Below are 109953 nucleotides of genomic sequence, written 5' to 3' on the forward strand. Positions count from 1 at the left end.
TGTATCACACCCCCCCCCCCTCCCTCCACCCTCCTATCACTCCTCTTTACAGGTTTAAATATCTGTGATGATGATGATGATGATGATGAACCGCCTCCTCACCTGAGATCCACATCAGGCTGTAGGACTTTGTTTCAGGGAACTGTTGAGACGTCCTCCAGGGTGAAAGCTCTTGGTTCTTTGTTCCCCCCCTGCTCGTCTGGAAACACTGTTGGAGAGGAAGTTAGAAGCTGGCGGGGACTCGGAGGTCATAGGCACAGATATCATATCATATCATATCATATCCACGCATCATTATAAAAGAAGATAGGCACAGTAAAGGCTGGAACAGATAATGACAGCTGGATTACATCTTTTTGGGAGCAATAATAATAATAATAATGATAATAATCACAGTGTGTTTGAGGCTATTTAAAGCCACGATTGATGTGTTGTGTGTGTGTGTGTGTGTGTGTGTGTGTTTGTGTTGTGTGTGTGTGTGTGTCACAAAAACCAATATAATGAACCACCAGCATCTGTGTCTTAAAATTAAAACAATTTCATCTTCAAATACATCCTTAATGTATGTATGTAAATATATGTTTATATGTGATTTCTTATAATAATAATGTCTATCTTTTTATATTTACATATATAAAATCAACATCTGTTGACAGGCTTTGGGATGGAACACCCATGTATTTATGTAACATGTCTTCCATATAAACACACATGCTTCTACACACAATCAACATATGAAATAGATCCATGTCGAACTTTTCCACACACAGGCTGAATATAGATATGTATGTATCTGTAGATATATAATTTCTCTTCATGTGTGCACATGGAGCTTCAACACATGCACATATATTACATCTGGCGTATGGCACAGCTGGATTGGTTCACTGTTTGAAAGTGTGCTTTTAACAACTACTTACTCACAACCGGATCGCGGCATAATGACGCGTGCCACGTAATGTACATGACTTTTCTTTTCGGAAGGTGTGTGACGGGCGTTCGCGACCCCGCAGCGGATGCGTTGAATGTCAACAAGTGGATCATTTAAAAGCGAAAAAGACTCCACCTTTCAGATATATGCCGTGGGCCCGCGATCAAATGACCACGACCGCCCACCTCAAAAACCCGAGAGCACCTTGCCGATGGAAACGCTCTCAAAAGGGGCGAACACACAAAAGTCACAACCCGCTCCACAGAAGCTCCAACACAACACCGACATGTGAGTCATTACAAAAGCACCACCAACCATTTGTTTTCCCTTTCTCTGTTTATCTGATGCGGGTCTTCACCGGTCACCGCGGGCTCGTGGATCCGCTCCGCTGCGCCACAGAGAACTTAAACTTCACCCTGGCTTCGCTGTTAAATATTATCTCGAGTGAAGTTCTCAAAAAGGTGGGACAATAAATGCTCAAGCGCAGTAAAAGTTCGTCAACTTTTCACGCGCTCCGGTGTGTTGAGGAAGTGTGGAGGAACAGGCGTTCCGCAGTTATTCAAAACTATCTTTCATCCCATGTTCGTGAGGCGCTCCACTGTGTGCACGTGCACATGTCCAATTAAATGTGGCATTCAAAGCGTGCAACACAAAAAAAAATTCCCATATGCTTAACCACGTCTTTTCTTATCATGATGGTAAACCAGTTAAATATTGTTGCATCAACACATGCATGTACAGGACACTGGAATGAGGGGATTAATCTGAGTCAATCAGTAACCAGAACAAAGCTGAATATTGCAGTTGATAGATAATAAAGCACCTCAGTGACGCATTTACAGTTTAGACACTAGTACACACACACACGGCTGCAATCAATGTCATCACACACCCCCCCCCTCCCCTCCCTCCACCCTCCTATCACTCCTCTTTACAGGTTTAAATATCTGTGATGATGATGATGATGATGATGAACCGCCTCCTCACCTGAGATCCACATCAGGCTGTAGGACTTTGGTTTCAGGGAACTGTTGAAGACGTCCTCCAGGGTGAAAGCTCTGTGGTTCTTGTTCCCCCCCTGCTCGTCTGGAAACACGTGTTGGAGAGGAAGTTAGAAGCTGGCGGGGACTCGGAGGTCATAGGTCACAGATATCATATCATATCATATCATATCCACGCATCATTATAAAAGAAGATAGGCGCAGTAAAGGCTGGAACAGATAATGACAGCTGGATTACATCTTGTTTGGGAGCAATAATAATAATAATAATGATAATAATCACAGTGTGTTTGAGGCTATTTAAAGCCACATGAGTGTGTGTGTGTGTGTGTGTGTGTGTGTGTGTGTGTGTGTGTGTGTCACAAAAACCAATATAATGAACCACCAGCATCTGTGTCTTAAAATTAAAACAATTTTCATTTCAAATACATCCTTAAATGTATGTATGTAATATATGTTTATATGTGATTTTCTTATAATAATAATGTCTATCTTTTATATTTACATATATAATATCAACATCTGTTGACAGGCTTTGGGATGGATACACCTGTATTTATGTAACATGTCTTCCATATAAACACACATGCTTCTACACACAAGTCAACATATGAAATAGATCCATGCGTAACTTTTCCACACACAGGCTGAATATAGATATGTATGTATCTGTAGATATATAATTTCTCTTCATGTGTGCACATGGAGCTTCAACACATGCACATATATTACATCTGCGTATGGCACAGCTGGATTGGTTCACTGTTTGGAAGTGGTGGCTTTTAACAACTACTTACTCACAACCGGATCGCGCATAATGACGCGTGCGTAATGTACATGACTTTCTTTCGGAAGTGTGTGACGGTGCGTCGGACCGCAGCGGATGCGTTGAATGTCAACAAGTGGATCATTTAAAAGCGAAAGACTCACCTTTCAGATATATGGCCGTGGGCACCGCGATCAAAATGACCACGACCGCCACTCCAAAAACTCCGAGGAGCACCTTGCCGATGGAAACCTGCTCAAAGGGGCGAACACACAAAAGTCACAACCCGCTCCACAGAAGCTCCAACACAACACCGACATGTGAGTCATTTACAAAAGCACCACCAACCATTGTTTTCCCTTTCTCTGTTTGTCTGATGCGGTTCACCGGTCACCGCGGCTCCGTGGATCCGCTCCGCTGCGCGCACAGAGAACTGTAAACTTCACCCTGGCTTCGCTGTTAAATATTATCTCGAGTGAAGTTTCAAAGGTGGGGACAATAAATGCTCAGCGCAGTAAAAGTTCGTCAACTTTTCACGGCGCTCCGGTGTGTTGAGGAAGTGTGGAGGAACAGGCTGTTCCGCCAGTTATTCAAAACTATCTTTCATCCATGTTCGTCGAGGCGCTGCCACTGTGTGCACGTGCACATGTCCATTAAGTGTTGGCATTCAAAGCTGCAACACAAAAAAAGTTCCCATATGCAAATGTAATATATGTACATATACTGAATTTCCATATACATGCACATACAGTAACAGCATGATGAGTCCACCCCACCCCACCCCACCCCCCTCAACGTAAAGAAATGTTCTTCCCACATGATCAAAACTCCGATTCATGAGAAGCTGACAACAATGAAATGTATTAAACATATTTATATAATAACAACATAGAAAGATCTGTCATCAATATCTGGGCTGCAAAGATGATTACATCCTTGTAATATTCTACCACTTACTGTGTCCTTCACAACATGTGACCCCCCCCCCCCTTCCCCCTATATAAGAACCTTACCCCCAGCCGTACTTCAGTGCTGGAGCCATGCACTTCTCACTTCTCCTCCTCCGGCCCTTTGCACATTCCAGATGCCATCAGATCCAACAGAGTCTCCACCTTCGTCAGCATGGGCCAGGCCAAGGCTGAACGGGCTTTCTTGCGCTTTGGCTGCAGCAGATGAAACAAACAGTGCACCACTTTAATTGTCAACCAATCACACCTGTTTGAGTCGGAGTCACCTGGTGAGTCTGGAGCCCTTAACAAGCGCCAGAAAACATCGTATGAAGTCTTATTTAGTAACTTCCAGGAGCGTTTACTCAGTTTTGCAACATGAACTTTCACCATTTTGACAAGAAAATCATATTTTCCCGTTTAGTATCGACATGTTTCACTAACTGATGGAGCTCCCACAACATTACATCATATACAAACCCCAGATCTGTCTTATGTTTAAAGAGGAAGCACTGGATGTGTTTAACTCATTCGTGCTGTGTATAAAATAAAAACACTTGTGTTAAAATTATATTTCATATCCATCCCAAAGCCTGTCAGTACATGTTGAGATTATAAACAGTAGGTTAAAGTCCCAGACTGGGAAGATAGACATGTTTGAAATTAAAAAGACATTAACAATAAAACATAAAGAATATTTCTATGCATGTTATTAATTAAATTCCTATGTGATCCCCTATATCTTCATTCATTAAGTCTTTTCACACTCACTGTTTATCTCTAATAACTGCAGCGGTTCTGTCACAGTGACATGAGTAAACAACCCCTCTCTCTCTCTCTCTCTCGCTCTCTCTCTCTCTCTCTCTCGCTCTCTCTCTCTCTCTCTCTCGCTCTCTCTCTCTCTCTCTCTCGCTCTCTCTCTCTCTCTCTCTCGCTCTCTCTCTCTCTCTCTCTCGCTCTCTCTCTCTCTCTCTCTCGCTCTCTCTCTCTCTCTCTCTCGCTCTCTCTCTCTCTCTCTCTCGCTCTCTCTCTCTCTCTCTCTCTCTCTCTCTCTCCGGCCCGCGTCACGTGACTGAACATAACTGTCGGGTGACTGATAACAGACCTGCTGCTAATAAACCAACCGTCGTAAATTCCATACAGCTCATATTTACATAATCACTGTTATCCTTCCTATTTCAGGCCGGTTCCCAAAGGCAGCGTGAGAACCGCGTCACTGATACTGACGCACAAAGTTTTCTGAGGTGAAAACTTTAAAAGTGACATGTTTATAAGAATGTCTGTTTCATTTTTTAAATTATATTTCGACAGCATCGCGCACTTTTCAGAGCAGCAGGACCCTGAAATAAACATCTATTTCAGTGCGTGTTGCCACAGACTGTGGAAGTTTCCCTCGTTGTACAAACTGAAGCGCGGACCAGTCACAGTAAAAGCTAAAAGCCTGTTAAAAGCTTAACAAATACAAAGCTGTGCCTTTATGAGGAATAGACATCGTATTGTGCACTTGTTCCTCTCACACCGGACATCCTCAGCAAACAAATACAGCCTGTGGATGTCTTCCCTAATGCAGCGCGGCTTGTTTGAAGAGCGTCACTTCACAGATGCCTCCATTTGCCCGACACTAAATGCAACTAAAACCGTTTATAGGTGTCACTTTGAACACACCTGCGCCTGACTGGAGGGATGTAGTGTCGGAGTGCGGAGGCAGAAAGGGAGAAAACAGCACAACGTGCAGGAGACGGAGGGAAATCATTTTTTACTCTATTACACTGTGACATTATGAATCAATATTTTTATACTTACTACTTCAATGTAAGACTCAGACACAAACAACAGAATACAGAAGCACTGCAAGTTGCACAGAACACAACAAATACCAGTTGTCTAAAATGTGTTGGACGCACCTGGACACACTATTTGTTAGCACGGTCTGTGGCCAAATAAAAGTGTAAACTGTGTGTCTTTGGCTGGACATCAACTTAGATCTGAGCACAGATAAGACACGATTTCTGACTCATCTCATCAGAATGTTACAGTCAAAAATATTTAGATTTATTCTATTCATCAAACTGTTCTTTGCAACTTGCAGCATTTCTAGATTTGATGGTGTTTTCTCACTCAGCTCTAACTACCACCACACGTTTCAGCTTTGATATAAACATCTGGCCTGAAGATTCTGTCCCAGATGTTTCTATGTGCAACACAGGTTGTTAAGTCTCCTAACAAAGACCAACACTTTTGTTAAATGTGGCAGGAACTTGAACTGAGGTTTAACGTCAAAGCTTCAGTGCCCGATAGTGTTTTCATCCTGCAAGCCGTGCTGGGTATTTGCACTTGACAATCTGTGACTGCGTCCAGCTCTCTTTAAGAGAAGTCTGCAGTGTTTATTCGCTGGGATAAACAGAGACGCCCGGTTTTTGATTCCAGCAGATGTGATGTATGCCTCAGTGTTATAATGGCGTTCTTGGCTTGAGGTTAAATGGCATTTGGAACTGAGGGATTCACTGGTGTTAGAAATGGGTCAGTGACGCCTCCATTAACAACCTTATGTGTGTGTATCTGCTCAATGTATTGTAGCAGCAGCTGACCTCCGACCTGTTTTCACATCTGCAAAACACTGTACGACTATTACTGCTGCTATTGTTCACATTCACACACACATTTTAATTTTGGAAAGTTACCAAGAGCATTTACTTCAACATTCTTCCACAGTTTTGTGCTGCTTTCTTCTTCTACTTCACTACATTTTAGAGGGATATTTTATAATTATTTCACGGCTTACTGTGCAGATTAAGACTCTACAAACAAAGCATGTGATAAGCTCACTGAATATGATCCACTGTTACAGATTAAACTGAACAAAGTGCTTTAAATTAACTCCAACCTGACCCACTAAATATGACGGCATACATATTTTTGTTGTTGCTATAGATTTAAATGACTTATATATATTTTGATTTATTGAGAGGGAGAGAGGACTACAGAGAGAAAAACAACAACAAATATATATACAGGAAATAAATACATAAGGTGAGTGTGTATGATATTCCTTATAAAAGGTGCAGCTTTTATCTTAAAGATAAGTCCTGATATGAAACACTATAGCTGCGTTCCTTTTCCACCATGGTCAGTGTGAACTGCTGGTGACTGCAGGGGTGGAGTGTAAAAAGACTGCTGCCAAGTTGGACATGTTCTGCTCCCCTTAGTATCAGTGTGCACAGATGTTCTGCGGTATTTCTATTTAAATGAATGTCGACCTCAACATTTCAAGACAAGTTTACTTCAGCCTTTTGACACATATGAAGTTAAACAAAAGCAATGTTTTATGAAACCATCTGGGGTGATGTATCCCTGATAGAAAGATAAATCCGGCCCATATTTGGCTTGTTTTCCTCTGGCTCAGTGTACACCCGAATCTGGCCCATATACAACATGACTTTAAGATGCTACCTCCACATCTGGACCACATAGTTCGGACTAACTTCTACATTACTTAAATTCAATAAACTCACTATTTCTTCCTCATCAGTCTGTGGTGTTCACAGGTGAGTTGTTTTGACCCCCACCTTCAGGTGACTAATATAGAACAACAGTACAGGTGTGCAGTAGCTTAGAGTAACTTACCAAGTCCACAGCCTCACCAGTGTCGGTGCGGTCGTCAATTTCGATGTCACACTGCAGATGATGCAAACTTTTAGTGCCACAGAAAAGCATAAATTCAGTGCAAACGTATAACACAAGTGGCAAACTGCCGTTTTCATGCATCGAGTTTGGCTTAATGGACGTCGCCATCTTGGTTTTTTGGAGCCAGAGGAAACCATATTTGGATGACAGGGTGGAGCTAGGGAGGAGTGAGCGGTGGATCTGACCTTTGTCCCCGAGGACAACAGGTACGCCCACCTGCACCGGCAACCTGACAGCAACAGGCTCCTGGCTGAGCCGTGCTAAGATGCTGCTAACACGGTTAGCTCTCACAATTCGAGGTAAACCTGTCCCTTCATTCACAAGTGTATTTTATTTTTAATTTGTCAGTTAAAGTTGATTGTAAATTGCACACATTATTTAATTAGCGCATTTATGACATTCTTTTGTGCGCGTCTCCAGTGGTGTAAATAGTTGACATGAATGCAGTGGAGCATGTCTGGTATGAATTTTAACATAACCATACATAATGCCATGTAACCATACATGAGGTTCTCCTGCTGTTTCAGTTTTCAGTCTGGATTCCTTTAAATGACAGAAAAAGACAAACACTTTAGTTCAGACATGGTGGATCACGGTTAATCACACACATATACCAGCTGTCAGGACAGGTGCATGAATACCTGCTTCAGCTGAGGACTCCTGTGTATGAATTTACAGTATTAAATGACAAACCACGTGACATGAGGACGTTCTGTAGCGTCGTCATTCCGTCGTCACGCCCATTGGTCATCTGCGCTGTCAGTCACTTCTACAACTTCCGCCTGCTCGGGATATGATGTAACAGCTGTTCAGTCAGACTTATCGGAAGTTATAATCGTGTGATAGTAGCTCATATTTACTGTCAGTCACACTTTTAAAGGCATCGGCGAGTGTGACCGTTTCAAACTTCACCAAATGGCTTATCCGGGATACGGCGGGGTGAGTAAATTATGTGTAACCGTGATTTTACAGTGTTTAAACGAGCTACATTAGCTAGCAGGAAGCTAGCCTGGGGCTCCTGTTACAGAGAATTTCCGATAGTTTTGGACAAGATGTACTGTGACAGGTTTCAGTGTCCTCCTTTACACTCAAACCTCCATCGGTGACTTTTTTCTGTTTCAGCTGTAAGTTAGGAGCCATATTGTCTTCCTCTCTTCATTATAAGATTATAAGCTTTATTATAAATGTCTTCCGGTATCACTTTGCAGGACCAGCCTGCTAGCTAAAGCAGCTTGACAGCTGTATGTAGCTGAAACAGAGCTTGACCACTGTCAAACCTTCTTCTTATACTGTAATATAATTCATTTAAAGTAATGCATACGAATTGTAATTGTGTAGTTAAATTGCTGGACCGTGGAAATACGTATTTGATAACAAGAACCACACAAACTTTGACATATGAGGCAAAACAACTTTCTAGTGTAGGTGTGATTCTTCAGTGTTGACTGCAGTGACTCAGTGTTGTAAAATAACTATAATTTAATGCCCTTCCTCAATCTTTGAATCGGCCAATAGCAGGCCTTCAGATGTCATGGTGATAAGGACTGCACTTTGTCATAACTCTCATTATAACTCACCCCCTATTGTATTATGCTGGCATGTTCTAATATATTGAAACATGCAGGAAGAGAAGAGCTTATAAAAGATATTTTCCTCAGGGTTAATGTCGATGACAATAACAATTGCTTAGTATGTCAGTGAAACTCACATACTACATGGTATTCTATATACTTTTCACTTGTATATATATATATATATATATTCAACTTATCATCATACATTACCAAAATATGTAAATTGTGTAGCTGCTGCCTGTGCTGGTCACTCCTCTCTGAAACAACCAGGCAGCTGAGACGAAGTGTAAACTCAGGAACATCTATACACGGCACTGAACGTCATTCAGCAGCTTCATAATTACCAGCCCTATCTCCTCTGTTTTCTGCCTCAGTATGGGGGACCAATGCCAGGCATGCCAGCTCAGGGGATGCACCCACAGGGAATGCCGGGAGGTCCCATGGGAGGTCACATGCCGGGGCATATGGGTGGGCCAATGGGAGGCGCACCACCCCAAGGAGGATATGCCCCCTATGGTGGTGGATACCCAGGCACATATGGAGCCCCACCACCAGCTGCCAATGATCCAATGTGGGGTTACTTTACAGCCATAGCAGGCCAGGTAAGAGTGTGGCACACTTCAAGTTTGGACAAGATGTAGAAGTATGGTTGCACAGTTGTTGCTATCTAGACTGAATGCTGCAGATAAATAGTCTTTTTGTTTAATGTGGCGTAAGAATGAGTGTGTCTCAGCTTTAAGCGTGACAAGTTTAGACAAGAACAAGAATGCAGGACATTTAAAGCCATTTCAGATGTCAGGGTCTTGTATTAACTTGATACTGCTCCACATAAGTTGTCCTAAGTTTCACCAGTTCAAATGCTGAACTAATGTGTTGCATAATACATCGATTGCATAATACAGTGAATTGGATGTGCTGTATGTTTTCCGTAGAGCATGTCTCTTAGGATTTTTGTTGTTAAAACAATGGATGAATTTTCATATCGTTGCATTTCTGTGGCAGATTTAGAGTCACACACAAACACACATGTAACAAACTGCAGAGTAAAATAAAAGATAAGTAATTTAGTTATGACACAGTAAATGCATAAATAAAAAAGACACATTGTATTGCACTTTATTTGTGTGTTTGATTTATTTCAGGCATTTTAAATCTTCCATACACAAGATGTGGAGAGTAGCTTGAAACACATTTTCTCTCAGCACATGCAGCGAGTTCTCAAGTGTTACAGGGATTTCCGTTTCTTCACTTCGCACCACTCTCCTCAGAACTTTAAGAGTCACACATGTCTGTCTGACGTGAGTGTCACTTCCTGCTTCCTACAGGACGGTGAGGTGGATGCAGAAGAACTCCAGAGGTGTCTGACTCAGGCTGGTTTCACCGGCAGCTACAATCGTAAGTTCACCGCTCTCTACATTAGAGGATGAATCATACCACTCTCATACCACAGCCTCCTCAGTATGTTATCTGTATTAACACCACATTTGACACATTAACAGGAAAGGCTTTCAGGGATCTGAGAATTGGGAACTTTTCTAAATGACTGAGGAACTGAGAGAACTCTTGTGGTGTGTATTAAAAGTGGTTTAACAAGACCTCATTCATTTCACTGTCTCCACATGAAGTGATGCTCCGACACTCTGATGTGTAGAATTAGTCCAAAATCACCAAACAGCAATAAGATCATTCAGATTTTGCATTATAAAACCTTCATCCCTTGATGGGAAATTTCTAAAAAGCTGAGCTGATTTGATCCTAATTAACTAACTCGCTTTTAAAAGTTGGATATCGTATTTTTCCAAAACACTAATACAACAAACACACCACCTGCAGCAGACCTGACACAGGAGCAAATATTAGCTCCCGACATCACCAGTTAGCTGTTACTTTTAGCCTCAGGATGTTTGGCGGTGATGACAGCAGGTTGTTTACATTTGGATCATGAGCTGTTCCTTTATTTTCAAAGTGAATTCTCTGTCACCGTCTTGCTAAGATTCATATGGGACCTTTTTTAAAATGATAATAACTGGGTCTCGACTTCTTCTTTCCAGCGTTCAGCCTGGACACGTGCAGGATCATGATTGCGATGCTCGATGTATCCTTTGTTTATGACAAGTTAAGCGACCATAATGCGCCTGTCATCGTTCCCTACTGCGATCAGTGGGCGTGTACATTACCCATGAAGCAGCAGATATTAAAACCTTAACCACACCGTCACCAGAGGGACTACACAGGCAAGATGGGTTTCAATGAGTTCAAGGAGCTGTTCACGGCGCTCAACGGCTGGAAGCAGAACTTCATGATGTTTGACCAGGACAGGAGTGGAACTGTCGAACCTCATGAGATGACTCAGGCAATCAACGCTATGGGTGAGAGTCTTTAAGGTCTGAAGGTCTGTGTCCATGTGTAGTGTGATTATAGATCAGCTCTAGCTTCTATATTAATACTGTGAAAGTATCAAAGCCTCAGTCCACAGAGAAATGCACACAGCCTGTATTCAGAAACTGAGCCTTAAAACCAGCCGTCAGGACTTCTGGAACTTTGTGATGTCACAACAAAGCAGTCACCAAGCCCCGCCCACCTGGAACCACCATCCAAACCTTTACAGGATTTGGTTTCTCTGAGTGTTTTTACGTGAAATCTGCTTTATTTTTACTGGATCACTCAAAAAAAAACACAGTCAGCCAATCAGCACCTGCTGATTCCGACACCTGCAGTTGCAGCACAGGGAGGTCTGACCTACTTTTAGGGCTGTACAGTCATTTTGTCACACACTCTAACCACACTGCCACATACTGAAATGACTCTTCTCCCTCCATCAGGCTACCGTGTCAGTCCTCAGGCTCTGAACGCAATCATCAAGCGCTACAACAAAGGCGGAAGAATCTACTTTGACGACTACGTGGCGTGCTGCGTCAAACTGCGAGCCCTCACAGGTACCGAACACAGAAAAGCCCCGACGGGTTCAGTGAACAGCCACGTGCTCTATGATTCAGTTTCATCACACCTGTGCTCTCCGTCGTCATCGTCTCTGTGCCGTGACATTCAGTCTGGCTCGGCGCACTAATGTTGTGAAATGTGAAGTGTTGACTCTTCAGCGCTGTGACCGTTTCCTCCTCCTGTTGCAGACAACTTCAGGCGGAGAGACACCATGCAGCAGGGATCTGTCACCTTCCAGTATGACGATGTAAGTCCAACAGTCTTTGCAGCTCTCACTGCTTCAGCTTGAGATTTATTAACCTTGTTATGAACATGACTAGGATTGGGAGCCTCCCCAGCTCTTAATATCTAAATAAAACTAATTATTTTATCATAAACAACAAGTGGTCAAAGTCAGTGTCATCAACCTGTAACAAACACCTGCACAAATCAGTCTTAAATCACTCGTTTCAGCCTCATGAATCAGAATCAAAATCAGGGAAATTCGCTCACGTTACAGTTGCTGCATCAAGAAGGGAAATAAAACAGCAAAGAATGGACAATAGGAAATAAGATTCTAAACATAAAATATAAACAAACATAAAAAAATATGTCCTTATACTATGATATAAATTAAAAATACAAATATGTAAGCAATCATAAACAAACTAGTTATAAAACATTGCTCTCTCCTGTACCAGTTGTAAATGGTAGTAATGGTAGTTAACTTGATCTTGCCAAATAGTGAGCGTGCTGTCGGGCGTCGCAGCTGCTGCGATCTCTCGTTTTGATGTTACTTCACTTCTCCTTTTGTCTGATTCCACCTGATTGAACAGGAAGTTTTACCCCGCTGGTCTCATTATTAAAGACACTGGAGGAACGAGAAATGAACAGTGAGCTTTTGTGTCAGATGTGCTGTGTTGTTCGCACACACATCGTACACAGACACATCACGTGACATTAATTCAAGCTGTGGTCAGCGTGTGAAAAGCTCAGCGCAGCTTTAGAGAGAGTTTCCTGTTGACCTCCTGTGGTTGATTTACAAACCGACTCTGTGGTTTACATCCTCTCTCCTCTCTCTCTCTCTCTCTCTCTGTGTGTGTGTGAACAGTTCATCCTGTGCACAATGGCCATCTAGGTGCCGCTGTCTGTCCCACGCCGTGAGATCGGGGGCGTTTAACGGACCGGTCGGCGGCTGAGTCTGGAACAGTGCCTCACAGGAACGCAAAGGGAGGCCAGTAAATTGGACTGAGCGGCCACGAGCTGCAACAGAAAAGTACCCATCGCTTGTAACACTCGCCATAACGCTTTAAACTTGTATTCACACACAGGTGTGCTGAAGGTGTGTCAGGTGTAGACACACACACACAGTATCTATCCATGTTAGAGAGGAGTATAATCAGTGTCTTTAAATTTCATTTAGATTTCAGACTTTCAAAATAAAAGCTGCAGACAACACAGCATAGAAATGCATAAAGGTTTGTTTGGTTTTGTTTTTTTTACACTTGAAGCGGTGGAACAATTAGAACTGAATCTACCAGCTGTGTTTAACTGGTCAGCTCTTATTTTGAAATATGAAAAGTAAACTGATACTAACAGGATGTTCTGATATGTGTCACTCCTATTGTGCCATTATAATCTCTGAATGTACGATTAAATATATCAAAGGCATTTATATAGAGCTTCATATTAACGGCAGCATCGTGGTCAATGAATAAATGTCAGCAGCATTTACAGATAACATGATGTCGATTTTGCTTTTACACTGAAATTCACACAGTCATGAACTAGTGCATTACGTGTTCTTGGTATTTTCTATGCAGGAAATATTATACACTTGTTTTATAAAACGTATATTGAGCCTGATTACATTAGATTCTAGACGCATATGAGCTTGATGTTTAACTTGATAACAAGCCAAAGTGACTGTGAGCTGATGTGAACCCACACTGATACCTGTTGTTACTGATACTAACATATTAAAGTACTGTCATCCAGCTGCAGCAAAGTCATGTGCCTACTTTCTGTTTCTTCATGTACCCAGTGTTGTAGGAAATATCATATTTTGTTACTCAAAATAAACACTTTTTAATCCGTATGCATTCTGTTTATTAATTTATACAATTGCGCATTTTTCCCCCCAGTCTATTTACACAATATATTTCATTTCTTTAAATATAGTTAAGAACGGAAACATTCAAATTAGCTGTTAAGTGTTGCATTGTATAAAATACAGTGGCAAACATTTAAAAAATGCATAAAAACAATTGTGAACAGCACTAGATTTAAAAAGTGACATTTATATCCAGTACAGCGAGTTTTTCTAATCTCTGTGCAAAAGTTTGCGAATCCCGTGAAAGTTCAGGAGACGACTCTTCAGGAGTTTAGGCTTTAGCAACTTTTGTTCTACATCTGTGCTCGAGAAAGAAAGCTTATCAAAGAAAGCACCCCGCGTTCTGCCCCGAGACGTTCGTGTCCTGTAAAGTAAAGGTTCCTCTTCCGTCCCATCATCTCTCACCTCTTCTTCCCTTTCCTGTCGTCTCTTCAACGTGTTTTCAGCAGGGGTGAGGAGGGGTGAGGGGGGAGGGGGACAACATGAAGCCCAGGCTTGTTTAAGTGAGTTCAGGGGGGAAAAGTCAATATAGAAATGACATGAAAATCAATGTGCAATATCAGTCCAAGACAAACTAATCACGGCTGCAGGTGCTGCTCACTCACGTCTCACTTGCTACATTGAGAGGCTGTGCGTTCATCACCTTCCCATCATGCCATCTGCAGTCCACACTAACACCAGGGTTTTTTTGTTTTGTTTTGTTTTTTAAGAACAAATCAGACACATAGAAAAATAATGGCAAATTAAAATACTTTGTTTTGTTTTGTTTTTTTTTGTTTTTAGAAAAATAGGTCTGAACTGTCGTCTCTAGATCCGCGTGGATGAGTCGCACACAGCCGATTGAGACCTTTTCTCCTAATTTAGTCGAGTGCAGTCTCCATGCAATACGTGAGCTCGTGTTGGAATCGGTGTAGTTAGAAAAACTAAAAAGGACTAATTCATCTTCATGCAGTTCATGGTTCGGTGCATTTACATCTGTGACGGTGGAGAAGCAGGTTTTTGGTGCGTTGGATCGACGTCGTTAGTAAAGGCTATAACAGGCTAATAAAGCTAAGGCTATTGAAGGCTGAACTCTTTTTTGTTGTTGTTGTTGTTTGTGTATTTTTTTTTTTCCCCCACACGTTTGTTAGTTATGATTATTTATTTAGGAAATTTAATACTTTTCATAAAGATAATGGAAGACCTGAAGCATGCAACCAAAAAGTATCATGAGGGACAGTCGCTTCCCTCCAGCTGTGAGGAGGAGTCAGGATGTCACTTCCTGTCCAGCTGAATCACAGCTGCAGTCAAACTTTAACAATTTCACACTCTTGTAACGGACATTTATGTCAAGGCAGGTTGAGGATTTTATTTTATGACAGAATGATTGATTGAGAAATGTCCTTAAAAGAAAGTACGTTTGGTTTCCTTTATGCATTTTATTGTGGGTCAAAAATATACAGGCAGCAACTTACAGCACTGTGTACTAGAAATACTGGTGGCCTCGCAACCTCAGGTCCAAACATCATCACTGTAATTAGTCACTCATTACAAACGACTGGGAACAGTGAGCTCCTTAAAACCCAAGCTGTCGCCTGCTGCTGAGGGACAACTGCTCCAGATCGTCACGCTGTTCGGCTGCCAGTGGATCTCATGCTTCGCAGAGAGTGGAGACAATAACGGAGAGGGAGGATTTTTCAGGGTTGATTAAGGCGATGCTCAGCTGTTTGTATATTTGTGACCAATTAGATTTTGGTTTGTTTTCAATAGACGCACAAAAAAAAAAAAGAAAGAAAAGAAGTTCTTCATTAAAATCCCCAAACTGCTTCGACATAAACGTCCGTCACAAGCTTCGACTACAACTGTAAAAACCCCACAACCATGCTCGTGTAATATTCATATGATGCAGGCAATTATATGTTCATTATAAGTTGTGGTCTCCTCGTTTTGTGCCTTGAACATTTACAGTTAACCTCTTGATGTTTGCAAGCGAATGAAATCCCAACACAAACGCTTTTTCTTCGGTCAGGTATAAAATTATTTCCAAAGTGTATTAAACTCTAGAAACACACACACCCACGGTTCAGTGCGGTTAGTCTGGTTCGTCATTATTGCTCTCAAAGGCTGACAAAAGTCTTGTTGTGCTATGGCATGTCCACGCAGCCTCCACACACGATGTTGTCGCACTGTGTCGTGTATTTTTGAGCTGAATGAGAAGTGGTTTCCTTGTGTTGTGGCAATGTGGTGTACAGTAGGCACGCTAAATATACAGACAGATCTCCGCCGGAGTTTGTAACTGCGTCAATTGTGTTGGAGCCGCTGATACGAGATGAGTTTTCAAGTAGCTTTTTGTCCCCGCGAGGAGGGAAGAGTCATAGAAAATGAGACTGGAGAGCTACAGTGGTGCGTGTGTGTGCATGTGTGTGTGTGTGTGTGTGTGTGTGTGTGCGTGCGTGCATGTGTGTGTGAGGAACATGCAACAGAAAAGATGGGAAACAGAAACATGCATATCTCTTTTAGAAAAAGCACATCAGGTGCCTCGTGTTGCTGGCAGTGGTCTATTTGAAGTATGTACACAGTAGATGATGACTTTACATACAGTATGATAATAATATAGTGTATAAATACCTCTGTATAAATGGACTTTATACATCTAGATCAGAGTAGCGACGGGGGGTGGGAGAGATTTTCCGAAAAGGAATGGAAGAAAGTCTACAGTTTGTTTTCCTTTGCATATTCAGTCTCTTTCTTAGACCCTGAGTCAAGCTTGAGAGAAGACCTTCAGTCAGTGTAAAAGGGTGGGGAGGAGTGAGTGTGTGTGTGTGTGTGTGTGTGTGTGTGTGTGTGTGTGTGGGGGGGGGGGTCGTCTACTTTCCTGGAAGCCCCGGGTCAGAAACTGGCCGGTGGAGTCCCAACATTCCTGAGCTGCTGGGGACGTCAGGTAGAGAGGCTTGTCGGCCTGAAGGGAACCTCGGTGGCTGTTCTTGTTGTTGTTGTTGTTGTTGTTGGTGGTGCTGTCGCTCTGGAGTGTGCACGTTGTTCTGCGTGTGTCTCTGCTCCGTGTCGGCGTCGCCCCCGTCTGGAAGAGTCTCTGTGTGGAGGAGGACCGGGGAGGTTTCTTTGGGTTTGTTCTGGGCCGTCTCTGGGCCGGGGCTCTGAGGGAGACACACGGGTCACTTTGTTGAACTCTGCCTGAAGCTGCAGTTTTACTTCCACATGTATTTTTTTTCAGTGGAATCAGCTGGTAAAAACTAACAGCATGACCCAGCTGGGCCGCCGTACATGTCCAGTGTCTGTCAGCTGACAGAAACGACTTCTTACTCTAGAAAAAGACTCATTTTCTCTCATTGTTGAGGAAACACGCAGCTTGAAAATGACTTTGTGTCTTCAAATGATTATTGTTTTCATCACTGATTAATCTGCTGATTATTTTCTCAATTAATCGATTCATCATTTGTTGTATTAAACAGAAGAATATGATGTCACATTATACAAATCTAAGTGACATTTGAACCTAAGGAGATAAATTAATAAAAATTACAATTATTAAAATATTTAAAGGGCCGGTACGTCTGCAGAGTAACGTCACCTGTGGTCGGGGCGGAGCAGGACCGAGGCTGAGCTCTGACTGGATGGCCGACAGCGGCTGGAGCCTGACGGCCGGCCTCTGGTACTCGGGGCTGGAGGTGACGGTGCTGTAGGCGGGGGGGCCGGCTGTGGTCTGCCTCTGGAGCAGCTGCAGGATGGCCTGGATGTCTGCCGTCATCTGGGACTCCAGTCTGACCGACAACACAAACAACACGACGTGAAGAACAAGAAGAAACAAGTGGTTGATCGTAGCGGTTATTGGTTCTGTAACAGTTCTGATAATCACACAGCTGAAGATGCTGATTATTATTGATTACGACTGAACAGCTCCTATCAGTGAGTGTTTCACCGTCACTGCAGCTTCCACTGTTTTCCAGCTGATTGTTGTCGTCATCGTCTCTCTCACTGCTGTGACCTAATTTCCCCGCAGGGCTCAATCATCTCATCTCATCATCGCCATGAAGAACAGCTCAGGCCGACTGTCGGCCCGTCATCAATATAATGACTGATATCATCTGTGGCCCTGTTCTACGCCGGAAAACAAAGTGAGCAGACACAAACAGGACGGACGACGGATGGATTGTCATCAGTGATATAGTATAGTAATATATAATACAGTGACACAGTGTTGTCATTGTGCTGGATGGGTGGGCAGTACTAAAACCAAACACTAGGGGGAGACTCAGACTCAAACCTGGGTGGAGTTGGTTTGAGGCTTTCTGAATCTTCAGCTCTGACACGTTACACGAACATGAATCTGATTTAATACGATTGAGTGTCACACGGAGGAGCAGCGCTCAGTGGTTGAAGAAGGATTTCAGTCCTTAACTTGAGTAAAATTACCAGTAAAAGTCCAGAATTCAAAAGGAGCAAATGAGCAGGAAACAGCTGCTGGGACTGATGAATTATTACACATCACATTAGTGGGTTGTTAATATTAAGCAGCATTTTAATGTTGTAGCTGGTTGAAGTGAAGCTGATATTAACTATTAACTTAATCTGTAACAATGCACCATAATTAAAAGGTTTTCATGTTTTGAATTTCATTCTTAATGACAGTAAATGCAATCAGCCCATATATCAAGAGTATGTCACCTATAAGAGGATATATTATCATCACATATATACTGCACCTGGATGCAGATTTTCATGGGCTAAACATACATGTCAATATGTGAAATTGTTCCCATTTCTATTATCTTTCATATATATATATATATATATATATATATATACTTCACTGTAATATTGTGGACAATGAAAATACTGAAGTAAAGTCATTTTAAATTGTACTTAATTGTGGTATTTGAGTAAATGTTGATGTGTAAGATGATTGAGCGTATTATTTTACCTCCCAGTCGTTACTGTGTTCCCGTTTGAATCATTTATCTTTATATTGATCTTTTTGAGATCATGTCACAGAGGTAAACCTGTAGGTAAACTAAAATAGAGGTAAACCAAAATACCAAATACCTGCACTGTGTGTCATCATTTAATGCAGCAAGTTACATCATATCATGGAGCGTCTGAAGGTGGTGAATCACCTTTTCTCTCCACACACTCCAAACAGCAGAGACAGCAAACAGAGCGAGCCGAGGGGGAAAGCCTCCCAGTCGCTCTGCCAGGTGCCTGTTTCCCTCCTTACAGGATAATAAGTGTAAATCAACACTGTGGCTCGGGCCTGGCTCTGTCAAATGAGGGTTAGGTGTGCAGCGGCCGGATGGAGGACGTCCAGCCGTGGGGAGACTGGCGTGACCCCACAACTCCACTGGGAGGCGAATGGAAGATAAGCGAGGAGAATAGTTCTTTATCTCACATCCACACTCCTCCATAATTGCACCAAAACTCTTTGCAACTTCACCATGACTCCACCACTCCAACCTCACAGGATGACGTCAAGACTCTTTGCAACTCATGGCAGCGCGCTATAAATAGACGCCCACTGACTGTCTGCCTCCCCCTCATCTGTGTCGGAGCACCAGCAGAGAGTCACACGAGCTGCTCGCACAGTCCGCTTCTCTGCATTAACGCGGCTGCAGCGGGTGTCTGGCCTGAAATGTCTCCAGTTTTCAGCCAATTATAGGCACAATCACATGGGCGGGAACGGCGAAGCTCTGAAAGATGACTGAGGTTGGAGAGCGAGAAAAAAAAAAAAAAAAAAAAAAAAGCCTATTAATGAGAGATGGAGCCAAACACGATCCCGAAGGTGTCTTTAGTTATTTAAAGGTCACGAGCCTCATCTCTAAAAGACGTTTCCATTCATTTTATTATGATTTAACTGATATTAAAAGCTCCATCCGGTCTAAAAGGTAGATCCATGTGTAGTGTGATTATAGATCAGCTCTAGCTTCTATATTAATACTGTGAAAGTATCAAAGCCTCAGTCCACAGAGAAATGCACACAGCCTGTATTCAGAAACTGAGCCTTAAAACCAGCCGTCAGGACTTCCTGTAACTTTGTGATGTCACAACAAAGCAGTCACCGCTCTCAGCCACGCCCGAAGCAAAGTCAGCCAATCAGAGGAGAGGCTCATGGATCAACACTTGTGTACATGTGTAAAATATGGCCCTTTAGAAATGAATAGTGACTCATGAGTGAAAGTTCTTCCTTCCTCCTCCATTACCCACAATGCAACTCAACCATGGTCAGTTCAGGTAGAGATTCAGGTGTGTTATGGTAGTAGCTACAGAGGTGTAGTAAGCTCCGCAACACCTGGAAACACACAACAACCGGAGTTCCCCTTTAACAGGTGTGAGCGCCACGTGATTTTCATCACTGATGGGATCTCAGATAAAGCCAGAGACGGATTACACCAACGAGGCCACACACCATCCTCACAGGAAGTATCGCCTTCACGCCGTATATTTCACCTCAGCTGGATCAGGTGTGTCCCCGGATGTTAACATGCTGTGTCCTCCCCCCTCCTCCCCCCTCCCCCCTCCACACCTGTTGAGGTGCTGCTGCAGCAGGTCCAGACGTTGCTCCACCTCTCCGTAGGTGAGGTCCGTGTCGCTGTCGTCCTCCCCGGCCGGCGTCTCCTGACACTGGGTTGACTCCTCTGCGCTCTGGCTGGGACGCTGACGCACCCACTCGTCTGCATGGTGCTCTGGGGAGAGAGACGTGTGGGCAAACACACGCAAACACACACACACACACACACACGTGGAGGAAAATGATGTGTGTTATTAGAGCAGCGCCTCAGGGGGAAGCTTCTTCCTGTGTCATCATTTAGCTTCACTGAGCTCTGATCAGCTCACTGCCTCCTGAATCCTCACATCTATCCCACAGAGGAAAACGCTCGTGCGACCTCGGGGTTGACAATCGCTCCCTCGGAGGAATCGTCGTTCCCCTGCTTCTGGGGTTTGTGGGCGAGGAACAGCAAGTGATGGCTGGAGATTAAATTGGCATTTCCTGTTCTCTCCAGGAATCAATATCTGCTCTCCTCTCTGGAAGAAATCCTCTTATGGCACAGCTGAATTATGGGATATCACTATCAAATCAACACGCTGACACAGCCTCGGCGTAGAATCATGCTGGGTTTAACTTGGCAGTTAGAATACAGGGAAATCCTGCAGTAAAGGTTACTGTTGTGTGTGTGTGTGTGTGTGTGTGTGTGTTTCTTCACTGGATGATTTTATGGGGATTTAAACCGACAGCACGGCCGCTTCTTCTGACACCAGGTCACATGAGGTCAAGCTGTAGACACAAGCCGGTGTGTTTGCTCAACATGTATCAGCGGGCAGACGGAGGAAGCTTCTCAGCCCCAGCTCTCTGTCTGTTCCGCGGCTGCGCCGTGTCGTACTTAAATTTCACACTAACCGAGTAAATAATTAAACCTTATCCCTCAGATTTCCTACAAAGATTTAACGACACAACACAACATGATTTTACCTAATGTTTCCTGTAAATCCTTTATTTGGTCGTGACCTACGATCAAAGGGGGGGGGGGTGTGACCCCGGTGCTGGTCGCTGCGTATAATCCTCTTACATTTTTATTACTGAGTGGGTTTTAGGTTTCACCATAATGACACATAATCCTTGTTTGGATTTTTAATAGGTGTGACATTCCTCCTCTGGGGTTTAGGGATCTTTTATTTATTTATTTATTTTTTGGTTTTTCTAAATGAACTTCTGAGCCAATCACCATTCAGTAAAACTTTAGTGGACACGCTGCAGATTTACAGCAATTAGCTTAATAGAGAAATAACAGCGTTGTTTTGTTTTTTGATGTTTGGGAAAAAATAGAAAAAATCAGATCAAAACGTATATTTGATTGACAGGAGGAAGAAAAGGGCTTTTGAGCCAAATATAAATCCATCATTACAAAATAAAAGTCTGCATGAAAACTAATGTAGGAGTGATTAAGGTGGATGTTTCCATCACCTTTATACGCCTGGTCCTGTGTGTTGTCTCCGGCCTGTGCGTCGGGAGCGCCGCTCAGCCCGAAGCCCAGGGAGTTGTCCCTAACTACCGGGTAGCCCAGCACACCGGAGCACAAGGGCCTCTGCTCCTCTTCCTCCTCTCTGCCTTCCTCCTCCTCCTCCTCGTCCTCGTCCTCCCCCTCCTCGGCCGACTCCCTCCTCTCCTCGGTTGCCGAGGCGGCGTAGATCTGCCTCCCCTGCTTGGAGTCGCAGTAGGTGGCCACCGGCTCCTTGTTGTGGGAACCTACGGGGAGAAGTGGTAATCAGGAGAACTGCTGAGGGAGCACTGACTTCCTCTGGGGAAGTCTGGGTTGTCTCATTATCTTCTGACAACACGTAGCAAGTGTTTTGCTTCGGGGGTTGAAATGAGGACAAACAATGTCGAAGGAGAGTTTCTACATGTGACCAACATGTAAATGAACACGGCTCATCGCGCCGAGCGCTAACATCTTCACACCCGACGGACGGGAGGCTGTGAGACGGTACACTCTCCGTCCTCACTTGTGTTATATCGGGAGATGGTGATACAGTATTCAGATGGTCCGTAACCATGGTGACCAATTACATTTGCCTGAATCAAAGCCAAAAATGCCGAGCGCTGCTGCGCGGAGGCTCAGTCTCCGAGTCCCAAGTCTCCCGGCTGTTAGAAGTCAAATTACAGCAGCTCCCACACGGAGCGCGCCGTCATCTGGAAGCTGCCCGACAAGTCTGAGGGCAGAGAGGCAGTTTATCTGCAGAGGAACTGATCTGAGGACAGACTTTCTCACGAGGATACACAAGGTCCGGGAGGCTCAGGAAGTTCAGTGTCTCTAATGAGCCGGCACAAACTGAACCGGGATTATAAACCGTTTCATAAAACTGACTCAGGATTATTTCAGGACTTTGAAACACACACTTGTGATATCAATTCACAGTGAGGACGACCGGGGGTTAAACTGGGATTTATGAGGTGGGGGGGGGGGTCTGCTGAAAATGTTAGCTAACTCTGAACATTCAAACATTTGAAAGCAAAATGACGTCTGATAATTGATACCAGTGACCCGTAAAGCTCGTTAGTAACATCAGTGAAGAAATCACCTCAAATCTTTCCCTCTGCAGTCTAAAATAAACCTCCCATTCAAAAAGCATCAACTTCTCTAATTAATTACTCCAGATGCTGGACTTTAAGGAAAGTAGAAACAAACTTTACCAAACCCCTGTGAGTTCAGTGTGGGTGCAGCGCTCTGTTTGTAATCACATCATCCTGGGTTCAATCCAATTTACATGTCAAATAGAAGCAAAGCCAGATGGAAAATCATGTTTAATAATTTATCTGAGTAACGAGGTCTGCACTTATTGAGTGTTAAAATCGGAGCCCAAAAGTGTCCGCAGAGTGATTCAGTCAACAAATGTTCACTGCAATTACAATAAAGCTAATTAACAGCTCTGACCCACGACTCTATCGTTGTTCTCTCTTTAAATGTGATTCATGGATTGATCCAGGCTTGATTATATTTATATTTGCTCATAGTTTTATGCAACAGTTTAATCCTGGTTCGTTCAAGACTGACTTTTCATAGCGCTTCTCTGAGCCTCCTTTATCAAATACCTCTCAGGCTTAATGAGGGTTTCCACGGTAACTTAGGTCAGACTTATTTAAAACCTCCTTTACAAGCAGCAAAATTCATGACAACAGATACAGCGAATGAGCGAGAGCAGCTTCGGTGACGCCATGTTGTGTCTCTGACCTGTGGACGACTTCCTCCTGTAGGACACCCGCCTTCGACAGTTGATGTCATCCGTGTTGGAATCAGCTGCTGGCGGGAACGTCGTCTGTAAACAAAAGGACATGTATGTAACAAACAAACAAACAAACAAAAGGTCACCTCCTGGAGACAAAATCAGAAGTGGCTCTCAGGACGTTCTCATGCGTCTCCCTCTCTTTTTCTTTCCAGCACAACGAGCACTGACACTTCCGCTTTTTAAGACATAAACAAAACGAGGGGCCGGCGTCCATTCGCACTCGCATGACGCCACGGGGCCGCGCACGTCCTGTCGGCTACACCCGATTCATCATAATTACAGCGGACATCGTGTCCTCCGTCCGTAACGTCTACCCTTAATGCTCGACTAATACTCTCGATCTCTCACTCGTGTCCTCCGGCACATGGCAGAATTAGCTCTCGTGCTTTTATTCCCACAACCACGGATGACTTGAAGGCCTGAAGTGAATTAATAATAAAGCCATTCCTCCGTCTTAAATGGACGTGACAGAGATACGACACATGGAATAGACAGTTTAATTCAAGTAATGGTCTCTACAGAAGAATTCTTACCAAGATTGATTTCATATAAAAACCCCTCAATCCATTTCCCTGCTTCCTGCACAGGAGGAGGCGTTGGCGCGCCCGTGCTCGATGATTACCTTGGCGTTTTCATCGCGGAGGTCAAAGGTCAGCTCCAAGTTGGTGAGGAAGTGGTCGGCAAACTCTGGATACATGTCCAGCACCTCCAGAATCTCCTCCCTCTGAATGGTGTGAAGGTCGCAGTAACTCAGCGCCCGCACGTCCGCGCACGACTTCCCCGGCTTGGCGAACAGGTGGATCATCTCGCCGAAGATGTCGTTCTTACCTACGGGAGGAACAGGCACAGGTATACGCCGATCTCACTGTTATCCAATTTCATTATTCTTATTTTCATTATTGCAAAACTGTTTTTTATAAAACTTCCAAAATAAAAGTCTGTTGTTATTTTGCAACAGCATTTTTTCCCCCAGTAAGACTGAGATATATACAAATACGTCGGTCAGCCAATCACCTGCCTCTCAATCATGTCAGGCTCTTGTGATACGTGATCACATGCAAATGGTGTTTAAACAAGGTGGTATGGAAACGCAGCGATCAGCACGTCTCTGCAAGTGGAAGAGGAAATGTTCTGAGTTGTGTTTGACCTGGTTCTTATTCATCATGACCCTGATGTCATGTCACCGGGTTTCACCAAACCTGACCGGCTCCATGAAAACAGTCATTTAAAGGAGGAGAGGAGAGGAAGCAAGAGAGGAGAGGAAACAAGAGAGGAAACGAGGAGAGGAGAGGAAACGAGGAGAGGAGAGGGGAGATTTATTGTAATTACATTTGGATGCAGCTGATAATAACATGCAGCTCAGTGGTTCCTGTCATCACACCACAATGAAACTCTCTCCACCTCCTTCTCCCCCTCTGTCACTTCACTCCTCTCCTGAATTCCTCAATCTGCCCCCCCCCCTTCCTTAAACTCTCGTCCTCTTTCTCCCCTCCCCGCCCACTCGCTCAGCCCTCCATCCCTTCTCTGCCTCTATTGTCATCCATCTCTATTTGAAAGCAATCATGTCCTCTTTTCTTTTTCTTTTTTTTCTTTTTTTATATCATCGGCACATATCCTCTGTTACTCTCCTCCCACCACGTGTCCTCCCCCACTCTCTCCTGTCCTCTCCCTTCATCTGAGGCACGGCTGTGAGGCAGCAATCACCGCGTTCTTTGAAGTAAGTTATTACAACACAGCCAACAGGGATGTGAGCTGCCAACCAGCCGTATCGCAGCAGAGCAGAGCAGAGCCATCTTTATTTAGGCGGCCCACCCGCGTCTGCACTAATGACGGCGAGTTCAGGCGACGCTATAACCATCAGCCATCAGTCGCGCTCCTCCGACTCGTCATTAGGATTCACGGGGGCCAATTAGGAATGTTTTGTGCACGGGAACGCCGAATGTAAAGGCTTCAGAACATACTACATGAACACATGCAGTATGTACACGTGCGTGCTCTGATGCAATCCACGTTTAACACGGATTAAATAAATGATTAAAAGGTAAAGTTAACGATTCGGGAAATATGAGAGTTAGATGGTAACGTGATATAAACAGATAGATGAGAACTATGTGGTTTTAATGACATTTATGTCATTTTTTAAGATACACTTTTTACACCTTGGTGGTTTTCAACTCTATATTTTAAACCGGACGAAGGATCAAAGTTCCCTCGCAGCGTCGGTGAAACTGCTTTATTCAGTGTTTCTACTGGTTTTAATCTCCTGGTCTGTTTGTTCTGGAGAGGAGGAGAAATTCAGCTGCTGGTGGAAAAAAAAAACAACCTCCTGAACCACCGACACTGAAGGAATCTGAACCAGGAAGCAAGAGGAAGCAACAACTCCCATGATCCCATGCTACTTCACAACATAACCCAATGGTGTTCGAACCTTTCATAAAACAGCAACTTGTAGTTTTTAACGCTTCGATTTAAAAATGAACGCTGATTATTTACGAAACAGGAAATGAGCTAACGATATTCAACGCTTTCCAAGATCCGCTGAAGTTTCCAGCGGTCGTTTCTTAAAGTGCTGACACCGACACCAGGTTCACAATGAGGTTCATAAGGTTCATGCTAACCCACAACCAGCTGCCGAATCACAGGGAGGAGAGGAGGCGTGCGCTGAACTCACCCAGGATGGCCACCACCACGTCGTCTTTGAGGATTTCGATGGAGCCGCGGGAGACGAAGTAAAGCGCCGTGAGCACGTCTCCGCCGTGGACTAAGGTGTCTCCGGGGGGCGCGTGGGTGGTCTTGAACCTCATGGCCAGGGCCCGGAGGCAGCCCTTGGTGGCCCCGCGAAACGCCTTACAGCCCTGGAGGAGGTTCTTGTTGAGATGAAGGCAGATATCTGCCTGCAGGCACTCTGGGAAACCCTTCAGCACCTGAGTGTGGAACACGTGGTTATGGTGATTACATGCGATAAGGAAGTCGTGTTTTCTTATTAGAAACTCTGAGTGTTTTGATGTGAGTTTTGGTTTGGGGTGAAGTTGAAGGTCGAATTGACTGGATTTCCAGAGAAATTTGGTACAATTGCCACTTGTGTTCTTTCCTTCTTCTCAAAACCTCTCGTATTCCTGCAGTAAGAAACAGCCTGCGATCGTCCTCTACACAGCTACACTTCAGTGTTTCACAGAGTCTTTTGACGACAGACAGGACAGAACATTCAGTGACTGAGAAGCTGCAGATAAGTGACAGCTCAAACTCCAAACACTGCCTCAGTATTTGCTGCGTCTGCTCTCTGTTTGTGATACTTCAGCACAGGTTTCACTGCCTTTATGCACTGCCACGATGGAGGAAACTACTCTATGAACCATTACCTGGAGCATGCAAGAGCAAAGAGAGGAAATAATATTCAATATTCTGCAGGAATGAGTCCTAAAACCAGGAAATACTTTTAGCATTTTAACACTTCCTGTTCCCTCGTCCTCAAGTCTCTGAGTTTTTTGAATAAATGAAATAAGCTCTCTTCACATCTCCACGGAACAAAACATGTCAGGTTATTTTCTGTAATAATCCAAAAGCCATGGGCTTTTAGCAGAGGGAACCAGGGTGATGCTAACTTCCTGGTTAGCCTACAAACAGCACTCTACACTCTGACTCATATTCTGCGAGGTAGTTAGTAGAAAGAAAGAAATATAAATATTGAAAATCGTGACCCAACCGTGATCGGTCATTCCTACCCATCCGAGTTAGCTTGGGAGATAAAAAAAAAATAATAATAATATGATAAGGACATTTAACATTTTGTTTCTGTATAAAAACCAACTCATGAGACACTTACCCTTTAAAAAGACAAAGTACACAGACCGCTGACAAAACTAATGATCCAACGAACCGACTGTAAAGAACAATCTCTTGTCAAACTTTAACACGACAGACACAGGAAGGCAGGGAAGGACACATGAGGGACAGTCCAAACAAGAAAACACATTTCTTATCTTTTGTCATTTACACATAAAACACAATGTGCTGATGACAAGAGAGTCATGTGGGGTGGGGGTGGGGGGTGCAGCCTGAACTGGTTTTCTGGCTCTTACAGGCTTTTCCAGAACAAAAACTGATCAGTAGATTTGGAAAGGAAAGACTGAACAACATTTGGCAAGCGCAGGTGCCACCACGGAGCGTGCAGCCAAGCCTCCCAACAGTGGGAGGGAAACCTGGCAGCGACCGGCGAGGCTGAGCCCACTCTCACAGGCGTGATTCACTCTGTCTCTGGTACCAGATGAATATCATGGGGTTGTGTTTTTCTTTTTTTTTTTTTTTGAATACACAGATTTCATGCAAAATAAAAAACAAAAAGGCACCTCGAGGCAGGCCACATGCAAGTCTACCGCTGATAGACGATGACTGTGGCCTGCAGGAAGCATTCAGTGTTGATGTATGTGTGTCTCCTGCAGTTAACTGACATGCAAAAGTCCATCCTGTGAATCTACGATGTGGCATCATGTTCGTGTTTGTGCAGATAGAAATGAAATAAAAACAAAAACACTGCGGGAACGTGCTCTCTAATAACATGCATGTAATGAAACCTTAGCGTTACACATCGTCTGTCTCCTGCACATTAAAGCTAAAGAGGAATAACTCTTCACTACTGATGTCAGCACGGCTACACGAAGCTCTACCACTGGGGAACATAATTTTTGACATTAGTTGTGTTCACACATGTACCTCCTGCTCTTACCGGAGTGGTGGGGTCATTCCATTTGACATGAGGCAGACATGGAAGAGACAAACTTATATAAGTACCATGAACATCATCAGGATCGAGAAGTGCCGCAGTTACTGGAAGCACAAGCAGTAACCGCAGCTTTCATTTAACTTTGTGGCGAAGGCCGAACATCGTGAGTTTGCTTTTACATTGACGTGGTAACGGCATTTTTTTTTTTTTCGGGGACAGGACAGTTGAAACTCTTGAAGCAGACAAATCACAAAAAAAATTAAGTTTGTAAAAAAGGAGAGAAGAAGCAACAGAAGAAAAGCAACATACAATCTTGAAGTTAAACATATTTCGTTTCCATCGTGAAAGAAAAAGAGAAAGAAAAACAGGAGCTGGAGCTGAATGCAACACACACTCCCTCTCGTACCATATTCATGTCGATGCCGTTGGTGTAGGTCCAGGCGTGTTGGAAGTACTCCTCCAGCCTCTGCCTCAGCGGGTTTGGGATCTGGTGGAAGCGGATGAACTCTTTGACCCGCAGCATCTGGAGGTGATACCTGGCTGTACCTGAATACAACCTCTGGATGATGGCGGACACGTTGCCGAAGATGCTGGCGTACATTAGAGCTGGGAGAGAAGCCACAGAGGTGAGTGTTGAGCAGCGGTGGCTAAAGCCGCTCATACACAGAACCAGCTTCTTCTTCTTCTGGTTAATCCAAACAGAAAACTGTCTCAAGGAAACACCTACCTGATGCATTCAATCACTATCGTCTTATATCAGCCTTTGATAATAGAACATGTATTTAAACACATCCCTGATTACAGAGGGCTTCAGCAACAACAGGGTTTTAACATACTCTCTGAATGTACTTCCACTCAGCTGTCACTCACATCCGATGAGCATGACGCAGATGGAAAAGATCTTCTCGGAGTTGGTGTTGGGGGAGACGTTCCCAAAGCCCACACTGGTCAGACTGCTGAAGGTGAAGTAGAGCGCTGTGACGTACTTATCTTTGATGGAGGGGCCCGAGCTGGGGTCACTGTAGTTGTATTTCTTTCCTACAATGGATAAAAAAAAATAACACAGTTCATTACAAGTTTCTTTGGCATCTTCAAAATGAAACTGTGAAAACAGGAAAAGGAGAAAAGAATCACCTATCGACACCCCCAGGTTGTCCAGCCAGCCGATCTTGTGCTCCAGATAAGGCTTCTCCACGTTGCCAATCGCGTACCAGATGCACGCCAACCAGTGGGCGATGAGGGCGAAGATGCACATGAGCAGCATGAGGACGGCGGCGCCGTACTCCGAGTAGCGGTCCAGCTTACGGGCGACACGTACCAGCCGTAAGAGACGGGCCGTCTTCAGCAGACCGATCAGAGTGGTGGTCTAACGAGCAGAGGAAGACACAAGAACCAACATTTCTACATGAGTACAGTTCTAGAGTTCTTCACATTCGTCAGCTGGTTTTATGTTGCTCCCCTCTTCCCTGTGAAGCAAACAAATCAGACCAGAGGTTTGCAGCAAAGTGCACAAGTTGTTTGTGGCCTTTCAGTGTCAGGGGTCAGGGGTCAGGAGTCGGGGTCGGGGTCATGAGGACGACCAGCTCAGGATTAAGGTTTCAGAAACATGTGCAGCTTCATCTTATTCACACACCACATGTCGCAGACACACAGACCAGACTGTGGATCATTTCCTGGATCACTCCCGCTGGTGTAAACACATCTCTCAAGGACTCGGCGTCCCTCACCGCCAACATCAACTTCACCGACTAAGACGTGGAGGCTCGTGGCTCTGGGCGGATCACGAGCCGTCGGCACGGATCTGTGTGTAAATCCGCGAATGAGAACGCGAGGAAGAGTTTCGGCGTGTCATCTGTCGGCTGACGATAAGGCACTTCTGGACAACGGCATGTGATGACGGCAAAATGAGTTTAGAGAAACATAAACATCAGCAGCTTGGAACCTTTGTCAAAGCCTTGACGCACACACACACACACACGCGCACACACACACACACACACACACACAGCCTTCTGTTCTGTTTAATTCAAAGTGCTTTAATCCTCCCGTCTCCATTTTCTAGCCTGACTAAATTAACACACAGACAGTGTGAGGGGTTGTGGGGTTGGGGGGTTGTGTGTGTGTGTGTGTGTGTGTGTGTGTGCGCGTGGGGGGGGGCAGCATACAGCCATGACACATGCTCTATTAGTGTCGCACTATCAGTAAAAACAATAAGTGAGAGTTTGTGAACAGTAATAGGTCCGTCCATTCCCTATCTTACCTGACAATTATCCTAATATCCGCAGGGAAATCATTACTCGCAGCCTCCCGTGTTAATTGCGCCTCCTCATGTCTATACTTGCGCAGGTGAGAGTAAATATTACCTGGGTTATATGGAGTAAAAGCAGGAAGTGGGGTTGATGGGGGGGTTTTATGCTTTTGAAGCAGGATGATTCATGAGGGAGGGTGTGTGCGTCTCCGTCATCGCCGTGACGGAGACGCTGTATCTGCTTCTGATGGGTCCATTAAAGAGCCTCCGTCCTCCCAATCTCACCCTGAAATCACCGCCATCATTCACCGTCAATGTGCAGCTCGCCGTCTCACTGACGACCCAAACACTGAATAAATCATGTACAGAAAAGCGGATAAGAGCGTCGTCTGTGAGGTGTAGTGCAGCCGGCTCCGTCTGAGTGACCTGCACAGATGACACAGCACACACATGGTATGTGGCCTGCACAGTGTAATGTTGATTAAAATCTGGGCTTACAGTAAGTCGGAGGCGTTTCGAGCTGAGGAGAGAAGCTAAAGCTCCCATTAGCAACCAGCTGTATAAAACATATCCGCTGAATATCCCTCTGGCCATCTGCCGCCGCGGCTCTGCCGGCTCGCATGGCCACTTTAAAACACCAAGAGTCAACCGAGGGCTGTGATGTGAACTCCAGATTTATGAAGTAATACACCATCATTTCATGATTTCCTCCAAAGTTAGTGAGACAGAAAGCCCAACTAGAACATATGAAACCTCGGGCAGACGGGTCAGCAAGTTCAGTCGACCAATCACGAGCCAGAGACGTGAACGAGCGTGAGGAGCAGTCACTGCGCTTCACTGGAAATAACTGGGAACACAGACGTCCTCGCACTTTGACCCCTGGTTGTTTTGGGACCTTGCCGTGGAGGGACGTTCGTCAGCCGCACTGTAAATATTGATTCCCTGACTATTCAGAAAAATACGCTTTTAAATCTCCTGAATCTCAACGTCTTTGAATGTCACTGTTTGTTTTTATTCGGGATCGATTGGTTCAGCATCACTGAAAATGAGGGTCAGCCTTCGATGAATCCCCGAGAAAATAAATAAAGGTTGATGATGATGATGATGATGACACTGCACACACTCTTATCTCTTGTTCTTGAGTCATTTCTCAGGTAGGTATATTAATGTTTGACTGTGTGTTTCATTCCAGCAGCTGCTTCCTACAAAGACCCAGCATCCTCTCTCTTTGTTTTTTTGCAGCAAAGTTAAAGTTAAAGTGAATTTCTGCTTAAACCAAAGACACAGCAGAATGTGAATTGAATAAAAGTGGTTTAATTTGCATGAAACGATCGATCCGGCCATAAAAGACAACGTGTGCATGAAGCTTTGTTAATGTAAATCAATAATAATCCTCAGCATCATCAGGTTTCTGCAACTGTTTGTTGATGTGAATGTGCTGACAGAGATTTTTCTCATGGAAGACGTGTTGGTTTAGCTCAGATTTGTTTATGAGCAACGAGAAAATGATATTTAAATTCTGGTTTAGAGCAAATTTTCACACCGAGCCTCCATAATTTGCAATTACTTCATATTTGGCCCCGACGTACATGCGAATGTGGCGGTAATAGGCAAATACTCTCATCTCATCACAACAGGACATTGATATGAAAATGATGGAGGAGCTCAAATGGCTTCTGTAGGTAAATTCATCAGCAGCACAGCACAGCCTGCAGTGCCGACAGCGTGCACCGACTGAGAGAGACGAAAAGAAAGAATCTCTCAGGGGAGATTTCAACCTGCTGTGTTCCTAATGAAATCAGCAAAAAAAAATTCTTAACATATTGTCAGAGATGGTTTCCAGGCAACAAAGGTGCACGAGATTATGTCTAAAAATAGTCGCTGTCTCTGCAGAGAGAGAGCCAAAATACCACACCTTAAAGACAGGAGCTAAAACTGTACGTGCGTTGTGTTATTTTCAGTTTCCTCACAGTGTTTCTGACACCGCGCCGCTGCGGAGGACACGAGCCTCAGCAAAACGCCGCAGCAGTCATGTAGCTGCATGACGAGGACGTACATCGTGTGCCGCCACCGCCGCGCTGCTCAAACTGTCTGCTCTTTTTTCCCCACCTGCCACTCACTGCCAGCCTCCGGCCACGGAGTCCCTCACAGGAACACACACCTAATGGCAAATAACGACAACACACTGACATCGGGGCCTCGCCCTCAACACACATCAATCTGGGATGTTTTTTTGTTTTGTGTGTGTGTGTGTGTGTGTGTGTGTGAGGGTGTTACATCATGTATCCTGGCATCTGGCATTTTCACACATATTCGTAGATGTATGTGTCTCTTCTGCTTTTGTTTGAAAACTTATTATTCAGAAATCACAGCAGGTGCTACACACAAAGTGCTGCTGCTGCTGCTGCTGCAGAGATTTACGTCCTTCCTCTGTTTGCTCTCTTGTTATTGCACTCTCCATACTGCTCTCTCTGAGCATTAGATGACTTGCTCTGCCATCTCCCTCAGACGTACACGAACAAATTAGTTTCTCGCAGGCGGAGTGGTTAGGGAGGCTGAGACCTTTTTAACAGATTTGGATAGCCCGGGGCGCTCCGGTCTGGACAGCCGAGGGAAGCAGATGTGACAGCCGAGCGTCAGATTGGTTTAGCAGTCCAAACATTCGAGGAAAAACAGCTCAGAAATACACGACTGCTGGAGCTGAGGCCTCGCGCCGCGACACAGGAGTAACAGCGGAGGGGACCGACGCTCTGCAGCGCCGCCATGTAACAATGCAGACGAGCAACGTGGGAACGTTTGGGACTGTCAGCAGTATCAGGTGCGTGTAGCCAAGGTAAACTGTCCCAACATTAGAAGAGATTCAGCCTCCTCTCTTTGTTATGCAGCAGTGCAGACACAGATGCTTATTACCTCCACGATTAACTGTTATAATTCATTATATAAAGCCCTGTTGAAATCTTAATTAATCAATTACCTTGGTTTATAACCAAAAAACGCCAATTAGCACATATCAGCATGCTAACACAATGAGCTAAAACGAAGGTGAGGATGGTAAACATTACACCTGCTGAACACATTAGCATGCCAATGGTAAAGCCTCACGTAGCCGTTAGCGTGGCTGCAGTCTCACACTTAATGGAATTTATTGATTTAATACTGTTTGAATTACTTGTTCTATTTTCCCTGAAGTTTAAAAAGATGAATCTCAAGGAGACTGAAGTGTAGAGAGAGAAGCAAAGGAGGAGACAGATGGTTTGTGAATTTGCTACTAAACTACTAAAAAATCAGAAACTGAAATGTCTCATTTACAGAAGCATTCAGACTCTTAACTCAGTCGTCTGTAGAAAGCCCTTTGCCCTCCGCTTCAAATCTTCCAGGTGAGTCTCTGCAGGCTTTGCACACCTGGGTTTGGGCCGATCCTCCCCAGCTCCGTCAGACTGGATGTGAACCGTCATCTGCAGGTTTCTCTCTCTCTCTCTCTCTCTCTCTCTCTAACAGGTTAAAGTCTAGGCCACTCAAGGACAGACGGAGACTGAAGACGCACACTGTTGTCTTGGCTCTTTGCCTCAAGATCACTGTCGTGCAGAAAGGTGAACCGTCGCCCTCAGTCTCGGGTCTGGAGCAGGTTTTCTTCAAGGACCTTCTCTGTATTTGGCCGCATTCACCCTTCCCCCCCCCCGTCAGATCGGACCGGTCCGTCTCTGCCAGATAACGTTTGGAGTTCTGCCCAATTGGTTTTAATTTCTGTCTCATCAGACCGCAGAATCCCCCCCTCGTGCTCTCAGACTCGTTTCAATGCCGTCACAGCGGCTTCTGTCCAGTCACTCTGCAGTAAAGGCCTGACTGACGGAGAGCCGTCTCTGCAGAGGACGTCTGTTAGAGTGACCGCTTCCGAGCCCCGAGCCCCTCCTTCACCTTATATATTTATCAATCAAGTCGATTTGCAACAGGTGGACTCCAACCAGGCTCAGACACGAGTCGAGGATAATCAAAGCGCTAATGATCAAACAGGAAGCACCTGACCACAGAAACGTGTCTGAATACCTAGATTTCAGTTTCTGATGATAAATTTCAAACGTTTTAAAATTAAATCTACGACGCAGTAAAGTGTGAGAAAGTGTCACTCACCTCATCCGACCCTGAGCCGAAGATGAGCAGGTCAAACGGGATGGCGGCGACCATGTCTATGAGGAACCAGCCTTTGAAGTAGTGGATGGCGATCTTGGCCGGGTGGCTGACCACCTCCTCGTTGGCGTTGACGTACGTGGTCCTGAAGTTTATGAGGATGTCCACGATGAACATGATGTCCACGATCAGATCCACTACGTTCAGCGGCGAGCAGGAGTAGCCGCACTCCCGCCTCCTCTGCTCCTCGATGTCGTTGAGGAGGAAGGCGGCGGAGTACGGCGTGAAGATGGCCGTGTAGATGACCAGCAGCAGGATGAGCCAGTCCCACACGGCTTTGAAGGGGCTGTAGTGAAGGATGGTCCACTTGTCCATACGTGGCGTCTGCAGCTTGTACTCGGGCAGGACATCGGCGCCGAGAGACAGAACCTGAGGAGGAGGACAGAGATCAAATCAATCAATCAATCAATTCATATCTTTGAGAGACGAGTCGTTTCATCGTGTTCGCAGCAGATTCTTCAACAATAGAAGAACAAAGCAGATTCTTATTTGGAGCCAAGGATATTTGTTTAAAGGGGCACTCAACCGATTCTGCAGATTAGTTTACTCGTTATGAGGCGTGTGTGTGTGTGTGTGTGTGTGTGTGTGTTTGTTTCGTTGGCGCCGAGGTGTCGTCATTCTAAACGGCGAAACCTCTGTGGTGTGTTCAAGAAAGTATTTTAAAGTCAGTAAAAATGCGAATGCAGTTCAGTATAAGCCAACGTGTATTAGCATTTCTGTGGCTTTGCATTGTTGTGCGTGCCAGTGAGAGGAATTACATCACGGCATATGGTCAGGTCAAGTAAAGGTCATGTTTGTTGACATGTGAGTAATCTGGCTCCAGCACTGTACATATTGTACATACTGTACAATCCTAATGCAGTTCAATGGTGACCGGAGGCACACTCCTCAAAAATAAATCATTCGTGTGAGAAAACTGCTTCTAGTCTAATAATTTCAACTATTAGACTTCAAGAAAATCCTGAAGTTACAGCGACTCATCGCGACACAAAGATATCTGGGAACTTGTGCAAAACTTTGCAGTGACTGTTTATGGATTCTGTGTACAACAACAACAACAACAACAAGCCGCATAAAATCATGTTTCGCATCGAGCACAGTCCGAGCTCGCGTCACCGCCATTATCTCTGTTATTGCAGTTACCATACACACCCAAATGGCTTTTAACACCAATATTACAGCAGCGTCACGGACCATTTCGGATAAGAGTCTCAACGACTTGGAGGTAATTATAGGTGCGGGCAGAGGACACATCTATTCATCTAAGTGTCTGACACTTCAATAGGCAGGAATTTTCAGGCCGTGGCTCCTTCGCTGCTGATTATCGCAGCTCTGAGGAGGGAACACAAAGAGAGAGAGGCAGGTGAAGTACATGAGCGGCAAGGGCAGAGAGACAATTACCGAGTGCCAGCGAGCGAGGGGATGAAACAGAAAGGACTATTTTGGCATCCATCACTTATTGCATGTCCGCTTATCTCCGGCCTCGCACATCATACAGACTAAAGTGTTCATAATTGAATTGATCAGAAACTCCTGATGTGGGATAACCTTTGAAATCGACAGGAAAAATAAAAAACCCACCAAGTACATCCAAAGGGAATGTCTTCTGTTGTTCATTAAAAGCGGGTGATTAAAATACTTGTTTCATTGCAGTCACAAGTCGATGTGTAATTGCCATTGACTTTTAAATAAGTGTTTTCTTAAGCGATGAAACAAACGATGAGAGGTTCAAGCACAAAAACAAAAACCACTTCACACAAATCTGTCTCAGGCGAGCAGCTCTGTCGTCGTGCGGTTTACGCTCAACAGCGATGATTCAAACAAGATGGTAACTCTGCACCGCAGCAGCAGCTTCCGGCACGCACGGATACATTACCCCTCGGCCTGCTGGGAAGCCCGGGAGGACCGGTTTGGCTGGCAGAGCCGCAGTTCTGGATTAACGTGTCGTAGCCAATCTGCGTCTAAATAAAAGATCCCCGGCTTAATTATTTAACCTACCCACTGTAGCTACACTCGCTCGGCACAAATTAACTCTCTGGTGGGATAACGCGAGGCTCGTCGAGCGTTTGGCTCGGCTTCAGACGACATGTAGATGAGCATTAGCTTTCTCCCCTTCTCCGGTTCTTCTGGGTCTGCGCTGTCAGGGGGGAGGCCGGGCTATTATTTATAAAGAGGAGAGTTGTTTCATGTTTCTGCGCTCAGTCTCGCGGCCTCCATCATTAAAAATGATGCAGCGCTCCGATTCCTCACTCAGCTTCAGATAACCCACAGACGTTTAGATTGAGACATTAATGGAAAGTGGCGGGGGCACCTGAGACACTCTGAGAAAATGCAGGAAACAGCAGGTGAGTTACAAGTCTGCCGATCGGCTTCCTGAGTGAACTCTCCACCTGCCTGCGGTCGAGAGAGAGAGAGAGAGAGAGAGAGAGAGAGAGAGATCGCTGCTTTCAAGACATCTGCTGTCGCTTTGTGTTCCCCACAGTCAGGTATCTAGAGAGATGTTTACACACCCAAACTGTGCGACACGGGGAAACACGCGATCCATCCACGGCTTATTTATCTGTTTGTTAGTGTAATAACTTTAATGCTTCACGGCGTGTATCCACAGAAAACATGTATCTGACACTGCGGCGCCCGACGATCTCCGAGCAGAGCGGTAATTGTATACCCGAGCCAGGGGGAGATAACAGTGTGACGGCACATTAAATGGTATATTAACAGACAGCGCAGAGTGACAGGAAACACGGGGGAGAGAGTGAGAAGGGAACGACCAGCGATTCATGTCTGGAATCAGAGCTGCCATCAGCCTCGTGTAAAATCTCTGTTTTGTTATATAGTGTAGAGAAACTGAATCTTTCACCATGCTTGTATTATGTGTAATGTTGTATCTTATAAAGTTTAAGAAACGTAAACTTCTGTGCTTTTCACTTCCTGTTTGTTTCTGATCGTGTATCTTACCTGTTGAATGAATGTTTGAACTGATGGGACAGATGCTTTTGGAACATTTAGTTTTTCTTTTTAAGGATTTTCTGTATTTGTACATTCAGTGACTGGGCCCCAATTCACAAGCTTCTGGGGCCGGTTGCACAAAACAAAAAGTTTTCCATCTAAATACAACACTTAAGGTTTAATTTCCCCCTTAGCAGAGGGACTTTCTTAAAGGTGTTGCACAGAATCTCTTAAATAGTCCATAAAGTTAAGGCATTTGCAGCGTTAAAATTCAACTGCATCATTAAGGATATGTTCAATTTGGCCATGGTGCAGTTAAGACAGAGTCAGAAGTACCTTAAGGTCTTTGGTGCAACGGTTTCACTGACTTTAAGTGATTCCTTAAGCGTGAGTCTGAGATAAAGAGAAAACCTTAAAAGGCTGAAACTTAAGGATGTTTTGTGCAACTGGAACCAGAAGCGTATTGACGTGCCTCATTGTCCCCTATTGCCATTATCATGTTTGTGTGTTTTTACTTTGTATTTGTATTTTATTCTGATTTGGTGGAAGAAAGGTGGAAGTTCCACACCGACTGGTTTTCAGCTCCTCCACTGCTGCCACATGGTCCAAAAGTCCATTAAAAGCACATTAACGAGCTGCCCCCTCTGCTGCTTAATAACTTTGACTTTCATGCTGCACAGAGAGGTCGGTGCAGTCGGCTCCGGCTCTGCCTCCGGCTCCGGTCGGAGACTTTCACCTGCAGCTGCCTTCCGGTGCAAACAGGGGTCGATTTCCGTGCCCTCTATCCGTTACATCATTAACGGGCAAAATGCAAAACTGAGACCTAATCAGTGGTTTGGGGAGCGGCTTTGGCGCCACCTCGGGGGAATACATTAACTTACAGTCCCTCCGAGCCGTGGCAGGGAAGGTGAGGATGACCTCTAACCCTGTCAGTAACTCTAGAATCATGGCCTGAGCTCCGGACGCCGTCTGGCAGCAGTAAGAGGATCCCTGATTATCCGCCGCAAGAGACGGACACCTCCGCCGCTTTTACGTATCAGACCCCTTGAGTTTCAATTAATCATTCTGAGGCTTCACAGAGGGCAGCGTTTGTGTGTGTGTGTGTGTGTGTGTGTGTGTGTGTGTGTGTGTGATTTGTGCTGATAGTCACTGACATTACGGTGCACACTCTCTCTCCTCTCCGATCTGCAAAACCTCAGATGGTCAATAAAACGGTGGAATGAATAACTTTATAAATTTATGTGCCGCTGAAACAAAGTTTTTTCCTCCTGTTACTTTTCTTAATTGTTTTTCTATTTTTAGCTTCAGGAAACAGAAGAAAAGTCTCAATAATAACATGGAGGAAAAACTCAAATCCACCCAGCAGATGGTTGGATGACGGATTTCATGCAGCACTGATAATAATAATAATAACAACACATACGGGGTGTGAAGGATTTTCTGAACTGAAATTGATGAAGATTTGGACTCAGATAACAAACGTCTTTGCGGGTTTTTCCGTGTGGCCCCATCCATCAAACCAGTTTTAACCCCCACAGCAGAGTGACAGTGGATGCTATGACGCTATGTGAGACTAAGTGAGTATTTGGATTCATGTTGTACTTTCTAGATATGGAAATATCACATGTTAAGAGCTTTATAAAGCCTTGTATTTACATATTCATGTACAAATGTTAGTGCTGGAGGCTCCGTGTTTGTCCCGTGAGCTGCTGTTTACCTGGATTTTAAGGCTTTTACCTGCGTGACCTTGTCGGTGACGTTGTGTGTGCGGTCTTTGACTTTCGGGGCGATGATGGTTTTCTCGGAGGAGGGAGGCGAGGGGCATTTCTTCTCATTGTTGGCCTCGGAGAAGTTGAGCGTGATGAGGGGGATCTTGTTGATGGTGCTGTACCTGTTGAGGTTGGAGTCGGAGGTGGAGCCGAGCAGGCTGGACTTGATCTGGCTGAGCGGCCCTGAGGAGAGAGAAAGCGACGGGTGTCATCGTTAAAAAGCCGCCACATCTCGCGCTGCGGCCGGCCTACTGTTGATCTATAACAGGCTTTGTGATTCGTGGACATCAGAGAACAGGCTAGTGTTCATTTGATCGTTGTGACATGGCTCGTGAGGATGGAGTGGCCCTTACTGCTGGAGTGAGTTCAACCACAACACACACACACACACACACACACACACACACACACACAGATACTGAAATACAAACTCTGCACCCTCCGATTGACCCGTCTAGGATGAACAGGCCTTTTTACAGTTTCTCATTAAAAGATGATGAAGAACAGCGTCGGTGGAAGAAAGGAATGATTCGATGCACAATCAAAGAAGGTGTTGTCACCTCATCTATCTGTCTGATGGAGCCTGGACATAATGAGTGCCAGTGTTGTGCAAGTTCACACTTCAAGAGCTACAGCTCAGAGTTCACGTTCATTTCCTCCTACTCATCCATCCCAGCCTCAAATCACTGCAGCTTCTCCGGCTACATGAACTCTAAATTACTCTGATTACTTTAAACGATGAGAAAAACCAACGTGAGTCATTGTTTTATGTGTTTGTGCTGTCAGTTTGACTCAGGTGGAGTTAAGGTTTCCTTAAAACTTCTCCTTAAAATGTTCATTGAAGCCGTTAAAGACTTATATAAGGAGAAAACCTCAGTTAAAACGTTGCACAAAAGACCTTAGTGACCAAAGTAAGGACAAAAACTAAGACTACCTCTGACACTTTCCTAACTGCATCATGACCAAAGGTTTGGTGATGAATGAAGGAAATAAACCTTTTATACTTTCTGTGCAACACCGTTAAATAACTCCCTCAGGTAAGGAGAGATTAACCCTCAAGTGTCTTACGTAAGTAGAAAACTTAAGGTGTTTTGTGCAACCGGCTCCTGACTCCTTTGATCATCATTCACTCAGATATTTCTAAATTTAGTATATAATATAATAATTGGCATAAAAGGACGAGACACCACACCCGACACGTACTGGGTGTCGTAAACCTTCGCCTGCAGCCGTTAAACCAAAACAGTTCTTCTTCTTCTTCTCCTGGTCTTTTTGGTTAACTACTGACACGTTCACGTTCATCAGTTGCAAACGGAAACGTTCAGTTCAAGCGTTCATGCACAACACTGATGAGTGCGTCCCAGCGTTGATGAGATGTTCCCTCCTTACACTACGTGATGTTCCCTACAGCTTCACAGCATCATAACATCTGACCCTGCCTGTTGTGAACATTCAACACTGCAACAATACGTGACAGCACTACACACACCACACATGTGGCCCAATGAGGGTGATTAAAAGTGAAAAAGAGAAAGAATTGCTGATTCAGTCTTGTGAACCAGCGGAGGAAAGTTGCACTGTTATTTGTTTGTTTTCTTTTTCCTCCCTTTTGTTTTTTTTTTTTTACAAAGTGCAGCACAGTGATTGAGAGTCAAGGACGGAGAAACAGACAGCTGAGGATGAGAGATTGCATGCGCAGCTTCAATACATGCCACAGTAAGGAAACATCACTGCAGTGGTGGAGAAATAACTGAAAAGGAAAAGCTGAAGCCATACCCCCAGCCATCCAGGAGCGAGACACTGGCAAACCAGGAGAGAAAGGAAATAGGAGGTAAAGGGGAAAGTGGGATTATGGAGAGGTGGTTGGATTGAAGGGTCAGAAGTCATCGGTACAAACATTACTTAAAATATCACATTATGCATTTATTCAGGAAGTAGAGCTGTGGGAGTCGACCCCTTATCTGTGACGCTAATATTACAAAAACATCAACATTGGTCATTTATACCGAACGCATCAGGTGCAAATTAACAAGACCTCTAGAGAAGCAGTGACCGTATTTGGTCTCCATGCAGCATAAGCACTGCTACAGTTCCATTCATTTCATAAGGGGAAAATACGAGGGTGTGGAATTTAAATGGGAACACAGTCGGGTCTCTTTTCATTCACTAAGACACGGCAACAGGGAACCAGAGGTTGCACAGACGAAAACAGAGGTTGCAGGCGGTGGGAGGTATCATCTTGTGAAGCTTCATTGATTTTTCTTCAATGAACAAAAGCAGGAGAGGGATTTAATGTGTTGCTTCATGCAAGTGCGTGCAGAGGTCAGTGTTTTCTTTTTTTCCCCCACTGAGCCTTCCCCTGGGCGACTGGCGGGGGTTCAGCAGGCCACGTGCACTGGGACTTAGTCATTTAGTGCTGTGCCAGTGTTTTGAGGCTCCAGACCAAGAGCTTAACAAACACACTGTCAGTCATCCACCAAGGCATTTGCATTCAACATAAACCTCAGTGATGCAGAGAAACTCATGCAGCAAGCAAAGCTTTACGTCTTATCCAACGGACGTGCGTAAATGTACAAACTCAGGATGCGGCGGGCTGCCGTTCGTTACCTTTGATATTGCGCCCGTTGTCTGTGACGACGGCATCGCGGCGTCGCAGAGGAAAGAAAGAAGGGAGTAGAAATGAGGGAAGAATCTCTGATGTTCTATCATGACAAATGGGCGCTGGCATTAAACCGCCACTAGTGTCCCCATGAAAAATTCATTACAGTGAAGTAGATGTATTACTGTGTCAGCCACTGGGAGTCATCTGAAGGAGGGTTGTAGATAAGGGGGTGGTTGTAGACTGATTGGCCTGGAGGAAACCAGGCCAGTCTGGGCCACTTCTTCCTCCGACCGAAGCGGGGCCAAGAGGCTAATAAGTGATTTAGACTCGAGGGAAGATCAATAGCACCCAGTATAGATAGTGACTCACTATAATGCTGATTAAGGGCCTGGCACGCCACATCTCCCACCTCCTATTTCGGGACCACGGGGAGGTTGGTAATTAATATAGCCAAATTATATCATTGTGAGTAATGAATTTGTTTCATTGGTCCCCTCATGTAAAACACAACATTTGGGCATCAGCCACAAGAAAATAGTGTTTCAGCCCGAGCAGTGGCCCCTGCCATGTAGGGTCGACATCCTACATTAAGGGCAAACTAGCAGCAGACTCCTACCTTCACTGGCGTGTCTGTCTCTGAACGCCATCTTGGAGTTGGACCCACAGCCTTCCATGTCATGCACTGAGGAGGCTCTGCGAATACTGCACACACTCTCTCTGGAGGGGGTTGGAGTGAGGCCCGGGATTGACGGAGCGGCGACAAATGTGTCCTGCTGGCTCTGGTGTTGGGTCTGGGCAATGGCCTGGTCCTGGTATATCCTGTCCCAGGGCCCCTTGGGCGACGAGTGGTCCAAAGGCCCCGAAACGGGGGTGGAGCAGTGGCTGGGGCCGATGAGGGCGCGGGTGTCGTTAGCGTAGGAGGGACTGCAGCTCTCGCGGGTGGTGGGCAGCTGGTAGTCGTGCGTGGCCACCGAGCCGTCGCTGTGGCGAGGGGAGTCCACCATGACGGCGTCGGGGTCCTCCTGCGGCAGGGACTGCTTGCTGATGCCCAGGAGAGGTAAGGCCGGGAAACGGAAGCGAAAGAATCTCCCTTTCCCTGAAGTAGAGAGAGAAATGAGAACGAGATTAACGAGTGTCACACCGGATCTATTACTGTCACATTAATCCATAGCAACATCCCATCTGAACGCAGTTTATGGCGTCCAATAACACCGAGTGTGCAGCGCCCTTGGGCGCCACATAAACATAAGTTCTGAGGCAGTGGATGGTTAAGTTACTCAATTATCACGAAGTTATTTGCTCGCAGTGAGACCGAAAACAGCATAAAAACAGAGTGCAGTGTTTTTTAATGAGCCGCTGGGATCCCCCCCCCCCCCGACCTTGTGTTGCGTGTTCTCGGTGTGTTTGTACCACAACTCCTCGCTCGCAGTCCTCAACATCCTTGCTGATATCTCCTACTTCTTTGCCAATAGCGCTGAAAAGTCTGCCAATGCGGCTTTCTTAAAAGGACCCTGGCTGATCAAAACAAATGCCCCATTCCGCCTCAGGCGCGAGCTCAATCTTCAATTTCCCCTCAATTATTCACGAAGGAGGACATTTGCTGGAATATTATAATGGTAAAGTGCACAGAGGAGTCAGACCTGTGAAGGATTACGTGCAGGATTTTAATGAATGATCGACAGCTCCTGTGGAGATGAAGGAGAATGCAACTGAGACAAAGCGATATTTAGGATGCAGGAAAAGGAAACGCGAATGTAGTTACGTTTAATTAAAGTCTGTTCAGGTGAACGCTACGTTACATACGTTCCACAAATAAGCTGCGTCTAACAATATCTGCAAACATGTCATGAGAGAGACGGTCACGCTCACACGATTTCACATATGGACGGCAAACCGTGGTGTTGTGAATCATTTAGTCGTCTGAACATATGTCACACATATCACAGTGCTGTCTCCGTCCTCGAAAGCAAGTCTTCCTGCCACGAGGCGCACTGAAAAATCAAATGATCAAGCAAACCTCTGTCCATGTGTAGTGTGATTATAGATCAGCTCTAGCTTCTATATTAATACTGTGAAAGTATCAAAGCCTCAGTCCACAGAGAAATGCACACAGCCTGTATTCAGAAACTGAGCCTTAAAACCAGCCGTCAGGACTTCTGGAACTTTGTGATGTCACAACAAAGCAGTCGCCAAGCCCCGCCCACCTGGACCCACCATCCAAACCTTGCAGGATTTGGTTTCTATGAGTGTTTTTACCTGAAATCTGCTATATTTTTATTGGATCACTCAGAAAACAATCAGCCAATCAGAGGAGCCTCCTCTCTTTATCGCACCAATAAGACGTAACAAGTCGCACTTTGTATCAAATCAGACAAAAACTGAACATATGTCCTTTATTTGACAGTAAACAAACACAGTTAAAGTACACTTAATATATGCTGTAATTAGAAACGTAGACGTATCGTTGTGGCTTCTAATTACAGCCTAATTTAGGTGTATGGTGTCTAATTAGGGCACGACTGTTTACTGTCTAATTTAGAGCATATTTCTAGTTTGTGTCTAATTTGATACAAAGTGCAGACTGTTGAGTCTTGTTTAGGTACCATACAATAAAGTGCAACCTTCTCACTTCTCTTGTATTTCGCTTGGAAAAACTACAGCGGATTGTATTCGACCCCACGTTCAATTCTAATATCTGTAGCTAAGGACGCTTTCAGAGAGACAACAGGTGATGAAACAGAAAATAGAACTAATGTTTAAGGCTCAGCGGGAACAGCATCTTTATCTTCCTCACTGCCCCGTCCATTAGTCTGAGAGTGACACAGAGCAGAGAGAAAAGGAACTAATTTTAGACGAAATGCTGCACGTCTGTTTGGGTCAGCGGAGTGTGTGTGTGTGTGTGTGTGTTTACAGAAAGTCTCCAGCCAGATGCTGATCATGCCGGAAATGATAATTTGCATGTAATTGGTGAGTCAGTGCAGGATCTGAACCCGCTGCTGCAGTATGACTAAACAAGTCATTTATCCCATGAAATTAAGTCGTATCGGCGTTCACAGTTGGATCTGAGCTCGGTGCTGTAAGGCCGCCGATCAAAAGCAACACCTGACTCTTCATTCTTCATCCTGAGGCTGATCCTGAACCAGCAGACCCCCCTTTACATGCCTGACAGTCTGTTTAGTGTGCAGTCTCCCTCATGCACCAACACTGACATTTTTAACAAGTGCAGCTCCACACCATTTCACATTTCTGACAGTTCGATTTAACTGTTGAAATCACCAAATAATGTCTGGTATCTCATGAGCATCCACATGCTCTGGGCTCTGTGCCCGGACATAAAATCATATATATACATGAATATATATATATATATATATATATACACCGTATATAAACATATAAGCCATAAATCTTTTAATTAGCTCATAATTCAGTCACGATTTCACGGCGCTGAGAACATTGTACGCAGCTATATTTAGTTGTGATACTGAAAGGGCTGAACCTTTGAGTGCTGTTACTGGGTTGTGTGTGTGTGTGTGTGTGTGTGTGTGTGTGTGTGTGTGTGTGTGTGTGTGTGTGTGTGTGTGTGTGTGTTCCCTCACCCTCTCCAACCCTCTCAGTCTTTCCCTGCAAAAACTCACCAGCGGCTTTACACAACCAATGGACGCAGAGTGGCCCTTGTTGCTATGATACCAGATAGTAATATTTGCATTGAATATTAATTGGGCCCTCAGATCCCCGTGAAATGTCTTCCTGTAATGTGAGCATGATTCAGATGTCAGGGGAGAAGTGGAGGGAGAATAATAAACCTTCGTCCTTTAGTAAAAGTGGGACAAAAACAGCTTTGTGTCCTTTTGTTTGTCTCTTGTTCTTGTGGTTTCGCTGACGTTAAGTTAAAACAAAAAGCAATAGTGCAGTTATTGTGCTTACTAACTGATTTGCATGAAGTGCTTTTTTTTGTTTGTTTTTTTTACCTTAAGGAGTGTTTACCTGGGCTCCCAGTTCTCCTATTACTCACCAGCTCCAGAGAATAACATGCAATTAAAGATAAAACACACCTGTTCGCTCTGGTGTTTTTCCCCACTTCTTCTCTTCTAAATTTCTTGGGAAACAACATTTGAACCATCGCGGCGGTTGAAACGTTGTCATGCTTTTCACATAACTGCTGCATGAAACTGGTGCGGAGGAGAAACAAAAAGAGTCGCCAGGTAACTCTGTGACTGGACGATTTAAGTGTGCCGCCCTGAATAATCACTGCAGGGGAAATGAAAGCTTTCTTTTGGTTTGACAGTGAAATGCTTTTCAAGTCTACGGTTTCAGACACTAATGGTGCGACATGATCGGGGGGGGAATGGCTGCTGAGATGAGCTGACAACTCAGGTGCATTTAGTTTGTTTAGCTTTTAGATTGATATTAAATTCAAATGTCACAGAATCAGGCGTCTGAGTTTTTAGTAAAAGATGAACTGTGTTTGTTCCAGTTTACAGTTTATATTCTGATCAGACCGAAAAACATTTGAGCTGTTTCAATCAACGAGCTAATCTGAGCCGCTGTCTACCTTTAGCATCAGGCTCATTCTGCCCCTCACTTCCCTGCTGTTGCACAGGTTCGCTGCTGGATGCTGACTGAGTGTTCTACTTCTACCTCGCAACAATAATAATTAAGGACCCGACCGCATTAAAATAACAGATGTGCTAAATTTGGCTCAGCTTTTTCCAGGCTACTTGATCTGAATATTGAGGGTCCTCTTTCCTGAAACCGGCATGAAGCGATCCACAAGAGAGGACACGAACTAGGACTGAATGATTAATCGAAAAAAGTGCAATATCCAAATCATCATTGGACCATTAAATGACGCACTGTGGTGCTACAGAGACGCCACATTCTCCAGACGTGGAGGAACATGCTTGTTTGGTGCAAACCCCGACAAAAACATCATTATTTTCATGTTATTTTTCAGTGAAAATAAAATGCTTGTGATGATTTGAACTGTTGAAAGTTACAGTCAATGCCGGTTAATGAGAAGCTGCTAGCGTGACGCTTCGTGCATTGCTTTCAGCTAATAATAAAGACAAGGGATGACAGATTCAATAACTCATTAGCATCAGCTCTTAGTGAATCCGTGTATTTGCACATTTCACCGTCAGACCTCAGAGTCACTCACCTGTGTGCCCAAATAATTTTCTAATTTGCCACACTCATTACTTATTCATTATAACAAATTTTCACCGGCACATGCAGCCGAATGCTCATGGAGGAGAGCAGCGCTGCGACGCTCACTGACCGAGCTGGACACACACAGTACACAGAAGAAAGCATCAGGTTTATTTGAGCTGATACTGATTTACTAGAATATCCTCGGATCAGACCTCAGGGTCGGCTCAGAACATCCCTGATAATAAAATATATGAATCGCCAAACATATCCTGGTGTTCCTCTAGAAATCAGCGAAGCATTTCACACTTCCTCCTCGTACCCACTCGTCTGGGGGCCCCAGTTGAGAACCGTAAATTAAATTGCCTGCGAGAATGGTCCCGCTCAGCCACATCAAAGCAGAATGGAAGAATCCTGGCTGGTTTCAGAATGAATGGATCGTCACCGAGCGACAAAAGCAATCAATAAGCAGCGGCTAATGCATGGCTGCTCATCCCCCAGAAGGAGCCGGGATAATGCAACACATGGATCATCAAATCGCTCTATCCACAGTCAGCTGCCCCTGCTCACACTGTAGAGCTATTCCTCAGAATAGTAACACTAGGTTTCACCGAGTTAAATTTACATCTGTTGCACTTTCTTCTTCTCTGATGTTTTAATTATGCAGTTATTCATAATTTGTGACCTCTGTCCGTCTGCTAGTAAAAAAAAAAAAAAAAAAAGTGCAAGACTAGATCTCTGGAACTCTCTGATGGAGGGCTGCGAGGATTTGAAGCCAAGAAATACCGACTCTCTCCAGTGGTCCCTGATGTGGCAGAGGGAAAGAGACTCGACCTTCTAAATAAATCTGGACCTCACTGCCAGATAGGCGTGAATAGGATTTAAAGCTCCATATTTTCTTCTTCTGATCCATAAGAAGATTTATTTGTGGTTTTAAAGAACCAAAAACCATCTTAGTGTAGTTTTACATCTCCTCTCTCACCAGTGAGCCAATCAGAAGAGAGGAGGCTCTGAGCCTCTCTCCTGATTGGCTGACTGTTTTCTGAGTGATCCAATAAAAATATAGCACATTTCAGGTAAAACACGCAGAGAAACCAATCCAATCCTGCAAGGTTTGGATGGTGGGTCCAGGTGGGCGGGGCTTAGCGACTGCTTTGTTGTGACATCACATCGTTACAGGAAGTCCTAACAGCTGGTTTTAAGGCTCAGTTTCTGAATACAGGCTGTGTGCATTTCTCTGTGGACTGAGGCTTTGATACTTTCACAGTATTAATATAGAAGCTAGAGCTGATCTATAATCACACTACACATGGACACAGACCTTTACACTGGAGGAGCTTTAACTCATAGGACTGCTCCATCAGGGAATTACCCTCATGCTTCAGCTGAGCAATTAGTTCCTTTAGAAAAGTGGAAGAGGAGGGTTTTACCAGTGACATGTTGCACAAATACACGAATACACACACTCGCATATTGAAAAGCTTATCTGCTCATGCATGTTTTGCAAGTTGTCTGAGCGTACACACAATCCATAGTGCACACAAACACACTCACTTACACTCGACACACACAGCTCCCTACTCTTTTCACCACACACCCCGTGAGGCAACAGTGTGTTAAGGACCTCATCCAATTACAGTCATCTAGAGGTGACCCCTGGTCCTCCGTGCTCCTGCTTTATATGTCACACACAGCAAATGGAGAAAGAGAGAGACACTGAAGAGAGAGGAAGGATCAAGAGCATGTTCAAGAACACCACTGGGGAATGGCATTATACACTATTACACCGACAGCTCTGGGAAGCCGAGCGCTCCCCAGCACTGCTCCACTAGTTCATCAGGCCATCCTGGCAAGCTATGAGCTATAATTGGGCCAGACCTTTGAGATGATGACAGGCTAACACATCAGTGTCTGCTAAACGCTGGTGTCAACATGCCAAAGGAGCTGTCTGGGCAGAAACTTCCTGCAGCTGCACCCGTGATCACTGCTGCAAGTAGAAGTCAATGTGCAAGCTTTGCATCACCACAAGTTACATATCGGGTTTATGCTGCAACGGCAAGATGCTAAAGAAATTAATCAATAACAGCACATGGCAGGGAGTGAAAGATTAATATCAGGGATGTGTCAAAATTTCAAAAGTCCCATTTTTTAAACTTCTCCAGTTTTGATCCATAAGAATATACATAAGATATACATACTTAATACATAAATAAATGCAAAATAAATACATTCTAGTAATGAAAAATGCTATTTCCATATTTCTATATTTATTTATGCATTTATTTGATTATTTATTCATTTCTGCATTTATTCAATTATTTATTTATGCATTTCAAGATTTAATTATGTATCAATTTCTGTATTTCTACATTTCTGCATGTATTTATTTATCTCTGTGTCTGTATGTTAATCACGAGGGGGTACCGCCTCAGTCTAAAGCCGGACTGGTTATTGGTTATAGCGGTTGATCGACTGGACGGATCTACGACTGCTGCCTTGACGTGACTCGTACACAGACTCCAGGTAAACACTCAGGCAATGACTGCTTTGTTATGACATCACAACGTTACAGGAAGTCCTGACGGCTGGTTTTAAGGCTCAGTTTCTGAATACAGGCTGTGTGCATTTCTCTGTGGACTGAGGCTTTGATACTTTCACAGTATTAATATAGAAGCTAGAGCTGATCTATAATCACACTACACATGGACACAGACCTTTACACTGGAGGAGACCTTAAAGACACACTGATGATTGGGTATGAAAAAAAATGCTAAATAAAAACTTCATTCTCTCCATCCAGTGTTTGTCTTGTACTCACGCTGGTCAGCTTTGGAAGGTGAGGTGTGATTGAGTCTCTCCAGTGAGTCACTGCTGCCTTCGTCCAGGATGTAATCGAAGTTCAGGATGAACATCATGACCACGCCCTCCTCGTTCTTCACCGGGATGATGTGGGTGGCGCAGAGGAAGTTTGAACCTAACCAGGAGGAAATTTAAAAACAGTCAGAAACGAGTATTAAACTTTACCTTTTGTGTTTGATTGATTCGTTAAGTGACCCGCCGCTATCAGTTATAAAATCCTGAAATTACGAGCCCCATCAATCTTAAAGGAAAGTGTGCCTGATTTAAAATTCATAACTTTTCTGTGCAAAACAAAAATGAACAAACCTGATCAAAGGCTCAGCAGCTTTTCAGATACAGCACGGTCTGACCCCGGAGCTTTCCATTAACACTCTTTGAGATTCAAACGTCTTATTCCAGATAAAGCCGTGTGTGTGTGTGTGTGTGTGTGTGTGTGTGTGTGGAGAGAGGCCTAGCAGAGAAATGAGGGTGAAAAGGTCAAGAGGTCCACTGAGAGGAGAGCTTCTGGAGCTGAATGATTTCATCTATTCAGACATGCCCCTGCACCGAGGTAGCAAAATAAATCCGGCCCATACTTGGCCCACATGCTTGTTTCTCCTTCTGGCCCGGTATACGCCCGGTTCCATCACTCTGCCCAGATGTGAAAGTGTATGGGCCAGGCATATGTTGGGCCAGGAGTTTCAGGTACTGTCCTGCTAATCGCTACTTCACTTCATGCTAACATTAATGTAGCGTATCATCCTGTTTTAAAGACATCCAAATTCATTATCACGTATTCATTCATTCCCCTTAGAATACATCAACCACAAATGTTTCTCAATTTCCATCGTTCTCTGGCAGAAATAATTAATTGCCCTTAGTTTTTAAACCTCAATTATTAGAGTTGCTGTTGGCTCCGCAGTGGGAGGTAAATTTAATGCAACCCTTCTCATTGCTAATGCCTCATGTCTAAATGTTCCTCATTTATCAAACAAGCAGACAGGAGGTTAACAAAAGTAGAGGAGTTGCACTGTTTATAGCAGCTACAAATAAATGTTCCAACAGAGAAACAAAGCATAGTTGATAAGATGCTTAAAGTAGCCTGACTCTGGCTTTATTGATAAGTTGAGGATGAAGCAGTGATATCACGAGCATTAGCTAAATGGGAAGTGCAGAGGCTATGACCAGGATTACTCGTGTAGAAAATGAAATGTATATTAAGTTTTTAAATAATGAGCGCGGACAATCTCTGGAAGATGCTCTCCCTCACATTAGGCTCTAAGTCCTGCTGTCACCACCAGGCTATTTATAGCTCACCCAGCAGGCACCCGGCCTACGGCGCTTCTTTTCTGGGCGAACACAGAGACGCAGACACGCTGCTGCACAAACACACTCGCACTGAAATCCCGTCTCCGCTCGCATAATGTGCAAATACTGCACACGCACACGCACACACACACACGGAAATAAAATTATGGCAGGATTCAAGTCTTTGCTCTAAAATCCTATTGTGCAGCAAAATAACACCCAACTGCTTCCCCACACTGGGGTTTGATTTATGTATTGGGGGAGCACTGATTCCGCTGGGCTAAGCAGTATGCTGCCCCTAATAGTACATCAGTGTCACCATGAGTGGATGGAGCCATTAATTTCAGTCAGAGGGAGTTGGGGGGAAAGATGGGGGGGGGGTTGCAAGCTGTGTCACACCTCCTCTGCCTTTAGTGACAATATGCAAAACAAGTCCATACTCCAGGAGCGGCCTCGCTCTCATGGCTTTCAGGAATTGTGTAACCGTGCAGAAGCTCGGAGGTAATACAGAGTTTACAGGGCCTTGAATATCAGGAGGATTTAAAAAGAAAATATGTTTTACCTCTAACTTATGTTATTTTGAATTCTTGTATTTCACTATGAAAAACTTTGTAGGTAATAAAAAGCCCTCGACTTTATTTCAGTGTTGAACCCTTGTTATAAAAATACAAATGTGTCTGTCTCCATGGAAACAAGTGAGCGCCGCAGAGGATCTTCAGAGAGCTTTATCCTGCTGTCGGTTTATGGAAAAACTCAGCAACAAAGTGGACACATTTCCAAACTGTACATTTAAATTTCAAGTTAGTTAAAGAGACAGTTAGGGTTATTTGATGTGGGGTTGTGTGAGGTACTAAAAAAAAAAAAAATACCCACAGAATAAAAAACTAATATGAGTTGAAGTGTACGTCCACCGTGCTCCTGCTGCTTCTCTAAACTGGGAGCGGCTGATCTGAATCTACGGCAGGTAATGCAATAGAGAAGAACCAAATAACCCGAACTATCACTTTAACTTTTAACACTCGATACAGAATGAAACATGAAATTACAGCAAGTGAATCCACCTGAATTCATCGACATCAGAGGCTGTTTCCCCTGCAGCGATGCTCACAGGTACAGCACACACAGGAAAGCTGAACTCAGAATCATTGAATGTCTCCCCTGTGGTTCAGTCTCGATGTGTGTGAGGCAACACACACACACACACACACACATGCACACAATACAACACAAACTCCTTCACATCACCTCACACTGGTATGCAAATTCACATTTATCATTCATAGAAATTACATGAGCACAGACATAAAGTAGGTCCAATACACAACATACATTCACACACACACACGTTACAGAGTGCTTAGTGCATGCCTCAGGAGGGGACATACCCCAGCTTTGTGTGTGTGTGTGTGTGTGTGTGTGTGTGTGTGTGTGTGTGTACTAAAAATAAGCCACTTGGAATCCATAGGCATTTATAATTCATAGGCGCTAAGTATTATGTTCTAGAAAGCATAATGGTCGGACTTGTTTAGGCAGTATGAGAATGAGAGGAGGCTTGGTGGTTCTGTGTGTGTGTGTGTGTGTGTGTGTGTGTGTGTGTGTGTGTGTGTGTGTGTGTGTGTGTGTGTGTGTGTGTGTGTGTGAGTGAAAGTGCCCGGATGCATTCATTAGATTTTCTGATGATCTGTTCGTCATGAGGTTAATCAATAATTCCGTTTATGCATGTGATGCTTTTTTTTTCCACGTCACATTTTCTTACACTTTGTCAAAATCATCCACGCTAATAAAACTGTCAATCAATCTGTTAATGTGAATCACTTTCCATTTCCCTTCATCACTTACTTCTTCTCACTCGCTATTTCCCTCTGCTTCCGACTTTTCCTCCTCCATGTCCTTGTCTGTCTATCCCTCTCTTCCTCCTTTCACTCTTATCTTTCTCCCTCCCCCCCTTGGCTCTCCCTCTCAGCCTCGGCGCCCCCCCCCCTCCCTGAGAAATGACAGAGCAGCGCGGGTCCTCTGCAGGAAGGCCACCTGACGTGTTATAAGTGGACAGATCAAACACGTCCCCATCCCCGCTGCTGCTGATGCAAATTTCTACCTCTCTGTCTGCATATCCTGCCTCAGCGGAGGGTCAAAGACAAACACACACACACACACACACACACACACACTCACACACTCACACACACTCATGCAAACAGAAATAACATTTACATTTCTCAGTTGCACACTGGCATTGAGGAAAGACACACACACACTAATGAGGTTCACAGATCTCTGAAGCAACCAAAGACAGATTCTGGCTAACACACACACACACACACACACACACACACACACACGCTTACACACAGCCTGCCGGCAGCATTAATTAGCAGAATGTTCTCTGTCCAACTAAATCTAATAAGCAGGCAATGAAGCTGGTTTACATGTTGCAGTGTAATGAGGGAGCGCACCTTTGAAAGGCACTAGAACAACTTTAGTCAGAGCATCTCTGACCTGAATATTTATACGGAGCTGCAGAGCAAAACATAGTTAAGCATCCTAATGTGATACATCAGGTGCCAGCTCGTCTTCGTTAGAGATACGTTTAAGAAAACAAACGACCTCTTCTGTCTTTGAAAAGGAGTGTGGAAAAATAGCATGACTCAGCAAACCCCCCCCCCCGAATCAAATCTACAGTCATGGATGGTTGGACTAAAACAGAAGAAGCAAAAACAATCTGTTCTTTTCTGGTCTCCGATCCTCTGAGGGCGGCAGACGGAGGAAAGCGCTGACTTGCAGTTTGACAAGAGAGACGGAGAATGTGAAACTTTTGTCGAGGTGAAAGTGAGTTGATAAACACAGAGCTGCCAGTCATCCACATAAATAGCACAAACTCCTGTGGAAGCACATATATATATATATATATATATATATATGGGGCTTGATAAGCCTGGTAGCACATTGTTGCACTAGTCTGGTGTGTCAAAGTCAAGCCACAAGCCTTAAGCCTGAGAGGAAACGTGGGTCTTATCGATTTAAACATTTTCCACTCGGCTTCATTTCCTCACCGACGCGGTGCAGCCCACCTGGATTAACAGGACTACCTGGTAATCTGTTGCTACACAGATGGCTCGGCAGGATGACAGCACAGCATGGCACCCAGCACACACACACACACACACACACAGAATATGCCAAATCACAGCGTGCTGAGGGGTGCTTTAATGTTTTCAGACCGAAGCTGCGGTTGTTGCTCTTCTCTCTCTCTCTCTCTCTCTCTCTTCTCAACACTCTGGATTCAGTTTTAACTCCGCGTGTGAAGACCTGATCTCGATTTATCAAAGTCACCTCCACGCCAAGTTGTTTTTTTTTTTTTTGGACAAACTACTTGGATGACTCGTCCAACCGAACACATTAGTCGCGGAATAAACACAATCATCCGTGCAGGGGCAAATGTGGCGACTCACCCAAAACACAGGTTGATATTCTGCATATAAGAAACTCAGGTGACCGGAGGTTTGTTTTCTATTCGACCTTGAGGTTTGGACTGACAGCAGCACCACTGCTGGAGCCCAGGACAGAGGTCACATGAGGACAGACTTGCACTGCACTGATACACCACTGACCAACTGTTCCCACAGAGCTGTGTCTTCATTAAACAGAGCTATCCAATACACCACACACACACACACACACACACGAAAATACCCCCCTGTTCACCTCAGCTGACTGATCCTGCACCTCCTGCCACCTCCTCTTCATTTTCTTAAAGTTATATTAATTACACTCTACGGAGGTTATGTCAGTTCACTCTCATTTTAAGCTTGAGAGCTCACTACTCCTCTGTGGTTCGGGTGATGCACTCCCCTCACATTTTCTTTCTCACTTTCATTTCATTTCTGGTGAATTAATCATCACACAGCGATGGGGTTTGTTTTTGGTTTTTGAGGTAGAGGGAAAAAACTTAGCTGATGTTTAAAATTAAACCATCAGCACATTTTCTAATTTTCATAAATGTGTGGCTGTTAAAAGTCTCAAAGATTTGAAGTGTCTTTTAAGTCGCAACAAGCGTGTGTGTGTAAGGCCCTTTAACCTATAATAACATGGAAAACCAATGTAGTAATAAGTCAAAAGTACATTAGTATACAGCTGCGTGTACAAGACGACAATGTCAAACAAAAACTTCAAACTCATAGTAAATGATCCGGGTTCTTCCCTGGTCCACGTCCCATCCCTCCAACCAAGTTTGGCAGAAATCGGTTCAGTACTTTCTGTGTAATCCTGCTGACTTCAGGTAGTAAATCCAGGCCACATCACAGCGTTGGACAGAGAGGAGAGGACTTTGAACACTGTGGGAAACCTCCATTTCTTCATCACAGCAAAAACCCACATTTCCTTGTGCGTTGTTACAACCACATTTTGCAGAAACGGGGGAAACTTTAATCATTGAACAACAGGGACTGTTGACTGTGCGAGTGTGTGTTCATCGCAGCGCAGTGAGAGGAGTTTTAGTTTCAAGATGCTGGAAATTTCATTAGATTCTATTTCCACTATCAATTATTAAGACAATGGAGCTCGACGTGCGCTCGCTGACTGACGGTGGAAGGGAAGACCACACACGTACACATGAATCAGTCAGTGCCATTAAAACGTATCTGGTCGGACTGTCCTCCCTCTTCTCTCTATTGGTTCTTCATATTTGGAAAGATATCTGACGGGAGCCAATCAGCTGCAAGCGTCAATACTGCCCAACACACCTATTCACCTATGTACCAACATGAAGCATCAACACTGAAGAACCAGAGGCTGCAGTTCCTCTAACGACCACTAGAGTCTGGCTCCAACAGTGAGTCAGTCCCCATAGACTCCCATGTTAAAATGTCCAACTTTACAGCAGAAATAAACATGTTTACAGCCTGGTACAGAAAATAGTTTGTCTCTAGAGCTAATTTCCTCCTTCATGACACCTGTTTATATTTCATTAAGACTTAAAGTTCTGTATAATTGAGGGCGTGGCCTCTTTGAGTGACAGGTGGGTGAGCGTATGCTTGCCACAAACCGGCATGCACCGAAGTCTCAGCTCCTCCTCTTTGCCCATTTTTGGATAAGCTGTGAGTTATGGGCGGAGTCAGACACTGCCAAGATGGCGACGGCAGAGAAGCTCACTCTGAGCTTCGACGCTCATGCCAACTCTTTGGCCACAGAGAAGAGAAACAAAGACAATCAAGTTATCTGGTCCTTTATCTGAAATTAGTCCACAAAGGTGACCTAAGTCAGAGCCCTCCACACACACACACACACACACACACTGACACACACTCTGACCAGTTTAACATCTGCTGACTGGTTGTGTGTGACAGTGATTGTGGGTGAGTGGCATATGGGAATCCTGATAGCTCTCATTTGGAGAAACTGCTGCCAAGAGTATCGCAGTCAAAATCATTTTAAATTGCAGCCTGTGCCTAATAGACATGGGGTGTGTGTGTGTGTGTGTGTGTGTGTCATTAGGTGTGTGTGTGTGTGTGTAATGTGAGTGACGCTGATGTGAGCTGAGCCTCCTGCAGCAGGGAGCTGTTGGTTGGTGCTACACTGCTGGAGGGGGTTACGACGGTGACACTCTCCCTCTCTCCCTCCCTCTCTCCCCCTGTCAAAAGCTCAGCAGGGAGCTTCTCCAGCTTGGCAAAGCTAATTGTCATCAAATCAACTTCTCTGACGCTGCATATTTTGTGCGCCGGCTCGTCTCAGTCATCATCGTCTCCTCTTTGACTCTACATCCGGCCGACGTCAACTATGACGACGTGCAGCTACACAGAGCACACAGTCGGTCAGCTAGTGTTGAATGCTGAAAGCAAGAGAAGTAAAGAGACTTGTTTTCAGGGATATAAAATATAAAGTCACTCATTTACCTGACACGAGTTTATTAGGGTGAAGAAATAAAAACGTTGAACATGAGAAGTGACCTTCTCTCAGAGGGAGGAGGGCTTATGTTTTTGTCCACCATTCTAGGGAAATGTGATCCTTTCCCCTTCTCCCCCGGGAACATTCAGTTGTACTAAGAGCTGTTTAACTCTGATGCCGGCGCTCTAATCCAGGAGGGAGAGTGCTACCTTATCCCCGGGGGTTACAATATCATCAGTGGCGGCGCGGCGGCCTGGCAGTTCGACAGACCGTCCCGTCACCGAAAGGTCACATGTGAAGTCACTGCGAGGAAAGTTTGTCCGTCAACACCGAGTATCAACAAAACCCAGAAACATCTGGCTCACGGTTACTGTAAAAACTGAGCCTTGCAAAATAAAAGCCTGAATATATAACAGTTTGTTTCACAATAAAAGTAAAGATTTGTTTTACTGTAAGTGACTGAAAATCATTTTCAGCTACACACACCTCCTAAGCTCTAGAAGTTATCCCTCCCATGGCTTTAATAAATCCAGTCGTCAATATGTTGCCTCGGCTCAACAACCCAACAGGGTCTCGACCAATTATAACAAAACACAAATAGAGGCATCATTCATTTGACAGTCCTTCTATCTCAAATGTATTATAAAGGCCGATACATTGGTTTATATTTTTCAAGAGTTAATGATTTGTAGAAAATTGTTTATAGGTCAAAAATCCATATTATGCATCTCAACTCCCACGTGCTCCCGTGCAACTGGACCGGCTGAACCGATCGGACCTGTGGGTGTGATAGAGTGATATACTGCAGTCTTTTGAGGACATGGAGGAGGCCAATTCCGCCTGCACTAGAAAACCAGATAAACAAAATCAATGTGGAGAGGACACGGTGAGAAAGATCCAAAATAGAACAAACGATCGCATATTTTTAGGGAATCGCAAACCTCAAGGTCACTGCGTCCGTTTGAAAGACGCCGTCAGAGTGTGAGTTTCTAAATGATCAGATGACGAGATGATCGATATCTTTAGTAGGATTTCAACACTATTCTGAGATTAATCTAAAATTTGTTTTAATTATATAATATTTTTGAAAGAAATCTCCCAGTGTGGTGGATTTAAATCACTTTAATATCAATACATGAAATTAGGAGACGACTCAGATGTAAATAAATGCAAATAAAAACAGAGATGAATTCAAATATGTGTAGACCTCATACACCAGCAAATAAATGCAAATTAAAGCTTCGTCTGTGCTTCAAAGAAACAAAGAATGAGTCACAATGAAGAGCAGAATTTAGTCATCGTTAATGTTTGTCCTTTATTTATTTTAATTATGCTGATGTTGTTTTTTCATGTATTCATTTCACTCGTCATTGTGCTCCGTCTGCAGAAGTAAACCAGAACAGAGCAGCAGTGTTTGCTTTGTATATATCACTAGCAAGTTCTCTAATTAGTTTCAGGAAGCAGGACAAACTGTATGAAATGTGACCGTTCATTAGGATATTTATCTCGTTTTCCTCCGCATGCCTTTTATTTTCATACACAGAAACTCTCAGTGCGTCGTCCCCGTTCATATAAAAAGGTTCGATGCTGAAATCCCATTATTATATAAAGTAAATTGTCACGGCACTTTCGCATCATATTCGCGACGGTGAACGAGAATAATAATCTAAAAAGGTCACGGCGCATGTGTTTAAAGCGATTCACGGAATACAACCGGACAACTGCAGGAACGACAGGAATAATCTGGCGGGACTCAAACAGCAAGCTGTGAATAACGACTCAAACGCGCTGTTTGTCATTATCAGTGTGGGGGGGGGGGAGAAAAAATTAAGACTTGACAGATGGTGCAGCAAACAAGACGCCACCAAGTGAAGTGACTTGGATGTGTCAGAAAATAAATAAAAATAAATAAAAAACAGATGCCAACTTGTTAAGTTTTTTTTTCCTTCACACAGATTTTAAATTAAGGGAAGAAAACCCAGCAAACCTCGGTCGGACACGTGACACTGTGACTTCGCTCAAACTGCGACATTCACCGACCAGTGAAATCATGAAAATACAGTGTAATTGCTATTTTACTCATGTGTGTAAGCACATTTAAATGTCAATTTCTCCTTCTGAGACTATTAGGTTTAGTCTGGATTTGTCATTTCCACGATGATCTTCCTCGACTTCACTTCAACTATTTGATTTTTCTTTGGATTTTTGCTTTTTTTTGGACAAAACATTTAATTTTATCAATAACTGGCTGTGAGTGAAATGACTTCCACTTACATAAAATAAATGTCAGTGTTTTATCTGATCCATAAGAAGATTTACTTATGGCTCTGAGCCTCTCTTCTGATTGGCTGACTGTGTTCTGAGTGATCCAATAAAAATATAGCAGAAACCGAATCCTGCAAGGTTTGGATGGTGGGTCCAGGTGGGCGGTATCACAGTATTAATATAGAACCTAGACCTGCTTTATAATCACACTACACATGGACCAGCCTAAGAGAACAGAAACAGAGCAGAAACACTGAAATGCTTTTATATTTATCCTTATAAAATACTGTTGCCAGTATTGACTTGATGTGTTTCTGTCAAACATCTCGGAGGGACAGTCATACGTCGCTGCTTCGAAAAGACACCTCGGTTAGACACAAGAGATTGTCACTGAGGCTGTAAATACCCAGACGCCCATAACATGAATATTTTTACAATGAAATACAATAACGGTGTCAGTATTTTTGCAAAGACTAGATCCAAACAGACTGAAGCTGACAGGAGGGCATGACATACATACAAGCAAAGGCAATTACAGTAACACCAGGATGAAGTGTAAGTGCTCCTGCAGAGGCTGAAATTTGATGAAAGAACACTGTAAGAGCTTGACAGGCTCAGGTTCCTGTCAAGCTTGTCTGATCGCCGCACTGCAAACCTAAATTACTTTTGTCAAATTGTCAAGGAACCAGCAATCTGTGCTGAACATCCGTCCGCAGACAGAACGAGAGGAATGGGGGGGCGGGGGGGGAAATACAACAATAACAGCCCTGGTGTGTCTCAGCTGGACAGAGCGCACTAGGCTGGAGTTGGACCACCCTGATCCGACGCCTCGATAACGCGTGGATGTCAGGTTTGGTTGAGAGTCCGACTCGCTGTGATGAAACAGGCCAGTGGCCGTAGGCTGTGCGCTCTGATTCCGAGGGCTCGCTGATTCAATCTCCATCAAAGCGACTGCAGGCGCCGCAGAGTGCCCATCCCAGACTGGCATTTAGGGGTGGGGCTTCTAAAGACGAGCTCTCGCCTAATTCATTCCTAATTACTGAGTCATCTGGATCAAACAGTTAAAAAAACATTCACTGGGCATGAAGTTACTCTCCTGACATTTATATATAAAAGACCTTGCTGAGCGTCAAATCAGCCCTGACAAATCTAATAAACATCTCGGAGAGAAGATGCAGATAAAAAAAATAAAACTTACTAACATTTCAATTCCACAAACATATCTAGAAAATAGACCAAAAGTCAAACAACGCTGACACGAATGAAAACAATCAGGCCAGTGCGTGATCTGATGAATGAAAGAGGCTGATAGGAGGAAAGAAAAATGAATGGCTGTTCATTCACAGATGTGTTCTCCGCATATCCAATCTATGAATGGGAGAAAAGAAGGGATCATGGGCTGAAATCACATACTGACAAATATGAGTGGTTGACCGGGGTTCGGGGGGGGGGGGGGGTTGAGTCAACATGTTTTATGAATAAACCTTTTAACCACACTCACGTGAGACTCTAGGAATAATCTTCCTTGTTCACATAAAGCTCGTCGCTCATATCTCAGATGAGCGGCGCCTCACATGCGTGCAGCTGTAGTAGGTGGGTGGGGGTTGTTGAGCCCCACAATAAAGGCAAGAATGAGGAGAGACGGGGGGGCGGGGGGGCGGCGGCTGCAGAGTGAGGTGTTGGAGCCGGAGCAGGTTGTGGGGGGAGGGGGCTGTCAGACTGTTTACTGTCTGTTTGTGGTAATACCATCACATAATGGCAGCGTGTGTGGGCTTAATCCATAGATCCAACATCACAATGACCTACTTTTATTCACTGGCACGGTGCCTGCAAGCTTTGAGTGAAGTATTTTCATTAGTGCAAGGGGAGGTTAAACTGGAGTGAATGTGATTGATATTAGCAATCATTAAAATACTGTATATCAGACTGTAACACGGCTAACTGCTGATATAATGTCGACGACGTGCGATCAACATTTTAATCTTCTGTGCCCATTTTTATGTGTTTGAAAGCTGCAGGTAAAATCCTGATGAATCACCGTCCCTGCCTCAAAGAGCTGCCTGAACACATAAAACTCAAATACTTGGGCAGGTATATGTAGGTAAACGTACATGTCCGTCAAGTCTCAAGAGACCGATATAAAGTAGTGCTTTTCAAAATCCAAATTAGATGCAAACGGGCACAAACTGAAAGGACATTACTCACATTACAGCTGCAGTGCAGACAAAGGCGTCTGATCTCACTGGATCTGAAAGGTCCGAGATTTAAAGCCCCTTTTCCCTCTTGTTAAAAAACCAGAACACAGAAAGACATTGGGCTTTTGTCGGAAATGCAAAAGTGTACAATCGGCATTCACACCCGGGTCAAATGACTGTATATAGCACATTTCAGGTAAAACACGCAGAGAAACCAATCCAATCCTGCAAGGTTTGGATGGTGGGTCCAGGTGGGCGGGGCTTGGTGACTGCTTTGTTGTGACATCACAAAGTTCCAGAAGTCCTGACGGCTGGTTTTAAGGCTCAGTTTCTGAATACAGGCTGTGTGCATTTCTCTGTGGACTGAGGCTTTGATACTTTCACAGTATTAATATAGAAGCTAGAGCTGATCTATAATCACACTACACATGGACACAGACCTTTAGACAAGACGAGGGCTTTAAATGATTTTGTTGAAATACATTTTGTTCTGAAGACATAGACATCTCGACGATAACCTGCAGTACTGTATGTGCAGCCTTTCGGTTCACTTCACTTGTCAGGATGACCTCCTTGAAGAAAATGATGGCACATCTGTGACGTTAAAGAATGGCACGACAAGAAAGCAATCGAAAAGGGGGATGGCCATTGACTGAATGGTTTATTGATCCCGAGGAGCTTCTTGCAAAATTAAGTGCAATGTCTCATGAATTCCAGTACAAACAGCTGAAGATGGAACAACAGCAAATCATTTATCTGTCCGTGCACAGTCATTATTTTTATGCAAGGAAGCCACAGGGGTATTATTTTTAAAATTCTATGAATCTATAAAAAGTCTGTAGTAAATATGTCAACAAGAACAACCCTGATTAATCTTATTTGCAGGTTTTGTTTTTGTTTATTTTTTCCTTGTCTGGCATTGTTGCCAAATCCTGAATATTCACGTTTGAGTCGACAACATTTTCATGCAGAATGAAATGCGTAATTATCTTCACGGTGAGGAAATACTGACTGCCATTAAATCAAGTTAGTAATGATACACGTAGATGACAGAGCATGAAAATAGACTGTTCACTTATTTCACAAATCCATCATGTAACCTTGTTATTAGCAGCGTGGCTCTATGGCACTGTCAGTGTGTTGGAAACATCTCGGCTATCAGCAGCTATTGCATGGATTGCCATTGGTACAGATATAGTAATAACCTTTTTTAGGCTTGTAATACAATTATATTATTGCATTTCATGTTATTTTATTTTTTTTTACTGATATATAATTATTGTTTTTTTATGTTTCAGGAATAAGCGATGCTGCCAATAAATTTACAGATGTAAATTAGCATTTTTGCTCCAGTCTGGCATGTTTACATTGTATATTTTGTACTAATCTTCATTAGCATGCATTGTCCCTATCAAATACACAAATAAATAAAATAAACACGCCAAGCTATAAAGTCTATCGTTCAAGACACTAGAAAAACTAATGAGATTTAGTGCTATTAGCATGCTAACACTCTAAACCAAGATGGCTAACATGGTAATCATTACACCATGTTAGCATTTAGCATTATCACTGTGTGCTTATTACACAGAGCTGCCAGAGTGTGTTTACACTCTTATTCTTGTTTAGTCAACCTGTCGTAATGGGAATTAGTTTCAAATAGGTGTGAATTAAAAATCAGTGTTGTGCTCCCCCTTCACAGTATTAACAGTATACGAGATCCTGGGCGTGACTATGAGCCTGTGAAGTCATTACGGCTCCGAACCAGCAGCACCAAGTCAAATTCCTCTGCTTTAGTTGTTCTTGGCAAATGAACTGACTCGCATTCGGCTTTGATGGCAGTTCCGGGCCTGACGACGAGGTCCCAGCAGTCTGCTCCGCTCTCCAGCTTTGAGCCCCATAGGCAGACGTGCCAGGATGAGTTTTAGAGCCGCGATGATATTTCATGTCTCTTTCAGTGGTTGCCAAGACAACACTATGCTTTACTTCACAGAGAGAGTTTTTTTTCTTTTTCTTATATAGGGATGTGAGCGTGAGGGTGACAGACAGGGGGGGAGAATCATCTGAATGTGCAGGTTGTGACAGTGAGGTGTGTTAAAATGTGACTGGAATAGTACAGCAGGGGCATATGTCTACTGTACATCCCTCCAGTTTGTCTGCTTTAAACCACTCAAGTTTATAATGGCAACAACCGAGGAGAGTAACTACAAATCAGCTTTTCTCGTAAACGACCAATCTGTTGCTGTGGAGCCTCTCCTTCTTGCCGGCAGCCCGGGGAAACCATTAAAGAGACTCATTATAAATGAGATCCACTGTGAGGCATGAGCATAGAGGAAATCGAAGCCTCTGCCACAACACAAATCTGTCCGTGTCACTTTAGATTGAGAGTAGGGGTCTTGCTCATTACACTGCTTTCTCTCAGCCTCATGAGGACTGATGAGAGCGAACCGGACAGCCGCATTCAAACACTTACATCGTTTGTCAAGCAACTCCTTTATTTCTTTAATCCTATTCGGGTTCAGTCTGTGTTGGATGCTGCAATAACTGAACCCTATTTTTAGGGCGGTCAGTTGAGAATAATTTGACGTTGTCCCTAAAGAGGTAAACAGCCTCCTGCACAGACAGACAGAGGGTTCTGGAGACAGAACTAAGGCCCGTCCATAATTGAAGCAGCTCTCGAGCAGCTGGGCTGGATTTAAGAGGGCGTTCCTGCAATGAAAGAAGCCCTCTGATATTCAGCTGCACCTGATTTCTCTCTGATACCTTCATTTACTCCCTCCTGCCTGCTCGCTTGCTCGCTTTATCCCTCACGGACACACACACGTCAAACTTAGTTTACACTGAACGCTCCCTCTTACATCCTCTCACGCTCTGATTTATGGGTCTAATTTTGTCCAACTGCATCTGCTTTCTCTGCATTTCCCTCTCTTTTCCCTGCGTGCAGACGTCTGTCACAGATACGGACCGGCCACTGTATTCCTCTCAAACACAGCTGAAGCCGAGAAGGTGGAAGAGACTGTGGGTGAAACAGAATAAGAGCTTATCTTGTTTGCACAGCAGCCATTTGGACAAGAATTGGCTTTCACAGAGAACGGTTCCCATCCAATCACACCGCAGACCCTCGAACTCAGGTCGCTTCAGACAACTCATATCATAATCAGTCATTACGTGCAGCTTGCTCTGAGGCTGTTAAGCCTCATTGACTAAAGTAGTTGCATCAGCAACATCTATAGCCGGATCCATTTGTTAAAATACCCAGATTCGTGGCTCCACGGCCGACCTGAATCTTCCATTCACACTCTCTCTTAGTCTCTGCTGTCTCTTTCTGACATGTGACATCAGGCACATGCAAAGAAAAAATACTCGGCTGTACACGTGACGTGCTGAATCGCCTTAAATCAAATGTTCCAAAGTCTGAGATGCAAGTGTGGAAAAAAAAGAAGGAGGAGGGCAACAAGTCCATTACTTAAATATTTAACTCCATCCATCACGGTAAAGTAGGAAAAACCTGAGAAGGACAAGTGCTACGCCTCAGTCTACCGCCATTAATATATATATCCACCGTGTTGTTTTTACCTCTGCAGCAGCAGCACAGCTCCTCTGCAACATCGTCACAGAGCAGTAAAGGTATGTGGTGAAAAGGTCGACACCCTTTCAACAAGGTAGAATCTCTAATTTAGGTTTGATTCTGAGGGAAACATGAACAGTACATTTCCTTTTTCAACTAAGAGACGTCTTCACTCCAAACTCACCAAACACACAAGAAAAGATGTAATGAGTGGACTCTGAGTCTGACCATCTCAGGGGCCTGGCTGTAGTGTAGGGGCCTAAAAGCTCTGTGATGAAGGGGGTGGGCAAATCCACTGAGCGCTTAATAAAAACATCTAATCAAATCATCAAAGCTTTTCTGAAATGAACCGGGAGCCAATGGAGAGAGGCCAGGATAGGGGTCATGTGATCCCTCCCCTCGGAAGCAGTCAGCAGCCGAGCCGCAGGATTCTGGACCGGTTCAAAAACCCACTATTAATTGGTAAATACCAACAGTTGCACTTACAGCTTCTAACAGTTTTAACGACCATTGTTTCCTTTATGTCTAATTTCTGTATTTGAGTACGAAGCTTCAAACAAGGTTGTTCTGTTTGGGACTGAACATGTCACTCGGGCTCTAGAAATACTGACTGGAAGTTTTCATTATTTAGAAAAAAGGATTAATTGAGAATAATATAAAACAGTTGTTTAGTGACAGTATTAATCAGTTCAGTAATGAATGAATGAATTAAATAGCTAAACAATGAGAAGAAGAATAGAATGATAAACGTGTTGCAGGGCTCATAGTGATTTTTCCATCATGATTTTGAAGGTTAACATCAGGTTTTCTTATATTCCTCTTCAGGAGACGCCTCATATTTTTTAACAGCTCGTCACAATCTGAAGCTTCTGCAGTGATTTTAAAAAGGCAAGCAAAAAAAACAACAAAAAAAAAACAAAACGTTAATCTCAGTGAGCATCACTGAAGCACGAGCAACTTTAATCTATTTATAGCGTGACATTTTCAGTCTTATTTGCTATTTGCAAGTGAGAGCTTTAAACCATGTGCTGAGCATATGGATTTCTTCATACACCAAGAATACCCTGAGAGTATGGAGAGCAAAGACGCCGTGATTATTCCATTTGAATCACCGAACGCAGAGGCAGATAAAGATAAGTGTTGCTGAGAAATTACGTGTTGTGCTGCTTAGAACTGTTTATTTTTACTCAGGGATTTTTGAAGCTGTCATTAAGACCAGGATTTAAATGCTTAATCTCTAACTTGGGCGATATATTTGCAGAGCTGAATGCATTCATTAACAAATAAAAGGCCACAGACTGGGAAGCACCGAGTGTTGCGGTGCATCGTTCAATGTAAGATCTGAAACAGGTGGTCTGATCAGAATGGATCATCTCTTATCAATCAATTTTCTCATTATTTCACTGTCTAATCAAACTGCGATTCAGCGTTTAAACAGTGTGACCAATCATGTGGCTACTAAACAGCGCCAGAGGGAAGCAAACCCCGACACCGTCATCATTCCAGCATTTACTGTAAAGCCACATAATGGAGCGGCTTCGTCACTGGACAATTGAATGGAAAATAATTATTTTCCTTTTCAATTCTCAGCGGCAGTTTGAACAGACGACGCTTTACATCAAAGTCTCTCAGTAATTCTTCATTTTTTTTCCAAACCTGCTGTTTCTGGTTGGAGATTATAAACATTATCTGCGACGTGACGCGTTATATACACTTATCCAATTTAAATCTGTTTCCTTGATATAATTACCGGCTAATTTAACCTTAAGTCAATTTTATTTTCCTCTTGGGATTATAATTGTGTGAAATTTTTGTTTGTCATCATCCGTCTTAAACACATCTCACGTAGTACACCCACACAGCAGTCTGCATGTCTTACACGCACTACATTATGCATAATGACTCCTGCAGCATCCTCTTATTCTCTCACGCAGGCACAGCTTTGTTTTTTCACCACTGGTTACAAATGGAAACAAATGCATAACTATGTGGGATGATGAGAGAGAAATGCAAAGCAAGATCGCACACGCGTTTCCCTATGTCTCTCCAGGTGTTGACTCAGTTAAACGGAGGCACAGCTCAGAGAATGTATCTATTATTATTAAATACATAACCAGCTCTCATATAACATTACAGCTCAGCCTTCAGTTATGCAAGTGAAGCCATTTAACAGAAGCTCTTTGTATTTATACTGATGAAAAATCACACCTGTCAACACAATAACAGTATGAGACAGCGCTGCGAAACTGCGAGCGGCGGCTCTTGACAAAAATCTAAAAAGACACTAAAGTTACATTTGAGAATATCTGGCTCGTCCCAGGTTTCAGAGATCGCTCTTGGAGCAAGTGCGGTAAACAGCTCGGCATCTAAATGTCAAGCACAGAGGTTTAGAATACATTTTCTGCCACTTTAATGAGGGCTACTTCTCCTGCAGAGGTCACACAGATACGTCCACTGGGCGACCAAAGTTTCAGCGAAGGCACAAATCATAAAGCATTAAGATCGTGCCAAGGATTGTGCTGACGAGCCGAATCTCCTCCACGGACTGTAAAGGACAGTGGACGGTGCGTTTATGAAGACCCTGGGTCACAGGATTACAAAGAAGAAGATTGCCTTCGCAGAAACCCCCCGATGGTCCACCACGAGAGGAGCAATCAGCCCCGCCGCAATGACATTCCCCTGGAATTCCATCACAGGAGACAACAGAGATAAAGGCTGAGAGTGTGTGTGTGTGTGTGTGTGTGTGTGTGTGTGTGTGTGTGTGTGTGTGTGTGTTGGATAAGGGGGAAGGACAGAAGAAGTTACCTCTAAAAGGAAGCCATTTCTGTAATGGCGATAACAGAGAATTATTTATTCTTATTTAATTATATGTTCAGTTGTCCCGCACCAACACATCTGGCGCTGTTTTTCACTCGGCCTACTGCTATGTGTTTTGATGTGTCTTCTCGGCAGCGCTGCCTGCCAATTTGAACTTGGATTTTGATCATACGAGTGTGGCCCAGGGAAAGATTATAAATGGTTACACACACTAGAAGTGTTTGACATGCAATAACACTCCAGGATTTTAAAAATATAACACAGATTTGTCTCTAGTTCACACGGTTTACAAACTATAGAAACATAAACTCATATGTAGGATGATAAATCGTACATCCACACTTGCTTATGAGATTAGCAGAGCAGTCTGCCCGGCTGAAACAGGTGTATGACCTTCCCTGGAGAAACTCTGAGTCAGGTGAGAGGAAAACACTGAGGTAATTAGAGGCACAGGATATAGGATGGTAATGAGGCCTTTTCCCCCGCTGTAGGGTCCGACAGTCAGAAGCCCTCCAGCTCTTTTTATCCAAGTCTCCCGTGGGCCGGCCAGCGGAGGGAGGGCATTTGCCCGTCATTGATTTCCCCTCTCCAATGTACCGGTTTTGAAGATCAATGCAACATGAAGGTATTTGTGTCCTCATTAAAGCTGTTTGCTCAGCGGATCAATGCAGACTGAACCCACAGCTTGGCTTGGCTGACAATACGATGGCCCAGAGAGGCATCAGACCTGTAAGGGTCAAGTCTCACGTACTTAAATCCTATACCTCGCTAATAGTACTTTATGATATACTCCGTTATGAGTAAATATCCTCCATTTAAAATTTACCTGAAGTAAAAGTGACAAAGTATTTTCAGTAAAAAAAGTGCAGTTCTCTTGCTGCAGCTCGGTGCCATGTCTTATAGACTTCAAACAACATTTTTGTTGGCTAATTAGCCCAACAAACATTCCCAGAAGGTTTCGACATACACGTTATGTTGTTGTTACGCAATACAGCTCACTAATGGAAGTGTTCGCTAATGGTTCCTGTGTGCTGATTGTTCCAAACCTTCCACCAAACGTGTTGCTAGCTATGCAATGTTTACGACGATGTTCCCTGAACCACATTAAACTTGTTTGTAAGAAAGTTCTCTTACCATCAGAAAAAAACATCGTAACATCATAATTAACCACTTAGCCGTGAACCGCCAATAACAAGTTTGACCCAATAATTCAGTTAAACACTTTAATATTCTCGGACATCATGAATACCATATTCTCCACTAACTCCTCACCAGGCTAACCCCACAGCATGTTAACGTGTTGCTTTTTCTAAATAAAAACTAGTGGATGTTTATTTAATTTTGAGGTTTTATGCCAGTCTGACTCGGTGTCACGTGAGCAGTAGCCTGGCTGTTCACACCAGAAGCACAACTCTGCTCTTCTGCTCTTTGTGAATCACATGTGGAGCTGTTCTTTATAATAACCTCATTAATTTATAAGAGAGAGCTTTTTATGTGTTCTTGGATAAGCGGGACTTTGTTTCCTCTGTAACTAATGAAGTTAAAAGGACCATCGCCTTGTGTGATGGTCTGCCTGGAGGGGCTTCTCTTCTGCCTGTGTGTGTGCTCATCTATCTCCCTCTCTGTTTAGATCCACTCTTGACTCCCTTTTTAAAGTTCCTCTCCAGATATGTTTTAAAAAATTCTCTGCTATGATTAATGTTTTGTTTAACATGGTTTTCACACATAAAAACTGTGTCTAAAGCTTATCTCCTCTTACTTCCTGATTGATAAATCTGGATCAGGCCTTGTGCCCCACCCACTTACTAACCACTATCACGATGGTTAGAGGAGGAAACATCTGAGAGACTCAGCCTCATGTTTGAGCCTCAGTCAGACCCAGACTCAGATGACGAGTCTGTTGAGACCAGAACCAGAGACTAGCAGACGGATCAGAACCGTTATCGCAGTTAGCATCTTTTATTTGTTTATGTTGTTTGTTAGCTTGTAACTGGCAGTGGCTGACACAGTGTTAGTGGTTATGCTTATGCTAACATGTTAACAAGGTTGAAACTTAATTTTCACTGGAGGGGATGTTTAATGAGTTACAGACACTCATTTAAATACATTTTAATCTTGTTGGTTAACTGTTAATAGTTGGTTAACGGGCGTCGGCTTTGGTCAGAAAAAACATCTCTAGCCAAAACCAAGAACTATACAAAGCTGTTATCTACAAAGTAATCAGCTACTACAACAGTCAGATAAATGTAGTGGAGTAAAAAGTCTAAAATTTCCCTCTGAAATATAGTGGAACATTAACGTTCTTCAAATTGAAAAGACAGGGAAATTGCAGTATTTATGATACTGACTGAGCTTCTTGTTTGGTCACTATGGTGCTGTTTCAGGCGAGTGAAAGTTCAGGAAGCACAAAACAAACCAAGGCTATGGGGTGCGTATTGACACTCTCAAGGGGCACGGGCTAAAACACACCACTCCACTCAAAACACAAGCTGACATCTCCACTCTGCCTTTTCCCTCGAGCATTTTCTCTGTAACTTCATCTCACTCTTTCAACCTTTGACCCCACACATCTATGTCTCCAAGGATACTATCATTTGTAACGGTTCTGCAAACCGTTTTCAACCCAATCTCTCGCCCCCTCTGGGTTTTGTATACCTGCCACACACACACACACACACACACAAAGGAGCCAATCTTTAAAAGACCACATCTTCATCACCGAACCAGAGCTCCTATCACACATCAAATGTCAGAACAAATCCCCCAGACAGCTTCTTGCTTCATTATCCATGAGAAAATCCATCCATTTGTAAGGGGAGATAAATTGGACCCTGTTCTTAAGATAAGGAGCTTTGTGTTTGTCCTGTGGCACTCGTGGGTTTACCAGTTGCAGACTGTGCTGCTTTAGTCATGGATGCTTGGTGGGACATTATTCGACTACTCTGATGGTCTTGGACTCAAAGATGCTACTTTTTTGGTTGCTCTTTGCCTTTTTTCAAGTTAGCTAGTGGGAACAGGCCTTAAGTGGACTTTAAGTGGTTTATTCAGCAATAAATTGGCAAACATTTTGCCATTATATTATGTTACGGAGGATGTTTTTACGGATGTTTTGATATCGATTGCTGTTAAGTAGCTACCACTCTGAGAACTGTTCTCAAGTACAACCCTAACCCTTTTTCTGCAGTAATATTGGCTATTTGCCCTGATACACTGATACACAGACTCACTTCTTGTTGTTTTGCCTAACTTTTTTTGGTTCTGCGGCAACAATAAAGTGCATTCAACCCGATAAAAACTTCTGAAAAGTTATTAAAAAATGCTGTAACTCAGCGGAAGAAACGGCTTTAGTGCAAATGGTTGATTTTTATGTGATTCAAAATACCCACACACACACACACACACACACACACACACACACACACACACACACACACTGCAGGATAAAACACAATAAAGCCTGATGGTTTATTTCCACTGTGGTCCACTAACATACAAACAATAACACCAGACAAGCACACAGGGGTGAGCCACACATCGGTCTTATAAAACTATTAATCCTTGTTTCTGCCATGGTGAAACTTCACCAGCCCTCAAGCGTTACGCAAGGAAGCTTAATCATCTGAATACATATGTCATTGTTGGAGGTCACTCTCCCTGAACCAGCACAGTAGATGTGACTGGTTTAAACTTTCACTCTGGGGCTCAGCTCGCCTTGTAACTCATCAAAACAATACCAGCTGTCATGCCAAGTCATGATCTGCATGCAGTATTCATAAGCAGCATATGCACGTCAGTAGATTATCTAAACTATGGGCGAGCTATATAAACACAGTCAGTCACACACAGTTGTCAGGTCGGTGAGCACTAACGTGGGTTAAAATGCAACATTAGCTGAGTAAATGTTGAGTGACATCTCTGCACAACGAAGGCTGTTTTCTGGAGACGATGAGAGCAGAAACAGAGAAACCACACGCTTCACTGTCTTCATATTAGTCTTTAGGGAAGTGAGCTACATCCTTCACCCTACATCCCAGGGTGTCCTATACAGCGCAGGCTAATGAACATCCCTCCCAGCCACCCAGCGCCTGCATCACTTCAAAACTGGACTTCACAGCAAAGGAAACCATCACAGCTGCTCTTCCTCCCCTCAGGGCTCTAAATGGGTGCACTCAGTGATTCGCTGCTGCAAAATGCTCCAGATAGAGCCGACTGAGTACTAAAAATTACTCACTGTGTACCTAGAGTGTTAGACATTGGAAAAGTCACCTATAACGTCTTTATCCTACAGCTGCATGTCTTGCATTAACAGTGCACGTGGCTCTCTCTTGTGCAGCACACACCTCACAACCATCATCTGTTCTTACAAGTCGAACAGTGGGAAAGAGACAGAGACAGAGAGAGGGTGTCAGTGGTTCAGCTGGTGTGCAATTTAAAGTGAGACCACTGCAATAACCTCTTGTCATGTGCATGTACACGCCACCTGAGTCCACGGTACTCACCATCCTTGCGGTGGTAGGTGATCTCCACCTTGCGCTCCTCCGAGCCCATCAGCGCCTGGGCCACCTGGGCCACCGCGTGGCGGCTGGTGAACTGGCCGTGCAGGAAGTCACAAGTGCACGGCTTCTGCATGACGTCCGGCCGGGAGAAGCCCGTCATCTCGCAGAAGGCGTCATTACAGTAGATAATAGCGCAGTTCTGCACCCGGGCATTAGCTATGATGAATTTCTTATCTGTGAAGGTGTAGAGGAGAGATTGGAGGGAGGAGAATGTTAATTTGTTCACGGGCAGAATATTAAATAAACAAGACCGATTTACTCCAGTCGATCACTTGTTTCGAAAACATATCAATGAATACATTAACATGAATATGAAAGAATACAAAAATATAAATGCAGGTACAGTAGGTGGGTGTAATAGGTTTACATGGGATTATCCTCCATTACATCTCTCAATATAGGTTCTACGCTCTTCCAGTGAATAAAAAAAAAATTAAACTACAAACAGGCTGAACCGCTTTATAAATGTTCAAAACTGAATGCGATAATGAAAGCCTGAATATTGCACAGTTTTCAGCAGGAAAACCCAGATTTATGGCACAACTACTTTGCTTCATCCAGGAAACTAAACATTTGGATTTAAAAAGGGCAATGAAGGTATTTTGGTGATATGATCTGAAAGTAATTAAATCCTTTAATCCTTGTTTCCTATAAGCAGCTTTTTTTTTTTTAAACTGCAATTTGCACTGGAGCAGCAGAGCACTCTCCAGCACAGAACTATAAAACAACCCAGGTGTTTGATGAGGTGGCAGGGGTAATTAACTTATAATGGACCTCTCTCTCCTGTAGTTTTTCCATCAAAATCACTGTGACATATCTACATCATAAGCCTTGATGTAAAAGAAGGCGGTTTCCTAACGAGTAAATAATTGTTCTCAGGATGCAGCAGGAGAGACACAAAAGGCAGCAGCACAACAACACAAACACAAACACAAACACATCGCACCCACACAGCACTGCACGCCGGGGAAAGGTACTCACTTTGTCCTTCGAATTTGCGAATAATTACTCCCAAAAACGTGTTTTGTGGCGCAACATGACCCCTCCGGACAGGCATGGTTCCCCTCCAAAAACAATGGTGATGAAAAATCTTTGGCTGTCCAAGTGAGAGCGAGTCGGTCCCCCCCCCCCCCCCCCCCCAAAACAAAAAAAACGCCTTCCGTCAAGTTCTAGCGGGTGAGAACCGAAGCCAGAGGGGCTCCCCGTTTTCTTTGTCACCAGTCAGTCATCCTCGTAGGAAAATCTCTCCCCCCCCCCTCTGCTTTGCTTTTTTCTTTTTATCCCCCGAGCCCCAGTGTTTCCCTTATTTCAACTCCGACGCGTCCCCGGTTGAACGCATCGCAGAGGCTTCCCTGCGCTCCTCGCCGACGTGAAGCTGGAAAGAAAGGAGTCGATAACCCGCAGTTTAACCAACATTTCACCGTCGCTCCTCGAAAGCACCGTGCGCGTTAGTAGCGGTGCGTGTGTGTGTGTGTGTGTGTGGGGGGGGGGGTCTATTGTTGTGAAGGGAAGACTGATGGTCTCTGAGGCCAATGGCTGAGAGGCTGACGGACCGGAGAGGCGCAACACCGACACTGCTGAGGGAAGGAACCCACATGGATGCGTAGACAAAGCGGCAGACGGAGATATAGTAGAGGCAGGGTTAGCTGGTAACGCATTACTGTAACGCGTTACTCCCTGGTTTATGTTATTCCTGGGCACATAAAAGCATAAACAGTTTGTAATTACATTATTAGCCTCTATAACTGCAGTTAGGTCGAATTAATAAAATAGTTTACAGCTTACCTTCCGCTTATTTTTGACCTTTTGTCGTCACACACCGAGGTAAATTTAAACTGAGAGTGCTAGCTAGCTTAACTTCAGCTACTAAAACAATTAGCTTTGTTTTTTATCTTAGCTTTAATCTTAACATGCTAATGAGTTAGAGCTAATTTTTAAAAAAATTTAACAAATCACGACGGCGCGTAATGAAAGACTACATCTGACACTAATGATTGATTACCTTTGGCACACCTGTGACTTTTTTTTTTTTTTTTCTGAGTCACGAGCCCAACAGTACCGCTGACAGGAGGGTGACGTCAGGTCAGCATACGCAGGTGTATCTCATATCTCATTAATGCAGAGCCCCCCCCCTCCCCCCTCCCCTCATCCCCCGGCCACGATTAGGTTAGATGACCGTGTTTTAAATGTCTTCTGTAGCCTCGAGTTTGCGCTTCACTTTACACACACTGCATAAAATGTGACAGGGCTCCACTGTCGCTGCCTCGGAGTTGAAATAAATAAATAAAAAATAAATAGAAAAAATAGAAAAGAGAGAGAGAGAGAGAGAGAGAGGCCTCACGAGGAGGCGCTGGCCATGGTGCTGCCGAGGCTTTTCACTTTTCCTCTCGCTGGTGGTATCAGTACAACAGGCGTGTTTTTTAAGCGGCTTATACAGAAGCGAGAAGTCAGGGGAAGGGCTTAGCGCCTTGCTCAAGGACACTTCAGCAGGATATAGGACATATTGTATTTAACACACACAATATGGGAGGGCGTGGTCATTAAACTTGAGACTGTCAGTTCCACTTTGACTGTCAAAGTGGAACTGCACAAACTAATTTTTCATTAAACAAATTATCAAAACTACAAAAATAGAACAAAAAATACAATCATAATAAATAATAATTATATACCATCATAATTACCACAATAAAGAAACAAGCATAGGAAGGAAATAGTGTCCATATGTATATACAAATAAAATAGAAAACCAAACTACTAAGATCTAAATCCTTGATGATACTAAATCTTAGCCTAATTATTACACTGTTGCACACTTCAAACAAGACACACACACGTAACTGACATCTAAAGCCTGACCTTTCTTGCTTTCCTTGATGCAAAGTCATCAATTAGTGCCGAAATCATACACACAATTGCACAAATCCTTCATCCCACAAATAGATAAACATACTTAATCTCAGTAAAAGTATTAATACCACAGTTTAGAATTACTTTGTTACAAATAAAAGTAGATAGAAATATTGCAGAATATACTTGAAGTAAAAGAATTCATAATACAGATTTCCTCCTTTCAGAATTTTATATTATCATATGTATTGTATTGTTGTGTTATTGCTTTTCAAGTAGCATTTTTTGTTGCTGGTCGCTATTTTAACTACTTTACCTCATGTAAGAGTTTCCTCTATAAAATTGCATAATTTATTTGTTGATCATACATTGTTTATGTTAAATTTTAATCTGTAAAGTAGCTTCTAACTGTATTTTTTTGGAATAAATGTAATGAAATAACAAGAAGGTACAATGTTTACCTCTAATGTAGTGGAGTCGAAGTATAAGGCGGTATTAAACAGATGTTCTTAAAGTACAAGTACCTATGAGTTGCACCTAAGTGCGGTTCAAGATGGACTCCTACAGGGAACTCTTTATTACAGTTTTGTGTGTAAAATCATCAGCACTTCAGTCAAATGTTTCCATTCATTTCTCAGGTTGTTTCTTCAATAAATTGGTTGTAAGATGGGGTTTGTGTTTGTTTACAGGCTTGTTATCTGTTGGAAGCTTCAACCCACTTTGTATATGTTCAGTTGTTCTGTCCGGGTTGTTTGGGGGTGGTTCAGCTGCTCCATCAGTGAGAGGGGAAACAGCTTTGCATCATTAGGTCCTCTTAGCAGTGAGGTACTGGGGGTCTTTAGCATGTAGGGAGGTGTAGGAAGATGTGTGTGCTTATAGTAGATTGTTATTTTCAGCAATATGGAGTGTTTACAGATGTGCGGTGTTCTGTACGCTTGTGTGTGGCTCAACCCCATACTTAGCTGAGTAGGTGGTATGTTTCAGTTAGGTGAGGAGGAGAAGGTAAAATGCTATTAAGCTATTGTTGAATTTCCCAGGGTTCATTTTTCCTCTGTTTGTTAATATTTTTGTAATAAATATAATTTCTTTGAGCACATACTCCGGCCTCCCGACCTGTTTTCTGGCGAACATCCGTTGAAAGGTTTCCAGTGCCCAAACATCATCCTCTGCTTCTAGCATTAAACACAGAATCCTCACTTTGTAGAAAGACCTGTTACCGTGATAAAAACACTGGCAGGTAATGTGGACTGGAGGTTTTAAACGTTTTAACACTCTCTCCCTTCCTCTCAATTTATTCCGTACTTGTTCCACTTGCCTTTCGGATTCAATTTATTCCCCCTCCCCGTGTGTCTTTCGCTGTCTCCCTCTCAGACACGCACAGGCAAACAAACACACCCGGAGTCTAGTGAAACATCTGTCCTGGTCTTACACGAGCTCTCCCTCCATCTGGTCCATTGAGAAAACGAATCACAATATACAGACATGGAGGGGTGGGGGTGGGGGGTGGGGTGGGGTTGGAAAGAAGGCGGCATATGCTGCTTTTATGACCTTTTTGTTTTGGCTACAGTAGACTGTGTGTGAAGGCAGCCCTTTGTTCAACACTTTTCTCCTTGTCATGCACAGAAATCCTTTTCTGGATACACCCCCCCCCCCCCCCCGCAGCTTGTGGCCTATCTATTGCAAAGACTCTAGCGTATTCATCTGAATTAATCTGCATTCTGTTGCCAACATCTAGTTTCTCATCACGCTGTAATGATATTTGAATTCATAAAAACAAGTTAATCCACAAAACATTTTTTTTTTTTCCTTTTCATTTCCCCCTCTCTCCCGCCCTCTCGCTGTCTCTGTCACACAGCAAGCACGACTCACTGACTCACAGCGGTGAAACTGTAAAGGCTAGGCCTGCCCTTGAGTCATATTCACATTAAATGGAGTGACAACATTAATTAATTGTATTTTAGCTCATAATGTGCTCACTGAATGGACAGCTGGTAGCGAAGTACAGCATTTTTACTGAGACGAGAACATAATCCTTAAGAAGTCAGTAATGCCTACACACATGCATCAAAATCAGTGTCTTTATGTGTCAAGTCAAGTTTGACATGTTACAATGTCACCATGAACTCATCTATTTAGTATTGCAATCAAAATTTATAATGTTGACCAACTAAGAGAAAGCCTCATTCAAATGTCTTGAATGCAAGATCTGTGTGTAAGAATCTTCCCCACCACGAGAGGAAAAACAAAACCTTCACTCGAGCAATTTCTGAAGCCACCGACAAGATATATGTGTGCACTAAAAGCTCCTCCTATCCACACCTCAATTGTGGACTTTTATTATTTCATTACCTACAAGACAAAGGCTGAGGGAAACTGAGGAAACAAGACACATATCGCCTTGGGGCCAGGACAAAAGCCACAATGAAGATACAGAAAGCTGCAACCGACAAAGCCATTTCAGCACTGTGGACAGCTCCTTTTTCCAATTAAACATTTCTCTTTATGCACCAGCGCAACGTCTAAAACATTTTTAAAGATGAATAAGTAAAATAAAAAAGCTACATATGCAGTGCAATCTTTGTCTAACTTGATCAGACTTGCTCATCACTTAGAGTTAAGTACTAAAAACCTTTCAACAAGCTGTCACAGCTCTGACAAAAAGGCAGAGAAATGCCTTAAACTCACTGATACACTCATGCATTTTAATAAGAGTAGATATTTTCTGAGAAGTGATAAAAACACTGGTGTGCTCACGTCTTCTCTTTTCCATGTGCCCCTTGAATATCTCCTGCCAGATGCTATTGGCAAGCTAGCTCAGTGGTTTATGGGAACCGATAGCCTAGCTATAAATAGATAAAACTGTATTTACTTTCCATTTATCTGGAAGATCACTTATCTGTTTATGCAGTTTATGAGACTGCATCCTACTGGCCAGGTTTTATGAGTTATGGCGAAAGAAGGAAATTAAGTTTCATCCCTAAGATGCTGTTAAATGAATTATTAAGTGAAAATTAAACAATGCAAGAGGGATGCAGGTCTTAGTGGTAATACACAGAGGAATGCTGTTGTAAAGCCAGAGAACATTTCAGGAGAGATATTTGCTGTGTTATGAGTTCAGCTGTGTTTCATTAACAGCAACCAAGTGATCATCTCGTACTTAAAAATTTAGAGCCTTTGCCTCATGGGAAATACTGTCTGTCAGGAGAGTCAGTGTCCAACCGATTTATGGTCAAATGAATGAGTTCTGCATCTCTTTAACAACAAAGCATCATTTACAGACACTAAATATATGTGACACAGGGATTAATCATATTGTGAGTGTTAAATTAGCATAGATGGCAAGCTCACAGATAGCACGCTATCAAGCCTGGAGCAAGCTAGCATCAGTCAGTCGTATTAGCTCTCCTAGCTTATTTCTTTTTTTCCCTGCACTGTGCTGTTACTCCTCCCTGGCAATTTGCTCTGAGGAACTAACATCACTTCATCTGACACAGAGTCATTGAAGGGTGACAGAAAGCTTCCCATGCTAAAGAGTGTGCTAATTGTCAGCTGGCCCATTTGTATGCTAACGGGATAATAAGCTAATGGTTTATTCTAAAGTTGTATTTGTATCAAACGTCAACATCATGAATGTCTGTAAACTATTCCTGCAGAGGTGCACTGTCAGGAATGCTTGGGGCCCCCAAGGGGAAAAGGGGCCCCCGATGGCCCCTTATATTGGCTCACTTTGAAATGACAACGATAAACAACCTTAAACCTCCCATAACGACACTAAACTGTGCACTGCTGCTACCCCCACATCAGCCCTAAACGGGGCCCTCGATGATGCGTGCTGTAGCTAGCATCTACCCATTCCCTGCATGTGAGGCATTCAGGGAATATCTGTAAATTGTAGCATCTAGCAAAACTCTGCATGTGAGGTGTGAGGTGCTCAGGGGACAGCTGTAAATTATAGCTTCAGCCAAAAGTCTGGAAGGGGGGGGTTGGGGTTCTTTGGTGGGCTTCTTTTCCCCCAAGAGTCTAAGACCACTACTAGATTCCTCTTAATTGGAGCAGAATGTTAAATATGATGTGTCAACTCTCGGTTGATGTCAACAAAGAAAAATTTACTTTTCCACACAGGAAAGCTGCAGTGATTCTGTTAAAATGAACAGAATTTGCTGTAAAATTTTGCCATTATCTGTCGACCAGGGGCCAAAATAATAAAGTATGTCTCCAGCAATGTCTTTATTTGAGCAGGGATAGATGTGGTTCTCTGGGTTGTGGCGGTGGACGTGTCTAAGTTGAAAAAAGACAGAGCTGAAACAGCCACTTTATAATTGGAGCTGAGTCAGCAGGCGAGTGATTACAACTCGGCCCTATGGGATCATCACCATCATTATTGTAGAAAGAAAAATGGTTATTACTGTAGAGTGTAACCTTGCCTTCAGCCCTGCTAATTAGGCAGACTAATACCAAACACTGCAAGCTTGTGACAGACTGTCACTCTTGCAGCTCAGAGCTCCAGATTCAGCATCGCATGTGGTAGAGTGATACCGGGGTACAGAAGGTGTGGGTGGCGAGGGAGCCTGTCCTTCAACCTGGGTTCAAGCCCCCTTGACAGGAAACATCCATCCTGCTGAAGAGTCCTAGAGCAAGAGCAGACACTGAATTCGCACCTGCTCCTGAGGCGTTTAGCCAAATGAGAACTTCCCTCTTCAATCAATAGTAAAACACGCAATTTCCTCTCCACTGTCAGCGCTAAATCATTTAAAATAGGCTTTGTCATGCAGAATTTAGGGATGCCGACTCCTGTCAGACAGACCCCGTCCAGTTTATGCGATGCAGGATTTAAAGGTTAGAGCCTGCGAGGGGTTTATTCTGCAGCTTTTGTGAGTGTAAGAAAGCTAACATGGTTAATTACATGGGCCGCCAACAAACCAGCAGTGATTTCCCCTGGTAGTTGTAAAGGATCTCTATTACTACGAGGCATTTTCTCTGACCTCAGCCCATGAGAGAGGCTCCACGTACTGCAGCTTGTGCAGCAGTCATTAAATAAACCCGGCGCAGTCTAATCCACTCAACATCAGCTCATTCATGGCTGCACAGAGGAACAACTAGCATGTGTGTTTGAGTGTATGTATATTTATATGTATCTGGTTGTACCTGGAGCATCTGGATATCGCTCTACTGTAATATTTTATGTCGGGTGGAATAACTCTATTAAAGTCTTCGGAACAGGTTCGATTCTCTGTGTCTTGTCACATCCGGGAAGCTGATGTATTTGTGGAACAATAAATTAAACTCAAGGTGTAAAAACTGTGCATGCATGAATGAGTCGAGCTCGACAATGATGGAGAATAAAACAGTAGCATTAATGAGGGCGTACCCATGCCAGTCCTATTAGTGCGTTCCTTGGTCTATGTTAATCTCCCAGCCGGTAGCCTCCTTGCTGCCGCTGCTGCTGGGAGTGTTTTTGAAAGGAGAATATCCCCCCATAAGCCTGACTCTATCAGCTCAGTTGGTCCATTCATTTTTAGCTTAATCTGTTCAGTATGTGGAGCAATTTAGACCGGGCAGCCAGGCCTTGGCCCCTAATCCACAGATGACTCCGGGGCAAATGGCTGCCTACACCCAGGAATGACCCCCTCGCTCTCTCTATTCTCTCTCGGTTTATTTCTGCCCGTTCATGTTTTTGTTGGCCCTTGATCTCCGCTCGGGCTCAGAGCCAGGAAAAGACAATGGGACAAACCGTCAGAAAGATCAGAGGCAACGCGAAAGCGGAATAGAAGAGTGTTCAAGTATAAACAGAGTTATGGTGGTTGTCATTGCATCAACTGTTTGTCTTGTTCCACAGCCGGCCTCTTCCTCAGATAAATGTCTCACCTTGCCTCATCTCCCGTCGTGCTATCTTTTCGGGAGCTCAGTGGTTCATGGGAAATACGCGCTGGGGACGCAGTGTTGGCGTGCCTCCGATAACCCACGTGTCACTCCGAGATACCGCCAGCGGCTCTCTGTAAACCCGTGGCTTTGTCTTCTGTCAGTGTCGCCATCACAGCTAAACGCCCGTGACAGCACAGCTCATCGCCAAAGAGAGGTGTCATCTCAGAGCTGTATCACCCCACACATGTCCCCGTCTCTTTGCCAGTCCACTCGTGAGGTGTCAAAATGGAATGACTCTGACTCAGGGTAGTGTGTGTGTGTGTGTGTGTGTGTGTGTGTGTGTGTGTGTGTGTGTGTGTGTGGCCGTCCTTTCCGGGAAAAAAATGAGTTTCAGTGCATTGGAGAGAGGCCATTTTGGTTTGTTATCACTTCTTCACGGAGTCTGATTAACCTGTTAAAGGCCCATGGGTGGAGATTTTCCCTCCACTACTCATGGAGTAAAAGTGAACGCCGCACGCTATAAATAGCAGTGTTATTATAATCTGCCCCCAGAAGCCAACCAGTGCTCCTACTATTCAATGACACACATCTTTATTTAGGAATATGTACCAGGGCTAGGCAAGTCATATTAATCAGTATCAGTAATTATCAATATATGCTTTAACTCCACAGGTCACTTTAAATTGGGGTGTAATCATCTTAGGACTGAATCCTTCATGAATCATGAGTTTATTATGGTTCCCGTTCTCGTGAACTCGATATCTCAGGAACACCTTCAGGGAATTTCTTCAAATTTGGCACAAACGTTCACCCGCACTCGAGGATGAAGTGATTACAATTTAATTACCAGAAAGGTCAAAAGGTCAAAAGTCAGGGTCACCGTGACCTCGCAAGAAATGTTTCTTCCCTCAGAGCATTGGACCCACTATATGAAGCTGATTTAGGTCTTTCATCAAACACAAAATCATGCATCATTGAGGAGCCCTTGAGCAAGGATCATAACTCCGAACTTCTCTCGCTGCTTGCTGCATTGCTCTCATATATCAATGTCTGTAACAGGAGTTTATAAAGAGTTTATAAAGCAGAGGGTTGCATTAGCACACATCCCAAGTCAGGTCTCAGATCAGCTCCCTGTGCCAGTTCCTGCCACCGAACCCATGAGCATAGCACCCAGTCCTGTTTCTGCATTTAGCATTTCTTTGCCCTATAATGACTCCTGCTGAGAGACCTCAATGAAATCCTTAGTCACTTGAAATTACAGCTGTGGAGCCGAAGCTCCGGTGTTACAGAGTGTTACCTCGCTCTGCCTGCTCCTCACGTGCCGCTCAACTTGTAAACACACACACACACACACACACACCTGAGATTTGCACTCATCATACACCTTTGTGTGTAATTAAATGAAGCTGTGATTGCCATTACAGATGGTGACAATTGCATCTATTTACCAGAGCAGCTGGGTGTTACCCCGCTGAAGAATCACAAGCAAGTCACACGAATCATCATGAATCCTCTGGCAGTGACAGCGAGTTGGCGAGAGAATCTGAGGAATGGCAGAAGAAGTAGTTTGCGCAGCATTAAAATTTAAATATAGCCTACTTCCTGCAAAATTAGGCAAGAATAGAGTCATTAATGTGAAGCAGTATGTGCAGTGTTCAAACCCCTGGTTCCAGTCTGTAGTCACTGAAGTGACCAACGTGAGCTCTGGCACCGTTTCCCTCCATAAACAGTTTAAAACAGGCAGAGTCAATCCTGAACTGTAGACTGAGAGATTAAAATGAAGCTGCATACTCTCAGTGCTATGCATACTACACAGACATGATTAGACCAACATTATTATGCATTGCGATTAGTGTTGACAGAGCACACAGGGAGTGAGATATTTTTAGGCTTTGTTTACACACTGAATGGCTTTCTAACCTGGTAATCCCTTGTATTTCTCTGCTGATTTGTAGAGAGGACAGTGGGTCCAAATCTACCTCTCTAATATTTATAGCAAGTAAAGTAACAGTTTCTATTCATTTATCGAGCTTGGCAGCGTTCAGTCGCTTTCCCTTTGAAATATTCACATTTATTTTTAAGGCATTGGCATCTCTTTAGGTTAAAATCCCACATCAATCTAGTTTTTTATCTTGTTAACATCCATATGATGCACTAACACTGTGTCAGCCACTGCCAGTTACAAGCTAACAAAACAACATAAACAATGGAAAGGTGCTAACGGTTCTGATCCGTCTGCTAGTCTCTGGTTCTGGTCTCAGACTCCTCCTCTGAGTCTGGGTCTGACTGAGGATCAAACATGTGGCTGAGTCTCTCTGATGTTTCCTCCTCTCACCATCTTGATGCTCTCTGATCCGTCACCTGTCCACCTGGAGCCAGCAGGTGGTGGGCGGGGCTCAAGGCCTGATCCAGATTATTACTTTATTATTGGCTATTTTGTCTTTATTCACAGTGACAGTGGAGAGATAGACAGGAAAAAAAATCTTTCTTATCACCCCATCATCATGCCATGTTGCCCTGTATTTCCTGGCCGTAGCCTCAAATTGACCGTAAGGACATGACTGGTGGTACTGGAAATGCTGAACTGCTCCTTTAAGCTCGTCAGTTACAAAAACATCAGCAATAAACTGAATAAACAAGTTCATAAATAACAGCTTGATCTCATTAAACATCATGTGTGTCTGTCGTCATCACTGACTCACAACCGTCTACAGGAGTGTGTGTGTATTTGTCTGTGTAACATCTACAGCAGGTCGCAGCATATCCAGGTAGTTTCATGTTTGTTAGCGTATACAGGAAGTTCCTCCACCAGGAATGAGACTGATTTCAAACGTGTGCTCGGTCTCGTCAGCTCATGAGAGGCTGATGGCTTCTGATGGCCTAACTTTTAAGAGGTTATCCCCCTGGAGACTCTGGCTTCCTATGCAATGGCTCCATTTCTCCTGTTCATTACTGTACTGTTGTCAAAAGCTCTGGCAGCACTCCAGCCAACCGAAGCCACACACACACACACACACACACACACACACACACACCCCCCTCGTCCCTCTCTTCTGGTCTGTCTGTCTCTTCCTCTCATTCTGTGCCAGCTCCAGCCGATCTGGAGGGGGATCAGGAGCCAGGGTTGCCGTGGCAACTTGTCCCAGCCCTATCGCTGGATGGATCATCCCTGGCTTGCCTTTCCCGCAACATCTCCTCAGAATGCAAACACAAAAGAGTCGACTTCCTCCCCTCTGCCTCTTCTAGTGGGATTTTTTTCCCTGTTTTTTCTTCTTCATGTGTCACTTTGTGTTTCCCAGAGTCAGTCAGGTTAGGGAGGTGACATTTTGCGTGGCAGTCACTGTCACATAAGCTTTTTTTGTTTTTGTTTTTTTTTTTAGTGGAGCTATGGGGTCATACTCCTCTGTGGGATTTCCCATCATGCCTCCTCCACTGACAAGGCATTAGTGTGAAGTCAGTGGCTGGCAGGGGTGAGATTCTCCAGGGACGAATATGATATCTGCAGCTGTCCGAGCTGTGGAGCGAGGGGGGGGGGGTTCAGGATTGATACCTGTGCTGTGTAATGTAAACACTGCATGAGGACACACAGACACACACACAAGCTTACACTTTGCAGATAGAAACTCGCACAACAGCCCCATGGGTTTACCCGCTTTTTACGACTGTGGTTCAGGATGCACCACACGTCCAACCTCGAGGCTACAACAGCAGAAGACCACGACAGGTTCCACCAAGAACAGAAACCTGAGGCTCACCAAATTCATTAGGGTTCATCCTCTGGTGACCGTGCACGTCTGTATCAAATGTCATGGGAATCCATTCAACAATTGCTGAGATATTTCCATTTTAATCCAGTGGTGGACTAACCAATATTGACACTGCCTTCCACTGTACTTGCCAGCTTAAATAAGTGCAACCATAATTCAGATTGATTTTTACATTAACCTCTGTCCTTTAATTACCATTCAAGTTTGCTACCTGCTCACTAAAAGCTTTGGTTCCTCCTGCCCCCACACCAGTGCTGCCAAGTTTCAAAGAAAGCATATCTCTCGGCTGATCAAAGACTTGCAAGACGTTGCCAGGTGATATTATTAATTTGTCCATGAATATATTTCCAACAGCGCCCAGGTCCTCGAGGAGAGACAGGGCCACACTGTGTTTTAAGCACTGTGATCACCACATCGCTTGAGATTAGACACGACAGTACTGCAAGCGTACGTGCACGGGCGTCAGTCGCACCACTTTACCGGCCAAACTTTGGGGAGTAAACACATCTCTCCCCACAGTCCAAATAAAACAGATACATTTCTGTCTGGTTGCGCCTGACAAATCAAGTCACCTGGGGAGCCTCAGAAGTTTCTAAATCCAGCAGCATTTCCCTGCCTCTGAAAAATGTTTGAATAACCCTGCCAATGCACATTACTGCACAGGTTCGTACAGCTATCTTTGTGGGGACCTGTCATTGAAATAATGCATTCCTTAGCCCCTTAACCTAAACTTAACCATCACAGCTTAATGCCTAATATCAATCCTTACCCGACCTGTAACCTAAACCTAATTCAAACCCTGACCTTTAAACCAAGTCTCAACCCTTCAAACAGACCAATAAACGAAGCCAAAACCTTAAGTTTTTGGTCCCCACAAATGTTGTAAAACAAAACCACACACACACACACACACACACACACACACATCATCGACCCTGTCTAATATCTTGACAGGACAATCCATTTAAAAGATGTCATACAAGGTGAAGTTACCCACTGATCAATCTCCTCCATTGATTTATGGCTAATGACGTTGAGAGATGACTGCAAAAAGCTCCTACATTTAGCTTATTGACACGCTGCATCGAGTGACAGATCGCTGACTGAGAATCATTTTCTGGGATAGTAAAGCTCCCCGCCAACTAATTGACAGTATAAAGGGCTAAATATAGGATGCAGCTTTAATCTACAAGGCTATTTTTAGAATAGCTACTGAACGCCTCTTTAAAATGTAATCAGTGACTGAGTTCATTGTTTCAGTTTATCTAAACGAACATCCTTCGTCTGGATGATCTGGCATCAAAAGAGTGCGCTGTTGAAGTGCCTTTGAGCAAAACATCAAATGCTTAGATGTTCCAGCAGAAGGGAAATCATTACTCAAAAATATTTAATCTCATACTGAAAAATCCGTGCATGTCAGTCCTCCACACCCTTACTTCCCACCTCGGGGCAATATATGACACTTGCATTGGGTGGACAGTAATTATTGAACTACCCTGTTATGTCAAGGTGAAAACAGAAATGTCCCCTGTGTGTGAACGGAAAGAAATCTGCAAAACCAGGTAGGAAAATGTGTCCTTGAGTGAGTTGTTCAACTCCTCAGTTCCTGTTCCTCAGAACCCAAAGATCCGAGCCTGGATTTAATGTTTGTCAGTGTTCCTGTCTGAGAGCAAGTAATCAGCTCTGCCAGTGTAAGTCATCCATCACAGCTAATCGACACTGTGAGTGCACAAACAGCTCACCAATCAGTCATCAATGAAAATAAACACTAAAGAATGAATATGATAAATAATAGTTTGACATTTTGGGAAATTCGCCAATTTTTCTTTCTTGCTGAACGTTAGATGAGAAGATTGAAAACACATTTAAATGTGTGTTTGAAGCTGGAGCCAGGAGATTAGCTCAGCTTAGCGTTAGTGACTTCAAGTAAGTGCCTAGCTAAGAAAAAGTTACAGCACCTAGCTAAGCTAATCGTTAGCTAGCTGTAGCTTTGTGCTTGAGGGACAGATAAGCTAACATTGGCGCCACTTTGCTGTTGGTGAGTAAAGGAGTGAAGTTTGATGCTGAGCTCGCAACGGTTCTTCAAGACTGCTAAGTAAACAGCTGTTGATGCTAACGTTAGCTGTGTGGAAGAAGCAAAACTTACAAGTAGCTCCTTAATGTCAACAAATTCTGAGGACTTGTAAACGAACTACCACTTCACGTCTAACGAGCACCACTCCACAGTCAGTCAAGATGTCTGCTCCAACTGGCAGATTTCTAATTAAATGAACCGATTAGACGTTTTGCTTGTTTGGTAACTGCAGCAGACTGCTATCATTCCTTGTACATTATCCTCCCACTCCAACAATTAACTCTGCCTGGCTTTTCTGAGGGAACACAGTGAACTGGTGTCTGTTAAACAAGGGTGAAAAACAACCACAGGCATTCACACCGAGTCTTAAGTTTACTCAAGTTAGAATGATGTAATTAAACACAATTAATCCGAGCTTTCCGCAGCTGATGGTGTGACGCCATCGCTGCGCCTCAGACGGCCTCGGTGTAACAGGAGCCCGTGCTTCAGCTGCTGCTTATCGAGGGCAGGGGAAACTATAGAAGCGTCCTATAAACTTAGACAATGACTGCCACAGCGCCGGCAGGATTCAGTTCCTCTTATAGGGCACCTCCGAAAGCAGCTGGCCTCATTAGATGCCACAAAGTTATGTAGAGGTAAGGAGGGACGTCACCTGGAGAATCACCCAGGATAATTTTACACCGTAGCTTTGGTTTTTAAATGTCAGTGATGCTGCAATCACACCAGCCTTTAAAGAACTCCCCGGGGTGGTGCTACACGTGATATACTGTAAGGTGTAACCCCCACCGTGAATATTTTATGAGGTGGTTGTCAGTGCACATGTGGAGCAGAGGTCAGGGTGGGGGGGGGGGGGGGGTCCCACAGTGAACTCGAAGCTTGGGGCTGAATATTAAATATTAAGTCAGCTGGAGGTGAAGCATTGCGACTATTACAGGTAACGAGAGGGAAAAATAAAGTAAAGTAAAAGAAGATTATTTGAAAGCTTTTAATCAGGGTAATATGAGAAAACTGTCCCTCTGATTGTACAGTATATAATATCTCACCTCATGGAATAACTGCCAGGTTTATATCGCCCTCTGTTGGTGATGTTGCATAAACACACCTATTATATCTCTGGTTGAACAGAGACATTCAGGACATAAGATAGACTCCTACTTCATCACTTCTTGTGTAAGTACGTCATTATAAGTAAAACTCCTGCATTCAAAATCTTACTTTAGTATAAAGTTTATGAGCTATAAATGTAGTAGAATAATGAGTGCAATATTTCCCTCTGAAATTTAGTATATAGTAGAAATATACAGTCACTGAGCTCTTTATTAGGAACAGCTGCTTATTCCTGCAATTATCCAATCAGCCAATTACGTGGCGGCAGTGTAATATATAAAGTCGTGCAGATCCAGGTGAGGAGCTTCAGTTAATGTTCACATCAAAAAAAAAATCTGAGTGACTTTGACTGACAGGAGAGACAGAAACACCTTGTGGATGAGAGAGGTCAAAGGTCAGACTGGCTGGAGCTGACAGAAAGGCTACGGTCACTCAGATAACCACTCGTTACAACCAAGCTTCAGAATGAACACGTTCAACCTTGAAGTGGATTAAGACAAAGACAAATTACTCCATTATTTATCCCTGAACTTGGAGATTTGTCTGTGACAGGGAAATCGACTGAGGAGCAGCTCGGTGTGAGGCTCAACCTTACCTCCAGTCTTTACGCTAAACGCTAAGCTAAGCTAAGCTAACTAACTGCTGGCGTCATATTCCACAGGGCAGGTAAGAGAGGAAGAACATCCCACCGCTGCAGCAGCGCAACCCGGAAACTCACATGCACCAGGAGGAATCACGTTTCCCTCGGACTGCCTTTGAACTTCACCGCAAATATTATCTGCCTGGCACTAAATGGCACCATGACAACACATCTGAGCCAGGTGCTCACCGGCCTGAACAGGGTTAATCATTTACATGCTGTTCTTTAAGGGGGGGGGGGGCATTGTAAGTCATTATTCAACCCATCTGAAAGAGGAGCCACGACTTTCGCGTCGCCTGAGAAGACGAGCCGCGCAAATACACAATCACAGGTGTCGACTGACCTCAGGTGTAAGGTCACGACTCGGGGGTTGAACTTGATCTCATGACATGACTTGTGTCCCGATCAATCATTTACCGCAACTTGACAAATTAAGCCTGTTGTCGGCTCAGGGACGGCTGCCAGCGTCCTCATTAACTATACACCAACCGAAGTAAAAGCAGGAGCAGGATGAAACTGGAGGAGCGGACTTCACCGACTGAGAGTGACACACCTGCCAGTCAGTCTCCCGCTGTCTGCTTCCTTTTCTCCATTACACAGGCGGAATCACACGCGTGCACCGGAGACCCCGAGCGGGACCCGGTTGAGATGAGAGGCCCCCGTCATGTCTGGAGAGATCTAAGCCACTTAGAGGATGAGCAGTGGTCTGAGCTCCCTTCAGACATCCTAGCGCAGCATTCTGCGGAGAATAAGATCCTGGAGAAGCCCTGTTTAGCCACAGATAGCTGCTAAGTGCCCTGTTAGTTCACTCTATCTCCAACCCTTCAAGCTTGATTCCCAAGAGCCTCTTAAGAGATGCTGTGCAGCTTCTTTTTTTTTTTCTTCTCTTTTTAAAAGCAGCTGAGCTCAGAAAAACACATTTGTCACAGTGAAGAGCTTTACAGGTTTCAACGCCTGTTACAGCCCATCAACCTGCTCATACAGTACAAGTTTATAGACACAGGCTACATTTATTAAACTATTAAAATAAAGCATTGGTTTTTTTATTATCTCTGTCACTCAGTAGAGCATTTACAAGCATCCTGTGTTCAAACTGGTGTCTGGTAAAACAAAATAATCGGATATGATACAGACTGAATTAGAATAAATGTAATTGTATAAAATGGATATGATGATGACATATATAGAATATCACCAGACTCCTGAACCTTTTCATCTGTTTCATTTCACAGTCCAAAAGTGTAAGTTTGACTCGGCTGAAGGTCGTTCTTGTGTTTGGAAAATAAGACGCTGTCAAGTTTTTGCCTTTAAATGGAAAAACTCTTGTTTTAAGAGAGAATATGTAAAGTATACACTCCGCTAATATTACAGCTCTTTTCACTTGGAGAGTGAACAAAGTGTCCAGCTCACTTGACTCTGTAGGATAACCTTATATGGGCTATAGGTTTACTGACACTAATACACCTGGGTTACGTCTGAGTGGCCAGGGGTTAAAGATTTCTAGAGGAATACTTACTGTACCGCACTTTGTCACATCTCTATTTTCAGGTTTAAAGAGACCTGCCAATCAAACTCTCACGTGGACAATCTCTTTCCACTGATCTGAAGCGGCAGGAGTCACTTTCAGGCGGATGGAGACGGAGGTGAAAGGCAACCCGACCCGTTCTCCGGCGGGTCGCCTGGTGTTGTTTGGGTTTCGTTGGGAATCTCCTGATGAGAAAAGGCGCAGAGCTACAGACGCCAAAAGTTTCATTTTATCCTTCCCCTTTGATTTTGAGATTTTTCATTATGCGTCCAGGTACTTAACACCTGCTTTATAGAGATGCGTGTGCCATAAAGCAGGTGTTAAAGTAGGAAATAACTCAACGGAAAAGAGCTACAGTCGCACACTTTCTGCCCGATTGTCTTTTAAATATTCATGTCGTCTACACTCCAGCGGAAACTCTATAAGGAGAGAATGGCCAAGTTTCCTCTCAGCCCGTCTGACGTTATCAACTAAACACCCACATTCATCAAATTACAACCCCATGTAGGCAGAGTCCAGCACATGCTTCATCAACATACAGCTGAATCAATCCATCGTCTGACTGTCACATGAAATACACTCTGTTCTAGTCTCAGGGAAACGGTTCCACCCCCAGGGTCATGAGAGAAAACTCATTTTCTTTGCGGAGTCAGAAATCATTTTTTTAAAAAAGCGGATCAATTTTGATCATAAAAGCAGAAATAGAACAAAAGGAGAAAAGTCTGTTTTGTGCAGGATGACAAAAACACACTAGTGTCTAATATTAGCAACATCTCTTTTCTCTCTCAGCAATCATGTACTTTCTATCACTCAATATCTGCACTGCGAGAAGGCCATTTAAAAGACTGCACACTGTACAGCGGCCAACATAGGCAGCGCTTTTATTTTGAAGTTGAATCAAAGTGCTATAAAAAGGACATAAGAAGACATGAAGACGAGATATGACAGAGAGACACATTAAACAGTTCAAATAAAATATAGATTGTTTGAAATATGAGACTGTTCATTGCATTGAGAGCCAGCAGAGGGCAGTCCTGCAACATGTATGATCAGACCTGAGCATTAAACGATCCCATGCACCAACACTTCAGTTATTTCAACGATTCAAAGATCAATGAGGATTTTTGTATCAAAGCTAAAAAGAAATAAAATAAAATAAAAATGTGTTAAATACAATCTCACATTTTAACATGTCAGATTTCTTTTATCCAGTTTCCAGCTGCCAGATTTTTTAGCAATAAATACATAAGAATTTAAAATGTTTAAAATAAAAATGAATAAAAAATAAAAAATACTTGTATATACAAACATAATAATAGTGATATAAAAGTTCAATAAACTATTTGCAAATGTGTAAAATTACAGCTACTCCTTCTCCCTCACTGACAAATCTGGATCCCTGAATATGAAAATGTTCATTTCAGAGTTTAACTACTTCCTCCTTCACTCAGTGTGAAGGAGTTCACATCACACTTTTGTAATATGCATATCAGTATCATTAACATGCATCATTATCTGCTTCAGACTAGTTCTAATGTCATAAATCCTGCTGGTATGTGTCTACGTGTTAAACTCAGGTGCTACTCAAACATCACAGTCAAACAACAGGAAGGGAAATGTATTTTGGAGTCGAGGGTTCTGCTGCATTTAAAATCAGTTCAGAAATAAAATATTCACTTTGTAATAACGTTTCTGCACAAAAAACATATTGTGGTGGCGACCATTATTATCCTATAATATAATAAAAATATTGAGTGAATAATATAATAACTGTTATTTAAATTTTGTCCAAGCTGTTACATGATATGATGATATGTATTTGCAGCATTTTCTATTAAAGCCATTATTATCTATTTTATTACGTCTTTATTAACAGTTATTACATTTTTGAGTTTCTACAGAATCAAACACACACAATTAAATTATTGCATAACTTTGTTTCCTGCTGTGATGTTACTTTAGCAACAAACTGAATAAAGAATCAGTTGAGTCATATTTATATTGTTCAGATTATAAAGGAAAATTCTGTATTTTTTTGTTGTTGTATTTTTTTGTTTAATAAAAAATAAAATAAAAAGAGACATATTCTGCAACTACTTTCCTATTAAAATCCATGTTTTCTACCTGGACAACTCACCCAGTGCTTAGAAGATTTTACATGTTTTTTTCTTATAGAAATATAGACAATATCCCTTTGATGCTTCACGGAGTTACGTATTAAATCTTATTTTGCAGCTTTAATTAACTCGTATGTACCTCTGTTATTCTCCTGTAAAGAGCAGTGGCAGTCCTTCACTGTGCAGAATGGTGACCCATCATAAATTCTATGGCCTTTTTCTAACCGAGCTGAGGTCATACGCAGCTCGTCCTCAAGGTGGCGACAAACATCAGCAAAGACAGTCGACCGTCACTACAATGGATGAGCCTGCTTCATTTCTCTTACATGTAAGAAACTGAAAAAAAAAACTCTTAAGTAAAAAAAAAAAAAACTTAAAAAATAAATAAAAAAATCTTCCCTGATCTCTTCCTGTGCAATCAAGGACGGGATGAAATTAAGAGCTCTTAATACTTGAAGCAAATGATACCTTTTTAATTCCTCCTTAAACTGTAGTCAGATGTGAGGGGAAGAGGCCAACACATTCAACTGTGGCTGAGTTTGAATTATAAAACAGGATGAAGAGCAGACTGATGAATATTCAGGCAGGAGAGTTTACAGAGTTGAGACGGGACAATGTAAATATTCTGCTTTGCTTTACATCTACATCCTGTTTAAAACTCAACCTTCACACCTACAAATGGCATTAAACTTTTTATTCCTTTTTCCATCTGATAATGTGAAATATTAAATGATTTCTACCGTGGTGCAAATAACTATTGGAATGATCCACTTCTTAAGAAGAATCAATGTGATTGTGTGTATTTATATTGGTTATATGTGTGTGTGTGTGTGTGTGTGTGTGTGTGTTGCATCAGTGAGGGAAGCCAGAACCTACAGGTGGGCTTTTTCTCCCGGGGCGTGGGAGTGAAGAAGGAAGTCAGGTAACTAAATCAATATCATGTGAATTATTAAGAGCTTCCTCCGTCGTCACGCGCCGTGGATTCTCAAGAAAAGACACACTCCCTCCCTCCCTCCCTCCTTCCTCCTCTTGTTTTCTTTCTCCCTTCCTTCATTTCCCTTCTGTAAGTTTCCTCTTTTACCACCACATGAACACACATGCATGTACACATATGCGTTGTACATATCACCACACCAATTTCAAGACACACACACACACACACACACACATGCACTGGTCTTTAAGCTCACCCTTGTTGGAGTGCTCATTAGTCAGTGCAGTGATGCAGAGTAGCCCTGTCATTAGCTGAGAGCTCTGTGTCCTCCACTCCCATCCCTCTGTTTTATTCTTCTTCCTCTACTAAGGATTCGTCTTCATTTTATCTGCGAAGCCAGGGGCATTCCAGAGATCTACATGACAAAGATCTCCCTAATCCCACTGAAGTCTAAATACCTTCTGCAGACCGTCTTTATTAGCAGAATTGAGATCAGGTGTCCTAATTGCCTTTGCCATACGTGTCACTTGTTACTGCCAAAGCGAAAACGGAGAGGAAAGAGTTTGTTTAACTCTGCCTTTGTTTCTCCTTTTTAAATGTCCAATAATGTAACCAGGTAGTTTAGTTTAGTCCCAAGTTATATTAATGTTTCTGACATTTCTCTAATCTTTGGGGGGGGGGGGATATTGGATAATTTCTCTTCGGACCTCAACCAGTTATTTAAATGAAGCCGTGTGAGAACTTTAAAGGGGAAATGTCTCTTTGGTGGAAATGCTAACAACATCTGAAACGTGACAAAAGGGCCCAAAGAAGACACTGTCTTTTCTGCAAAAGGCTGGAAACCTCTAAGAAACCATGAGTAAATGTACATGATTAAATTTATTACTAGTAACTCTGTGCACGCCAGCACACTGTGACATCACTGCTGAGTGGTATTAAAGATCCATCCAGTGTAAAGCTCTGTGTCCATGTGGAGTGTGATTATAGATCAGGTCTATATTAATACTGTGAAAGTATCAAAGCCTCAGTCCACAGAGAAATGCACACAGCCTGTATTCAGAAACCTTAAAACCAGCCGTCAGGACTTCCTGAATATATGTGATAATATAACCCCTGATACGTAACATACAGGCTACAGCAGCATCACTCTTGATAAAGGGACATGTCATATTGGCTATTACATTTCTGCATGGGCAGCTGGGAACATAGCTAGCAGTTAGCAAGCTTGTTAGCTTGGTTAAATTCACATAGTTCATTTAAAAGGAGAAAGTGACAGACCAGACCACCACCTGCATCTTTAAACCTCAAATTTGCTGTTTCATGTTTGTATTTTTTCTTATTCCTAAAGGCACCAGACCAAATGTAGACAGTTTCACTTTGAGATATTTCCAGCACGGCTACCATGGATTTTTTATTTTATTTTGCATCAACAGTAAATGTCAGGTTTGGGTGTCAGTCCTTCAGAATCAAAGACTAATGGCCTCTTTCATCATTTTGCAGCAACATTCAACAATTACACAGTGAGAAATACATCACAGAGGAGGCAGTGATGAAATGTCTCCACTGAGTGCAGTCTCTGTGATCCAGCAGGCAACACAGACCCAGGAGGCGTTTGGAGTCGAGGGCTTGACTCCCACTTTTACTGGACTAGAGGACCTCTTACTCTGATGCTGCAATCACTATAACTAATGCTATCGCTCTCTGCACCTGTGTGAAGCCGGCAGCTGAAGTTCACATACATTTTCTGTGAAAGGCAGCACACAGAATGTAGGAAGTTGGAAGGTAAAAAACAAAAACTGATCATTGCCCCGTACACACACACACACACACACACACACACTGTAGTTTACTTTCACTCCATCCCACATACACCATCCTGCCGCCCCAAATGCTCATCAGATCACCAAATTTGGATCAATCCGCCGCTGAAAATAGTCCCTGACAAATGTACAATTTCCTCCTGTTTGAGTAATGTTTGAAAATAACTATAGCTCCCAGCTGTTTAAAGACATTATAATAAATTATTTTTTAGGACATTTTACAGTTTCTATTACAGCATCAGGGGGCGTTTACATCAGATCCACAACAGTTTTCAATGAGCGTATTTCCTCCACTAGAGACTGAGGCTCTCACTGAACTCAGCTGCACTTGCAGAAGATAACAGACCTTTATTAGAGGGAGGCCTTTATTTCTAATTCCCTCTGTTTGATTGGTATAATCCCTCATACTGCCTTGTTATTATTATTATGAGTTAATACAAACTCAACACTTCCTGTAATCGCTTCAAATTAAAAGCCCACTAGTGGATGGAAACCCTTTATTTTTAAATAGGGCGTTTATTGCTGTGCTTATCATATGCACCAGAACCAGAGATATCATCTTTTTATTCCACATATTCTTCTTGCTTGTCTAAACCTGGCACCAACATTACCCACAATGCAACTCCACCACCGACAGTTCGATCTTTCTTTAACCCTAAACCTCTAAACCTAGCCACACATGAACTTCAGGATGCAAACCCCCCCGACTCCCGATGTCAAAGTCCTCTCACCATCTCCTCTGCTCTCCATGTGCTCCACAGTAATGCAGCGTTGTAAAAGCCAGTTCACAACCGAATATAAAAATCATTTTCTGCGAGACAGGGTTGGTGCAGACACGATAAACGACAGTGAACTTCTATCCACAGTTTTCTTGAAAATGAGGGACGTGTGCAGCAGTAAATGCTCGACCCTCTCCAATCAGCAGGGATCACTCAGTACCTTGTAACCCCCATGATTTGCTGGTGCACAGTCTACCACAATATGAACCGGCAGTATTGTAGCATATCAGGAATTCCCAGTATAACAAGAAAAAAGATGCACAGAGCAACTGAACACAATCCTCCATCACTCCTTCCCTTTCCTCTCTCTCTCTCTCTCTCTCTCTCTCCCTGCTTCAGCTGTGGTGACACTGATGCTTTCTCGTCATGTTTAGCCCCGCAAATCCATCACAAAGAGAAGATGTATTTATTCTGTCGTCAGGAAGTCCACCCCACGTCCCCCGTCCTAATTTGTCTAAGCGGGAGACGGGTCCGACAGTCAGACTGATGGGATACGCTGCTGTACACATGTTATCCTATCAGTCTTCTCCTGACTCCCTCTCTCTCTCTCCCTGCTGTTTCTTATCTCTGAGTTGGCCTCTTGTTTACTGACACCATCAGTTAAACACAACATCCTCTTATATCTATTCAACTAATGACTGTGTTGTAAAAGTCTATCAATCTGCAGACAGAGCAGACAACCAGGGAGATGCTGTGGAATAAAAACCAAATTGAGAAGTTGTTAGAAAACATGCCAGGTAAATTTCCCAGCAGACGTTCTTAACAAATATGACAAAAAAAATAATTAAATTTGCCAGAATGTGAGCTATTTCTGTCACATAAACACTCATCACATCCAACCTGCTGTGTTACCAACTACCATCAACAATGCAATTAATGAACACAATGATGATAGCACCAGGAGGACAATCCTCTTTGCTCATCACGCATTCCGCACTGCATGCTATTACAAATGACCAAACACTCCATATAATAGCACATCATTTAGCCGATGTCCTTCGCTGGCTTGGCTCCCCACATACTCCACGCTGGCCATCAAAATCTCTGTGATAGAGCACATTAATTACACCCATCCAGAGACAGCTATGATTACAATTTCACACGTTTGAATGGACTACAGCCATTTGCCACAAAACTGCAGAGGCAGAGCAATGACTTTGGTGAAGCGGGAGGGAGGGAAGGAGTGGAGAGGAGAGGAGGGAAGTGGGGGGGGGGGGGCGTTCGTAATTCTCCGGAGAACTGCAGATGCAGGATATGTGGACGCATGGATGCTGACAGCTCTGGCGTTTAAGCAATGTGCTGTAATTGCATGCAAATGGACCTGAATCTGTATCTTAACACATCTTCATTAGCCGGTTCACAAGTGTCTGCAGCTTAGATGGAGGGACAATGGAGGGTTGAAGTTAATTCTTACTAGGCTGGTTCTGTTTTCATATTCGACAACTTTAATTAAGCGATAGATTAAGTTTTGAAGGGATGGTTTAATGCATTGAATCCCATGAGTGCTCTAATAAACAGCAGAATAGAATCAGTCAGTGGATATCTAATGGGGTTGAAAATACACACAGACATCTATATTTCATCAACCCAGTGCCGTTTTCCCCCTAATTTAAGAAGAACTTAAACATCTCACTAAATGTCTTGGTGTCTTTCTGCTGCATTGCATATAGCCTTAATAAATGTAATGATGTTTGATAATTACAGGAGTTCATATGTGCATGTTAATAAGTATTCCTTAAAGGAAAAGTTCAACATTTAAGGAATTGCTATTCACTTGATGAGATGATCAATACCACTCTATATGCTAAATATGAAGCTGGAACCAGCAGCTAGTTAGCTTAGCTTATCATAAAGATTGGAAACAGTTAGCATGGCTTTGCCCTCGTAGCAGGATCTCTAAAGTTCACAGTAAACATTAAAACCAAGGTGTAAAATCAGCATAATGTGGTTTTACAGAGTCAGGAAAGCTGTTTCTAATCTTTGTGCTAAGTTAAAATAACCACCTGCTGGCTGTAGCATCTGTTAGCTCCTACTTTAAACTACTGGGTAGCACTTTTCTGAAAGCTTATAGTTTCAGACCATGTGGTGTTGCATCAGCCTGGTTCCCTCGACAAAAAAGCCAATGGGATATTTACATGGGCTTTTAGATAACTGCAAGAATAAACTCTGTGACAAGCAACAGTTTATGATACAGACACTTTTTGTTCAGGATAATCTTCACTAATAACTTCACATGGACCGCCGGCCCGTGTACGGTCAGTTACACAGTTCTGATGGAGTAAAAGCTTCAGGCTGTAGCTGGTTAGATCAGTTACAGTCTCTTTAATTCAAATATTCAGTTCATTTTGCGCTAACTATAAGCACATAAATATGATTTATTAATATCTACCAGCATCATGTACCAGCGGAGTGTGGTGACTGCTTCCTGTTTAGACGTGTAGAACTCTGGTTCTCTCTCCATTCCTCCGTTATCTATGTTCCTTTAGTCCGTAACGGACGTCTCCCCTGACCAATCAGAGCAAACTATGGGGGCGGGCACTTCAGAGGCAGGGCCAATAGGCTTTGAGAGTTGTGGAAACAGTGTGGTTTCCTAGGCATCAAAATACTTAAGTGTTTTCTATTATTTCATATCAAAGAGTTAAAGCACATTTATCCCAAGTTTCCTTTTAGAGAGGTTTATGGGCGCCAGTGAAAAAATGAACTATAAAGGACTATCAAACTAAAATATTAGGCCTAGAGGCCTTGAAGCTTCACAGAGCAAAATAACACAAATTTCCCCTAGGGGATAAATAAAGTATCTATCTATCTATCTATGAGCTGATGTAGTTCAGGCTGGGTCGTAGTCACGTGCAAAACAAGCACATTTTTCAGAAACTAAAATGTTACCTTCCAAATGAAGTCTCATAAATGCATTTTGGCCTTACAGTCCTTCTGTTATAAGCTTATAACATTTACATATGCAAATGGATGCAGATTAGGTTTAAAACAGGTGGGCTCTAAGAGGATAAACACCACTTTAGGATTTTTGAAGCCTTAAAAACAATCACCAGAGGCAAGCTAATGCTAGGCTGTAAACAAACTGCACCACGATCGCAGAGAAGTAAAGATGGCGCCTGCTATTATAGTAACGAAGGGCAGTCTCGGTGCAGTTGTAACCACGACAACCAAGATCCGGTTCGCCTGCCGCTGCAGGGGGCGCTATTTCAGGAGACTCTCCTATGGGTCTTATTTTTTGGCAAAATGACAAATATAAGTCCAATATTTATTCTCATTTTAGAGCTTAGGGCAGAGGAGAACTGAGCGATAATGCTCTTGGTTGGTTCATCACTAAAAGAACTAAAAGAACGACTCATTTTACATGTTGTATGTTAATATACAAACACTGATTGGTGCAGCTTTTTAAAAACAGAAGTAAAGGTAGAGGGCGTCATCAAGGGCACAGATATGATATATTTTCAGTTGTGACTTAAACATGAAGAACAGCTTTGGTGAGTAATAATCAGTGAAGGGGATGAAACATGTGGCAGCACACATTAAATTCATTCTCTGTTGCAAAGGGTGTCTCCACTCTGTTTTTTATTTTTTTTTCTCCCTTGTGTCTGGAATCGTTTTGACCTGTAATCCCCAAGATTATAGTGGCTAAACTGCCCACTGTGTGTTTTCATGCTCTTTATCAACTCCTGGTATGCTAGGCTGAGAGGACTGCTGGCCTCTGGATGCCCTTAGCCTGACATTCAGGGATCACAGGGGTAGCTTGCTGTGCGTGTGTGTGTGTGTGCATGTGTGTGTGTGTGTGTGTGTGTGTGTGTGTCTGAGTGTGTCTGCGTGAGCACAGGCATCGCCATTGCCCTTGGGGCAGAAACCAGCTCCTAGGAGGTAACAGTAGGTCAGGGGGCACAGCAATTAGGAAGCAGTTGGAACCATTAATTAGACGATATATCAGTTACACTATTGTTGATATAGACTGTGTTTTCTACTATGAGCTGGAAATAACCTCTGGACAACTTTCCCTCCTCACTGTTTTCCTATTAGGCTTAAATCTTGTTAATAACTGCCACCCATGTTTTTAGTTCATCCCCTTAAGTGACCCAAAATTTACACAAAACTGAAATAACACTCTTAAAATTATAGTTCCCGAAAGCAACAAATTAGTAAGTGATGCTTGGAGACGATGCCCAGCGTCGAGAAAGACTCTTTCAGCTCTTTGCCACGTCTTCAGGCAACATGTCTTCTAAATTCACATCAGGATTTTTTTTTACTTCTCTTTTTGGGTGTCAGAGGGTTTCACCTGTGAGCCGAGCCCACCTTGAGCAGTTTGATTTTCCTCTCTGTGCCTCCAAGCCAGGCTGTGAACTTTCAAAGGCTGCGAGTAAAGCCGCTGTGAAAACTCAGAGAGGTGGGGGGAGGGGTGGGGGGGATGGGGGGGGGTGTAAAGCCTGCAAGCTCAGGAGCGCCGCAGCTGAAAGGGATGGTGGATGGGGCGGAGGCTCTTTTAGCCGGGGTTGTTTAGAAACCATAGAAATGCGGGTAGTAATGGGGATTGACAAGGCCACCCACATGAGGGAAGGACAGCACTGTTGCATGAGAACGCCATGATGTGCACGAACGTGACCGCGCAGGCCGACCTCCTCATAGAAACATCACCAGGCGCCCCGTGTGTGGTAAGCGGGGTGCTGTCCCGGCGAGCAAACACACCAACCAACAATAAGTGTCTTCCTGCTGTTGCTAACCCACCACCGGAGGATAAGCGAGAACACAGCAGCTACTCCCCAGGAGTAGCAGAGGCCATTTTGTCAAGCCACGGAGTGACTGACAGGAGCTGACGATAAAGGGAGAGAGGAGCGGCGTTGAAGGATGGCGGCCTCGGTGATGGAGTGCTCATGGGGAAGAGTAGCTATTGAATCCTCTTTTTAATCTGTCTGTCAAGGTTATTGAAAGTGCTGTCTTCGTTATTACATGCCAGCCTTGGAGTTCGAGGGGACATAAGTATGAGGACACACCCTGTTCCTGCGGGCAGATAAACAAGCTGTAAGCAAACACACACACACACACACACACACACACACACAGACAGACAAATGCAAACGAAGACGCTGAGACGAATGTGCATGAAGTTGAAGTTGCTAAGAACGAGGCTGAAAGAACAAAGCGTCGCCTGTAGTGAATCTTTAAACATTCACCATTGATCCCATCAAACCCCGGCTCTCTCACGGTGAGGATTTTTGATTCACTCTTCACACTGCTGTTCTCTTTGCCCTCAGACAATCGCCCCCCCCCCCCGGTCTAACCTGCGAGCGGGAACAACAGCTGTTGGTGGTGGGGGGGGGGGGGGGGGGGGGGCTCCACTCCAAACTGGACCCCTTTTTCAATCGATGTTCATCAGTGGGTCGAGCAATAACTTGTCAATGGGATTCTCATTAGGATTCAAGTGTGCTTTTGAATAATATTGTATAGTAGTGAATCACGCTGACAGATGACTGGGTGAGTGGCAGTTGAGAGCTTGTCACGGAGTGAATTTTAATCAAAAGAGGGGGACAGTGTCAGGCAGAAATTGATGTGTCTGTATCAAACCACTGATACTGCATGTTCCTGTTTTGTCTGATAATCTTTAGAGGGAGTTTGTGGCTTTAAATAGAGGTTCACACACACACTTCTCTTTCAGCAGCTTTAAAGGACAGCGAAAGGTCAAAGGTATATTGTTTTTGGGGTTTTTCACCTTGATGGAACACAAACATTCACCAAGACTCAAGGATGAACTGAGTAGATTCTGCTGGTCAAAGGTCAAAGGTCAAATTTCACACTAATGGTTCATATTTTCTATGACTCTGGATAAACAGGGATGTGACCTGAAACTAGTCGTAGAGCGGCGGAGGGATACGACCGCGAGGAGGCGATCCAGGAAATGAGACTCAGTCATAGAAGGAAGGAGCAGGACTAGCAAGTTTGCTAAAGGCCCCGTCTGTGTCGCATGATATTTGAAATATGTTTTCCTGTCACAGTGTTGAATATTTTCTTTAATTAAAAAAAACCTGTTATTGTTGGTGTGTAATGCTTTTTAATCATCAGAAGTGTTTGTAGCAGGTCACTGTAAATTTACTATGAGTTTCACGGTCACACCAATAATGATAATAATACTCACCAACACAAGCAAGATAATATCTCCGTGCCATATTGACAAAAATATAAGATTACATTTTTTCTGGGACTTACGTTGGGCTGGTATTTTACAATCAAGGACAAAACATTTTTGTATTTACAGCAGCAGATATTCTTTTTCTACAGAGAGAGGCTCCGACAGAGTGGTGCATTGTGGGCTGTTTGTAGCCTCAGGGTTGCTAGGCTAGTGAGTTTTTCAGCAGGAAATATGAACACATTTGTTGGGGACTATTTTCACAGGTGGAATGATACACATTTGTTCCAGCAGTGAGTGTTTCCGGCAGAAGGACGATGTATATGTACTTGTTAAGCAGCAGGCGCTCATTGTTGTGCTTTTATATTGTTGACAATGAGAGAAATAAACATCACCACACTTATTCTTTAAAGGGAAGTGCAAAACAAACTTCCTGAAACAAAAAAAACAAAACAAAACAATTCCCTCTGTTCATTTGTGAGATCCTGAGCTGTGCGGATTGCATGACCAACCAAATGGAACTAAATGTAATTAAGATCTACTCAAGGTTAATTTGGTCAGTAATGGTATTACGTATGTATGGAGTAGCCTTTTTCTAAATACCAGTCCATTAAATCTGTGTTATTAAAAGATGATACTGAAATGAGACCAAGCATATACACATTAAAAATAATTAGTTTGTTCTGTGTGTTTTTCTTGAGAGTGTAACTAAGGTTGGATTTTATAGTTTATTATCATTGATCGTCTCTTTTGTTTGTTAAATCTCTTTTTCGTGTCTTTTCCTCGTCATCCTGGATGGAACAACTTATTCATGAGCTTTGGTTTGGCCGACGTCCACTCATTTGAGCTCCATTCAAATTACAAATAAAAGACAGTCTTTTAAGAATTGAGCTTTGGTAACCAAGGAGTGCTACTTGAAAACTGGCATCTAGCCAAGAGAAATAACCTTCTATTCTCTTATTCATTTCATTTGAAAACTTGGTCACAGATTGCCCTTAAAGAGAATAATTTTCATATACTAAAGGCGTCGCTTTGTTATCCCTTGTAAGCATAGTTTCTATCAACAAAGTGGTCTGAAATTACCAAATAATCCGTCAAGAGCCAGCGCTTTTCAGACAGTTCTACCTCCTATCAAAGGCTTACCTTGCCTTGTATTCAGATTTTCCTGCATTATTTGACTATTTATGTCTTCAGTATAATGAACCTCTGGAAGATATAAAATCTGTAAAAGATGTATTCTAGTGGAGCAAAATCACTTATTTACTCATGAGAAGCTGGGCAATTTGTCCTGTCCCTGAACCACAAATGGCTATCAAGAAAGACACAACAAAAGACACTGTATATGAATTCACTCTGAGTCTCTTGGACTCTTTCAGTATATCCTTTATTAATGTCATATTTTAATCTGCTGTTGACTGTTGAGCGTCTGAAAAACAATGTTTTCTGCTGTGCAGTGGCCGCTAGTCTGTGTTTATGCACATGTGCACACGTGTATGGGAATATTTGTTTAAGAGGGAGATTGTTATGACCGTAACATTATCAGTTTACACTCCTGCAGCAATTAGGATGTCTGCTTGTGTGTGTATGTTCGTACTGTAGATGTGCACTGGAGTGTGTGTGTGTATGTGTGTGTGTGTGTGTGTGTCTCGTCACAACATATGCTGGAGTCAGTGGGGAATAGTTTTCCCCAGAGAGTATTCCACACAGCCCTCCAGTCAGTGTCTCAAATTAGAGGGAGCAGCAGCATAGCTGTGCCTCATCCACTTTAATAGCATTTTAACTGTTATTGGAGCTCTTATATATGAGCATTCAGTGATGCTGGTCATGCCGGCTCGCCTATGAAAAGGACAGTGCCACAATAGCCTCCAACTGAACTGTGACAGGCCAATTAATGAGCCTTCATTGGGAAACAGTCGTTACATAGGTCACCTAAGAAGTGTAATTAGAATGCATTGTAGATTCTTATTTTTATTGAGAGCGTTAAATTGAAAGAGGGAGCGCAATCAATGGCTAGTTGTTATAACGATGTGGGTAAAAAAAAAAAAAGAAAAGAAAAGGTGACTGTTTATGGTGGGGATGCAAAGCAAAGAGGCTCACACATGCAAGAGTGAGCGCATGTGTGTTTTGCTACCACACACACACACACACACACACACATACAACACATGCATAAATGTCGCCCATGAGGCTTGATAGATGTGTCACAGCGGGGATGTGAATGGGAGCCAATTACATTTATAATGTCAAACGTGGCGCAGAAATTAGCTTCAGTATTATTATGTGGAAGCTAATTGCAAAGGAAATGCTAAAATGATTTAAATCACCAGGGCTATTTCAAGACATTCAGACATGTTGAAGATAGCTACAGCACTAACAATTTGTACCACCCATTTTATAATTACATTTAATAGGTTGTCTTATCAGCGCTCTAAAAGTGGATTTGGATTATCGCAGGCTGGACCAGACCGACAGAACAAAATTGTATTTTTTTTTTTTTTTTTTTTTTTTGAGTGATGAGTGCTGGCCATTCTGCTCATAGGAGAAGAGTGAGAGATAATATTCCGGGGGTTAAACTCTTGGATTGCCTCTTCAAAAGGTAAAACGGAGCAGAACGCTATTGGCGGGGGCCACGCTTTGTGTTTTCAAGAAGGCAGTCTGGAAGGTCTACTATTGGCATTCACCGCCACTTAACTACCCGGCGCAATAGATTTCCTACAGTATGCAAAGACACATACAGAGCATGTTGCCAAGCCGTCCTCGGAATTGACCCCATCCAGCGGCACTGACCTCACCATTGTTGGCGCTCTCAGCATTCAGATTGTATGCTAATAAGGCCAGTGGATGGAGGGAAGGGGAACCAGAGATGTGCTTTGTTATTAAGTGTATATGCAACACTTGAGTTGCTGCTGCTTATTAATGCTCAGGGTCCAACACCTCAACAGTTGTACACAGTATGTAAGTAATGTCCATAAAGGATGAAAATGAAAAGGTCAAAAGGAATTAAATGCAGTCTAGGAAAATCTTGACTTTTTTCAGCGAGCAACAGAAGTTTTCCCATTTCACTTACTGTAGATCAGTTTGAAGGACACTTAGCTCTTAATATAGAGCAATTCATTGTTAGACATACAAGATGGTGAGTCTTGCCTCCAAGTTAGCGGCACGTGTCAAGTGCTGTCTGAACTGTGACTCGGAGTCTCAAAAAGAGCTACAGGAGACGCGTCAGCGAGGGAGGACGAACGAAGGAGAACGCCATTTGGGAAAAACGTGGGATTGTGTTTACGACTGAAAGGAAGCAGGAGAGCGCAGGAGGAGGAGGAGGAGATCTGTATTCTGTGAGCGTAAGGCCCGCCGAGGGCTTAGGGCTCTCTGTCCGCAGCACCTGAAAGCCTTATCCACAGGTGTACAATCAGCAACATAAGCAATAGGCCCTTTACCCTAAGACCACATCATCCGCGGGCCAGCCATGCAGACCCAGGGTGCCGCTCAGAGCTTAGCGGGAGATTAAGGTCTGAATCTGGCGAAGGAGGAAATGTATCATTCATAAAGCAACATTTCCTAATGGTGTATGATGTCTACACCATGTCTTAACCATTTAACCTCGGCCTCAAATGAATTTCCTTTTCCAGTTTTGCTGTAAAGATTTCAGAGAATGTGCAGGAGTTTCACACATTCCCTCCAAAGATCCTTACATTCATCTCCATCTGTTGTTTTCTAAGTTTAAGTTAAGTTATCTTTTTTTATCAGCAGATAGTGACGGTGTCGACAGACAGGAAGTGCAGGGAGAGTAGGAGGAATGATTGCTCAGGAAATTTGAACCCATGTGGTATTTGCCCTAAACATTCGGCCATCAGGTCTCCTGAGATTCTTTAAAGCTCCATATTTTCTTCTTCTCCTGTGTTTTATTTTGAAGTGTTGATCCATAAGAAGATATATTTGTGGTTTTAAGAACCAAAAACCATCTCAGCTCTGAGCCTCTCCTCTGATTGGCTGACTGTTTTCTGAGTGATCCAATAAAAATACAGCAGATTTCAGGTAAAAACACTCAGAGAAACCAAATCCTGCAAAGGTTTGGATGGTGGGTCCAGGTGGGCGGGGCTTGGTGACTGCTTTGTTGTGACATCATAAAGTTCCAGAAGTCCTGACGGCTGGTTTTAAGGCTCAGTTTCTGAATACAGGCTGTGTGCATTTCTCTGTGGACTGAGGCTTTGATACTTTCACAGTATTAATATAGAAGCTAGAGCTGATCTATAATCACACTACACATGGACAGAGACCTTTACACTGGAGGAGCTTTAAAATGTAAACAATAAAGATAAGTGAAAGGTGGTTTTTGTTGTTATTTTTTATTCCACAAAGTGTTGTTCTGATTTTGTTGGATTAACTGAATTATGTAATGTAATCATCTGTAAGCTATGTGTGATGTTAAAACAGCTAGAACACATTCTCCCTTTAGATCCTGTGTGAATACTTTGTTTAAGTGAGTTTGACAATGACAGAAAATAGTCATTTTCTCCGCAGCGTGTGGCGGTGGGTTTTTGCATGTTCTGTCCAGAACGTGAAGTTGGTGATTCACCGACGGTTAGCAGCAGGGAGCTCCGTGGTGAAAGCCAGGGCCGGTGATGAGTTGGCCTTGATTTGAGAGTGGTGGTAATCAAGCTCTGTGTGCAGTTAATTCTATGTTCCATTATGTGCTTACATGCATAGGCTCGGTGAATGATTGTACTCACACACACACACACACACACACACACACACACACCAAACAGACAGAGCTCTATATATATGAAGCATCTCTGTCTCTCTACCTCACTGTGAGTCATTAGCCATTCCAGACGCAGGGTGATCAGCAGAGCCAGCCTGGCCTGAGACAATTAGAGACCCCAGAGGTGGCTGCACATCACAATGAGCCCCGCGGCCATGATTAAAACATCAGCCGCTCTCTATGCAACGCTGACGGGAGGAGAGAGAAGGGGGGGGGGGGGATCACAAATAAAAAAGATGAAGGGATTGAGAGTTTAGTTCTATCAGCTCCCTATGTTCCTGATTAAAAGAGGTGTTTGTTCATCATTTTATGAGCTGGAATAAGTCGTCAAATGGGGGTTGGGCTTCACGTATTCTTCATTATTCATACATACCCACTTTTACCGCCACACACGTATTGTACACACAATAGAGAACTGTGTCTGGTTCATTTGAAAGAGTCACACGTGTGCATTCATGTCAGCTCACCTGGTTTGACGGTGACCTCAGAAAAAGATGTGAAAATATTCACAGAGCACAAAACCCACAGAAGCATTATCTTGTTGTAAGACTTACAACAGTCAGTGGATTACCACCGCTGCCATGTTGCTATCTCCTTTGACATTTGTGGCTTTGATATGTATCTCAGTGAGGGGAGATTTAGATAACAAATCCCTCAAGTGCTTCATTGAGCCGACGGTGCATACTACTCAAAAAGCTCGCAGAGATGGTCAAAATAACTGGAACACCACTTGAAATAGTACCTGAGCTTTGAAGTAACTAAATCACAGTCACAAAGGCAAGTCAGACCCTGTTTAATGCCAGTCATTGACATTCTCAGGTGCTTTAAAGGGCCACGGGAATGCAACCATTCACTTTTGGAGTTTGATAGTGACAAAAAATATCTATTTAATTCTTTCTCATGAAATCATAATTTATAATATAAGGATATAGAAGATGGATAGAAAATAGAAGTCAGGCTTCTGTTTGAAGAGGGAGGGATTTTTTTTACAGGGACCTGTCAGTAAAGTGAGAAAAGTTTTGCTGCCAAGTTACTTTCAAAGACATGTGCATAGCTAACGTTAGCATTAGCAGCTGTTTGCTCACCAGACTGTAGCGTCCAGGCTGCTCAGACGGCGTATTATAACCTCTTGTCTTGTAAATGTAAAAGACTCTTTTAGTGTATTTTGTTTATGGCTTTTACTCTTTAAAGAAACACACATTCCCATATTTCCCATAGTGCAACTTGATAGCATCTTTTATTGGACCCTCCCCGCCCACATCCCACACTCCCACATCTCAAGTCTGTTAGTCTGAAGTCTGAAGTCTCTGTCGACGTCTCAACGAGCTAATTTTGCGATAATAAAGGTACTGACCTTCGTTCATTTCGTCCGTCTCTGCTACCTTTACAAAACTTGGTGTTGTAGTAACAGGAAGTCCTCGGTGTGACATTTGAGAGAGGCTGAACAGCTCGGCACAACATTGAATTTTCATTGTGTCACTCAAAAATGTATAATGCTCTAACAAGACACTCCTGAGCATCAGTCTGCGCTATTATCAGCCAGCCTTGAGCGCTCACTCTCAATACTGGCTCCAGTCGTCAGGGGAAAAACCAACCTATTCACTGGTATTCCCTCTGTGATGTGCCCTCGTCTCCCCGGTCCTCACCGCCTCGGCCGACCCTCATCTCCCCCCTGACTCCTCCTCCAACTCCTGCCACCACCGCCCTGCTCCACCTCCCCTCAAGAGCCTGGCTGTCCTCTGATCTGGAGCGACACCACCACTTACCCAAGGCTGCGGTCCTCCCAGAGAAGGTTGAGCTCTCCCAGAGTCCCTGCGGTGTGCAGCCCTCTGTCCCTCTGTTCTTATGGTTCAGTCACCATTGAGCAAAGCCACATGGGAGCTCCACTCCAGCAACCGCCTAGCCCACAGTGGTCCCACAGCAACTCCCTGCGCACCCACCGTGCAGTCTGTTGTTCTTTTTGTGCAACCTGATGAGGACGAGACGTTGAGGGTTTCAACTTCCAGTGAACCACTGAAGGTCGAAGGTCAATATATTTTCACCTTTAAACACTATAATCCTAACTAAGAAAAAGAAATAAAAGTGGCATAATGAGACAGAAGTTTGCTGCATTAAAGGGAAAATGATACTTGTCCAACGCAATATCGCATCTAATGTGGCTGAGATGCGGCGGCCGCCGCTGTCTCGTTGCATTTGAGATGTTGCCGCATCCCCTCCTGTTCTGACACATGCTATAACGGCTAATTATATGTGATAGCTGGTATTATTCAATTCGGAAACAGTCGTACCTCAAAGAGCAAAGAAAATTACAAAATTGATTTGATGACAGCTAAATTGCAAGAGAAGGCCTTGATTTAACCAGCCAATGTATAATGATGTCCATTAGAATCGTGTAATGCAGCGGGCAGAAACGCGGGCGGAAAATGATCAGGCCGGCCGAGTCACAGATATTAAAATGAATTTAGTATCTAATCGGAATTTAGTCCAGGCACGGCTACATTCAACTACATAGAAAGTTCATTAACATTTTCAAGAGCGCAAATGGGGGGGGTGGGGGAGGGGTGGGAGGGGGGGGTGAAAAAGCGCTTTTGCCTGCAAAATTAACAGTGGCTGGGCTGACCTGCGGGGCCTGCGGATGTGAACACTGTAATGACAGCATAATGGCATATTTACATTTAAAACCTCACTGGCTAATATTCAGATTCAGAATTAGACGCTAAGTCAAGGAATATTTGGTTTGCCCTCCTGACCTCTCAGCAGAGGGTTTCTCTGATTTCAATAGTGCAGTCTAACTTTTAATTTCCTTATTTCTTTCTCTTTTTTTTTAAC

At 43.5% G+C, this 109953-nt stretch overlaps 3 protein-coding genes across 4 annotated transcripts in view; 1 reads left to right on the forward strand and 2 right to left on the reverse strand.

Moving 5' to 3' along the window:
- LOC111222776 (dipeptidyl peptidase 4-like) overlaps positions 1-3849 on the reverse strand; it is a 17914-nt gene extending 14065 nt beyond the window's left edge. For both annotated transcript variants that reach the window (XM_022746620.1, XM_022746619.1), the window contains exons 1-4: positions 3712-3849; positions 3047-3371; positions 2863-2950; positions 1919-2017 (exon numbers count right to left, since the gene is read on the reverse strand). In XM_022746620.1, coding sequence (XP_022602341.1) covers positions 1919-2017; positions 2863-2950; positions 3047-3049 — 190 coding nt within the window. In that variant the 5' untranslated portion in view covers positions 3050-3371; positions 3712-3849. The remainder of the gene's footprint in view (positions 1-1918; positions 2018-2862; positions 2951-3046; positions 3372-3711) is intronic.
- Positions 3850-8108: 4259 nt separating this feature from the next.
- On the forward strand, positions 8109-13920 carry LOC111222744 (grancalcin-like). The gene is made up of 8 exons (XM_022746578.1): positions 8109-8268; positions 9278-9505; positions 10229-10298; positions 10955-10998; positions 11125-11272; positions 11726-11839; positions 12032-12090; positions 12934-13920. The coding sequence occupies exons 1-8, from the start codon at positions 8245-8247 to the stop codon at positions 12958-12960; spliced, it is 714 nt and encodes a 237-aa protein (XP_022602299.1). The 5' UTR covers positions 8109-8244; the 3' UTR covers positions 12961-13920.
- Positions 13921-16742: 2822 nt separating this feature from the next.
- On the reverse strand, positions 16743-73814 carry LOC111222694 (potassium voltage-gated channel subfamily H member 7-like). The gene is made up of 18 exons (XM_022746497.1): positions 73739-73814; positions 72701-72931; positions 50149-50304; positions 42796-43275; positions 42185-42205; positions 41354-41377; positions 39546-39760; positions 34803-35228; positions 29561-29792; positions 29297-29464; positions 28833-29032; positions 26378-26630; positions 24329-24534; positions 23652-23736; positions 21887-22168; positions 20450-20609; positions 17504-17693; positions 16743-17069 (listed from the first exon to the last, which is right to left on the reverse strand). Exons 1-18 carry the CDS (start codon positions 73812-73814, stop codon positions 16782-16784), a joined length of 3693 nt encoding a protein of 1230 aa, XP_022602218.1. The 3' UTR covers positions 16743-16781.
- Between the last annotated feature and the right edge of the window lie 36139 nt (positions 73815-109953).

This window comes from Seriola dumerili, unplaced genomic scaffold (genome assembly GCF_002260705.1).
Source record: "Seriola dumerili isolate Sdu_G_001 unplaced genomic scaffold, Sdu_1.0 BDQW01000105.1, whole genome shotgun sequence".
Taxonomy (NCBI): domain Eukaryota; kingdom Metazoa; phylum Chordata; class Actinopteri; order Carangiformes; family Carangidae; genus Seriola; species Seriola dumerili.

Excerpts from the sequence above, each read along its gene's own strand:
- LOC111222694 (XM_022746497.1), bottom strand. The coding sequence starts at position 73,814 with ATGCCTGTCCGGAGGGGTCATGTTGCGCCACAAAACACGTTTTTGGGA. Across the intron at positions 50,305-72,700 it reads CACCTACCACCGCAAGGATG|GTTCAAACTTCCTCTGCGCC; the intron begins GTGAGTACCGTG and ends CCTCCTGGTTAG. Across the intron at positions 43,276-50,148 it reads ACCTTCCAAAGCTGACCAGC|GGAAAGGGAGATTCTTTCGC; the intron begins GTGAGTACAAGA and ends TCTCTACTTCAG.
- LOC111222744 (XM_022746578.1), top strand. The coding sequence starts at position 8,245 with ATGGCTTATCCGGGATACGGCGGG. Across the intron at positions 8,269-9,277 it reads CTTATCCGGGATACGGCGGG|TATGGGGGACCAATGCCAGG; the intron begins GTGAGTAAATTA and ends TTTCTGCCTCAG. Across the intron at positions 9,506-10,228 it reads TTACAGCCATAGCAGGCCAG|GACGGTGAGGTGGATGCAGA; the intron begins GTAAGAGTGTGG and ends TGCTTCCTACAG.